At 46.8% G+C, this 144179-nt stretch overlaps 3 protein-coding genes across 12 annotated transcripts in view; 2 read left to right on the top strand and 1 right to left on the bottom strand.

The window, feature by feature from the left end:
• Positions 1-309, top strand: part of LOC146197045 (solute carrier family 2, facilitated glucose transporter member 1-like) — a 48428-nt gene extending 48119 nt beyond the window's left edge. For both annotated transcript variants that reach the window (XM_084598764.1, XM_084598763.1), the window contains one exon: positions 1-309. This exon is cut by the window's left edge and continues 2217 nt beyond it. The gene's annotated coding sequence lies outside the window, so the exon portion shown is untranslated.
• A 1497-nt stretch (positions 310-1806) lies between these two features.
• LOC146197046 (anoctamin-7-like) lies at positions 1807-99705 on the top strand. Of its 9 annotated transcripts, none has more exons than XM_084598766.1 (22): positions 1807-1937; positions 30566-30752; positions 60906-61044; positions 62178-62287; positions 62900-63007; positions 64006-64142; positions 64669-64837; positions 66167-66332; positions 68040-68130; positions 70309-70475; positions 72151-72233; positions 86593-86730; positions 87401-87596; positions 87686-87797; positions 87858-87912; positions 88565-88662; positions 89997-90121; positions 91574-91779; positions 93583-93716; positions 94359-94449; positions 95356-95487; positions 96294-99705. In XM_084598766.1, the coding sequence occupies exons 2-22, from the start codon at positions 30627-30629 to the stop codon at positions 96348-96350; spliced, it is 2640 nt and encodes an 879-aa protein (XP_084454892.1). In that variant the 5' UTR covers positions 1807-1937; positions 30566-30626; the 3' UTR covers positions 96351-99705. The 9 variants fall into 9 exon arrangements, with proteins under 9 accessions (XP_084454892.1, XP_084454895.1, XP_084454894.1 ...); XM_084598769.1 differs by having other exon boundaries at positions 60936-61044; XM_084598768.1 differs by lacking the exon at positions 1807-1937 and adding an exon at positions 2019-2125.
• LOC146197047 (uncharacterized) lies at positions 5760-20714 on the bottom strand. Its single transcript, XM_084597116.1, has 5 exons — positions 20594-20714; positions 16702-16967; positions 14361-14580; positions 11479-11846; positions 5760-6433 (listed from the first exon to the last, which is right to left on the bottom strand). Exons 1-5 carry the CDS (start codon positions 20697-20699, stop codon positions 6332-6334), a joined length of 1062 nt encoding a protein of 353 aa, XP_084453242.1. The 5' UTR covers positions 20700-20714; the 3' UTR covers positions 5760-6331.
• Positions 99706-144179: the final 44474 nt, after the last annotated feature.

The raw sequence follows: 144179 nt of genomic DNA on the forward strand, positions 1-144179 counted from the left end.
GTAAAACACTGCCGCATGCTTGCAGAATAGCCATGGAAATCAACGCAGGCCGGACAGCATGTAGATTGAGCAGAATATTTACGGCGCACGCGGCATGCGCCTTCATGAGCGACTGGTTCCAAAGTAAGTTTCCGTCGTTCCTTTTCTCGCTTTTTTCCCCTCCGCATCTGAATGATGCCAACTGCGTCAAGGTTATGCAAGGAGTGCAAAGTACAAAAAGTGCCTCAGCTGGCTTGGTGTCTCAGGCCGCCGGCAAATTCGTTATTTTTGTACAATAACTGATAAACCGAATAAATGATGTGTCGTATAGTAACTTGTCGGTGTTTGTATCTGTACACGCGGAACTTTTCAAATGTGGATTTGAGAAGTATTGAATATGCCTGATAGCGGAAAACGTTTCTGCTACTATGTCGGGTTTGAGTTACTAGGATTAAGTAGCCTAGCATCTTAACCACTCAGCCACCGCGCCTTGTTTTCTTGCTCGTTATAAAGGTAAAACGAGCAATATGACGCGTCGGCTTGTAGATGGCGCCACAAACCTGTGATCTTCACGATTCCGTGTGCCGTTTCACCGGAGCTGATCTCCGAAGACAAGGTAAAACCGCCATTTTACGCGGTGAATTGCCGATTGCGGCACATGTACAGCTGAAACTACGGCTTTATAAACCGATTGTAGTGCTTTATCACTATATACGGCCTAACAGTTGTAACCCCTGCCAATTTTTAGCATCGTGGAGCTTTGAAATACCGGAAGGGAAATAAATAAGCTTTATTTTCTACCGGGAAAACCGAACTGATTATTTGGAACGCTAGTTGTACCAAAAGGAAGCTCCATTGCACTGCCTCCAGAGCTTCCGTGATGCATGCACTGACTAGTTACATTTGCCATTGACATTTGGCGTCTCCCTCTTTACCAATGAATCAGCAAACAAGTGGGATGTTAAATATGTGGAGAATTATAAGGCTATTCATGAAGCGAAAGCCACGAGTGCTTAACCAATCTCGCCTGAGATGTATTTCAAAGCTGGGGCCGAAGAGCAATGACCTTATTTTTCTGGCGGTTGGATTTCCAGAACCATAACTATACTCTTGAATAATGAGATTCTGCAACCTGCAGCAGCAGGTATTCTGGCGTATTTCCTCATCTGCGATTGGACGTCCAATAACGGCTACTTTCACATGTGTGGATAAAAACGGTAGACCAGCCTCGCAACGCAGCTTGACGTCCTGACTTTAAAGCCGCTCAATTTGGCACAAGAGGATATATACGTGGCCGGGCGTATTTGTTGCGACTGGCGGCTGTACCGAGGGGGCGACCTGCACCGAAAGGTGAAGCCGCGCTTTGCGGTAGCCCTATACTTCAGGGGTGAGTCAGCGGCCGGTTTGCTGGCAGTAACTTGTTGGGGGAAGCCCGACGCGCGACGAGTTATTTACGCGCGACGCTTTTTGGAAGGCTCCTCCTGCAAAGCGACGACTGCTCACAGCGGTCGGTCGTTTCTCTGTCGCGTCTCCGAACAGCGTATTTCTTGACGCGACGCGCGCCACAACGTGCAGTACATCGCCTGCGAACGACGCTCCCGACGGCCTCTGAAGCAGGCGTGAGTACATCTCAGCCTGCAATCTACAACGCAGTCCGAAAAACTTCTATCGACCCCGTTGGATCAACTGGACACGTACTCGAAGAAAGGAAACCAAGTCTCGAGAGAGCAACGTCAACTAAGGACCAGTCGACTGTTGCGCCGTCAGCTGACCAGGAGGAACAGCCAGCGCGCGCGGGCAGCGCCTCTCGACGTCAGACGCCTCGCGCTTGCGATCGAAGCCACTGACGTCACGTGCGGTGCTTGGGCTCCGGAGCCGAAGCGATGGCTGCCGAAGGTTGACCACGCCACCGAGCTCCGCCGGCCGGATTTCGGTGCTGCTGTCTCACCCACCCTTCGGTAAGCTTCGGGACGGATGTGCGCCTGCCTAGCTTCTCCGCAACCCTTTCCTGCTGGTGTGCACGGCCGAACTTGCAGGACGCGATCTTTGTGCAGTCGGTTTGTTCTTCGCGCACGCACACGGAAACAAGGAATCATTGCTCCCGCAAGCGTAGCGAGGCAGACGTCTTTTCCGGGGATCCACGCCGGTTCGTTTTCTTTTGCAGCATGGATTGGGATTCGAACTGTGAATGTGTTCGGAATTTTTATATATGCGTAGTCACGTGCGCTGACGAGTTAGCAATATTGTCTGCATCTCCCGAGCGCCTTTATGTTTATGTTCTGCGTTCGTGCCCAAGATCGAGACATAAGCTAATAGCGTAGAGCCAGTGCACCTATTGGAAACCGATAAACTTTGTTTGGCTGCACCGCTAGAGTTAAAAGCGATACACTACAAGTGGGGGCAATACCGGAACATTTTGTGGCACTTTCACGAAGCTGCTCTGGGTGCAGCTTGGGTGCATGTGCGTTTTCACTGATAATTCTCTTGACAGAACTATTGCAGCAGAATCTAGTGCATGCAAAAAGCTGCCTGCCTCGTGCACTTCCTGTTGGGTTGCCTTTTCTCATAACAGAACCTGAGAAGTGCTTGCAAGATAATTTTTTTCAAGTACGTTTTAGATTTTGCTAACCTCATTTTAAGAAACAGCTACGCAGAATAGAGATCGTAGGAACGGGACTTCATAGCGCCTTTATTTTCACGCACAGAGGCCAACACGCTTACCTGGAGTGTTTGAAGGGTGCGCTGCTGGGGAGGGAAGAACAATTTTAACGCTGCTGCTTAGCTAGGGGCACTTTTAATGCTGTGCTGGAGTGCAATAGTTATCGCTGAAGTTCAATGCCTGCTTTAAAATTTTGTTTCTGTCCCTATGTGCAGAGTAGCGCTCTAGTGTTGACGAGAGCGCTCATCTCTGTACACGGTATAATCGCATCATCTTTCTTTTCGACCCAAAACTTTATTCTTATTCAAGCAGAGAATGAAATACACCAAGAGCAGGCTAACAGCAGTCATTTTTCAAGAAACAAAACAACAACAAAAAGACGCGTTTTCTGCTCTGAATTTATTTATTTCTATAATTCAGTCAGAGATACGGTCAGTGTGTGTACGTAGCCGTATGGCTGCTGTGTCGGTCAGCATCTTAAAGTTGTAGGCGCCTCACCGGTTCTTCGTGACCACGAGGAGACGAGTAGGGATTGGAAGTAATTGGGGTAATAAATGTCAGCAATTAAAATGTATATTGAATGCCATAAGATAGTGCGCGAATATTGCACACAAGCGGGGAAAAAATCTCGTATTTATTTTTCCCCAAATAAAGAGTTCGCCAGAAGTCGGCTGTTCTTCCGGATTTAAAAATTTTTAAAAATCAATCAGGACCTTTCTAATATGCTTCATATTTGCATTAACTGCTGTGATGTGCATTGCTTGATGAGCATGCCGTCGCTTGGAACTTACTATAATGCGCGGGTTCCCAAAAACAACATTGTTGCGGCTAATATATCGAATTATATAGCTCCTCCCTTAGCGAAAGTGTTCGAAAAACGGCATGGTCCCCGTGCCTTCCCTCTTTTTCTTCCTCTCCAAACGAAGCACGTTATCAAGACCATACGCACGTCCGCAGTGGTTAATAAATAATGTAGCGGCTCTCTGCAGGCCACGTAGAGCTGCGCCGCATCACTATCTGGTTCATCTTTGCTTTACTGAATACTCGTTCCAGCCGCATAAATATCACTCTTGTTAAAGCGCTTCAGCCGGGCGCTTACGGGTTTGCATGCGCATCGTGCTGTAAGTAGTTTTTTTTTATCGACGTGGCATGGGGGGGGGGGGGGGGGGGGGGCTTGATAACTTGCTTGTGCGTTTTCAATGCGGCTACGGTAAACAGCCGCACGACTTTGGTTGCTGGTTGCTGTAGAGCCGGCATGTCATAGTGAAAACTAAAGAACTCGCGTGCTTGTGATTGTTCACGATTGATATTTAGTCCGATTTCAATCATTTTAATGCGTTCAGGAGGTGAAAGGAATGCTACGAAGGGCATCTAGTAGTATTATTGACACAGCTAGGTGTGCAGCGTAGTCTACGTCCTTGCATAGAAATCTAAACAAGCAAGATGTTTCGTTCTTTTCATATGTTATCGTATTTACCTCGAGCTTGAAAGTGTTTATTTGTCCCTTACACATAATGAACGCAAAGGGATGAGCGAGCATAGATAGGTATACTGACGGTCAGAGCTTCGCGTCAGTGCGGCCATGACTGCCCGCAGGCGTTACCAAGATCTTAAGAGCCAAAGCCACGTTCCCATGTTACCTTGCTCCTCAGCTCGAGTGCACCCTGAGTGACAGTTCCCGGGTTCAAATACTGGCCGTGTTGACCGATCTTTTGCGGAAGGTGATGCACTAACATATGTTTGATACCATTCCTACGACCGTTAAATAACACCCAATGGTCAAGGCTGTTCCGTGGTCCTCCACTGCAATGCGCCTGCACTATCGTCAAAGTGCAGGTCTAGGGCGAACCATTCACACATACAGGACAGATCAGACAAGTGTTTTCCTCTACCTGCCTTGGTGACCGAGTGGTTTTAGAGTTCGGCTGCTGATTATGAGGATGTGGGGTCAAACTGAGATAGCTGATTCCACATTTAGATTCGAGGGAAATGCGAGAAGTGCGAAAAGATCCATGTGTTGCGATATGTCAATGCTTGATTAAAGATCACAAGGTGGTCAAAAATAATAGTGCATAAACCACTACAGTGTCCATATAACACATGCGTAGCTTCTTCGATGCGTTAAATTCCTAACACAATACAGCTACCTTCTGTCAGCGAACGGCTTTCATGCCACCTGGAGAAATTTAACACGTTCGAGCTTGCAGTTCGGCTGAGATATAGCTGTCGTTTTCACTCTGCTTTCCAAGTCGAACAAACTTTTTTTTTTCTTTTTTGCCACGCTAAGGGCTTGTGCACTTCGGCAGACCTTACGCTGGCGTCACGACGCGAGTGCGTAAGACCGGGCGTCCGGAAGGTCGGCTATCGGCGCCGAGCAGCAGAGTGCGGAAAGCTCGTTTCCTTTTCCTGAGGACCTCTATCCCAGCCCCCGTTCGCCTCGGTGGAACATAGTGCGCCCAAACTAGTCGCCGAGTAGGCGGTGGACAGGCAAAGACGCAAAAGCGAGACACGTCGATATCGCCGACGCCAACGACCACGGCCGACAGCGGCGCAGTATAGCGGCGTAGTGATTGCGCTATACTAGGGTAATTGGAGAATGCAGAAGGCGCTGAAAGGAGGAAAAAGCAATTTCGTTCTCATCTTCACTTCTGAGAAAAGAACTATACTGCTCTACGCTGGCACTCTAAGAAACGCAAAGAAAAGATGTTCACCGCTTCACCGAAAGGCAGTATAACATTGGCGATGCTAGTGACCGCGTTTCTCATTGCCGCTGTCATATATCTCGTATGTCATCTATAATGTACGATGCAATCTATGCCCCGTGTGAGTCAAAACCAATTCTTCAATTTCTGGCCGGTAATGTCTCTTTCCAGCAATTCATCTCCCGTCTGTCCACACACTGTCGTAAATACATTCTGCCTGTTGCTTCGTTTCGCCTTCCAGCAAGCCAAATAGTGACAGTAAGAGCATCAGCAAGCCGACGCGGTTGCCTATAGGAGGTTTTCACTGTTCTGCAGAAGTTACGACAAAAACTGAAGGCTGTTTTTTTTTTTTTTTTGCAAAAAAGGGCGCGGACACTATCGCAAGAGAAGACGTGCAGGCGCTAGCAGCCACGGTGCACACGTGCCTGCATTGCCTCAGTTCATACTATGACGAAGAATTGATTGCGCAGGGAGACAACGAACGCAGAGGTGTGTGTGGTTAACTGGGCAGCCATACAATATTTTCCGCTGTGCTGACTGTGCTGTGCTGGCTTAACTGGACATATCAAGACCCCTCCGTAATAATATGATTATAGAAGCTCAGTATTCATGCCCTAGATCTTTATGTTTGCACTTCATTCGTTTCTGCTGGCGTGTGCATCAGTACTTGCGCGTCGTCTATGTTTTCAGAGTTTACATATATTTCTTTCTTACCCCAGCTTTCCTGACTGCCTTATTCCTGAAGGCCGCTAGCACCTACTAGCATCGAGTAATGAATGGTTCGCGCTCCATGAGTGGATCGCGCACGTGGTTGTGGAGTTATGATAGTCCAGTGTACAACACGTCAGCCAGACAGCGAGTATGCCAATGAGCGTTCTACACGAGAGCGCAGTTTATTGACGATGGCTTGAAGAGGAAAAAAAAAAAATTATATGAGGACAAGCTGGTGTGATACCAGTAGCAGCTAGAGAAGGTTACGCTGCTTGCCACCTCAGGCCACCATGTTTTCCCGCCGACGGAACATGCGAGTCATGGCCGGGTCAGCGAAGATCCTTCCAGGGATGAAATGCCGTTTGGGTGGGTACTGAGACACCTGGTCGCGCAGAAAGCACGCATTACATGTGATGTCTCGTAAAAATGGTGTTCAGGTATCTTTGGTTCTGAGAAATATGAAGTTGTGTCCATTCTTCTTGCAGTAAGTGCAAGTTAAAAAAACCGTGGAGCATTCATCCAGTGCCCTCTGAGTGGTGCCTCGTTATATGGACGCATTTTCACGTCCTTCCGTTTCCTATCAATAGCTGTTCAAGTGTCTGCCAAAAGTCTGAAATTTGCGACCTTTTTCGTTTTTGTTCACCACATCGAAATTTTGTAGGAACAGTTCATAAAGAATTATCATATTTCCTGAACAACGTGAAGTCAGTTATAAAAATACCTCAGTCGTGACACATATATCGAACCACTGCTTACTTTAGTACCATTATGTCTGCAGCTAAGCTTTACACTGTTTTTAGACACTCAGAGCCGATACGGCATGTAGATTTGCCATCCGGTTCAGCGAAGACAGCGGAGTATTTTTGCTGCTGTCGCCACCACATAGTTGCGCAGTTCTTTTGCGGGCGCAAGTCGGCGCAGTAAAGAGTTTCGATCCTTAAAAGCCTTTCGCTGTTTTCCTGACTGCCGCCACCACTAGGTGACATCTGGTGAAGGTAATGTGATAGGCTTCCCGCACCTTTGCTACATGTCACGCTATGTCACGTAGCAAGCCCGAGCACAGCTCATATTATTGTATGCAACCTATTTAATATGCAACCTGTCCTCTTACCTGATCTCAGAACATAGTCGAATCGAGCTAAGATTATTTTCCTAACTTGTAAGGAAGATACGGCAACCACTCAAACGGAGTTAGTTGCAGTAAATGGAACCGAAAATGTAATTTTTCTAATAAACAAAAGTCGAAAGCCCATATTTTGGCTCGCTTAAAACGACAGTATTCGAACGCTCAATAAGCACCTCAAAAGCCGGCCACTAATGGCTGGCTGGGACCATTTCTGTGAGATGGGTGTAGCGTCAAAATCCGCACGAACACTAGAGCGCGGAAATATCAGCTATTACGAAACGTGCTCAGTTTGATATCTTAGAGACAATAACTACAAAACACTCAAGAGCTTCATTATTCTGCACCTGTGCTCAGTGCAGTTAGGTTGGTAACTGCTCGAAATATGAAAACACGGGTAAATGCTGCATTAGGCAGCTGCTCCAGTTTAATCAATTCGAGAGCCCGGCAAATTTATTACACGAATAGAATACGCTTTCCCGTGCGTAAAATGTGACATCTTAATAGAGTTCGTGCAAGGTAAAGTACTGTTGAGTATCATTCATTTAACTGCGTAAAAATGTCATTAGCCAAAACACATTTCAGTGATATGTGAATGTTAAAGTATTCATATCTATGTAAGTGCACAGAGCTAAATTAGACAATGATCCTCGACGCGGGCCCATCGACTAGTCTCAATGACTTTTTTAGTTAGCGCGAATGAACTCGGACTGGCAGCCCAGACAAGCGCGATATTATCGCACACATAAAAAGTGGAGAAACGGCATATGCCATAGCTGACTGCGTGTCATCAAGGATTGTTGTTACGCAGTCAGAAAATGTTTTCTCTTAGCATTTAGTTACCTATTGAATTTGGACATATTATTCACATGCACGGCAACGCATGCCACCAAATGGATTCAAGCACCGCCAACTCGTTTCTTTTTACTCACGCCAACACTCACTGTACTGGTAGCAAAGTGCAACTTATATCGGTCTTCTGCGCCACTGATGATTTGTCTGCAGCAAGCATTAGACGTTATGCTTATTTTCATTCTAGGCAAACACATATGAGAATACTTCAACTATCTAGCCTTACTTTTATCTTATTTTTTTCCACGGCCTTCTTCACATTGCATTTTGGAAAACAATTCTTATAACAGTGCGGAATTGTGCGTGTTTCTTTTTTTTTTCCCTCGAGTTAATCGCATAGTGCTGTTACTTCTTCTCCGTGTCGTCGAGAGCTCTGCTTCATCTATTCACATACACCCTTAATGTGACTTTCATTTGTTTTCGATGTTGTTGAGAGGAGGTAACGACTTGCATTGAATTCTCACAAGTTGAAAAATCTTTTTGGTTCTTCATATGAATATCGTGGCAAAGTTTGTCGGCGTGTAGACCTACAGAGGGGTTTCCTATACAAACGATGGCAGTCCGAACTCCCATTTCATCAAGCCGACTCAATCGTTACGGTAGCTGATAAGCATATTTCTCCTGAAAACAAACAACTCGTGTTTGCTGACATCACGCACTTTTCCGACCAAGATGCATATTGATCTCGCCAGCCTGTTTCATATTTTCTTCTTCCCAGGGCTTGTTTAAACATAATGTGCCAATGGAGTTGAGTCAAGAGGTTGAAATATGAGTTAGTTTTGGTTGTAATTCTTTAAGTGTACCGGACGGCTGAAGGAGAAAAGAGGTCGCACTGCTGGCTGGTTTGTCTGAGACAACAAGGAGCTACTGCTCTGTTTTCGCCGACAGTGGCTTCAATCCTGTTTAGGGATAGCTGTTTCCTTTTTTTTTTTCCTTTTTTTTTTTTGCTGGTTACCGCTGCCATGACAACGATACAGCTCTTCAGTTGGCTTTCATCCGGCCGCAATGGGAGGAATTAGCGCTGACGTCTGGGTTGGTCCTGGTAAGCTAAGGGAAGTAAAAACATGTCCATGATTGGGCGGTTTGTTGGACACTTCGCTTCCATGAAAGCACCTGCCGCGGCGCAAAAGCAAACAACGTTTACGCGCTACGTCTACATAACAAAACGACCAACAAAAGATCAACGACTAAAAAGTGAACCTGATGTCAATAAAAAAAAAGAAAAAAAAGGAGGCAACAGAAAACGACGGCTGGAGTGTCCTGTGAAGTGAAACTTCGAAAACTCACTGAGGTATTTATTTTGAAAATAACGTGACCATTGTTTGTCTGGTTAGACGTAGAATGAAAAACAGCAACATTTGATGTGAAAGAACAAAAATCCTGACAAAACAAAGTGACAGGGTAGGTTAGAAGGTGGGAAATGGTGCTTCATGATAAAGTATAAAAACACGTTCACGCCTGGGGAGAATACGGGTATAGGGTGTATATTTGGAATGGAAGCGTCACCTCACTTTAAATCCTGACAGATAATAAATTACGCCAACCCTCTGAACAATCATTATGGGCGACACTTAAGCTCCGTCCCGCATCGGACGTTGTCAACACTGTGCCAATACTGGGCCAAGGTTTGTGCTGCCGTCTGAGGTTCTCTTTGCGGATCCTCGTTTGCGTACATGTAGTCTCTGCTGACTTAGTTACCAATCCTTTATTTTGTGCTTTTAATATGCAACACATTCTTAACATACAGTCCTAATCTACCACGTTCTGCAACTACCAGTAATAAATGATCACGCGATATATATAGCCACGCTTAAAACAAGCCTTACGAACGATTCAAAAGCCCTGGAAAGTTGATATTCCTCTCTCATCCAGCCGCCTCCTATCGGCAACCCGAGTGATAACCTCCCCTTAACTATGTCATGTCATGTGGTACCGCTACTTTGACAACACATCGAAGAATCTGTACCGAAGCCATACTCGATTTTTCTTTCACAAAGCCGACAACGCCGGGCTTTTTGTATAGCGGGAACTTTAACGATATATCGCTAAAAAAAATTCGTGGCGGTGGAGTCTATTTTTGTCCTGCATCACAGCCCGAGGCACGCTAAAATAAAGCCGCGGTGGCCTTGAAGTATTGTTGTAGCCTATACATCTTATTTTCTTGCTATGTCTTATTGCTGTACACTTTTAGGTGCTTTTTGAAGACTTCTAAGGAGAAAATATGTTCCGCTGGATTTTAAAAGGCAGCGAGCCCTGGCACTACAAGTACACTATTGCTTCAATTTCAGCACGAGTAAGCTATCTAAAAAAATAAAAAAATAAAAAACAACAGGTAACATTTTGGTCGCCGTTCATTTTAGTAGCTCGAGCCGGCGCAAGGACGCCTCGAAACCAGATTAAAGGTAAAACTATAAGTTCTTTCCTCGTCAAGGCTTCATTTCCGAGCCTGTCTGTTCCACCTACTGAGCAACACCGAATCAGCAACTAAATGAGAATCTTTCAGCAACGCTTGTATGAAAATGCGCTCGCTAAGACAAAAATAGCGTGGCTCACTCCTGAATGGTCTCAACTGTTCAGGCAATAACGCTACCTAAAGCTGCAGCCAGGCGTTGAAGTCTTCATGCAAGCCGGAACATATAGGTTATTTCCTATAGCTAAAATACTGCTCATAACACAAATTTGTTTTCAGCTACTGCGACCCCCACAAAATGTTGCTAATTCTTATTTAAGGTATATCTCCCGCCTACGGCTCTGCTCGCGGAACCAAGCCCGGTGACGTGCGTATGCGGCCTAAGAGTGATGTCTTGACGTGAACCAAAGGCCCTGGAGGGTTCGAATCTCATTTCATCCTCCCTTGCTAAGGGGCTGGCTGACTTGGCAGATCCTGCCTACTCGGTCATATTATGTGGCACCATGACGTCATACAACCTACCAACCAATCAGCGCCCTGCAATATCGGCTGCCAACTCCATCCGTTCCCGTGATTTTTAAACTTGCAGCGCCCATGCCACATTTTCTAGCGACATAACGGTTTCAAAAGTTTCATAAGTTTCAAAATCAGATTCCTTTCTTGCACAACCCTAGCGAAAAAACTCTGAGTCACAATAACCTCATACAAATTTTTCATACTAAACTTATACCAAACTCGTATAAATCTCCCATATTCTCATACAAATATCACACAACGCATGAGAAATAGGTGAGATTGTATGAGACTTGTATAATATGAGAAATCTGTATGAGGTTATTGTGACTCATACTGTTTTCTCGCTAGGGAACTTACGCGGAAACATGTTTTTTGTGCGAATAAAAATGGTGAGGGCGTCTGAAAAAAAAAAAAAAAATCTAGGCTACTAGCGACCCAGAACGGCGTCTTCAAATTTCTTCAAAGAACCCGCGTCACGGCGGCGGCAGTCGAGGCAAACGAGACGAAGGTTGCAAGCAGCCCCCACCTGTACACGTGCCCGCTTGCACAGCACCGGCAGAAGCGCCCCCATGAGACACGAGGCGCCGCACACAATGCCAAGCACGAGTATGACCACGCCGTGCCGCAGGAAAATGCCGTAGCAGGTGGCAGCCAGACCGTTCTCTGAGGACGATGACGCTGGGTCCGTCGGCTTCTCGCTGCCGTCCCGGACTCCGGGCGAGGACACGGTCTGTGCGCCCTGCTTCGTACTTTCAGCTGAGTTCGCCAACTCTCCCAAGGCAGCTATGGCAGCGGCGGGTCCGGTCTCGTCTTGCAGCTGCTGTGCAGCTGAGTTGGCCGGCAGCCGTGCCGCCTCTTTGGACGATAACGATGACGATGTTTTGGATTTGGGTGCTGCAAGCATGACATCCAATTCTGCGTTACACTGGACAAGCTCCGTGCGGTAAGAGCACGAAATACTACAAATATTACGAGCTTAATGCAGTATAATGCAGCGTGCGAATCAGCCAGATGTCCATCATCGCAACTAGGACACAACTCCGTGTGTAGGTTATCGTTATACACTTCTGCGTTACGTCCAGATTTACAACATCGGTGACGTCATGATGGCGAAAATTTTTACGCAGTAGCCGGATGTATTGATATCGCTTGTCACAGTGTTACGTCATATATGCACGATGTACGAATACATTTTTGGGATACACCGAGGGCGGGTGTAAATCTTTCGTCGACATGTCTTGCTAGCGTGGTCCTGGCTGAAACAATTGATCCAGCCGTGCATGGGTGCACTATATATTTCGAGCTCACCGTGTGCCCAAGAAAGTCGATGCGTGCTCAAGACATACGGCCCTCGAGATACGCTAGCAGGACATTCGAGGCACGCTACCATTCCTGCGCCATTTCAGCCTGCTATAGTCGCCCGATCGATGATGTATCGAATTCCTCGCATTGTCGTTGGCATTAGCTCGAAGTCTAGGGGCATATTATGGATATAAGTGATGTTCCACAGATCTACCACCAAATAAAAAGCAAAAACAAGCACAATATATTGAATGAAACGTGAGACTGAACCAGTGTTGTTGGCCGTCGCGTTGTTGGCATACCGATATACCTTATTCACGGGAACTTACAAAGCAAAATTATTAACAGAAGAATGCCGTATTGACCTCGTATGGCGTGCGAGAAGTCTTAATTAAAAACGATGAGAGAGTCCATAGTAAATAAAAACATGATACAATAGGGATCAAATGTTTGCTTTTATTCTTCTTACTTAATATGAGGAGTGAGTATACACGCATGAATGGAGCAAGAGGCGCGATCTGACTGAGTTGGTTGATGGCTAATCGAGAATCAGTCACTCTTATTAGCGCAAATGAGCCCCAAACACATCTGAGCCAATCTGATATTAAAATTTGCATGCTACAAGAGCCTCAATTCGATTCGGGTCCGACGTACTGGCATGACGCATAATGTGATCATAACCATCAAGAGAAAGTCCTAGTTCCGGCATTCGAAAGTCCCATGCCTAGCAAGGCACTCAAGCAATCAAGTTGTGAACAACGCTATTTAGCACTTCTGTGAAGTAGAGCACAAAATTTATTAAAGGTTATATTTCTAGTTTCTAAGTTGAAAATGAGTTTAGAAATGGCCGCTCGAAACTCTAACGGTCGTTCACACAGCGTGTGGAATAGCTTCATATCCTTATGCTTCACGTTCGTTCTTATAACAATCGACTGGGGCCGCTGAAAAAAAAAAAAAGTGGTTGCGATGGACCTCTGCCATAAAACGTTCGCGCTGCCACGTTCTTATTGCTCCCATGAGGTTGATTGCCTGATTGCCGGATACTGCTCGCACATGTTTATGACACTGTTTCGTTATACTTAGTTCTTGAACTGAGCTAAATTGATTGAACTCTGCTGACCTTGCGGACGGCCGTAATTTTTTCAACGATATTTCTCCTGCGGTACGTTACTCGGCAATCTACAAAAAAAAAATGAATCGACATGTGTTTCAATTGATAAATAGAGCGCTTCGTTGTTGGAAAGGCTAATGCGCCCTAAAGAAAATCTAACCTCACACAGCACGAAGCTGAAGGAATCGAATGGTGACAAGTGGAATGTCATGTCCTTATTCTAGAGCGATGTTCTCAGCTAATTATCATCATGAACTTCTTTATGTTGCTATTCATGGCCAGCTTCAATACCAATATAGATTGTGAAAAGAATGTTTTAAAAGCAAATGGCCAGAATCCATGCAGTGCCCGGGGGCTTGTCCTGCAATATTGTATGGGCACAGCCTATGCTAACAACGTCCAGTCCCAGGCATGTGAGAGGGAAAGAGGGAGGAAGAGAAAATATGACTTCGGAGACTGTGCGTCTAGATAGTATAGTCGACTTGATTCTGAATGAATGTTTTGCAGAGTACGAATGAAATCAGGTCTAGCAAGACAAAGATATGCTGTACATGATGGTAACTGCTCCAGTATAATAGAAAAAGAAACGAGATAACTCATCTGGTAGTTTCCTGGTGTCATGTGTCACTGTATACTGGTTGAATATTAAGAGCTGGAAGTGCATCATTCGCATCGCACAAATAAGTTGGCAGCAACGCTCCGGTAGCTCATGAAGCTGCCAAATAATTAATCTAAGCATGTTAGTAATGCTTGAAGAAAGCACGTCTAGGAAATGGGCTTCACCATACAACACTTATGCGGTGAAGACACAATAAAATCATAGGACGAAGCGTGCAGAGCCCAATCTCTGTCTCGGAGCATTCCCCCCGCCCCCCTCTCCCCTCGATTATTTTAAGCCTAAACTGACTAAACTATTACTGCACCCTAACAGGTGCAAAACGGCTCTACTGGCGCTTGCATGGCACTAACGCGTCCGACTGTACCAGACTGCATACCTGGCGAACTAGGCGGCGTAGAGACAGAGCCACTGGACTTGTGCTGGATGGACTTGTTTCCCCCGCCGAGCGCTACCGCTTGCAGCACAGGCCCGGTGCTGTTTGTCCTGGTAATTTCAAGGATAGCAACTTTGTGGTGGGGAAGACTGTGCTCAGACGCCGTGGCGTTCAGCCTCTTCCTCAGTGCGTTTTGCCCCTTTTTAGGAACCCGCATGACGTGCTGCATAAAAATAAAAAAAGTCATGCGGTGCCTTACATTATCGGATAAGAACTTTTTACCCCGGTTTGGGTGGTCAAGACAAGTTCCTAAGAAACATGCGTTGAACTAGATTTGAACTCGAGAGTTGCTTTCCGGAGGTGTATTTTACAAATGCAAGTGTTATACAACTCACCAAAATGTCGCACGTGAAATTGCTGTTGTTGAAGAAAGAAACCTGAATACAGTTTTGTAAAGCTATCTGCATTTATTTCGCGGAATCGCTCATAAAGTCACTTTTGTGTGATATTTCATAGAAACCATCTTCCCTTTAAAGGTTGCCTTTGTTAACGTACTTCAAACTTATTTACATTGCTGAGGGCAGTTACGCATTGAAAAACCCTTGTTGTTAGAGGACAAGCATGGATACTACAGCTTGTCAATGTGCACGGTGGTAAGAGCAATAAAAAGCGCCAAGTGCGGCACGTAATAACAAAAGGGGGATAACTTTTCAAACGAAGAAAAACTGCCGGGAAACATTTCGCTGGCTAAATTATCAACGTGCCAAATGCGTGAAAATGCGTATATAGTATATTCGTTGCAAAAGCAACGCAACATAAAATACGCGGATCGCTGGTTACGCTGGGCGCACGCGTACTCTTCGTGCGTATCGATCTCTGCGCCCTCGTGCCCTTCTCTACATGCCTCTGTCAGGTATCCGGCTCTTTTGTATGGGGGGGAGGAGGGGGGGGGAGAGAATGTTAGTTAAATCACCCGCCCACCATACCTATGTTTGGTTTTCTCTCTCGGAGCCGTGCGAAACCAGACAGTCTTTCATTTCGCTTAGAATGCGGTCGATAACTGTAACCTAACTCAGCCACTCGCTCCAGTATCCATGTCATTAGAGCGAAATCCCTAATCCGAAAGTTCAGGGCCGAGCAAAATTATTTTAGCTTGCGTGTCAGCGTGTAGTGCATTCATTTTAGAAAAAAGAAGAAGAGGAGGAAGAAGAAGATTGGTTGGTTGGTTGGTTTGTGAGGTTTAACGTCACAAAGCGACTCAGGCTATGAGAGACGCCGTATTGGAGGACTCCAGAAATTTCGACCACCTGGGGTTCTTTAACGTGCACTGACATCGCACAGCACACGAGCGCCTTGCTTTTTGCCTCTATCGAAAAACGGCCGCCGAGGCCGGGATTAGATCCCGCTTCCTTGGGAACAGTAGTCGAGCGCCCTAACCACTGCGCAACCTCGGCAGGGTATAGAAGAAGAAGAAGAAGAAGAAGAAGAAGAAGAAGAAGAAGAAGAAGAAGAAGAAGAAGAAGAAGAAGAAGAAGAAGAAGAAGAAGAAGAAGAAGAAGAAGAAGAAGAAGAAGAAGAAGAAGAAGAGATGATGATGATGATGATGATGATGGTTTGGTTTGGTTTGTGGGGTTTAACGTCCCAAAGCAACTGAGGCTATGAGAGACGCCGTAGTGGAGGACTCCGGAAATTTCGACCGCCTGGGGTTCTTTAACGTGCACTGACATCGTTAAAGAACAATAAACAAGGGACCGCATTCGAACTCGAATTCTCGTGCTCAGTAACCGAGCGCCTTATCCACTAGGCCCCCGCGGCTTTATTCAACAGAACACCTTTTTTTACATACATAAGTATAAAGCTGCTAATTGGCCATAGCCAAGAACAGGGATGATTGGCGTATTAACACTGCCATAAAGTACCAGGAACAGAGAGTATAAGAACGTGCATAATATAGAGAGGGGACCACCGGGGCGGGTGCTTTCACACGTTATAATCAAGCGTAAAGGGTTAAACCTCTGCAATTTCTTTCGCATACTGTTGCGCTGATGTAGATCACATTTCCTTTCTTTCCAGCATGAATTTGTAATGTATCACTTGCAGTATGTAAACCGTTTCCTATTATTTTATCACGAATGCGCGTTAGAATGATACCCTATTGTAATCGCCTACTTGTGCTACTTGTGCGAACTAAAATAAACAAATAAATAAGCGAATAATTATGAATGAGCATATTATTAACCGCAAATAGCAATCACCTATCACGTGTATTTTGGCGGTCAAATTTCACGCAAAGTTGGCCACAGAGGTAACTCTGACGCAGGGTCGACTGCATAATTTCACTCACTTCAGGCTCGACGCGCGGGAAGGGCAGAAAAGAGGGAAGCTCAGGCCCGTCTAGCGGCTCCCTCTTAATGTCGATGGGATCTTCATGGGGCGGCGGCCGGGCGGACTCGTCGGTACGGCTCTTGTCGCCTGCAGCCACCGGAGCCACGGGCTTCACCTCAGCGATGATCTCCGGGCCAGCGGCCGGAGGCAGCATGGGCTCGGGCATGAGCTCGTTCACGACGCGCTCCATCATGTTCACCATGTTCATCAGCATGGGGGGTGCCTCTGCGCATGCCAATCGCGCACGTTAACGAAGTTCACTGTAGTCTCACGCGGTTATCGAGGTTATGGCGTTAGTTTCAGCCTGACAGGACCAACAATATCCGTGATCTCACGGTCACTGACCCTAAAACAAAATCAAAACCCCATTTTTATGATGTCCATGCTGATGTGGAGACTTTGCTGCTAGCGTCTGAAACGTTATTGTTGCAAAAAATAAACGTTAACGCTCCTACCCTCAGCAACCGCTGCTCAAAGACCAAATAAAATCTGTCATTATGGACCACAGTAAAATGTTAGCTGAACCATGCAGAAAGACAACCTTTCTACAATATAATTATTATTTTTTTACTGTTAACCCTCCATGCAGAGCAACTATATTCCTGGTTCGCTTTTTTTTTTTTGTGTGTGTGTGGTTTTATAGTACGAAATGAAAAGCTTGATTCATTCTGTTTAATGGAGTGAATGTTTCAAGGCCCTTAGAAACTAGGTTGACTTGTTCGCAGCAACCGCGGCAACTTAAACAGCTCCCACACAAAATGAGGACAGCAGTTAAGCTCCGACAATCTTGCTAACATGAAGAGGAATTTATCGAGCCGGATTTTGGAAACCGTTAGTTCTCGGTCGATGACGGCTGGCGTGCAAACGTAGGCCCGTCGAAACTGGAAATCTTTACTTTATCGAAAACCAGAGAGGCGGGGCTGTTTCGCTTTTAGCGGTATAAATTTCATACTTCGAATTCGTCTTCCCTGCTTCTCATACGACCGACCTTGTGAGGCGCACTTTTCTTCGAAAGGTTACAATAATGAGCCCACGGGTTCTCTTTCGGTATAATCCGATATACTCCCGAACTTTTTCGGGCCGGATATTTTGCCTGGAAATCAAAGCGCTAGACTTCAACGCTGTTTTCTACTTTTCTCCTTGCTTGAAGACAACTAGAACAAAAGCAGTTAGCAACCCATTACATTTTCAATAACACGCAGCTGAGCAGCAAGCAGCGACCAAGAAAAGTGACTACTGCTGCAGGTTCGAATTCCTTTAAAGCTGTTCTTGAAGCTAAAATTCAGTGTCTTCCAGCCTGTGGTCTGTGCCAACGGGAGGAAGCTTCGAAAGTTTGATTATACAGCACGCACCGTCGTTCAAGAAGCTATTTTTATGCTACTAATCTAGCGCACGCACATTTCGCAGCGAAAAAAGAAAGAAGAATCTAAGAACACTACAGTGGCAAGCTCTGTTTCAAAGCTGTCAAGTGCCCGCCACAAAAATTCAATACATTATTTTCGAGAAGCTCAGCTGCGCCAATATAAATTGTGAGCAAATATACGTGGTTCCATCCCTTACGTACGTTAACGCTCAAGACTGGATACCTCTTCCCTTTCCTCACCCCAAGAACACAACCCCGCCGTCATGATCGATGCAGACTGCATCAAGTCCAATGTGTTCTCTGCTTGCCTCCCGCGAAAACTTGCCTAATGGACCGACATCATAAAAGCTGTTCAGCAACGCGGAAGGAAGTGGCCTTGTGACATCTGAAACTGCGAAACCCTGGTTTTGGAGCCGGTGATTAATATGACATGAAAGCGCCCTTCCTGCGAACCAAGAAGCAATTCGCCGCTCCGCTGCCTCATGCATGGCTGTATGGTGTTTTCACGTTGTAAGACCAAAAGTAGTAAAACGAGATTGACCATTGATTAAACGAGGCAATGCACTACGAACAAACGCTGAGGTGCATATAAGGGGCTTGTGCACATTCAGGTCGCATTCCGTGACTCGCTTTGAGAAAGATAGCGCCCTGCTGCATGCTTGACAAGCAACCCCCGTGACAACTATTTATCATCGAGAGTTCAATCGCTGGCACTTTACCCTCATTAGGAAGCTGCCTTGTTATGCTGCGGTGAATGAACGCGAAATTTGGTTTACGTTACAGCGTCTGCTACAACCGTGACTTTTCGTTTTACTATTTGCCTGCACGTCATAGAATACAGCCGTCATATCAGTGCTACGACCTGTTCGTTTAAATAAAAAAATTAATGCAGAATTCTTTACTAGCTGTTGGCAGTTCATTTTTTCTTCATTATATGTAAGCGTTTTTTTTTTTTATTTAACGGCAACGCCCATGTGTGATAGAATGTCTTGTATATCCGAATATCTTCTTCTTTCGTTGGTTGCTGAGAAAAATAGAAAAACATTTTAATAGCGAACTACTGTTCCAGCGTAACGCAGACTTTCTTTTCGATAACTACAAGTGCGATTTGTGCTAGCTCTTGCATATCTGTCGAATAGCCGAAAGTCCCAGACTTTTAGATACGGAAGATTAGACTATCAAACAATATATCGGAATGCTACGAAAATGAGATAAAGGAAGACATTAAAAATATTCGTTTTACATCCGTCTGAGGCACTCTGATCGGCATAGTTGAGCTTTTGCTCCTTATCCACTCTCCCCATATACCAACTAGTGTCAAGGCGGATGTAATGTTAGGGCATAATTTTTTTCTCATCTTTTCGATACAAGATATATATATATATATATATATATATATATCATAAATAGGTTGGCTCAGTGCTGCTTCATTTACTTCTGTCATCAGCAACATCAGTCAGGATGCGTATACATCTGGCAATAAATTCTGTTTTTCTCATCCCTGTTACACGGGTATATTTAAGCGCATTGCTCGATCACCTGTATGAGGGGCTCTTCGCACAGCTTCGCTGAGCATCAAATACTGCTTTAGGCCATAGGCCAGCCAGATATTATTCTTTTACAGAATTGTTATGAAATGAGAGAGTTACTACTCATTCCACCCATACGCATTTAAATGAAAATGACGCAGTTTTTGCGTCCATTATAGCCTAATAAAATTTTGTGCTGGCACAAACTAAGCGCTTATTTTACTCATTGCTCTCCCAGAGCAGGTGCTGCAATGATGCTGTATGTTAACAGTAACCAAAAAACAAAACGCGAGACACGTTGCACAGAACAAGCTAAACTACCACAGTGCGTCTCGCAATCATTGTAGGCTTGGACGCCTATGGATGCTTGCGTGAAGGAAAATATGGAGGACGACATCCCATCACGTTATGTGATGGGCCGCCGTCAAACAGCCGTCCACATGGCAACCTACAGATGTGCAAATCTGCTAGGAGTGATACTGCATGGACTCAAGCTGAAGAACAAACGCTAAAACCATTGGGAAGAATGATGATGACAATCGTTATAACGCAACGTGTTCTCCGTCACTGTGATCACATTGTACACACCATATGACGGACTTCTCTCTCCTCCGACAGCGCTAACACCGTAGCCCATAAAATGAAATCCTTTCTTCACCGAGGCTTCCCAAAAGCGAAAGATGTGCAAGGTATAAGAAAAAGACCTTATCCACTGCCATTCTGCCAAAAAAAAAAGGAAAAAAAAAAAAAAAAAGAACAGAACGAAAGACAGATCTTTCAACTGGCCACGGTGCCCAGTCTCAGTGCCACAACATTGATCAAGGCGTACTACGTGTAAAACCTCCCGGTGGTCGAAAAGAGCATTTAGCCTCGTTACATGTTTCGCGGACCTATATAACCATCTATGGTTTGCAGCGCACAGTACTAAGACAACCCTGCTTCGGCGGCTGTCTACTCACGAATAAAGGGCGGTGGCACCGGGACGATCTCGACTCGGCGGATCTGGCCGGCGGCCGGAGCCGCCAGCAGGAACAGAAGCGGCAGCAGCACCGGGATGACGGCCATCGCAAACGAATCTTCGAGCGCGAGCACGCCACCCACTTCGACTTCTTCGAAACGAGGCACGCACTGGGCTCACGCATTCTTCTCAGGAGCACGGGCAGCAATCCCAGCTTGACTCTTTGTTGTGCATCAACAACGAGTCTAGGGCCACAACCTCATTTTTCTTCAGGCCATCAGAGGTTTGTTGAAAGATTATAAAAGTCATAGGGGCGATCAGCAGTTCGAAAGCACACAGTTGACGTTCTCTGTTCTAATAAACTTGCAAAAGACCACACAGACAAGGGCCATTTGCTTCATGAACTGAACGCAGCTTTCCTTTCCTCCTCCCGTTTTGCTCCCTTAACAGGAAGCGCGTTGCGAAAAAGCGGCGCGATATGTCTCCGAATCCGAGTTAGATTGGCGCCACCTTTGCGTGGACGAAAATGACAAGGACAAGAACACGTCACAGCGAAGATTGTGCACACTCTTGGTAGGGCATAACTAATGCTGATTTTGCCCTTTGTACCCAGGGGATCGATGACGCATACCCACATTAACGAATTAGCCAAGACACTGGCGGTCACTGACACATGCTCAAGAGCGTATTTTCGAAATATATTTGAGTTAAGATTGGGAGATTTGCACAAAGTCGAAATCACTTCGTTTGGTAAGGATGTAGTTGAAAATGTTTACTGACCAATATGATCCGTGTGAGTCGAGTCTCTATTTTTGGGATTTCATTGTTCGAAGCTTCTATGAATATGAACATATTTATTATGCATCGTCTTCCTCTTCGAGACCAAACCGAAAACTTATTTCACTTGCGCTAGCTTTGAATTTGTCGGCATTACAACGCTAAGCAGACATATGCAGCTGTAAGCATTTCGCAAACACGCTCGGTGTCTACCATTAATTTGTTGTTATATATTTATTTTTATTATTTTAATGTTTTCGTGATTAGGTTCTGTGTTTCTCCTCTCCGTTCACGCTTGTTTTGTCAGTACTACGTGAACATCCATTATCTCTGCAGTCAACGATGTATCCATCATCCAAATGAGCCAGAGCGAATTGCCCACCCAGCGTTACATATAGAGCACGTGAGCGCGGAAGACTTCTCGGCGCCCGCCCTTGGCCGCGATAAGCAGACCAAGCAGTTCTTCAGTGTCCGAAGGTAGACCGCGCCCCTTCGAAGAGAACGCTCGCTTTCTTCATTCTTACTCCGGCTAAATTGGTCGCACACTTGTGCACGCTGTTTCCAGCGGTGGTGCCTAAAGCGCTTCCTGGAGGCGACTGGTCCGGCTGCGGTGACCTCATCCGTAGACCGGTTGTGCGTAACGCAACTCTAGTTGCGCTCTAATGGGGGAGGGAACGTGCGACTCTCGCCAGACACCGGAAAAGAAGTAAATGGTTTCTAAGCGGACGGAAAGGGTGGAAAATTACGGTGCAGCCTGACTTCCACACCTCAGAACTGAGGGGTGGTCTCAATCTAGCCTTACTGGCAATATTAACCCATAAAAATTAGAAAGAAAATCATATGACTGCTTTTATGCATGTTGCATTTTTTTTTTTTTTTTTTCTCTTTAAGTCTCAATCGCTCGCGGTGGGGATGCAAAGTGGCCGCCGCCGGCTTAACGGGACATTCTGTCTGCTGCCTTCTTTTGCGAACCGGCAGATGGCATTAGGCGTTACGTAAAGAAAGCATTGCGTGGCCGCGACGGCTGTGGCCGGCAGATGTCCTTTTTTCTCTTCATTCCGTGGCGCGATTATTGCGTCGCGTCGTTTAAAGGCGCTTACATTGGGCCTGTCACTATTGTTCCGCTCCTCGAAAGCGTGCTGACCGAGTTTATTATGGTTTGTGCTGCATACCAGAGTGTTTGAAGTGAGTGTCCAGCATCGAACCCTTGTATTTTCGCCGCATTGACAGCTGAGGACAAGCCAAGGGTCAATGGATAACAAAGCTGGACTCGGTACGTGCTGCTACGGCTGACTCATCCTACACGTACGCGCTGTTTTCAACGTTATGACGTTGATCTAGTTCGGGCAACGAATGCGGCACGCAGTGAAGGCAAGCTTAAATTGTATGCGCGCGTAGTCTGAACCGGCCAATTTTGTAAATGTAATAATTCTCGTATAATGCACAATGCCTAAGCGTATGTTCAGGGAGTGGAAGTACCTCTACATGGCGCCTACAGTATGCAAGAAAGTTCGCTGACGCGCAGGCTGACAGTTCGCTGATGCACACATAACATGCATCGCACTTTTGAATTACTTTAGAAGATAAGCCCCACTCGCCGTCCGATCACACCCTTGCCCGAAAGAGATAAACGCCGGTACTTTGACTTGCAAACCTACTGACGCCTCGGGTGCAGTGCTCGCTGAAGCATATACGGGAAGAGACGTGCGCTTTGTCACGTCCCCGCCTCTCTTCCTCTCTTGCACCAGTACTGACGCCTTCGTATTACTGAGGCTTCGTAAACTATCTGCAAAGCTTCATAATAGTATTGTTTAAGGCGTGACGAGCGAGATGTGAGAATAACAGTGCGTATCAGCCGGAACCAGTGTTGGTTGCATTTGGCTCCGTTGGTACGTTTACTGTAGGCTGTAAGCACCGCTCTTGCCGAATATTTGGACGGCTGAAGCTTTCCATCCGTGTCATTCTAATATCAAAAAATTGTGAAAAATATATGAGGAGGGACGTTCGACTCTTTTGCTTTTAATTTATAGAACTTTGCAATGAAATTGCAAGGAATGTGTGATATGCGAAAGATGTATATATAATGCCTTTGAGATCATTACCCCGTCCAGGTGCCATTTTTACCATTTCGATTCAAAAGCTAATATATATTCCTTCTTAGAGTACGTGCATGATTCAAGAAAGCCTTTAGATAGTTTTCTAACGGTGCGCACGAATCGTTTATTTTGACATGCATGTATAAAAGTTGTTTAAAATTGTGAAAGTAATGGCAAACCGCAATGTTAGGTGCATCAGGGTTTCCTAAATTGGAGCTCTATGGACAACAGAATAACTTGCTTTGTTGAAAATACAATTGTGGCTCGAAATTCACATAAAGAAAGTTATAGAGTGTGAACGGAGCAATACTTCAGCAATAAAATGTCGACGGGCGCGCTGTATATACTACGCTTGCTGTTTTCACAGAAATAATATACTGCGTTCGCCAGCGGCAAAGCAATGCACTTCATCTGCAACTGAAGCGTACTAAATTTACCTGAAACAAAGAAAGCAGTGCTACATAAAAATTCCTCCGAGATAAAGCTGCGAAGTCGAATGTGCACAATTGTGCACAAAGCGTATTAAATAGGCAAGTTTCTTGTAAAAACGTTCTAGGAAAAATGTTTTATTTAACAAACTTACACCAACACATTTTTCAATGCACATATCTATTAAGCGCTTCGATTTAAAAACATTACAAGCAACTTATTTCTTCTCTGCCAGAAATTGACAGCCACGAATATTTATTCGTTTGTGGGTTTGTGGGTTAACAGTTCATCTGCGCAGCGCTACGCTGAGGCAGCAAGCAACCAGGTCAAAACAGAAATTCTCACAATACGAGCAGCATAATCACAACCTACTCTGTCACACAGTAATCCATTGCGTTTCGCAGGTGTTCCTTCTGTCTGCTTGATTTACGAGTCGTCGCAAAATGCGCAATACTCCGAACTTCCCATTGCGCGTCATTTGGTCAATCAGACAGCGTTCGGTGTTTGCTCTTGCTGCGACACTGACCACGTCAATCACAAAGCAGGAGTTCCAGCAGATTGTGGAGATTTACCTTCTTAAAATTCAGAGTTTAAATTTAGGCTACGTGTGTTTGCGGCATGAATCAGCAGTAGTGAAAACCGCTAGATACCGTATTTACTCGATTCTCAGCACCCCCCTACCCCTTTCCCCCTTTTTTTTTTCTTTCTTCTTCTTTTTTTTTTTTTTGTGATCGCGATGTCCTAATTAAGGTGGGGGGAGGGGGGGGGGTTCTTTCCTAGATTCGAAATATCTAAAATGAGCCCTATTTCCCTTCTTTCGGGGACTAGTTGGATTCGCGAAAATGCGGTAATGTATCTTTGCGCATATACGGGTTTCCGGGTTACTTGGCGCGATTCCGTTTACGCGGGCCAGCTTTAAGTTTGAGCGGAGGACGTAAATACACAAAGAGGGCGCATTCCTGTCGACCGCAACCATGCTTTACAGATGATCTTGGGCGATCATGAGTGAAACATTGAAGGCGATATAACAAGAGCGGTATTGCTGAATGTCATGTTTCCGCGCTATGAGACTTCAAGACGAGGACGAGACTTCGAAAAGAGGACGTAGGTAGATGAGCAGGTTAGCTGTGCGTCCTCTTCATCTACCTACGTTCGATCTCGTATCAAAACTGATGCCGGCCTACACAAACATGCCAGAAGTTAGCATTTTAGTGTGGCACCAGAAGTTTCGGAAATCCTCATTAAACCGACTGTGCTTTCGGCATTTTAGCGAACGTTCGCAATGGTTTGATGCCCACCTTACTGATGTATGCCCGGATTCTCTCTGCGAGGCTGAGTATACGGCCTCTCACGATGCAAGATCCGGCTTACTCTATTGCTGAACCAAATTTAATCAAGACGAGCAGGGCACATTGATGTCCTTTCGTCTACCCGCGTCCATGTCTCAGTATGTTAGCCCGAACACATACTATGAGCTTCACGGATATGAGGCCGTGTTTTTGACACTAATCAGTGCGTTTGAAACGTCCAAAACAGGGTTGTACGTTTAATCCTCACTAATTACAACCGCAGGGAAACCATAACTGCCTTGAAATCAAACCTTTATTTCCCCTCATTGTACCTGTATGGAAAAGTATCTCGTTGCCTTGTTCACACAAATTGTACCACCATCGCAGGCTACGCGATAGGCTCATTTCTCAACCATTTTATGTGTCGCGTCACACTGACCGTCATCACAAAATCAGCATCGATTCATGCATACTGAGGGCTTCTATCAATCGTTCTAGCCGCGCAGTTCACGCAAACTGGATCTCCTTTTTCGCAGGCGTTGCCGTCATTAATATTTATGAGCAGTTCCGCGATGCAAAAGCTAATATTGTACACTCAGGGGCTAGATAAATATTTATGTAACTACCGCACTTCCTTCATTCTTTTATGTTTCTTTCTTTTTTACCGTTCTCGCTGTGTAATGTATCTTGCCTTGAAAGTTGAGGGGCACGGGAAGTGAATGAAAATTAAATGAAAGAATGTATCGTGCGCATGCTGGCTGTGTAAATAAACAAACATTGGTATTGAATACGAATTTTGCAGCTCGGCTATCGAATCGAATACGAATCGAATAGCGACAAAACTGAACCAATGCCAGTAGATTATTGAAAAAAAAAAAACAATATGGCCGACTTAAGCGCGTATTCGCATGAAACTGATACGCGTGTTAAATAGCGCGTTCCTAATCGTGATGCCAAAAAACGAAGAACTGGTCTCCACTATAGATGGTACCGGGTCAACGCGAAGTCGGTATAATAGGGGATTTTTACTTAGCAGGAACGTGTAGTTGACGCATTTTTCCAGACCATTAGGGTAGTTCACTGGGGAGCACAGTTTTGTCATCCACGAGTACACCAGCTTCGAAAGCTAACATCGACCGTGTTCAACCGACACCACCGAGATCTTGACAAGGCCTGCGCACCCCAGCAGCCTACGTTACGACAGGCGGATAGCGATGAAGTACCAGCAAATGAAGGTGCGAGCGCGAATCTGAGTCTAGTCACATGGTGTCATCTCGTCCCTTTACCCAAGCCTGTACGCGCAGATTCAGTGGCTGACACCTTATCGCTCATCCGCTTGTCGTGACGTTCGCTGATGGGAGAGAAGGTGATGCAAAGGCCTTGTTGGAATCTCGGTGGTGTCGGTTCAACTCCCCTCGCCTATAAGAGATGTGTCGCGCCACCACGTAGCGGCGATTGTCATAAGTGAAGAGCACAGCGCTCCGTTGGGGCGCTCTAGACGTGCGTGCCGACGAATTCACTGTAGCATAGGCGTATACACTTATACAGATCCCGGCTACACACACACAAGGGCCCTCCCTGTTTGGCAGCGTTGGCTACATTGTGTCTGCGCCGCGGGCCTTTCATAAACGGTATACGTACACGAAAATACTCATCCACTAAGCTAAGAGCAACTTATCCTATATCCGTAATGTAATATCGATAAAAAATAGTTTTCGACGCTAATGACGACAATGAACGAATCTGTGTTATTCATCTCAAAACCTAAGGGAAAGAGCTGCTGTGTGAGCCATGACCTCCAAAATAGGGCATCAAGACACGGTTTATCAATCCTGCCCGAGCAGTGTGGCTTTACCTAATCGTTGAGAACTTGAATTATAATTATAAATGGTGCGACAAAAACGTACGGACTGCGCTATGCTGAACCACTCATCCTCCAAGAACGGAACGCGGCAACATGGTGTGTGACGTCCGAGTGGATCCTGTTTTTGAAAGAGTGGTTGAATAAAGCTACGACATAATTTATTCTAGTTTCGTGCCAACTACTCGAAGCTATTCCAACACTTGAGAACGAAGTTGATGCGGTTGGAATGATTTTCAAAATTTAGTAATTGATTTGATGTGAATACAGTAATAAGATGTTCGTCTTGCTGTACGGAAATTTTGAATATTCGCACGAGCCTACCCAGCAAACTTCACTCCAACGTTAGTTTTCCAGTGAGACACGATTTATTTACGCTTAGAGCGAGCTGCATCTTACCAGCCACACGCCCCATTTATGCTTTGGATGCACAGTACAACCACGAGTCTTAATTAGCATGTTCTATGTACACTTCGTGATGGCTCCCTGCAAGCGAGAATGAAAACGAACTGAACATCGACGCGGTTATGAAAACAGATATCAGTTCATAGTGTGTGTGTGTGTGTGTGTGTGTGTGTGTGTGTGTGTGTGTGTGTGTGTGTGTGTGTGTGTGTGTGTGTGTGTGTGTGTGTGTGTGTGTGTGTGTGTGTGTGTGTGTGTGTGTGTGTGTGTGTGTGTGTGTGTGTGTGTGTGTGTGTGTGTGTGTGTGTGTGTGTGTGTGTGTGTGTGTGTGTGTGTGTGTGTGTGTGTGTGTGTGTGTGTGTGTGTGTGTGTGTGTGTGTGTGCGCGCGCGCGTGCGCGTGCGCGTGCGCGTGCGCGTGCGCGTGTGTGTGTGTGTGTGTGTGTGTGTGTGTGTGTGTGTGTGTGTGTGTGTGTGTGTGTGTGTGTGTGTGTGTGTGTGTGTGTGTGTGTGTGTGTGTGTGTGTGTGTGTGTGTGTGTGTGTGTGTGTGTCGGAAGCTTTAATATATAATATATATTCACGCCGAACTTCATTTCTGCATTGCAAATATTTTGTGCCATTGCTGGCTTGATGGCTTTTGGAGCCTCGGCCCTAGCCTCCAGTCATCTGAATATATCAACAGATGCAAGTATGTGAAAGCCTGGTAAAGATTGTAGGACGAATGCTGAAGGAAAACCAACGCTATTGGTGAACTTCCTCAAAAGTTAAGCGAGGAGACTAGGGGTGTTCTTTTGTTCCAGGTCAGGTCACTTAGTTCACGGCTGAGTTTGTTTGGTGGTTCTTCGCTGCGACGAGCCCCACTTAGAGCTTAACGGATTCGAGGTTAGTCCTCAGCAGTCAAATATCTCGCATCTAGGAATATCGAGCCTATTTCGCTGGTATAGCTGATATCACATCGTACGTCTTGCTTTCTTCCTTGGCGGGTGGTTTTAGTAATAAAGCTCCATAACTTGGCATTTTTATTCATGCTGGCAACAGTGAAACCAGCTTACTTACAACACACAACGAATAAAATCATGCTCATTTCGAAGCTTTTTTTTTTTTCATTTCTGCAGTGGTTTTGCTCCGAGCTTTCTTTTTCCCGGTTAGGAATCGCGGAACCCAGTTTGTAAATTTTCTAATAAGGTAAACATTTTTTCATCTTCTTTATTGCAGCAGGCCAGATTTCATGTCTTATCGCTTTGATTGAATTTCATCACCCTTATCATTATCATGATGGTCATCAGCCCAGATCCATTCACTGCAATACGAGGCCCCATCTGGAAATTTCCAGATAACCTGGTGCTAAAAAACAGCCGCAGTCACCACACTTACTTAGCAAACTTTGTATTCTCAGCTGACCTCTTTATTCTCTTCTATGATACGCTCGCTTTCTCCCTGAATCGGCTTCGCTCTCTTAAGGGACGTCAGGTATCCACCTGAATGTAGCCTATGCCTGTACTTTTTATTTTGTCAGCACTAGACCCCTTACTGACTTCCGTTGTGAGTCAGACTTGCGGCTGCCCGAAGCTTTGAGACAGGTCGCATGACCTTGACTGTTGCATGAGCTTTCTGCACTACCTAGGCTACATGACCTTGACCTGAGACTGCCAGCACTAATTCACGCTCACGGATGCTCGATGGATGAAACCTCTCATGAATTCACGCAGCTGCAATTCAACCTTCGAGAAGAATTAGTTTTTCACATGGTTGCGCATCCTAGAAGTGAGACGTTTAGGTGCGACCATTTCGGTTTGTGTGCTGGTGGATATATGATGCCACCGTTCGATGTCGAATTAGACTCCGACATTGCAAAAATAAATGGCTCCGCGCGCCACCAACCGTTCGTTCTTGTGCTCTCGAAAACTGAAGTGGTAAAAACGTAGCTCGTTACTTTCGTCGCGACCCATGTTTGGTGGTAATAAAATCCCGGTGGCAAAACGCTGCCGCTGTATTGCAGTTCCCAGGGTGGTACTCGGCCTTCAGCAGAGGACCTTCGAGTGCTTATTTCGTGATCGATAAACAACAACAACAACAACCGCGGCAACGCATCTCAGCAGAGCAGACTCGTCCCGCAGAGACCGCAATGAGCACGCGCAGGCGCTGAGTTAACGAGGTCATTACGAGCATCACTAGGCACGGCACGGCAGCCATTGTCTCCGGACGCGTTGCACCGCCGCCCACCAGGCAACCAAGCGTAGCGTGACCGCCGACGCCTCGCGGGTCGCGGCCCGGGAAGGCCACAGACGAGCGTGCGTCGGTTGTGCCACGGCGGGAACGCTTTGAAACTGGAAAGCGTCCCCTAGCTTCACCCTTGACGCGCGAGTACTGACTGAGCCCACTGCATGTTGTCGAACTTGTGCCTCAACAGGCTGTTCCTTATGCCTTCGGAAGTGGGTGCAAGCACTCCGATCTTCAGTACTGCACAATCTGGAACATGAAAGCAGCTTTGCGGACTACTGCACGTGTAGAACAGGCAGCAACATGGTAAGACAATTTACTAGGTTTACAGCTGGTCTTAACGGGTATTTCCGTTTTCGGGTCCTGTGTCTGGCCATGGACATGCAAGTATATTGTTGACGAACGACATTATAAAGCCTTGTAGTAGTTGACTGCAATATTCTGTTGTGCCCGATGCAAGGAAAGGATGAAGCTTAAATTCTGCGTTGATCCCTGCCATCTTTACAGGAATATAGAAAGGTATACACCCCACGGTGCTATATGTCGTGGTCCACCACCCTATTTTCTAACGAATCGACGACGTGCACGAGAGTTTGGTCTGTAGAATGGTCACCGTTTTCCTTCAAAATATTACCTTTTTTTGTTTTTGTTTTTCATCTCGAGAACATTCGTTGCGAGAGCTGCTATAGCACTAGTCTTTTGTGTTCCCTATACGTCCCATCTTAGTTGCGCTGCATTGTGACAGCGTGACCATTCACCTGACAGCTCTTCCGCACTTCGTTAAAGAGCTACCAGATTGAATGATGGGCACTGTTGCTGCGTGCCAGCTGCTGTAATAACGTTCGCATTTTCCTTCTTTCATGTCCCCGTTTTCCGTCCATGCGTCTTCGGCACCGGCAGCGGCGACCCACCGTCGGTGCCCTCGTCGGCGGCGGCAGCCGGCCCATCCGCAGTGCCCGCGATGCCGCGCCTCGGCCACTACAGCGAGAAGTACGAGCTGAACGGCGGCGGGTCCGAGCAGCCGCAGTCCTCGTACGGCTCCTTCCGAAGGGACGAGCAGGGGGCTCTACTCAGCCACGACCATCTGGTAAGTGCTTGCTGGAGCGGCGCGGCGTGCTTCACCTAAGCAGGCTACTCACCTGACAGGTAACAACGTAGACAGAATTCCCAATCATTGTGGTTTGGGCTGCATACTCAGCAGGTAAGTTCTGGGCTGCTTAACTGCGAGTACAGTCGTTGACTGGTGAACGGATGAACCATGACTTGGGGCTTGTTTTTTGTCAAGCACGAAGAGGAAGGATACATACGTTTTACCTGCGTCAACTCCGGCCTCCAGTGTTGTGTGTTACTTTCTTTCACGCGGCATACCCTTGGCATGTCGGAAGATGAGCAGCTATAGCATTGGCTCTACTGCAGTACCAAGGGAGGGGAAGGGTGTTAGGAGTGACTATGGATGCAGCATTTCGAAATCCTAGCTCTGATCTGTTTACAGAGATGCTGCGGTGTTGGGGGGGGGGGGGGGGAGGGGGGGGGGTTCTGTTTTACGACAATCGGCTCCACAGACGCCACGAGGGAAGCCGAATTGGCGACGCCTCCCTTGAATATGACACTTTTACAAGGGTTTTCACATTTATAAAACGAGAAGCGAAACTAAGTGAGGCCCATCCCCATACAGTAGCAGCTGTTAGTAACCCGATGGACAAATGATTCACTGAACTAAAGCGAAGACATCCGATGAACCAACAATGAAGTGCTTAGCGGACTAACGGGGTTTCGCAAGCCGTATCAAAAACAGGAGCACTGGTGCCTACGATTATGAACTCGCTGCATTTCCACACTGTTCCACAATGATTACCGTGCATATTGCAGCACCTAGCGTAGCGAAAAGTCTCTCACCTTGTATATATGCATGACACCCTGAAGTTATTAGTTGTGCTAATCCCATTTTGCAAGTAGTCATGGGTACAAAAAAAAAAAAAAAAGACGTCTCTCTTTTTTTTTTTTTCCGAGAAAATAGGGACCAAGGAATGGTACTTACTTATCACAGCTGATCTTGCGTATAGGTGATTCTTAGGGCATTCGTGGCAGTTACACTGTTTGTGTCGCTAGAGCAGGCACATTAGCCCAGTAGCTACTGTACGCTAGGTCGCAGACCCCGTCATTTATAAATAACAGCATCTATGGGGTGTCAAAGAACCAGAATAAACATTGATTACATATAAACGTGGCGCAGCGTATTACAGATTGCATAACCTGAAGCTGATGAAAGCTCAAGTTGATGCAGGTTCTGCGAAGTCACACTACAAGACTGATCCGACGAGAATTTTTTCAGCAGCGAAGTGTTTTGAGTTATGGGCAGGAGTGGCCTCGAGGAAGAAAACTGTACGCTAACAAGGCATGATGTAGGACGATGACCAGATCAATCGGTGTCAGTACAAAAGGATTGTGAATGAGCGTATCCGAAACGATAACTGCAGGCGGCCGGTGCGAAGAAACAATACCTGGCCTATCAGCTGAACTGGATAAGAGATGCTGGGGAAGTATAGATCTTTCCTCGTCAAGAAACGTCGCCGGGTGGTGTGCAAGCACAGCTATTGGCTGCGTGGGTCGAAGACCGAGGGCTAAGCACATCAGCATGGAATGCGTGTTTATTTTTACGACCACCGAAAAGTGCGCAGCTCACGCAAGAGTTCTTGACGCCGAGCTCGTAAGTAAAGACATCCATCAGAAACATTGTAAAACTTAGTGTGATCGAGTCTGCGGGTCAAGGCGTAGAAATGTGTTGGACGAAAAAAGGAAAGAGTGAATGCAAGACTCAGATCGCAGTAAGGGTAGCCGTGGGACAGCCCATTACCTTGTTAAAGCTTCAACGCACTTTGTACACAGTTCATATTTCGAAATCGTGTTTTTCGGAAAATGTGCCCAAGCTAGCATCGTTTTCTTCTTTTAAAATAATTTGGTTTGGTTTGGTTTTGTTTTGTTTGGTTTGGTTTTGTTTGGTTTGGTTTGTGGATTTTAACGTCCCCAAGCGACTCAGGCTGTGAGAGACGCCGTAGTGGAGGACTCCGGAAGTTTCGACCACCTGCGGTTCTTTAACGTGCACTGACATCGCACAACAATTTGTTATCCTACATCTTGTCGTTATGCAGCTTTTGTATGCGTGGTAGTGAAAACAGCTAAAACAGAAAAGAAACATTATTTCGCAAAAATAGTGTGCTTGGGCGCACGTATTCCACCATTTTCTTTCTGACAGTTTCCCCCTCGAAAGAACCAATGTTTTATTATTTTATTTTTCGAATTTCTTGCATCACCTGAAATTTCGGAACACAAAATGATTCCACAATTTCTGTGGCATTTGTTTCATAAAGCATCGAAATTTATTCATCATCATCATCAGCCTGACTATACCCACTGCAGGGCGAAGGCCTCTTCCATATTTCTCCACTTAACTCGGTCCTGTGCTAGAGTAAAGTTAAGTTAGGTGGGCGGATGAGGTTAAGAAGTTCGCAGGGGTCAAGTGGATGCAGCTAGCACAGAACCGAAATTTATTACAAACTGTCAAAATAGTTCAAAACACATAGTATTGATTAGTTCCTATATATATTTACAGTTCAAAATAAATTTTGTACGCTCTTGCAGAAAAATAAAAATATGTGTTTGTAGCTAGAAAACCAACCAGTTGACTTTGTTGAGGCTTCTACATGATTGTTATTTGCGCCAAAAAATTACTTGATTTCAATGGCAATAGCAAATGACTCCTGAAAGGGTAATTGCTGTTGCGAATGACAAAGCTCAGCGAATTCTATTCGGTTGTGCATCAAATGAGAGCAAGCAAACTTGGCACTTTTGAAATGAAGAGTTAAAGACAGCGAGGATACTTTACAACAACCCATACTAATAGAACTTTAAATGAATCGACAGTCCGCCTAAAGCGTAACCATTGGAGTGAAACCATGAGAACTCTAGCTGCCACTGTGAACAACAGGGCTAGCGCGTACTTCGAGCACCGGTGTGTGGCTCTGAATTATCGGCGGCGGGTGCACATGGCTTCGAAAGTTTTGAACAAAAAGCAAAAGTCTAACCCTATCATCCTCGAGACACTATTGACAAGAGCCGACGCAGCGAGGCACTTTCGACTGATCGCCCGAATCGTGACTAGACAATCATGATCTACGCCTGGAGGATGGACATCCCGCTCGCACCACTTTGGACAGTTACTTCAACTGCAGGTACCATTCAGCCTCATCCGCTGTGATGCTACAATGTTATGCCGCCTGTGGCTAGCAGTGGCGTTTGCCAACGCCTATTCCCATCTCATCGGAATGGCATGAGCAGTGCGGGTCTGTTGAAAGGATTACGCCTGGAGGATGGACATCCCGCTCGCACCACTTTGGACAGTTACTTCAACTGCAGGTACCATTCAGCCTCATCCGCTGTGATGCTACAATGTTATGCCGCCTGTGGCTAGCAGTGGCGTTTACCAACGCCCATTCCCATCTCATCGGAATGGCATGAGCAGTGCGGGTCTGTTGAAAGGATTGCGCACATACTTTATGACTGCCCTCAATTTGAGCGTGAGCGTGCCTTAGACTCGCGTCCTCTTTAGCAAGCTAAGATTCTGGGCCCTTGGACGACACCTTCATCAGGAAGGAATGCTGTGAAGGCGCTCCTTAACTTTTTAACTCGGAGTTGAGTTCAGGACTTTAAGTGTACGCTCTCTATCCCCTTTTACTATGGATCTCTGGACATATGTGACAGACTCCTTTCCTTGACACTCTTCCTTTCCCTTTTCTCCCTCTGTTCCCCTCCCCACGTGTAGGGTAGCCTACTGGGCATCGCCTAGTTAACCTCCCTGCCTTTCTATTCTATTCTGTTCTATTCTGTTCTATTCTATTCTATTCCGTCCTCTCTCTAACCATATGGCTTAAAGTGACTGAGTGCTTTTCTTGTTTTGTAGCTGACATTTCACTACAATTAAAAGCTTTTGCTTAATAAACCTATGGCGATATTAGTGTTCTAGCATAGAGGAAACGGCGGAGAACCCTCATACTGCGAACGCAAGTTGAGTTAGCGAATTGGCAATTATGAGCAGTCGTACGGCTGTGAGGCTGAGCTTCAAAACGTCCCTTTAATGCGAAGCTTTAAGTTTGCCATTCAATGGAGAACCCGGCGTCATCGGGGTGGTGATAAATTGTGGATTTCACTAGAGGGTCATGATGTTACGCGGAATTTAAAGTGATTAAAACATCAGGTACATTATGATTTTAATGTCTCAACATGGATCAGACGTAATTAGGATGTTAGAGAGCAAAGTGAATTAATTTCACCAACAAGAAAACTTGAATTATTACTTGGTAATCGAGCTTGTGACGTCTGGGTCGGGAATGAAATACGCTATCCCTATGCCATCGATGAACGTTCGCTAGACATGGTTAAAGGGAGGCCTTGTGGTAAACAAAGATAAATAAATAAAGTAAAATAAATAACCCTGTCTCGAACTAATGTGCAAAGAGTACCCAAGCCGCTGAAGTGACTCGTTAAAGCTTTCGCGTCATGCCCACATGGCGGACTTTAAGTGCTTCCCAAATTTTTCTTGGCTTTCGTACGGTGTAATTCGCAGAGTAAAATCTTCAGCGGTTACTGCTATTTTGGCGCTATTTAAAGACACCAAGATTAATGAACTATCCTTGTATGATTTAAATTATAACGCAGGGATCTGCCTTACAGCGTACCTCGTAATTAACAATTATTGCTGTGGCGTCTAGAAACTCGTCACACGCTCAATCAACATCGCTGAGCACGGCGAACAAGCAAAGCGTGTACGAGGTCGCCAGCGAAGTGCGCGATCGAGGAACTCGCGCTCTCCGTGTTCTCCCGATCCCGGCTCCGCACTGCCCACCTGTCTCGGAGTTCGCTTTCTTACCGGCTCGCCTTCGGGCGCGACAGCTAGTCCCGAGCTTCGGCGGTCGCTGGCGGCGTCGTCACCGGGATCGCGAAACCCCGGCAGCTGCTGCGCTCACCGGCGGCGGCAGAAGCGGAGAAGGGACGCCGCGGCGAGCAAGCACACGCGGAGTGCCTGCAGCGTAGCGCGTGTCGCCGGCCCCATCGCTGTCGACGCTCGCTCGAGGAATCGCGCGCCAAGTCGTGGCATGAGGAGCCACTCGGCCGGAGAGACAGCTAGACGCATGCACGGTAGGCACGCCCCTTTCTTACCCTTTCCCCTCCCTCTTTTCTACTCAGTCGTCCTCGTATCATCGGTCAGTGCCTGACCCGCTGATGCGAAGGGCAGGCTGGCAAAAAATGTAAAGAAGCCCCTTTATCCTCTCTCTGTATCTCTCTCTCTCTCTCTCTTTGAGTACCTTGTGCTCCTAACGCACCTCCATAGCTGTGGCTTGCGCGCAGTAAGATCAAGTCGAATTTACCTGTAAGAAGTAAAGGCCTGTCTTTGCTTTCGGCCTCTGTCTCATATCCTTCTAAAAACGGTAAATTGGTGCGTTTTATGCGCGCAGTCCCCTGGTACTGGGTTGAGTTCAGCATAAGGACAGGTGCAATGGTTCGTTGTTTTTTTTCGTGACCGCGTGAGCCATGCGTTCAGGGTTGCCCCGGAATTCGGAGCATCAAATTATGCGCCGTATTACATACCGCGCGTATACCACTCCGCCCTAAATTAAGCGCAGGACCGTCGCCCTTCAATACCGTGAAGACATAGAGAGGGATCTCGACGCGGGCGCCGAGCGGCGAGGGGAGCGAACTGCTCTTCCCGCAGTCACGAACTGGTGTGCGCGACCCTCCCAACGCGTGTATTGCTATTATTAAGGACGTGCAAACACCGTGTTAAAGCCACAGCAAAGCAAGCGATGGCATATTCATGATCGTAAGAGCTTGTGTCTTAGAGTGGTTGTTCATTCGACGCAGAGGGGAAAAAATGACAGGAGCCGCAGGAGTGCACATTAAGAACTCCACCGATGACGTACATACACACGTTTCGCGCGCCATTAAGACGTCCTTTAAAACTCGCGCGGGCCGTGTGAAGATTCGTTGACAGCAGAGACGCGCCTCGTGTGCACGGCACTCCAGTTGTGCCGGCGGTTGTTTTCAATGGGAGCGCACGGTTCCGTACACCGTTCGGATAAAATCCTGCTTCGTATACAAGAAGCGCACTTACGCACTTGGCAGGCTGTTGTTCAAGACGAAACCTTCCATACCCTTAGGAGTGACACATTGGAGCAGGAGGGAAAAAAAAAAAAGTTAAGGGCTATTACCTCCAAGTTTCCTGCTTGCCAGTTTCTGTCCCTGCAGTTCTATGTTTACGCGCCGTTATTATGCCCTCATCAGTGCATTTCAGCTCATTAGTGGAGCAAACGCTTCTTTCAGCATGGCGTGGAACAAACCATACGCTCTGTCCCTCGGGAATGAAGGGGCTCTTGTACTTTCAGCAGGCTCTCGGCTAATTATGAGAAGCGCGTTGCATCAACAAACTCGCTGCGTGCCATAAAAGGAGCAGAAAATAATTAATGGCAATAATTGCGCATGGTTTACTGGACTTCCGGCGCGAACGCATGCTGTATTATCCATCGAATGCAGTTTTTAAGCGCTTCAGTATGGCAGAAAGTAAATCGCACATCAGTAGGTACACGAGAATCCTCACCAGTGGCCTACCCACTCAATCTCACGTGACAGGGCCGTGGTAGTAGGTTGCCGTAGTAAGCGCACAGTGACAGCTCGGTATGGAGTATTCAAGCCACTGAGACAGCCGGCTTGACTGCAGTGGCTCACTGAATGGGCGCGTCATGCAAGAGCTTCGAGGCTTGTGTAAAGTGGAACTCACGCCGAATATACTGTAGATTGCAACGAATCTTTTTCGGGTGCTTTTGTTTCGATGTCTGATCATACGAAGCAATCCATTGCGGGACCGCACTGCGGCCACGGATTACCTTCAACACAGGACAGGGACAGTGCGATGCAGCACAACCACCATTTATTATTAGTGTCAAAAATAACAATCACCTCCGCAACACAAATGCGTGCCGAAATATCCTGCTGAATAGCACGAAGTGAAGACACATGCATTTATAGGCATACGACGAGGCCAGCGTGCAGGACAGCTGGAGAAGAGGCTTAGTGAAAGAGCAAACTGGCATTTGTCACATACCGTTCATGCTCCCATGCCGTCTTCTATTTTTATTTCCCTTTTGTTCCTATTCGCTGTAGAAGAGACGCTGAGGCCCAGGAAGCACAAGTAATAAATATACGACACGCCGCAGAGGTGTACCTGCAGAACTTTTCCGCACTAGACCACTGCTTACTCCAGAGCGCAGGTGCGAAGCAGCCGTAACAATCTTTTTAGACGCCGCAAATGGAGGCTGTCCTGTCAGGAACCGAGAAGGCTTCACACTAGTCCCAGCGCGCTTAATGGTTTCTTTTTAAAGCTGAAACTGCTTACGAGCTAAGCCTGTTTTTCTTTCACGCCCCGAGGCATTGAGAGGCAAATTGTTTACCCTGCCCATAACGCAGTTTTTTCTTCGAGCTAATTCAGCTGACTTAGCTTCATTTCACGCTTTCTTTCAAGGTATTATCGAGATTCAGGCACTTCAACGCGCTATGAACATTAATGAGCGCGCACTGCGTTCAAACCTTTCTTTTTTTTTAATTTTCTTGCATAGTAAATAAACAGTTCAAAATTTGAAATTAGTCAGAGTACTTTGGTAACTTCGATTTGTCTCTCACACTGCTAATTAGTTAGCCTGATTGCCTTCATTTAAGGCAAGCGTTAGTAGTGTATAACAAATATAACCTACCTAACAAAAACAAAACCACCATTTTAGAGCTTAACTGTCGTCTTCCATTTTCAAAATCAATCATCTGCGCAGGCTAAGTGCTGCGCATGCATCAGGATCGTCAATCTGCACTTCACCACAGCTGCGCCGGAAGAAACATAGCCATAACCGGGTTGCAGATCAGCGCCAGAAAGAACAGATCAGCTTTAAATTCAAACGCAACACTATCTCGTGCTGTACGGTGAATATCGTTGTGTTTCTGAAGTTTAATCTGTGGCGCTCCTTCACTTAACCTAGGTAAATACGCCATACACATACGCCGTATGGGCGAGTGCGGCCGTGGTCCGCGAGCGTAGTGTCGGCCGAATCCACCAGGCCTCATGACAGAAAGAGGCGGCGTGGCGTAGAGAAAGCTGCTCTCGTTAAAGACAGACCTCAGCCATACTAGAAAGGATGCTGAGACCACCGAACAACGAGATGCCAGACTAGCCCGTTGCCGAAGAACTCACGAAAAGCGGAACCAAGCCTATTTGGAAGCGAAGCAGAAGCTGCGGCCGATGGTCTACTCTCGTGAAACTAGGTTCAACTATCTTTGAACCACTTTAAATTACACCTACATTTATTACTAATCTTTCTGATACCGTCTGAGCAACGTATTATATAAACACAGCAACGAAGAGGTTAAAAGAAGTTCAAGTTAGCTGTGTATTTACTAAAATGGTAAACTTAACGCGTCATCCATTATAACAATTGCACATTATCCGAAGCCAAACCCTCAAACACTGAAGAAAAAAAAATGTAAGGAACGTGTGTCCAAAAATAAAGCCCAGTCGCAGTTCGTTTGCTTCAAGATCAGCCGCCTAGTTCAATGAAAAAGACAAAAGCAGCGCAGTGCCTAAGTATGGATGGCGGTCTTCATGATTAATTGTTTAGTGCATTTTAGTGTTCAGTGCTCAGTGCAAAACGAATGCCGGATGCAGGCAAGGGAATCAGTGATGCCAGTTAGCAAAAAAATGCCCTGGAAAAAATAATAATGATCACTCAATAACTTCCCTTCTCCAAAAATCAATAAAACAAAACATCACTTGTGACCGTTTCTTGGGCCTTTCGGTTCTTTCCGAAGGAATTAAGTTTACAACAGCATGCACACTCACCGTGCGGACTAGCATATCTGCATGACTAAAGAGCATAAAACGTTTGGCCTCAGGTGTTTTAATTACATTCATTTTGAAGTGCTGACATAAATCATCCGCTCACCTCCATAATCTATATGGCATACGTCAGAACGTTTTTATAATTAATAGTGGTGTGAAGGTCGTTTCCGGGATCCTGCCACGCGAGGTAAAGTGCAAACAACACCATTATCGAGCGACCAGTTCCTTATGGCTGCTTCGGGCATAAAGCGCACAAGGTTTATTAGAAGGCCAACTAGAAGGTCCGGCAACTATTTGAGCCTTAATTAACGTGTTTCTGTAGGGATGCTATTTCGATGCTTACTACAACCTAAATAAATAGACAACAAAATGTTTGTTTACGGAGCAGCAATATAGAGAGAACAGGCAGAAAAGGTAAAGAATTGTCATTTACTACATCTATCTGCACAACACATAACTCAAGAGTCAATCCGTTACAAGTTAAAATGTCGCACTTTTGCTTTACACACCAACAGTCCGCCTCTTCAGACCTCATGTGTTCAAGAAGGCAGGCCTTTTTCTCTTGTGACCTTTCAAGCGAAATTTTTGCGTTGTGTCGCGACAGGTGGATACCGGCAATGCTTTCCTCATCAGATAAACGGAAGCGAAAGCCGAAGCCGGCGAGATCTCCTTTGTCGCAGAATGGAGGGAGCAGATGTCGGATTGATACCGCGGCATGATGGCCACGAGCAGAGCCTTGTGCGTGTCCAACAGCGACGCCGAAGACTACACGACAAGAGCATTGTGCAAAGACGTTCAGACTGACAATACACTTCCTATATACGAGTGACGTAGTGGGCACCGTTTCTCGTAAGAAGAATGCCGCTTTGTCCCGCCGCGAGCGTGGTCCCTCCAGAAGTGTTCCGAGAAAAACAGTCCAGTGTTTCGAACCAAAATATTGTCACGTACAAGGTGATTGAGGATATAAAGAATAGCAAAGGGGTTAGCTCCGATACAACAGCGGTGAGCAGCACAGACGCAAAACCCGCAAGCGACACTTCGTCGTTCTTCACTCAGTCATGCGCCACCTGGCAACGCTAGGTGGCATTACTCCCCCTTCCGAAAAAAAAAAAAAAAAAAGTGAACACGGGCGGTGAGAACGGTGTGCAAAGTAAGAGAGTCGTCACAGGAGGTCGCCGTGCGTTATCGTTGGTAGTACGGCTTCAGCCGCACAATGTGCACAATGTCCGAGCTGGGCTTTCGATGTTTTGAAAGTGCGGCGCCGTCTGGAATAACTTCATAACTGACATCACTCACACGACGCAATACTTTGTACGGCCCGAAGTAGCGGGAAAGGAGTTTCTCTGACAAGCCTGGACGGCGAACTGGTGTCCACACCCAGACTTGATCCCCAGGTTTGTAGTGAACCTGGCGGTGCCGGAGGTTGTAGCGGTCCGCGTCAGAGGTCTGCTGCCGCCCGATGTGCATACGGGCAAGCTGGCGGGCTTCCTCAGCGCGGATGGCGTACTGCTGGGCATCTGGCGGAAGCTGGTCATCATCTGGGCATGGGAGCATGGAATCGAGCATGCTCTGAACTTCACGCCCGTACACAAGTCGAAATGGTGTGAAGCGCGTTGTTTCCTGTTGGGCTGTATTATACGCAAATGTGACGTACGGCAGCACCTCGTCCCAGGTCTTGTGCTGCACATCGACGTACATTGATAACATGTCCGCAATCGTCTTATTTAACCTTTCGGTAAGACCATTGCTCTGCGGATGGTACGCTGTGGTCTTGCGATGCGTCGTGTAACTCAACTCAAATATGTGGTCGATGAGCTGCGAAGTGAAAGCTGTCCCTCTGTCGGTAATGACATACGAAGGGGCGCCATGCCGCAAGACTATGTTATGCATGAAAAACTCGGCTACTTCGGAAGCTGAGGCATGAGGGATTGCCTTTGTCTCAGCGTATCGGGTCAGGTAGTCAGTAGCGACTACTATCCATTTGTTTCCCGCCTGCGACAAAGGGAAAGGACCAAGGAGGTCCATGCCGATTTGGTCGAACGGAATACGTGGTGCTCTAACGGGCTTGAGAAATCCGGCAGGCTTCAGGGGCGGTGTTTTACGGCGCTGGCATTCGCGACAGCTTCTTACATAGCGTTTCACAGTTGCGGAGAGTCCTGGCCAGTAATACATGTTGCGGACTCGAGCAAGCGTCCGTGAGTAACCCAAATGACCAGACGTCGGTTCGTCGTGGCAAGCAAGTAGAATATCCGCACGGAGCTCGCATGGTACTACCAGGAGGAAAGCTCTTTCTTGGCCTTGGGAGTTTCTTTTATACAAGACGCCTTGCTGCATACAGAATGAACCAATGTGCCGAGATAGGCGTCGAGGGAGCGTCGTATCACGCCCTTCCAGATAATCGATGAATGGAAGGATGTCTGGATCAGCTCTTTGTCGATCCCTGAGCTCAGATGCACTGAGAGCTCCTAGAAAGCCGTTGTCGCCATCGGTTGCAGCATCGTCAGTGTCAACGGGGGCTCGTGACAGCGCGTCAGCGTCTTCGTGTTTGCGGCCTGACTTATAAACAATAGTTATGTCAAATTCCTGAAGTCGTAAACTCCAGCGTGCAAGTCGTCCCGATGGATCTCGCAGATTTGCCAACCAGCATAAACAATGATGGTCCGTGACGACTTTAAATGGTCGGCCGTAAAGATAGGGGCGAAACTTCATAGTGGCCCACACGACCGCCAGGCATTCCTTTTCCGAGGTGGAGTAGTTGGTTTCGGCGCGAGAGAGTGTGCGGCTAGCATAGGCTATTACTCGCTCAATCCCGTCTTGATGCTGAACAAGGACCGCGCCAAGACCGATACTACTGGCGTCAGTGTGCACCTCTGTGTCAGCCGCTTCATCGAAGTGCGCCAGAACAGGGGATGTTTGAAGGCGCTCGCGAAGCAAAGAAAAGGCCGTCTGCTGCTCAGAGTTCCACACAAAGGCGGTGTCCTTCCTTGTGAGGCGCGTTAGAGGTTCCGCTATTTGAGAGAAGTCCGCAATGAACCGCCGATAATATGCGCACAGGCCGAGAAAGCGCTGAACAGCCCTCTTGTTAGCTGGAACGGGAAACCGTGCGACGGCAGCAGTCTTTTCGGGATCCGGGCGCACCCCATCGGCGCTCACAACATGGCCAAGGAACTTGAGTTGTGTATACCCGAAGTGGCATTTCTCGGGCTTCAGCGTGAGATCAGCAGAACGGAGCGCTTCCAGTACAGCTCGAAGGCGTTCGAGGTGTTGGTCAAATGTTTCGGAAAAAACAACTACGTCGTCCAAGTACACAAGACAGATCTGCCACTTGAGGCCAGTGAGGACGGTGTCCATCATCCTTTGGAATGTAGCGGGGGCAGAGCACAATCCAAATGGGAGTACTTTGAATTCATATAGGCCATCTGGAGTTACAAATGCGGTTTTTTCTCGGTCTCTTTCGTCTACTTCGATTTGCCAATAGCCGCTTTTCAAATCAATAGAAGAAAAATACTTCGCACGTCGCAATCTGTCGAGTGAGTCATCGATGCGCGGCAACGGGTATACATCTTTCTTTGTCACATTATTCAATTTCCGATAGTCGACGCAAAATCGAAGAGTGCCGTCTTTCTTCTTGACCAGGACTACTGGTGAGGACCACGGGCTTTGTGAAGGCTGCACAACACCATCATCCAGCATCTCCTGAACCTGCGTCTGGATCACTTCTCGTTCTTTGGCAGACACACGATAAGGCTGCTGTCGTATAGGGCGAGCGTCTTCGTAAGTAATGATGCGATGTTGCGTGATGGGCGTTTGACGAACCTTCGAGGAAGAAGCAAAACAGTGCTTGAAGTCCAGCAACAGTAGCTCTAAGGCCCGCCGTTTCTCCTTCGACAAAAGGCAGTTAATGTCGAGGTTGTCAAGAGATGGCTCATTAGTTTCGACTGCCGTGGATGTAAAACAGACCGGATCGTGCGTAACAGGGTCAGCGAAAGCGATAGCAGTTCCCGGAAACAAGTGCCGGTGCTCATTAGAAAAATTTGTGACAAGGAGTGCAGCCCGGCCATTGTGAAGCGACAATAAACTTCGAGCAGCGCAGATGCCTTGAGCAAGCAGGAGTGAATGGTTCGCTTCCGCTACAGCATCGCCGGCACGGAAATCGTCACAGGTGACTTCCACAAGAACACTGCTTCGCGGCGGCAGCGATACGCTCTCGGCGGAAACGCGAAGTGCGGCACTGCAAGGACTGTTACTATCTCGTTCGGCAGATTGTCCCATCGAAAATGTGACACGTCTATTTCGCAGGTCGATAACTGCTCCGTATTCTCGCAGAAAGTCAATGCCGAGGATAAGGTCACGGGAACAGTCACTCAAAACGACGCAACTAACGATGAACGTATATCTGTTAATCTGAATACGAGCCGTGCACATCCCCTTTGGGGTAACTATATGACCGCCGGCGGTTCGAAGGCACACACCTGGCCAAGCAGTGAGCACCTTCCTCAAAACAGTCGCCATGCGACCACTCAAAATCGAATAATCCGCACCGGTGTCCACTAATGCATTGACTGGAGTGCGACCGTCTAAAATAACAGGAATGTCCAGAGAAACGCTTTTGGCTTCCCTAGGGGACGGTACCAGCAGCTCGCGGTCGGATCGAAGCGGCGACGACGGGAGGTCTTCAACGCAGCGACTACCAGCGGCCTCGCCCCCGAAGGTCGCTGTTTTCAGTTTTCCCGACCAAGGCTAGACGAGCGGCCTTGCCCCTCTCGCGAGGAGCCTTGGGTGGACGTCGATGAGCGCCTTGGTGAAGGGGAGCGGGACTGACGCTGCGAACGAGATGAATGCTGTTCCGCCAGGTACTCTTCAATAACGCGGGGTCGTTCACCAAACCGGGGAGGAGGCGAGTCGATGCGGAAGCCTTGAAGACCGAGGCGTCGATAAGGACAATCCCGGTAGAGATGGCCTGGTTCACCGCAGTGGAAGCAGAGTGGACGGCGGTCAGGCGTGCGCCAAATGTCGGCTTTGCGTCGGGGCAGGGGACGTTCGTTGAAGTACTGCACTGGTTGCACCGAGGGCAGCGGAACTGTAGGCGGCGCGGGAATGGGTGGCGGTGAAGGAGGAGCCTGACTCTGCAGAACTTCCGCATATGTGGGACGGTTTTCGGTCCCCGACAGCAATGGCGGGCTCGTAACTAGAGGCGAAAGAGGGCTCTTGAGCGCCTGTCGTACCTCCTCTTGCACTATAGCAGAAACGGAAGCTGGCGATTGCTGCAGGGGGTTCCAGAATTTTCTCAGTTCTTCGCGCACGACACTGCGAATTAGTTCGCGCAGAGCATCAGGATGCCGCTCGGAAGATGCAAATGACTCCGCAGTTGTGCCAGTATGGAGAGGTCGGTTATAAGCCGCGGCACGTTGTTGGAGCACCCTTTCCATTGTGGCGGCCTCCGCAAGAAATTCATTTACAGTCGACGGTGGGTTGCGCACAAGTCCTGCGAACAGTTGCTCTTTCAAACCATGCATTAAGTGCCTGACCTTTTTGTCCTCGGACATGGCGGGATCGGCTCGCCTGAAGAGGCGCGTCATGTCCTCGACGTATGCTTGGACACTCTCATTCGGCATCTGGATGCGGGAGTGAATGGCACGTTCTGCATGTTCGCGACGATCCGCGCTAGTGTAGGCCTCGAGCAGTTGACGATGGAATTCCTGCCACGATGTTAGCATTTGCTCTCGGTTCTCGAACCAGATCCGGGCGCCATCCTCAAGGCTGAAGTAGACGTTCCTTAGTTTGGCAGTATCGTCCCACTGGTTCAAAGCAGCGACACGCTCAAACTGAAGGAACCAGTCCTCCACATCCTCAAAGAGGTCACCATGAAAAGGCTTCGGTACTCGAGGGGCCTGCAAGATGTAGTTACAGGCCGGTGCGACGCCCGTTACCTGCTGAGCAGAAGCACTAGATGTCATGGCGGCGGGTGATGGCTGAAACTCCGGAGACAGTCCCTGGAGCCGTCGACTGCAGCGATGCACGGGGGTGTCCAATGGCACAGGGCTGGCGCGACGTCTTTCAGATGGAGACTCTTGCATAGGTGATCTTACCCAGCAGCTCCACCAGAATGTCACGTACAAGGTGATTGAGGATATAAAGAATAGCAAAGGGGTTAGCTCCGATACAACAGCGGTGAGCAGCACAGACGCAAAACCCGCAAGCGACACTTCGTCGTTCTTCACTCAGTCATGCGCCACCTGGCAACGCTAGGTGGCAATATAGTGAGCGAAAGCGCTTGCAAAGTGCGTTACTTGCAGCATGCGTTACTTGCAGCATGCACGGTACGTGTCGCAAGAAGTACGCGTAAAGCGTATTTGGACCGATTTATAAAGCTGTTAGAGTATTTGTTTTTCTTTGGTGTCAGAGTACACTTGCCGAACAATGGGAACGCCATTTCAGACGACTGAGCATACATCACTGCGTCAAGATTTTGGTGTGTATGAATATCAGAGTACCGTCGCCGCCTCCAAGAAGCGAAGCTTCGATTTTATACTCAGCAACTAGAAGGCGACGAAGACGTAAACAATTATCCTCCTTCCGACTGCGATTACGAAGGCTTCGACTGCCGTCATATAAGCAGCTCCAAGGTGGCTTCCATCAGCCGTCCTTGGATGACCTCTCAGGCATTTCACTCCCATTTGCCGTAAAGAACAATCGGTGTGCAACATCATCATCATCAGTCATCAATTCACCCCTGTACACTGCACAGCAAAGGCACCTCCCAGTGATCTCCAGCTATGCATGTCCTGGGTAGATGCGCCTCCCTGCTCAGAAACAAACTTCTAGATCTTACCTGGAGTCTACTCCATCATCATCATCATCATCATTCGCCGGACTGTACACACTGCAGGGCGAAGGTCCCTCCGATTTTCCTCCGATTAACCCGGTCCTGTGCTAGCTGCGTCCACTGGACCCCTGCGAATAATTTTCTGCCGCCCCCTGCTACGCTTACCTTCCCTTGGAATCCAATCGCTTACCTTTAGTTGGAGTCTACTCCAACTTGCTATAACTAAGGAACTTTTCTATGGTTATTCATTCTCTGCATTTCGCGCCGAACCTGTGGCGTTTACCTCTTCTTGTTTGCAGCCATAGGATGCCATTCATGTGTACAGTGCTATACGTTCACATGAAGGAACTCATGGGCTAAGCTTACTATAGACAGGATTCACAAGATCATATTGGCTACATTTTCAGGAGATCTCAGTCACCTCATCTCTAGGCTGCATCCTCACTGAACTTGCGGTCAGGAATTGCTGCCCGACGTCTTTGATTCTAGAGAAGTGTCGCACACAACTACTCTCGTAAAGTACAAAAGTAAAATGAAAAAGAATTGAGGGTAAACTTTCATGAGCTAGCGACCATCATTTTGTCAACCCTTGTTCATTTTGCTTTGTATTCTAGGATAATGTAATCTCCCTGCCTTCGCTCTATCGCACCCTTGTAAAAAAAAAAAAAAGAAAAAAAAATCCACGGTGGAGAAAAGGCAAGAAGATGAGTTTCTTTGCGACACAAAACCAATTTTAAATCTTGTAGGTCACCTTCAGTCCACAAGAATCGGATCTAACGGATAGGGGCTTTCTTCTGATATCTGGTTCAGTTGCGTGCGTGTTACAAAAGCCATTGTTATAGCAGAGTAGCGATGCGTCTGTTGTAAGCGGTTGTGAGCCACCGCTCCAATGACAAGCATCGAGAAGTGATGAAACAAGGGGCCGGTTAAGGGCAAATGGATGTAACATTGTACACGCTTAACCTATTCCATCCCCATGCTCGGCAGAATGGTCACACTGTTCTTTTGAAAGACACTAGAGGCTCTTTTTCTTTGTTTTCATTGAATTCACTTCTTGTACGTCATTTTCATTCATCTATCGCGATGATGCGTTTTGCGCAAGCGCAGGGTTTGAATAACGACTGAGACTGTGAAAGCATAGAACGCGTAGAGAGCAAATATCTCAAAGGATATCGAAAACCATTTTGCAGAGACAGGAAGCCGGTAGACAGGGTAGATTCGTTGTGCTTTCTCAAATGTTTATGAATATATATCATATAATGTCATGTGTAATATGTACGACGCATTTGCAAATATACTAGAATGTGTTATGCGTTTCGGCATATGGTGCTTCGCTGAATAAAGGGTGTCGTATCACAAAGCGCAAATGCACACCCAGAAGAAGCGCAACAGCCTCACTTTTGTTGCTTGCTGCTCAGTGTGCCTGACCTTGTTTATAGCCGCAGGAACTTAAGGTCGGATCCTGAAGAATTACACTCATGCTGATTTGTTGGTACCCCGCACAGCGCTACGGACAATGTGTTGCGAAGGTAATCCCTAAATAACATAAGGCTATGCCGTAAGTGATGCGGACCGTACTCAATGCGGAATGCGTTTATTCAGCAAAGCTTCTGCGAACTTACCCGCTTGTAGCATATGTGGCTGCACCTTGCGAAGGGGAAGGGGTAGTTTAAAGAGTGGCGAGGGTGAGGCGTGGCCACCTGCGCACAGGCGAAAGGATTGCCGCTGCTTCTCTACGCATGAATGAGCATGAAGGCTGTGTGCCGAGGTGTTCGTTACGTGTTCGACAAGCTGAGTGCCAGATAACTTAAACGGGTCGGGATGGGCTCAGAGCTGTGAGTGATCGTGAGTGACGTCAGACAGTGCAGATTCAGAACTTTGCCTTCGATGTAATAGGCGCAGTCGTAACTTCAGGGCTCGATTCGGTTAAGTCACGTTTTTGTTCCACGTATGAAATGACACACGTCATAGGTCGCTAGACGCGGTCACAGTAGCCATCGACAGAGCAAAGCTCCAATCGAAAGCGTGAACGACACAGAAGCAAATGATGCTCAACTGCCGAAAAGAATCGCACATCAAAGCAACAAATCATTGTTCCTGTTTTGCCGTGTTATTACTCATGGGTGACAATCTGTTTCTTTTCCGTTGCTTTTGTTATTCCTTAAAGTTAAGCGCCGACAGACTGTTTCTTGTCTGTCGCTTTTGTTATTTTTTAAAGTTAAGCGACACTCTTAAGCAAAATATGCTGAGGAATTCGCATATTTTGCTACTTTTCTCTTCATTTATATTGCTACCCTGCAGCCCAAATTTGCAGATAATCCGCCGATATAGTATGGCCGCAAGAGCATACTGTCTTATAGGATATCAGCTATTGCACGGAGTATTCAGCACCGCTTATGGCATATATATATATATATATGCTCTCTGTTGAAAGTAAGGGTAACGATGAACTTAAGAGGTGAGCTAAGGTAGGGTGGTCGCTGCTGTCGCATTTCAGGGATATTTAAAGAGTGCTATAGGAGATGCGCATTAGTCTGCAGGGGACACAGCGGTTGTATATACGCTTTGTTTGAGATGTAACAATCCGAAGCTGCAAAGGGGCTACGAAGGAGACCGTAGTGTAGGGTTCAGGATTAATTTCGATCACATGAGGTTCTTTAGTGTGTGCTATTATCGCACAGCACACAAACGTGTTTGCATTTCGCCTCCATCTAAATTCGTATCCCGGGGCCGGATAATACCCCGAGACTATGCATGAAGGTAGACGCAAAAGCCGTCGAACCACAGCAGTGAGTCTGCATCATATGATTTGGAGGAGAAGGTGGAGAAGGGGGAGGATGGTAGAGATGATGGCGATGATTTCAACCTTTTGCGATCGCAGTGCACAATGTAGGGAGCTTGCCGCGTATTTCAAGCATCGAAGAAGCTGGTGAGTTGCGGGTTGAGCTTCCAAACGACAGCCTATAAGTGCATGGGGAGACAGCTATCTCAAAAAGCTCGGAATAAGATGGGTTTTCAGCCGAAAGAAGATGTAGCGAAGAAACTTCTAGACTTTTCGGCCCCAGCCTTGGGGTGAAGCAAGGAGCGTGATGGCGATGGTGCAGCGACCTCTGCATTCGCAATTCTGACTGGAGGGTGAAGAACCCGCGCCCATGCTTTCGAACGGCTTTCTTGCATCCGCCTCTCGCGAAATCCAGAGCGAATTGCAAACGAGCCGAGCTTTACGAAACGTCCTGGGAAGGCTGATACGGACGCAGGAAACGTCGATCGCTGCGGCCCTCGCTCTGCGTTGGTAATTGGCTGTATAGATCGAGGCCGGAGCGCAAAACAGCAGCGACGGTCTGTTTTCTTTAGTCTCGTGGCGAAGAAAACAAGGCTGGGGACTAGGCTCAAGAACTTTAAAGAGATCGTCTCGCTCTGCTTCGCTCTCTTCAAGTTGGTCGGCGAGTCTATGTTTTCTGCTCATCTGTGGTTTGGGGGAAACAATGTAGCATGTTTATTTTGAATGTCATGGAGACTAGAAAACTTGCTAGTAGTTTGCAGTGGAGACGCTTGCTCAAGTTTCAGTGACACCTGGGAAGCATATGTTAGGTCGCTTGTGCTACCCTTCGAAGCAGGGAGTGTGTTTGAACTTTTTACTCATGTACACTCCATAAGTGAGACGTTGGCCGGGCTTGAGGATCCTATAAGAGCGTGCTGATTTCCTAATTGAAATGTTTGAACACACCATTTCATGGCCTTTATATATCTTGCTCATTTTTTTTTCACCCTTATTGTTGTCCACCTGTTTGTTTAATGAGCATTCCCTCATGCCGAGCACCACGTGATCTCTCTTACACCCGCTGTTTTAAAAGAGTTTTATTATTATTTTACAAGACCGCCACAATTTTAAACAGCATTCGCGCTTCTAAAATTTAAAACCTGCATTGGCCTAGGGCGCGTGAACCAGCAAACTATAGTGCAGATCCTATATAAGAGCGTGCTGATTTCCTAATCCTAAATGTTTGAACACACCGTTTTATGGCCTTTCTATTTTACTCATTTTTTTCCCTTATTGTTGTCCACCTATTTGTTAAGTGAGCATTCCTCTGGCTGGTCCTTCCTCATGCCGAGCACCACGTGAGCTCTTTTAAAGACGCAAAAAACATCCACTCCTTTTAAAGGGTTTTATTTATATTTTACTAGACCGTCACAATTTTGAACTGCATTCGCTTCTAAAATTTAAAACTAGCATTGGCCTCGGGCGCTTGAACCAGCAAACCTAGCGTAAGATTATGAAATACTTAAGCTTCTTGTTTCAGCACATGGTTGTTGGTGTTTAAATACTCCAGATGCGTTCTTGAACTATACGGCGTCCACCACTTAGACATTTTCGCTTACGCGTGGCGAAGTCTTACTTGCACAGCCCCCGTAGCTACGGCAAGCGTATTCAGTCTTTTCTCTCATCTTAGTGAGAATTACATGAAAGGGTCACCTGTATGGACTTCAGCATTCTTGGGACATCTATCTTTTTTCCGTGTTGTCTTATATTTGGTTGCTGCACGGCATTGGAAATTTACCTACTACGAAAAGACAAAAGCAGCAGTCTTCTTTAGTTTTTCTCTTTTTCTACCGCTCTTCCGTAGAAATTTGCTGCCTGCCTGCGTGCCTTATACTTTCTCCAGCGTCAAAACAAACAAAATACGATAACGCAGGTTGAGCACAGCGCATCCAACGCATTCTGTGCCTCTAGCAAACAGAAGATCCATTCATCTCGCTGCGCCGTTTAATTGCAAGAGCAAACTGCGGAGCCCAGCCATGCCTGGCTTGTCTAGTGGCTTGTCTTCGTCGGAGCGCCCGGCCGCAGCAGGCGGCGGCGCGCGTTCTCCGTATCGTCGACGTCTTGCGCGCGCGCTCGGACGTGTAAACAAGGCGCGTTTGGCCGTGTCGCTTCGCCGCCGAAACGAGCCTCGTGCTCGGCCGCGTCGATGCGCGCAGCTGCGGTGACAAAGGGCCCCGCGCACACGCAACAGCTTCGCCTGAAAGCAAGCCCGAGCACGACGTTAACGCGGCGAGCTCGCAGGCGCCGCCTTTCGCTAGACAAGAGCGCCGCTACTCGGCAAATGAGAGGGCCAGAAAAACGTAAAAGAAAGTGCCATTTAAGACGCCCCCTCGTAGCAAAGGCAATGAGGCTTCGCAGCGGAACTGCACATCGCAGCCAGAGCTTACCAGTCCGGCCAGGATTAACAGTATCTGCGCTATTCTGCGCGCCAATGCGCGGTCGATAGTGATGAAAGAGGGCGGCGTGCCTCCGATGCCAAGCCGCACGCTCACAATGATTACTAAAGCAATCTGCGCCTAAAGCACGTAAAATAAATGACGCTTTTAATCAATCAGTCGGTCCTCCTATGTAGTCTAGTGCTGGCTGGCCGTCTTTGTGCACTGCCTGGGAACGCAAGAAAAGCAACGTTATTCCCTCAGCTACCTCTCTCCTCTCTCTCTTTCGTTCTGTGGGCGTGCGTGTGCGCGAACGTCTTTCACTCTTCTGTAGAAGCCTTTCTATTTACATTCTAATATATCCCCTGACGATAGTGCTCATGTTATATTCATGCTACCTTTAAGCTCCCTTTAACAAAGTTTCTTCTTCTCGGCGGCATTCCCCTGACAGACCGCGCAGGGATTGATATTCGCAACGTTCACGCGACCGCTTCCGGTACAACCCTTGAGATGATATCCGGCGAGCGGCACGTGCCTCCCCAGCTGGGAACAGTGTCTCCCGCAATTACCGAATGATGACCAAAAGTGCGCCCAATATAGATTTGTAAGCAATGTTTGGCGAAGCTTAATCGCGTCCTTGTAGATTTATGCCTCGAAATTCACCCTTAACGGCACCTTGATTAGTGACAATACTCTTTTATCGGAGCAACAGTCAGAACAGCGAACACAATGTGATTATAAAGCATTTAAGCAAACTTCATTTTTAGTGGCAAAGGTGACGGCTGCTTTCTTTAAGGGCAGCCAAAAATCGCCGTGAGTGGCTATAGCTTTAGTAGCTTTAGAAGAGCTTAACATACGCATGTTGTACAACTTCATCCGCCAGTTTTGGGAGAAAATTGAAGAACATCTACAAAGACTTAGCTACATTAAGCTTAACACAAATATTGAGGTTAAAACTGTCCTAACAGTGCTGTTCGCGCACTTCTTTAGCATACGATGACTCCGTCTAAGTCCCGTGCAGGGCCACGGACACTTACGTTTGCGACAGCCTCATACATACACGGTGTTGTGCCCGGCCAAAGCCGCCCAGAAATTCAGCCGGACGCCAAACTTCTCCGGCGATCGCCTCCTTCACAAAATCTGGATACTGCTCTGCAAGACACCGGTGTACTGGAGGCGAGCCGTGCCAAGGGGAGAGAAGCGACGTGTTTCAACATGAGCTCAGCATCCGGACAGCTCGGCGCCGTGGCCCTGGCGGTGGAACCCTTCTCACTACGCGGCATATTTGAAGCAAGAGCGCAGCAAGTTCTCCCATTGGTCCTGCGAAAGTGCTGCCGTCGAATTGGACCATTTGAGCGTCAACGGACTCTCGATTTACGGAGACTCAAGTGCTTCCGCTCGAGACTCCGAGAGTGAGTTCGTCACTAGCGTCCATCGGAGCAGTTCGCCCCCTGAGAGAGCGGACGCGGCGAAACCTCCCTGGCCGTCGCTGCGCAAGAACAGTCGCGTATGGCTATGTTAGCTTTCGGCCCCAGGGACGATCTCGTTGTGTAAATGCCTGTAAATAGTGTATAAATATTTTCTTCATCTCACCAGCGCCGACTCGGATCCATCGCTACCGCCCAGGGAGCTGACAGCCCTCGTTCACGAAACGGGTGACGAGCGCTACGCAACCAATTCCTTGGCACAACCCTGTTGTCGGTGGGATACCGTGTTATAACTCCACCGGCACAACAACGGCTTTCATACGGCGATGATCTTTGGTTAGACTGTGAAGCCTAAAAGGTTTGCGTTACGCCTCATGTACAGATGGAGAATGAGTGGCTCATGCTCACGAGCACCGAATTTCGGCTTCCAATTACAGCTTATCTGAGGATCTTGCGTCTGTCCTGGGGGAGGAGTTCACACTCAGCGCGATCACCGCTCGGAGGAGCGAACAAGACAGTGGTGCAACCATGGACGCGTGGATTGCGTATGCCCCCTACACTCTAAACACAAATAAGCCTATAAGGGAGTAAAAAGAGAGTAGCGTGTTCTCTGGTGCACTCCCTTGTAGGAGCACGGCGTTGTACGTCTCCAAGCTCTCAGGTAGATTTTCACCACTAACTATACGAAATGCTATACTTTGGCAACAGAAGCATATTTCCTTCTTAATGCTCATTTGATGTAATTGGTAATGATAGGTGGCTTTTAAAGACTGCACCAGGCGTTTTGACGTTAGGAATTAGAGGACAAAAGATTTCATCCAAATCTTCGTAATTGCTAGAAATTCGCATAATGTCAAATGAGAAATGGCTTCCAAATATCTAGTGATGAAAATCTACCCCGGGGCTCGGGCAGCATGCCCTGACTTTAATAGGAAATGCGCTAGAGGACAAGCTACTCCCTTTTTACTCCCTTATAGGCTTCTCCGTGTTTTGAGTGTATTCTGCGTCACTTGCTGAAACGAAACGCCACCACCGGCACCGAAGCTCGACTGGTAAATGAACCACTAAGCGCAAAGCCTCCCGCGATGTCTTCACGCAACCACAATGAATACGAAGCGACCACAGACGCGTGAAGAGGGCTGACGCTGTGACAGCCTACTGAACCCCAATGCAAAGGACCTCCGAAAGACAGCTTTCCGTCGTCAAAAATGAAAAAGAAATCCGCACGCTTAGAGAGTTACCGATTTCAAACGCTTAAACACGCGTGAACAGTTTAGAAAGTCGAGCATAGAGGCAGTGAAGGGAAAGCAGGATAAATAAACCACGGTACTGCTATCACGTCGGTGACAGAAATTTTGAAATGACAAGAAATGAAACTTTGTACGACAGATCTAACAGCATTTGTCTGAGTTTTAGTTTCCTGAATGATGTCGGTCCATACACTCCATAGGAAAATACAAGTTTGAGTGCGCGAGGAAACCGAAGTTTTCGCTCGATCAAGAACGGCATTTTCCTGTGGGGTTTTTGTGGATGGCACACAGCTGGCGAAGAAGAAAACAAATACGTTCGAGGACAAAGTCTGCACAATTACGGTTGTTTCAATGAAAGGACGCACGTTTAACGGTGTAAGCAATGCAATGTAGAAATTGAAACAAAGTGAACAAGCTCACCAGTACTCAAGCACACTATTCGAACTACATGACTGTAAAATAAAAAAAAAATGAAAAGAAGGAATTGGAAGCAGTATAGCAGAGTAAAATCATCCATGCACTTTTTTGTTTGTAAGTGACTGCTTTTTAATATTAGAAGTTTATCCTTAGAGCTGCGTTACTTTTTCTTTGGAGTGAGTATGCACCTTATCTAAAACTTGAATCTTAGGATGCCCTGTGCGCATAATCTTCCATTTCTCTGTCTTTATCCCTGTGGCAAAGCTTCAAAGAAGCGATTACTAACGAAAGAATACATCGGCTATTGTCGAGTCCCACGCATCATTCAGCTGCAGCCTTACATGTACGAGCTGATACGCATGTATAACGCTGTATAGACAGTATACACAGCCGCAAGTGAATACTACGAAATGGCCGCCTAGGTAGGAAGTTGCCAGGTTATGTGCTCAAGAAGCGTATGCAGCAACGCCTCGCCTCGCGAGGCGTTTTTCGGCGCAATTCGGAATTAATATCAATGCACTGGCTCGCCCGGCAGTTCCTTCATCTTTCGTGAGCCACAGATTCGTTCTCAAAGGAAGCGTCACTCATCCGATGCAATCTTGACGCATAGTAACGCAAAATAGCCGAATGGCGCTTCCTTGGACGTCCAAAGCTCAGTGTGCATGAACTGGCAACTGTGCATGCCTCGGGGAGACCGGGCGTCTGGGAGTGAAGAAGATTTATGCAAAACGCGTGCATCTGAAGGGCGCACAGCTGCTCTGGGCGCCGCGGTTGCCCACTTCGACAGAGGCAGCCGAGAGCAGCTGGTCCGACGTCGCTTGTGCCGCGTTCTCTTGGCGGACGGGTCCCCTAGCAACGAGCATGAAAGGGTTCCTGATAGGATACACACACGTCTAATTGCGTATATAGGCTCTGAGAGCCATTTCTGCGGGCGTGACGTGAATGAGTATTTGATGCTCGTAACAAATACATATTCTATTGCTACATAAGAAAGCGCGGTACAATATTCAACCACGGAGAGTAACAGGCGCAGCATGTTTCGGTCAGATCGTGCGCTCTAATAATTTGACAGTAACAAGGCCGCTGCGAACATCGATCTTGTATTCCACTGACTTCTTTTAGAATGTAGACTACAGCCTTGAACTGCTCCGGACTATATTCTAGGTTAGTCTACACAGAACGAGTCTAACAAGCTGTTCATGTTTAAAGATTTCGTTTCGTTTGGTGTATATGTTTTCACGTCCTAAAGGGAGTCAGGCTACGAGGAAAGGATCATGTGATCGTATGTGGTAATGAAACTTGACATAAGGATACCGGCGACGGTGAGCGTGTGTGTGTGTGTGTGTGTGTGTGTGTGTGTGTGTGTGTGTGTGTGTGTGTGTGTGTGTGTGTGTGTGTGTGTGTGTGTGTGTGTGTGTGTGTGTGTGTGTGTGTGTGTGTGTGTGTGTGTGTGTGTGTGTGTGTGTGTGTGTGTGTGTGTGTGTGTGTGTGTGTGTGTGTGTGTGTGTGTGTGTGTGTGTGTGTGTGTGTGTGTGTGTGTGTGTGTGTGTGTGTGTGTGTGTGTGTGTGTGTGTGTGTGTGTGTGTGTGTGTGTGTGTGTGTGTGTGTGTGTGTGTGTGTGTGTGTGTGTGTGTGTGTGTGTGTGTGTGTGTGTGTGTGTGTGTGTGTGTGTGTGAGAGAGAGAGAGAGAGAGAGACAGAGTGCGCGCACGCACGCACGCACGCACACACAGGTGCGCCGGTTAAACCGCATTCATTCCGCAGCAACTTGCATGGCGTTGACCTCGGCTGCGTTTGCTAGATCGTTAACGAAGTCAGAATCTTGTCTTCTTTTAAGCATTTAAGGCGAGTTTGCACTGACGTAACGGATATTGAGGCTGCATAGGTTGATGCACAGCTGAGGTGCATCACGGATGTATAATGTTCTGAGGCATCCAGCATTAGTAACAGTAGTAATGTGGATGTTCATTTCGACATACTTAGAGAAAAAACAAAATGAAACCTCGAATCACTTTCAAGCAGTAGCACATTGATAGGCTTCTATTCGTGGACAAATTATCAGCGTCATTTGCCAAATGACACGTCAAAGTTACTTGCATATATTGAGCAGGCAATGGTATGTAGGCAAAAGTGCATTACAGGGCTGTCAATAAACGTGTTTCAATCAATCAATGGTATGTAAGTAAGCAAGGCTTATATTTCATCATGCTGGCTCACTAAAGAAGAAGTTGCTGGATTCAGTTCCCCAATGCTCCCGGGTGCCCTCCGGTGATGCCACGAGACACGCTTTCCCATGGCCTACATTGCGCGACAGACTTAAAAAACGGGTCTCTGACCCCAGCTTGAGTAGATGTTTGTGATGTGGATCTCTTCGACCAAAGCTGCCCTTGTGCCAATAAAATCCGTCATTTTTATCTGGTTGATTCCCCGCTTTCACCCGCATTACTTTTCCGTTTGGCGCACTGCAGCGGCTAATGCCTATACGCGGCACTCTATTAGCATGTGATTACTGGATGACCTTCTTACGGTGGGCAGACCTGCGTTCCATTATACTTCCGTGCAGATTTCCTATAGCTGAGCAAGTTTCTTTCTTTGATATTATAAACTGAGGGGAAACAATACGTCCTGACGGGCTGTTTGGACGGTCAAATGCGCTGCTATGTGAAGGACGAACAATACCTTTGTCTCGACAGTGAGCGAAGCAATGACGAGAAGGGGCACTGGCTGTCTCCGGGAAAAGACTGCACAGGCGACAGCTCCAGATGCTTCGTCCTGAGATAGACGCCTGCGCGAGCTCCGGCGAGCATTTGAAGGAAGGTAACCACGAAGAACCAACGGAAGAGCAGCAAGCCTCAGTTCACGAAGGGTTACTGGACCGTGGCGATTTCCCCAAAACACCGGAATCGGAGCGGAGTCTGCAGGGTACGTTTTGATGTGGCACATCTCATACCTCTATAGAAGTTCCTGGGAATCTTGTGACAGCACCTATAGCAGAGCACAAGTTCGACTGGAGTGACGCGTAAAAGGCCTTCGTCTTTCAGTAGACCTATAGTCGTTATGACGGTGGTGGTGGTGGTGGTGGTGGGGTGGGTGATGATGATGATGATGATGATGATGATTTCATTTTAGTTGAGTGAAGATGGTGCTTCCATTAAGGGGGCTCATCAGCAGACAAGTTCATGTACACATGCCACTTGAGTCAGTGACATCCATGTTTTGGGCGTGCCCCATTTATACTTCGATCTAGCCCCAATGGGCGCATGTTGAATTTGGCCACTGCCTTATAATTACCATTTGAACACTGTCATTTAAAATGCATAACTAGAGAGCTAGCTTTAACTGCCGTCTGGTCTTTATGAAGGTAACCGAGTCGAATATATAGAGCTTAAGTGGAGCGTAAAGAGAGAAATGCCGTCCGATGTCTTCATCTGCTTGGTGTAATATTTTGAGGATATCTTTTATTAAGGCCATTCAATAACAAAATTTCAAAGCAAGAAAACATTACCTAGTGGAGCGACACCGAAAAGCTATACTGCTGCATTTAGCTTTTCTATAAGCAAGATCACGCTTTTATTTTTTCTTGAAAACACATTGTGCCATTCTATTTTGCTAGCGACTAAATACATCTTTTCCTGTAACCTTGCACCCAATTTGTTGCCCAGGAAGCATATGCTGAGTTCTGCCTTTATTTATTTGGATATATTGCATTCCAATGTTTTGGCTATTGTGGGAGCGGCATACAAATATAAGCATACAAAAAAAAAACCACACAACACGAGAAGGCACACAATGCGGCTGCCAGTCTAAACTTGCGCATTGTCTAGAGCCTATCAGCTTCGGAAAGGTTTTTCCTCGGTTAAAACTGGATATGACTCTAAGTGCTTTGATTAGTTTTCCGCTGGAGCATATCAAATGAGGAGGAACAGCCTGTTTCGTGCATTTAAATTAATTGCTTACAGGATGGCGGTTTCTCTACATAGCAGAATATCTAGAGGCACATGTCTGTATCTATTTCTTTCGCAGCTCTATCATCGATGACAATCTGTCAGTCCGAACATCACTCACATTTTTGTTTAAAGACTGCACAGTGCTACATTTGGTGCCAATAAAAGCTAGAAATGAGAGGAGGTGATAATACTGCGCCCCCGCAGAGTAGTGCGTGCAGTGACGTCAATGATCCGACTGTGCTGCTTTAGAATATATGCGGTCTGGCGCCCAACCCCAGCCGCGCGTGTGTTGTGCTGTGCGCGCGATTAATTAATAACAGGACACTATACGCGCACACGTCTTGCTATAGACGGCGCTTTTTTTTTTCTTTTTTTTTTTTTGCGTGCATTATGCTCTGGTCTCTCGCGAGCAGTTATACTTCGGAGAGCTATAGCGCTCGCGTGCTAGCGGTTCATACAGTTTATCATTTGCACTTTGTAAATACGGGAACATATCTCTGTCCTGTCCTATCTCGGTATCACGTCCTCCCCCTCTTTCCTCGCTCCCCCCCCCCCCCCCCCTGTTCTTCCTTTCAATGTCCTCTATTCACTTTTATTTGCGCCGGCCGTAACATGGGTGCTTGAAATTCGTTTGAAATTAGTCACCGCTAACTAGTTCATAGCGTTCAACAGAAAACAGCTGAGCCCGGAGCAGCACACAAATTTCCCAATTTAGACTGCACTGAAGATAAAACACAAAGGGTTGTACGGATAAAAATTATTGGACTTCATTGTAAGCGGCATAAGTCTATTGATGACCTCATTGCTGAAAAACCACGTGGGAAACTTCAGTGCTGAGTATTTTCGGACCTAAAGGAAATGACCAGCGACTGACACGTACGTATAGGGCTGCAGCGGACAATTTTAGCAGACTCCCTTAAAGCTTGCAACCTGCAAGCTGAGGCTGAGAAGATTTTTTACATGTAAAACCGGTTCCCAGTATAGGTCGACACCATTGTTTCAGAGGTTAATGTTGGTGACCAGTCTACGGGCACTGGAGCGTTACTTAGTGTTTACAAACTGTTCCACAAGTCTTCTGTCAAGCCACTTTGTCTTAAAGTCCACAACTGAGTCATTACGTTTAGCTATGATGAGAAAAAAATAATTACATCAACGTACTATGCGTGATATTAGCGAAGGCCTAAAAACAAAACTGGCCATGAAAACTTGAAAAGAACCTTGCGAACAGATCAACGCTAAAAATATTTTGTGCAGTGATCACGCAAGATACTGCGGAAGTATTGCCGAGGCTGTATGTGTAGCGTCCTCCAAAGCTTTGGACAGTTACAACTCTCACTATAGGGGGTTTCACTTGACGTCATCCGCCAGGGGCGCTGGCGGCTATGCTCGCCATGGCAATAGTCTTTGTTGCAGATGACGCGCGCGCTAACGCTACTTTATTGTGCGACGGGACTGCTTTGCTCTCTGCGTGAATATGCGACTCAGTCGATATACGCGAGATCTGCGTGGAGTAGAGAAATGCCGATATCTTTAGAAGGTTCGGTTCTGCGGCGACATCTACCCGTATGATTATACGACGACTCCAAGCGGTCCAAGACTTTGCGAATGGTACGCCGAAACCATTCCGCATTCTGTCTTGTGCCGAGGTCCTAAGTTTTCTTGCACCGATAGACAATAACTTTGGAAATTAAAAACAAAAATATCAACCTGAGTATCGTTCTCGTCCCCACACCATTTTTTTTTAATTATTACTATACATCCGAACACAGCACTGTTCATCACTGTTGACACTCGACAACCGCACTGGGCGACGCAGCACAAAACACTGACTAATCGTTCAGCGCAGAAAGCTCCACGAATGTAGGTGGTCGTGGGCACAATTAAACACAAATAACACGGTTCAATTATCTTGGTTCAATAGTCATTTCCAACGGTGCCTGTATCCCGTATGGCGAACTTGAGAGAGTGCGCGCGAGTGTTTCTGGAGTGCGAACAACGACCAGCCCGAGCGACGCTAGCGCCGCCTAGCAGCACGGCGTCAGTGAAACCCCCCTATGTGATGGTCCTTCAATGGCGTAAAAAGGGCGCTTATATATCTAAAGTGTGTGCTACCATTACGCGAAGGATGAAAAGGTGCCGGGTGTGCTACACGGAGCCGAAAAGAAGCGGCACAGATTGCGCGGTGGCTGACGCGCGGTCCCCTGGCTGGCTGCAGTGGCGTTTCAGCTTGGCGTGTTTGAAAAGCAGAGGCTGAGCGGAGGCCGACCGCGTGCGCAGAACACCGCCGACGACGAGCTGGAGTCGCAGGCCAGCGACCATGGGCTCGTGATGGGGCCCGTCCAGAACCAGGCGCCGCTATTCTTCCGAGACGGAAAACGCCGCATAGGTGAGCCCGCCTATAGTTCGGAATTCTATTTACATTTACATAAGTATGTTTTTAATACATCTCTTATCATAGTAACTGAATAACTCAATTCTCTTTGCGTCAAGCTGCACACTGTTGCCCAATTGTGCTAATGTCATGCTTGTTAAACACGCTTGTTCTGTTTATTCATGCTATAAATATATCTATTAGGTTAAAGTGCTCACCACGGTAGTACTGACGCTCTGTATTCTAATTTGCCTGACCATCGCAGTTCCTTTTTTTTTTTGTTGTTTTTTTTTTGTTTTTTTTTTTTTTTACATACCAGCCCGGTACTGAAAAACAGCTCATATGCTCCCTTCAAGTTATTCATAAAACAGCATTTTTTTCTTTGCATTTGTACTTGAATCTTTGTTGAAGTAACTATGAATGAGCTTCAGAAAATTATTGAAACTAACTACATGTGATCCCGCTCTAGATCAGAAGCGTTGCACTTAATTTCTCCCGTTTACACTCCATCATTCTTTCAGTATAGTAAACACAGCATGACCTCAAGTTTACTATATACATATATAGCATCGTAGCCATCTACCCATCATTTCTTCTTCCGAAAACATGTTGGTATTTCCCACTGAACCGTCACCATAAGAAAACAAGAGAAAGGAAGCTCGCGAACCCTTTCTGATGCATAACCGATTCCTGCTTCGCCTGCTTGTGCCTATCGGGCTCAGGGACCGAGCACACCTGACGACAGATGTGAAAGTTTCCACATCAATAGGCATATCTTTTTTTTTCCTCTCCCGAGCCTTTGTATCGGCGAGCATTTGATCTCCACCACTGCTTCCTCTCTTTTTTGTTCGCAACGAATGGAGAACGTCAAGATTTAGTGACACTAGAAGCACGTCACCATGGTGACACCAACAGCCGTACATCATCTCGTTCCTTCACGCAAATGCTTGAGTAGCAGCTATTTTTATCCTGCATCAAGAGCGTTACTGCGACTATTGCGTCCATAATTAGAGTAGTATAAATGAACCCAGGCGAGCCGACATGCCACCGTTATTCATCCCCAGACACGCGTCGCGTTACAGTTACGGCAACGCGTTATTGATAGAAGGGAGGTGTTGACGACCTTCTCTCTTGCCTCATGGACGCAGATTACGTGCTGGTGTACGAGGACAGCGAAGGAGCACGGCTGGGCAAGCATGATGAGTGGCGGTCTACATTCATGGCCAACTTACGGCAGGCTGGACTGGACATGGAGGAGGTACGCGCTGACGTTCAGATATACACACAGAGGGCGCTTCATGCGCCATACAAATTGAAACCCAGTGTCGAGGACGCGCTTGCATTATTCAGCAATCCTTACGATATTGCCGCGATGTCATTGCGATTAATGTGCTTTTTTTTTTTAAGTTTCTATGGGCCGTCAATTATGTGTTTTGATTTGTTTTTGTTTCCACTATGACTCTGCTGTTAGGTTGTGTAAGTGTTCGATTTAACATTATACTGTGTAATTTGCATTGCTTGCTCCTTTCCATATTGCTTTCCATTCTGTAGCGCTTAATGATAATTAGTTAATGAGATAAACTGTAAAATAAGCATGCAATCAAACTGTTGATTTTCTGGGAAGTTCGTAGCAAAATACCTTTCGACTTAAAGGGACGCAGTTACATCGCCGACTGTGTGACTCATACGAATCGGCAGGTTGAAAGACCAACAGCCTCCTCTTCACCATATGGTTACCTTTCCTCTTCTGAAGCACATGCCTACAGTGCTGATAACGTTTTGCTTTTTTCCTGGCACCTTGTCCATATTAGCAATAAACAGTTATCGCAATGCGCTGAACATTTGTTGATTGGCCGCGTGGCCCTCGCAGGAGCTGGTGGAGGGAGAAAGCAAGTCCACCCACTTCATCAAGCTGTCTGTACCGTGGCCAGTGCTGCTGCGGTACGCCGAGGAGCTCTGCCTCCGCGCCCCGCTTCAGGTACGCGAGTCACCTTGCGCTGCCAGCTTATAGTGTGCGCTCGACACCGCCGGCCTACAAGCAGACACCGTGTCATACAGCACGGACTCCAGCAGCTGTTTCGTTCTTAAGCTGAGCTATTGGGGAAATCATAAAGCACTCAAGGTAATCTGCACGCCAGATGGAGCACTGCGCTTACTGCCCGACTTCGCTGATCCGATTATAAGCCCCCTCGAAGCAGCTTTGTAAAGCAAGCAACGGCACGTTTGTCTTGGAACTTATATATGTCCTGCGCGTCAGTAGAAGACACTCAAGTCATATCAGATGGTGCTACGTACATCTATAAGAGTTATTTACCTACTTCTATAGACTAAAAAAACCAGAAGCAGAAATCCGGGCCCGGTCCTCGTGTCTGGCAGCCGAAGACATAGACTGTGTCCCGAGCAGTGAACGATTGTTGATGCCCTTCAACTTCCGCCATCTGCTGCAATAGTTTTGAACAGCCATAAACAATTCAAGACTATGTCGCAGGTGGCGTCTTATAGTGTGCTAAGGTATCGACCAGTGGGTGTGTCTTAATCAACGGCGCAATTGTACAGGCTTCAGAACAGCCACTTTCTTTGCATGGGCCCGTGGAAAAGATTACCAAAAGTGACGGCCTGCGGGCAGTCAACACCTGGCAGCATTGCTACCAGTTAGCCAACATGCGGAGGGTGTGGCGAAAAGCTAGGTGCCGCAAGTGAAAGACGCGCATTTTATTCGCATCTACAAATATAATCATACATTTCTGGGGTATTATTGATTCTCGTATTCTTATAGAATAATTTCATTTATTTATTATACGCCATACCTGAGCAATGTACTTCAATTCAGCCCCAATTTGAGATAAAAAGGACGAATAGCGCAGGCGTAATAGATTCAAGCATAATTTTTCGCTTCTATTTTCACTTTCACTTCTACAATCTCAACATTTATTTGTACTCTATATACTCTCCAATTCTCTTGCACGATCGCTACAGGCACACCCAAACCCCAGCGTTAACTGGTCGGCGGGAGTGCTGGCGGCTTTGCGCATCCCAAACATCATGGAAGCTGAGGTGCCCAACAAGCCTTTGGACTACTACACCTGCACCTTCAAGAAGTCAAAACTAGACAGGTGCGCCTTTCTTCCTCTCCTTAGTTTATACTAGTGCTCGTCGTCTATGTGTGGCAATCTGGCAGGTCGCCAGAAAGATGTTTTAACCGACGGATCGCTTCGTGAGAGTACAGCACATTTTACTGCGTTGTCTACAGTACATAATCAGAAGACGCCATTATAAATTCTAAGTGAAGACAATTAAATCCCATTAACACGTATAAGCATATTCGGCGTCTCGTCAACTCTTCGCGGCACTGGAAATCGTTGACTTGTTATAATTTTCGGGATATTCTGCTCCGCATTAAAATTCAACTATGTTGGCGCTTTTCAAACATTTCCCATGGTAGAACCCCTCTAAACTCGATTGTCGAAAAAAAAAAAGCAGAGGCTTTAAATGGTATCGGCCCTCCAAAAGTCACCCATATATCTCCTCCTTTTGGGGCTCGCTCCAAGTGCGTTGCTCTCCGCGCCAGAAGCCCCCTGTCGGTGAGGAAGGATAAGAAATGGCCGAAACCGACGTGGCTCATGTGCGCTTGAATCGCAGGTTCCTGGGCAGCGACAATCAGGACGAGTACTTCACGGTGACCCAACGCGTGTGCGTCGCCTACGAGATCCTGCAGACGTCGCGCTACGGCGCACGCCGCAAGGCGCAGATCGGCATCGACAGGCTCCTCGAGGAGGGAGTCTACACGGCCGCCTTTCCATTGCATGAGGTAAGTGGACGCGCGGTTGCGCTTCGTGCCGCACGGCGACGACCTGCTTCGAGAAGCATGCCCTTTGGAGTTGAAGTATTTATTGACAAAAACAGCGGCCCTAAAGACACGACAATGGTCGTCTAAGTTCCAATGTATCTTTACCAACTTGCCAAGTTTGTGATCCTGATATCCCATCAAGCAGAACTATCAATCCTCTTAGAGATTTTTTTAAATTTATTTTGGAACGCAGCTCTTTGACGCCCGTTCCTGCGTTTCGCGTCGTCGCCGCCGTTGTCCCTCGTTACCAGCTCCGCAGCCCATGAAGCGCGCGCTCCTTGGTTGGTTGGTTGGTTGGTTGGTTCACAGGAAGGGAAAGGCGCAGTAACTGTCACACTTGCTCTGTGGACACCTGAACCGCGCCGTAAAGGAAGGGAGGAAGGTGGGAGTGAAAGTGGAAAGAGAGAAAGGGGAGCCGTAGTGGAGTGCTACGGAGTAATTTCGACCACCTGGGGATCTTTAACGTGCGCTGACATCGCACAGCACACGGACGCCACTTCGTTTCGCCTCCATCGAAACGCAGCGCCACCGTTCGCCGCTGCGTGCACCCTCCTCCCACTCCCATCGTGTTCTCCGGTTGCTGCGAGCGCTCCTGCCGCCACCGTTCGCCTTTGCGTGTAACTCCCCCCCCCCCCCCCCCTCCCCACCCCACCCTCCCTTTTCCTCCGTGGCGGCGGCCGCGCCTGTTCTCCGATTGCTGCGCGTGCTTCTGCCGCCACCGTTCGCCGCTGCGTGTCCCCCCTCCCCACCTCATTCTTCCTGCGGCGCGGCGACGCTGTACTCCGGTTGCCGAAGCGCCGGCTCGGCATCAGCGGATCACGGTGCGTGTATCCCAAACTGAAACGCACAGCCACGTTGACTTGACTCGCTAGCGGCGTCAGCGACGTCAGTCGCTGCTATCGCCGCGCAACGTTCCTTATGGGCCCACGAGCTACCTCCCGATAACTTAATTGCTCTCTTCGCTCCTCCTCCAATGCCACCCCTTTTCGGCGGCAATCAGAGCGCCGGATTGGTGACGGCGGATCTCGATATGTGCACCACCCGAGCCGAAACGCATGCCACAATCTATCGAAAAACTCAAACAGATGGTGAGCTGTGCTCAAATTTCGAATTAGGAAGCAACGTAATCATCGGCAATTTTTCATTCTCACTTCCCCTGCTGCGTCGGGTCATATATCTTGCTCAATTTATGGTTCATTTAAGTGTCGCTGTACGTGGACATGCCACCTAATGGTGCGTGCGCATGATTATCGAGCAATCATCCTTCGAAGACTTACCGGTATCGCGCAGGGCGAATACCGGAAGCCGGTGGGCAACGTACCTCCGAACACATGGAATCGGCGCCAAGTGTTGTACGAGTATTGGGCGCGCTGGTCGTGCTGGTACAAGTACCAGCCCCTAGATCACATCCGGGAATACTTCGGCGAGAAGATCGGCATCTACTTCGCATGGCTTGGTGAGCATTTCTTCCTACCGATGCTACCCATAAATGACACGGCACCCAAGGTGGAATCACATTTCGATCTACATGCCGTGTTGACATAAGCATAGATGCAAATGAAACCTTCCTGCCACTGTTTTTTTTTTTTCGTGTGTGTGTGTGGGGGGGGGGGGTGGAGGTGTTTTGAAAGAAATAAAAAGCTGGCACCTCAATCACCTTGAAGCGAACAGCAACGGGCTCAGACAAGGACAGAATGGAAGAACACATGCGAGCGCTGATGTCGAAACTAAATTTATTTGAATCACAAGGGCGGAATGTATTCTACTTTTAGTTCCTGTCAATCCGTTGTATTTCTCTTTCTTCGTGCTGGAATGTGTGCCTATGTACCTTCAGGTTAAATTTACTTGTTTTATCGACGCTTGCCCGTGTGTTTGTCTCTGTTCACTGTTTTCTTTGGGGAAATGGACGGAAATAAGATTACTCAAGTATCAGTTTTCACCTGGCGAACTTCTGTAAGGCACTCGTAACAGGTTGACACCGTTAGCCTGGTGTTTAAAACGGTCAACTTTCCTTTTGTTTAAATACAGAAGATCGAGCCTAAAAACTTGCTAATGTAAAAACAGACTTTGCAATTCTGTGAGTATACCAAGCGTTCTTTTTTTTTTTTTCGAAAAGGGTCCAAAATTTTCAAGCAAAGGTAATGGGGGAAGAAGGGAGGGGAGGGGGGGGCTTTAGATATATTTCTGCCCCGGAGCTACGATCGGTGGCTATGGCAGGCGCTTGGTAAAAGGCTGGCTGCTTCAATTGTGTCGCTGTTAACTAAATAAATTAATTAACGTTTTAAATGTTCATTTTAGGTAGCATGGTACATTTGCAGAGTTCGAGCTGGTCCTCCAAATAGCATAACCACGAAAAAAATATCTTTGAAAACGTTATAGTACGCGTTACAAGGCTCACAAATGTTACCCTGATATGCAGATCCACATAGTTACACAGCGCCTGTGACGTAAATCGCTCCACTGAGAGATTTCGTCACTACGCTGGCATCATCTGAGAGCCATACCGGTGTGCGGCGAGCCGCCGGACGCGCCGATATTACTGAGCCGCCCATCAGGGCGACATGTGCGGGCCTTGCAGCCCGCGCTAGAGTTTTTTAAAAGCCATTTTTGCGGCTATACTATTTGGAGGGCGAGCTCTAATTCTGAAAATACAACTTGCCCCTAGAAATTTATAAGTTAATTAAATTGTTTAGTCAATTAGCGAACTATTTCAAGACTGCTGCCTAATGCTGCCTATTACCTGGTGTCCGCCGTAGCACCCAATACAGCTCCAGGGCTAAAATCAATCTGAAGTCAGCCACTATTCTGTTTTTAATTTCGGACCTTCTAAAAGAAACACCTGGTATATGATCTCGGATTCGTATTAGAATAAGTATTGTAGAGCGTGAGATCAGCCGCTTTGCGTGCCGTTTTCGTGAAGAGAAGATGCGCTGCCTCTTTACCTCCTCACTGTCGTTTTCTTACTGTATTTGTTTCCTAACAGGGCTACACGGCCGTAATTAATGGCGTTTAATTATACACATGAGTCATGAGAGGACACCTAGCTCAGCGTGCTTTAAGCGACGTGTTAGTCCAGGTTAATCTACCGGCTCGTCGCCTCGTGTGATCCTCGGATCACGTTCGGCCACCTGATGAGCCCTGCGCGTGTCTCAACGACTCGCAGGATTCTACACCGGCTGGTTGCTACCGGCTGCTGCCGTTGGCTTCCTCGTGTTTCTGTACGGAATCTTCACCATTGGGAACGACGGCCCCACGTAAGCGTCTTTTCCCACAAATCAGGCTATGATTGCATTTTGCTAGACGTTGCTGCTGAAGGTCGAGATTTCGCAGACATCTGTGGCGACCTGTAGTACTGAAAACTGAAATAATAGTGCTACATGTTTCCTTCTAGCTTCTGACATACTGTGTGAAGCTCTGAAACTGTTTTATGGTTCACTGCAAGGTTTAACCTCTCAAACGACTCAGGCTATGTGGGACTAATGTTACGTGGGACTTCAACTAAATTAACACGCAAATAATTACTCCTGTCTCCGCTGCCAGAAAAAGCACGGCACTCCATTCGGAACAGATAATCGATTTTCTTTATTATTGTGTCTTGCTTTTTCCCCTTCCGATTCTTGTTCTCCCCGTTCCTCAATGTCTACTGCTACACCACTAGCGCTTCTGGCGCAACATATTTTGCCACAAGGCCTCACAGCTATGCAAAAAACCTGCTTTCTTGCATGCGAATGGACTACGCTAACCATAAATGCATTGGTTATTTATTCGTGGGGCTGTAATAGATGTTGAATATTGTCACTTGCATCTTGCATCATGTCACTTAAGAGATGTATAATAAAGGCAAAACTCTAAAAGCGCCCATTTGCCGTATGATGCCAGTGGACGTTGAGGTCGTCCAACTTATTTCAGAGCCCTTCACTATGACGCCAGTTCCTGTTTGTTATTGAGGTGAAAGCCTTTTTGGGCTCATGGTAAATATCTCGCCTTCGCGAGATGCGTCCATGCGTCCACGAGACGTCGCAATAGGTCGTGACGTCGGCATAATTTCCCCTTTCTGGTAAATAGGCATACATTCTCGTATTTCGTGAAGCGAGCATTTGTGGCATTTATAACATTCCTTGAGGACTGGGGCATCCTTGGGAACTACTGATTTAGTTTCACGTGGCCCAGTCAATGTTAGAGCTCTCCCTTTTATGTGAGTGAGTGTATTAATCTCTCTGTTATTTGCTTATCCTGTACTTGCGCCTGCAAGATTGTTAAGATGAAAGCCTTTCATGGCTAATTGACATTATAGCTGTCAATCAAATGACGTCATCACTCGAAACCGAAACTAACGTCAACAGCAAAATAAAACTCCGAGGAATCGAAACTCCATCCCTTGGATCCCCAACCGAGCACTCTAACCCATACACCAAGCCCGAGATCGTGAAACGCACATCATAATTCTCCTTGTCTACCGTGAGGATAATAATTACAAATAATAAATAAATCCTGTCTCCACTGGGGATCGAGACTATACACCTCGGATCCCCAGTCGAGCGCTTTAACTAACTGCGCCACACCCGGGATCGTGCAACACGCATCATAATTCTCCTTGTCTACCGTGAGGATAATAATTACAAATAATAAATAAATCCTGTCTCCACTGGGGATCGAGACTATACACCTCGGATCCCCAGTCGAGCGCTTTAACTAACTGCGCCACACCCGGGATCGTGCAACACGCATCATAATTCTCCTTGTCTACCATGAGGATGATAGTAGCGATGACAACGACGCTGCAGTTAGTGATAATGACCGTGATGATATTAGCAATGATAATGACGGCGCATTTAGTCAATAATGATAATGAAAGTAAACGTGATGCACCGTGTGCACCAGCAACGTTCTGGTTTTCGCATTTATGCAGTGCAGATTCCACAGTGCTCTCAAAACGTTTACTTTTGATTTACTTTTAGCGAGTGCTTCAATAGCTTTGTTATTTACTTTGTTGTGTATACCGCAAATAAGCTTATTTTCGTTCGTATGTCCTTGTTTATTCATACCTGTTATGTATATTTTAGTATGTACTATTCTGTTCAGAGTTACACACACCTACACGTATTTAAAGAGTTTATATCGCTCATTAGTGTTACTTCTCCTGACTCATGTACTTTGTTCTAAATTATATGTGTACAGTTTGTGTTTGTGTAATGTTATTTAGTAGTGTATATGTTATGTTGAACTGTAGGCAAAGCGGTTCTTATAAATTGTTGAAAAGTAGTGGCCGGAGTCGCTATGCGACACCAACTTCTTCTTCGTTGTTCATCTAAATAAAAAATATTGGTCTCTAGAAATTCACATTTGTCAATACTGATACGCCGGGGCACTGTAAGCGGAGAACATGTCTCTGTTTGATCGCTCAGTTCCGCTGTGTGGTTCTGCTTTCTCAGGAACGAAATCTGCAACAGCGACAAAAAGTACCGCATGTGTCCGCGTTGCGACGAAAAGTACGGCTGCGACTACTGGTACATCAGCGACAATTGCATCTTCACCAAGATCACCTACCTCTTCGACCACCCGGGCACTGTGTTCTACGCGATATTCGTCTCCTTCTGGGGTAGGTCGTAGGACTGTTAATGTCCATGCCGTATATTTATTCTTCACTAAACATTGTGGCTAAAAGTACGTCAAGCGTACCCGTTACACTTTTCTTTTCGGGTACGTCGGACCTACCCGATCGCTGTTTCAAGGCCGCGGCTGAAGATACATCGAATTAACCCGGTTGATGCTTTCGAAGTGACAAATGATACGTCCAACATGTTCAGTCTATTCTCACTAAAGGTACTGCGGACGTTTTTAGCCTATATGCACATGGCTTAAGTCAAAATTTAACGTATACCCGCATCCTACTCACAACGTGTACGTGAAGCTCAGCCTTATCGATCAGGAATCGGGGTCAATTACATCACCACAGAGCGATAAGGTAGGCAGAAGACGAAGGGCAGCCTTTAGCAGCATTCAAGCTGGGTTTATTTTAAATATTTTCAAAAGCTTACAGAATACGTGCGAGCAGGTAAGAGATAATGAGACCCAAAAGTAAAAAGAAAAAAAAAACAGAATTGTGAACAGCTCGAACATCCCCCGCAGTTCGTAGTTTAAATCTGTCGGTAAATAGCGCTTAAACGTTTGTTGTCTTCTCTTAACATTGTCCTTGTAAATCACAAGCAGCGCATGTACCTTTGTTTAAAATGTCTCAACTAGCCCCAATCACAAGCACTACTTGGTTTGAATACATTGAACCAAGAAATTGTTCCCATGTACCTAGCTATAAGTATAGTAGCAGAAAAGTAGCACAAGTCCAACCTTAATTTACCCGATTTGAAAGTTGGAAGAAAAAACATTTTCTGTCTATGGTTTTTTTCACAAAGTGTTCTTTCTTAACTATTCCCTGAAACGCGAACGTTTAGCCTAACCCTACGTACGTATCATCCCGCATAGATCACCGCCACGAAGTTTCTTGTTCTTTGTTGTCGAATGAACGTCCTTTTTTATTCTTTTCTGCCGAAGACGAGTGCGGGGTGGAACCGCTTTCCCCCACCAATCAATTCAGTTGAAGACACACCCTCATTTTGATCTACCCATTTGTAACCACTTTTACGTAACTGTAGCAATTTTGTTCCTCAGCGTGGTACGCATTTCACCATTTGACTTGCACTCTATTTATTACATTTGTTATTCTTGTACATTGTTTGAATCTGTTTTGGTGTAACGTACAATTCCTACCACATCTGTAATGTCCACGAGCTCTGACAGTAATGTAACAAACAAATAAATAAATGAATAGAAATATAGATGTTTGACTTATTGACTTCCCTTGATGAGCGGAATTAGTAAAACTGAAACATACAATCGCTCCTCTTGTGAACATGATTATAAATCTTCCCATTTCAGTTTAAGTTTTATGTGTACTGACAAATTCATCGTTGAAGAGAGAAGAGATAAAAGTAACATTCGAATACTCAAATATAACAAAAAATAGCAAAAGAAACGAAGAATTCACCCTTCCCCTTTCTCCTATTCAAATATAGTTCCGGAGCCCTTGAGCAGTACATTTTTTTTACTGGTTGGTCGAGTGGTAAACACTCCTTTTTCAAACAGTACTTCCTTTCCCTTACTTTTGAAGGCGCTAAATTAAAACACCCCTCTATACTTGATGATCAGGAAATAAAACAAGCCCTAAGTCCCCCCCCCCCCCCCCCCCCCCTCTCTCTCTCTCTCTCTTTCTCTCAAAGCTGTGACGTTCCTGGAGTACTGGAAACGCAAATCCGCCAGCCTGGCCCATCACTGGGATTGCATGGACTTCGAGGAGGAAGAAGTAAGCATATGACAACATTTCTTTTGCCCTTAAACCGACTGTGCACGTTAAAGAACCCCATGTGGTCTAAATTTCCGGAGTCCTCCACTACGGCGTCTCTCATAGCCTGAGTTGCTTTGGGACAAACCAACCATAGGTCGTGCCTTTGCATACGATAAAGTAAGGATTCACAGTAGCGTCGGGATTAGTGTCTCACAAGCGTAAATCAATACGGAGATAGCTTAGCACAATGAATCTTTCAATGTTATTGCGAATTGTGCGATAGGCATTTTGGACAACTTGAGGAACTATCACTGAAAGTTCTTCAAGCCGAAGTGCTCCGCTGTTTTGGTCTTTTTCTATCGAAAATATTCTATCTATAGACTGTCAAGGCCACAGTATTGTGGAAGGGAATCGAACTGGATAATACGTTAGATATCCTTATAGCACACCATCATGATAAAAACGTACTGATTTTAAATCACGTGTTCCGGTGCATCATCACCCCATTATTAGAAAATGGCCATTAATTAGCTTGGGCGACTAACAGGTGTGCTTCGCTCAGATGAGATAAGTTCTGTCTTATACAAATGGCCATGGCGAGCCGCGACGCATGAATCGCAGGTTTAATAAACCTATCAAAACTGAATATAACCGGTCTGGAATAGCGGCGGAGCGCGCGCAGTCGCCGCGGCTCTTGTTCGGCAATTTCTGTGAACTAAAATAGTCCTGTTCATTGCGAACTTGAAGCTTTCGTATTTGGCGTCCCTCATTGCTCACTTTTTTTGCTTCATGGCTTATTATTTGCTTTAGATAGTGCACGCCGCAAATAAAGTTTGCTGAAGCACTGAGCGCGGTAACAGGTTCATTGCCATTTTATTGCAATGTATATATTTATCAGCACCACCAATAAAAACCTTTCGTGTGTGTGTGTGTGTGTGTGTGTGAATTCACAGCATCCATATGCATTTTAGAAGAAAATAAATTCTTAGGATCCCTAGGGTATTCGCTCCAAAAATGCTGGCATTTTATAATTACAAATTTCTATGAACTTACCAGTCAACAGGACATTTTTCACATATGTGTAAAAAATTACCATTGGTGTGTTCTGCGGGAAAGCTAGCAAGTTCATTTTCTTGAGGCGCTAATATACTATATCACGGCGAAAAAAAAAAGATAGTATTTAATATGAACGGTAAATAACGCGTGAAAGTATTGAGGGAGTATAAGATTTAGAAAGTATACGATGCAGCGCTCTAATCAGGCCTCTTTTGAAATTTGACTGAAAATGTAAATGTGCTACCTATATTCGATTGGAATCTATTTTCCATACATTCTGCATAATTTATGCTTTAGACCTTTAATTTATATGAACATGAATCAATCACTCGGTTGTCTTGATGCCCGATAACATATTCAATAGTGAAAACTAATTATTCACTGATAATTAAAAGCAATAAGAAACTTAAAGCTCTTACAAAATGTTGTCAGGCTGTGGCCGTCAGGTTTAGATTTCAAAGGGGAATCCAGAATACTGAATAGGCGAGGAAAAGAATGGTTGCACATATAGAGTGTGTGTTTCTGAAATAACTGAGAGTGTTTAGATTAATCATTATAACATTTTAATACATTCCAGAAAACGCTATTTGAGGTGTACTCAGCATATTCCGAAGATGGGCTGACGCTATATAAAGTGACCGTAGAAGAATCGGAGCAATTTGGTCGAGTACATACGGTTAGGATGGTGAAATATTTTAAAACATGCGTCCAGAGAACGTCCATAGAATTTATTTAGGGTATAATTCTTTTTTGTGCAGAAATTGAAATAAAATTAAACCCATGACACAATGGAGCGCCTCGGAGTCAGCGGCGACACTTTTGCACGTAAAGTTTAGCCGCATTACTGAAATATTTCGTAACATTTTTCGAATTTTCTGAAAATTTTCACATTCTATAATTTTTTCTAGTGTTTAGCTTTACACTAAGAATGCGCTACTATGCACTTCTGAACACAATTGGGCGAGGGTGTCTTGTAAGGGAGAAAACATTCAGAAAAAAAGAGGAGAAACAGTAGCGTAAGAAGCAAAGCAGGAACGCGTGCCCAGAAGGAGAGCTAGTATATAAACCAGGTCGCCTTTTCGAAGACAAATCAATCGGGGCATACTGCACCTACACGACCAGGTGCAACTGTACCTCATTTCGCTTTCATTTCGTTCTGATCAGAATGAAATGAAAACTAGATCGAGCACTCGGTTCTGCGTACCCCGTTTTGTAGCTGTGTGTTACAAAATCCATTTGTTTCAACATTGCGCATCTATGTATAGGATAAGTTCGAAAAAGTAAAATTACGCAGAACCTAAGGCACATCCTTTGTACATTTACAGAATATATATATATATATATATATATATATATATATATATATATATATATATATATATATATATATATATATATATATCTTCAATTATATCTGATATAAAAAGGGTGCTTTTCAACGACCACATTTAGTCCATTCTGTGTCTAACACATATGTCCCTATATTGCCTCAAGATGGACGTCTACAGAATGCTTGCAAATAACATTTTCGCAAGAAATAGAAAAAAAAAGTGTCAGGAATTAGGAAAAACACGGCACGCGAACATATTTATGTGTATCATTTACATATTCTCAGTCGAAGCAAAAATATTTAATTTAAGGCATTAACATTTTCCGGCGCCGATGGCCGATGTTTCCACAGTAGATAAATGTAATTTTGACACCCAACATTTTCGCGGAAATGAAGCAGTCAATTATACACTAAATAATAAGCTGCATAAACACTCAACTAAAAGATGTCATGAGATATCATTGCTCTGCAAACACGCACTCATACCAATGACTTAATTCTGTCGAGCTTATATATGTACGCCCCATGTGGTCTTCTTATCTGAGCCAGTGAGCCTTGACGACCAGGTAAGGTTATTTCATTCGATTGCAGACTTGTGATGTAGGAAAAGAGAAATCCCTGTAATCACATAATTTTGCTGGTACCGGTTAATTAAGAAATCATATTAGTTTGCGCTTTTGCTCTATTAATAGGCGAGCACTGTAGAAATACATAGGTAGAAATGTACGTGCTTCTAAAGAGCTCTTCCAAGCTCAAATTTTAATGGGGCTGTTCATATATTGCAGCGTATACGCCGCTTGAAAGACTTACGAGCTATGGGTGTATGATTGTGATGGCACATGAACATTGTGTATATATAATTAGCGTCCAATTAAGAATAGTTCCCAGAAAGGTCCACAGTAACGTCTCAACAATGTGCATAAAGTCACATTCAGATATCATAAAGCAAAATTCATATCAAGTGGATGTCTACTAAGAGATGATCTTTTACAAATGGCCACGCAGGTGTTTTATGAATGTCAGAAATGATGTTCGATATTGAGTATTGAGACCATTTGTGGAGATCCTCTACCCGGTTCCCTGGGTACCCTGAAATCCCTGCACTCTTCGCCGCTGCTGCAGAAGCATCCTTGTTCATGAATTATATATCTCATACATAAAGGTTTTTTAACACCATGTAAGTATTGCGAACAGCCCATGCCACCCAGAAAGACAGTACAATCTCAAGCACAGAAAGATATGAGCCCGCTTAGCGCTACAGTAGAATTATATACGTTAGCAATAATTATTTTGTCAGACTAGTATGTTGTTTTGTTGGTTATGACATCATGTATACTTGCGAAAAAAAAAAAAAGTCATGATAGCAGTTCGCTCATCCGCCGTCCGGTCTTCCAAGCACCGTGCCTCAAACGATCGTGTTTTCTTTATGCAAAGTGGTGTTACATGGTACAAACAGATTTGTGTTCGAACGCGCCAGGGATCACAAAGCACGAGCTCAGACACTGCGTTCATTTGTATAGAAACGAAAATAATTTAAACTACAGTAAAAAATAACTGAAATGAAGATTTAAATTGAAAGAACCTAAACCAATCATTTCCCCAAATACCTTTCATCAGCCACCAGCCTTATAAAAGGCAAATCTTACGTCCACTTGAAATAACTTTTTTTTTATATGCGCGAATGTGATAGCGTGTACGTGCGATTGTCGTGACGTTATGTGCCTTTCTTGCTGACCTTATCATTCCCGTAAACCGGTGTGCTTGACCGTATAGGCAAGCGTCATGTTTGTAAACAAAGGTGGCGCTGCGATCGGCAGCGACAGGGGTGTAGGCAAAAACGCAGCGTGCCTACACTGCGCCAAGCGACGCCGCCTTCGAAACCAGTTCGCATGTGCGAATATTCTAAAGCGTAAGCTTTGCTTCTACGTAGAAATAGTTTGGTCTATGCCTAAAGAGTAATTCAGCACTTTACTAGCCGATTACTGATGGAATTACTTGGAGAAGAGCGCTGCATTGGCTTACTTCTCCGTGGCATCAACAGCGCGCGGCTATACGGTGGGCGATTGTAGCAACGTTGGACTGTAGTGACTGATTTAATTTAATGAAAACGAGCAATCGCAATGTATAAAAAATCTAATACATAGTCCACTGTCCAACTTCCGAGCCTATTGTTAGCGCATGCAAGGACGTTAATATGTAGGATTGAAAGTGCGTTTTTCATATGACGACTATTTTGATGGGTACCTTTTCTGCTGCTCCAAGCACCTTCACTCTAAAAAACAATATTCCCGGCAACTATACTGAACTACAAATCATATTTTTAGCTCACTGTACCAGCAACTTAAGTCATATAATTTCACTGAATAAGAACTCTTCTAGTTTTAATTGTAACATTCGCCTAGTGGGTGCGCTGCCAACTTGTTTTATCCTGCTCGATAAAAAGACGTTCGACGTCTGTTTAATCGCACAGACGCAGTCAGGGACATTCACAGGTTAATATATAAATAAAAAACTCGTAATAATGCAGTTCCTTTTTTTTTCTTTTTTTTTTTTTCCTATGAGCGCAAATGCAATGTTCTCCACGATGTCCACAATCACTTGCAGCGCAATTTGCGCGATCTGCTGAGCATTTTTAATATATTGGGAAAATTTTTATTCAAATGCGCGTCATATTATTCTGCTTATTTTTCATCCCCCATAGCCAATTCTACTTAGGGACAGTACGTAATGTGCCGTATATACCACAATTAAATATCTTGCTCAGAGCTGGTTGTATGGTTAATTCGTTCATGATAATCTTAATGACCTTCAAAAATAAAATTTAATACTCTGAGAAATAGCGCTGCTTGACTTTGTCCGGATCCTAAAGATGTTCACTCGATTTCTAGGACCGTTGATGAAGAGTGCGTCACTCGTTTAAATTCGGGAAATGAAAACAGAGAAAAACTACTTCACAATTCTCTTGGCCTGTTTCGGCAATGATAGCGCTGAAGTGACCGTATAATTACAGTTCCCTTTGCAGCAGCTTTTGTGTACGAAAATGTGCACGGGTAGTACCGCAGATGAATGGAACTCACAGCGTGGTTTCCTAGCTGCGTTCGATTAAAATCATACGCGCACGGAATATCAAGCCCAAACTTCTTATGGCCTGGTAGTATATACACCGAAACGTGAACGAGCTGCAGGCGTTTGTTATTGCACTATTCGTCGTGTGGCCGAAAAACAATCACGGCAATTAAGAGTTTCAAACGAACTGGTCAAGTTCCAGAGCAGAAGTGCAACGCACGTTAGCTGCCAAGGCAATGCCTCTGTCATTCGCTCTCATCTTCATCCGACCGCGAGAAACAAGTGAAAACAGGTACCACTTTCTTTTTTGTGCCTTGTGGTGCAACCAACCGCACCACACATTGCAGGAATATCGGGAATAATGCTCGAAAACGCAGCAAGCGCCGCGCATCCAATGCAGACAGCCTATGCTTTTGCCTACACAACGAAAGTCACTGCTGTCGCCAGCGCCGCCGCATCTCCACTGACGTCATGGGCTGACGCTTCTGACATGGTGCCGCCACCTATCGCTCTTAAAGCGCACCATTTATTCCAAGCACAGTACAGAATCTTTCCAATAGATGGCACCACCCTTCCGAGAAAGGATATGAATGTCGTAAGTCGTAAGGGTATGGCCTCAACTCATCATCATCATCAGGGTCAACACAAATTATTACATCGAATATCGAATATAGCAACGTGTTTTTGTTCTGTTTTACTTGTGCGAGTTGTGCAGTGTGATTTGAAAGAAACCCGTTTGAACTTTTCCCATGCGCTCTGATTTTCTGATGTGATCATCTTCCAGAAAAATGCATTGTATGCGAATTCATTTGGGTTATCAACTGCGCTCAGGCAAAACTTCCCAAGTTCTGATCTGCGTAACTGGCATGAGGCTTGAGGTGGGGGCCCAGGTACAAGGGCAACGACTAATTGATAGCAGTTACATTTGTGTACTCTGGGCTGCAATTAACTGTGAAATTTCGACAGTATTTATTTCGCGGACCGCGGGAAGTTCATTCAGATAGCTTACAACTGAACTATCGCCTGCTTGAATAAGCCTCTAAAGCCGTCTCGCCGTTTTATGTCGATGTTCCTGGTGAATATTTCACACTAGCACAAAACAGTTCCAGTGCCCACGATTCGATTCGCAATTGTATATGTATTTCAATTCATATCTGTCCATGGTTAATACATACATACATACATACATACATACATACATACATACATACATACATACATACATACATACATACATACATACATACATACATACATACATACATACATACATACATACATACATACATACATACATACATACATACATACATACATACATACATGCATACATACATACATACACACACACACACACACACACACACACACACACACACACACACACATATATATATATATATATATATATATATATATATATATATATTAGTTAAACTAAACAACAAAAACGCTGAAGTCATGTCAGCCAAATATTCGGATTACAAAAGTGCTATACCGCGAATGCGGGCATTGACTACACTAGCTTGGGTTACTCTGGTAAAAGTTATGAGTAATGGCATCAACAATGAGAGAGCATGTACCTCTCGAATGGGCTATAAACAGAAAGTATGATGTGAAAATAAATATTTCAACTCATTGCGAGGCTTGGTTATAGTTACGCTTATAGTATGAAATCTTTCAGACAAGAATCCCTCCTGATGGAGATAGGAGGTATACGAGCGTAAAATTCGAAAAGGCTATGCTTTGTAGCAAAGGTGAATATTTGCATATTCTAAGCTCAACATAGGACAGGTTTCTAGAGCTATAAATCTATTATAGTGCTTCACGGCCGTTTAAACCCTATTTTTTTGTTAAGGACGCATCATTTCGTTTCGAGCAAAAGGTGTACTTTTCCCTATATGCACTTTTGTTTTTGAACTACACACTAGCCTTTGGTTGTGGGTTCAAACAGTGTTTGATAATTTGTATGGCAGAAGTGGAAACAAAATGAAATTCAGCCCCTTCCGTGGGCCCATAGCCTGTTATCCCTCTGGCAGCTTCTTTTAGCATGCGCAGTACAGTGCCTAGCATTTTTCTTGGGCTCTTATGCCTACAGTTGCACTGGCGAAAACTTAAGTCATAAATATGGTTTTGTAGACAAGTTTCAACTTGATAACCATGCTAATTTTAACAGGCTCAGAAACCGCATTGCAAGAGGGGTGATGGCCGAACTCCAAAGTGATGGCCGAACACCGGGAGAATACCACTGTCCGGGATTTGACATATAGTTGATGCCGCCCCATTCGCTTCATGTTATATTAGGATTCTTGAAAACAAGGGGTATAAATGTATAGTTTTTCGTAGTGTACAGCTTGCGTGTACAGAAGTATGCACGTGTCGCAGAATTTCCCAATATACTTCACATATATCTCCGGTGCATTAAAGAATTTGGCGAGCAAAGAAGAAAAACGAATGCTAACAAGTGGAGACAGGCAGAGTGCAAATTCAAAAGCTGCACCAATGGTTTCCGGCATGACAACTTAGTACTTTCAAATGAGCAGAAACGCAAATCTTCATGTCCTGCAGACAGACGTTTTAAACATATTTCCTGTATAGGACAGGGCAGTTTCCTATTTGTTGTACTTAAAATAGGCTTGTCGTTTTTATGCGCTGTTTACCCGCAACTGTGAATGTCGTCCGTTTTAGGAGGGCACGCCAAACGAAAGGCATCTTAATCGGAAATGCGTAGTAAGCTTCAAATTTAGCTGAAATGAGCCATCTGTCACCACAGCGAGCGCGCTGTTATAAGATTCAGGCAAACGTGGCACAAACATTTATTTTTGAGCATGAACTGTTGTTGTCTGAAGCCATGCAGCCTCAGAAACATTGAGAGAATTCTTGCTCCGTGCAAAATTTTTATTGCTTCTCAAATCTGTGTTCTTTAGCCAAGAACTAAATATTTCAGCCAGTGCCTTTAAACTGTCGTCGTTTACTCAGAGTAAAAAAGTACGTTTGAGGACAGAAACGATTCAGATAATTGGAAAATAAAAATATTGTAACCCGCGCTAACCGTGTCAGTTCTGGAGGGAGAAGAAGACGAAGTTCTGCGGAGTGCGCGTGGTTCTGGGACGCCGCTGCTTTTGCCTGGTGAAGCGCCTGCTCTCTGCCTCCTGTGCCTCAACCCCGTCCTTTGACCCTGTCCTTCTGGACTGCCGTCCGGGTAGCGATAGAACCCGTGACATTCTGGTGGAGGTGCGGGGTAAATGCAGCACAGCCCCTCAAAACCCGCTACTCTGAGTTCGCCCCCAAGTCTCAGCCGCCGCCCCTTCGACGAGGAGGCCGAGATACGTGCCAGCCGGCGACTTCAAGGACTTGCTCCTGAATTTGGTCTGTTGCCGAACTCCGGCTCACCACAACTTACAATGGCCCGGAGTACCACGACCCAATGTCAACAGACGGACTCGTTTCTCGCACCGTCCGTGGTGTACCTACCGATGGCTCCTCGAGCGGCTGCCACGTTCCATGGCGATGCCTCCGAAGATGTGGAGGATTGGCTGGAGCAGTACGAACGTGTGGCCCGCCACAATGGCTGGAATGCCGAAAACTGTCTTCAGAATTTGTATTTCTGCCTGGACAGTACGGCTCGGCACTGGTTCGAAAACCACGAGGCCTCCCTTACATCCTGGGACACCTGTAAGGAAGAGCTGCGACGGACGTTCGCCAATCAGTATCGGCGACAGCGAGCAGAAGACCTTCTGCAAACACGAGTACAACGACCCGACGAAACTGTAACGAGTTTTGTTCAAGACGTCCTACGACTTAGCTCCCGTGCCGACCCCCGTGCCACCGAGGAAAAAAAGGTGCGTGCACTCATGCGGGGCGTCAAGAGTGACATTTTCGGCGGGCTTATTCGTGATCCGCCGACTACAGTGGCACAATTTGTAAATGAGGCGACGAACATCGAGCGAGCCTTGGTTACGCGAGCGGACCATTATCGTCGCCTTGCTGGAGGTCCCAGCGTTTCGAACCTTTCAGCTGCTCGTTTCCCTGTTGGTTCCTTCGACACCGCAAGCCTACGCGAGATCATCCGCGAAGTTGTACGCGAGGAAATACGGCAGCTGCTTCCACCTGCTGATGGTACGGCATCCTGCACCCTCACGGATGCTGTCCGCGAAGAAGTACAGCGTGCCCTTTATCCACAGTGCTCCGTTGCTTCTTCACCTACTCAGCCCCCTACTCAGCCGATTGAGACTTACGCGTCCGTTGCTAGTCGCCCGCCGCCGCAGCAGCCACCACCGCCGCCTGCTCGTCGACAGTACTTGCCTGCACAACCCCGTACCCCTGTGTACGATCTTCGTCCGCAGCAGCAATGAATGAGCAAGGCTGACGTGTGGAGGACAACCGACCAACGCCCACTATGCTTCCACTGCGGAGAAGCAGGCCACGTCTACCGTCGCTGCCCTTACCGCGAGCTTGGTCTTCGCGGTTTCCAGCGGAATGCTCCCCGCCCAGAGTTCGGCGAGCAATCCCGCGACATCGCGGATTATCTGCGCCGTTCACCACCACCCGACCGGTCTTCACGTCGCGACCTTCGCTCGACACCGTCCCGCCGATACGATTCTCCCCTTCGCAGCAATCGACGGCAAAGCCTGTCCCCTCATCGGGAAAACTAAGCCCGGCGACGTCTGGAGGTGACGTTGCCGAACCCGTTCCTGTTAAAGAGCCTCCACGTTTTTCGCCCCGCTCCCCCACGCGACCCGACGATCAACCCGACGACCTTCCCGACGAACTTCGCGCCGAACTTCTCGCCGAACTTCCCGCCGAGCTTCCCGCCGAGCTTTCCGACGAGCTTTCTGACGAACTTCACGACGAACTCCCCGACGGAGCTTCCGACGACCGTCGCGCCAGAGTGTACAATAACCTCGATGTTGTGATCGACGGATACGACGTGACGGCACTCGTTGACACTGGTGCAGACTATTCTGTTATGAGTGGGGAGCTATGCCGCCGACTTCACAAGGTAACGACGCAGTGGGATGGCCCCGATATCAGAACCGCTGGAGGCCACCTCGTGAGACCAATCGGCAGATGCACTGCTCGTATTGAGATTAACGGTCTCAGGTGCCCGGTTACCTTTGTTGTACTATCGGAATGTTCCAGAGACATTATTCTCGGAATGGATTTTTTGAGTGATTGCAGCGCTGTAATCGACTTTACCGACCGCCGCCTCACGCTTCGTCAACCTCGATATACCTCGGCGCAAACAAAGCCCCAAGTTTGCACAGCACGCGTCTTGGCGGAGCACGTAACCGTACCGCCCCAGTCTAGCGTATTTCTCCCTGTCACGTCCGACCACGTTGCTTCTGGCGAAGTTCTGCTGGAAGGAAGTGCTCAGCTGCTTCTTGAACGGGGTCTTGGTGTTGCTCGAGGTATCGCGCAGCTGGATACTGGCTGCGTACACGTCCTAGTCACCAACTTTTGTGGCACTCCACAGCGCCTTACGAAAGGCACGGCTCTCGGTACCATGGAGAGCATTACCGCCCCTATTCAAGTTGTTGCCCTGTCCGAAGGTGCTTTCTCCTCCTCTTCGCAGCAGAACGATGCACCATTGGGTGTAAGCATTGCACCTAATCTCTCCGTGAGCGAGAGGGCCAAATTGATAGCGCTGCTTGCAGAATTCCAAGACTGCTTCTCTACGTCATCCGGAGTTCGCCAGACGACCATTGCCAAACACAGAATAATTACCGATGACGCTGCTCACCCTGTTCGTCAGTCGCCTTACCGAGTTTCTTTCAAAGAACGTGAAGTTATTCAGAACCAAGTGCAAGAAATGCTGGCCGACGATATAATCCAACCCTCGCACAGCCCATGGGCAGCTCCAGTGGTACTAGTAAAGAAAAAGGATGGCACTCTTCGATTCTGTGTTGACTATCGCCGTCTCAACAACGTCACCAAGAAGGATGTTTATCCCCTTCCTCGCATTGATGACGCACTTGATCATCTACGACATGCCCGTTACTTTTCATCCATAGATCTGAAAAGTGGTTACTGGCAAATCGAAGTGGATGAGCGCGACCGAGAGAAGACTGCTTTTATCACCCCGGATGGTCTATATGAGTTTAAAGTGATGCCGTTCGGCCTCTGTACCGCCCCAGCAACCTTTCAGCGCGTTATGGACACCGTCTTGGCCGGACTGAAGTGGCAAACTTGTCTGGTCTACCTTGACGATGTTGTAATCTTCTCAAGCACGTTCTCCGATCATCTTCTTCGCCTGAGAGCAGTACTACAAGCTATAAGAAGCGCAGGCCTCACTCTGAAGCCAACAAAGTGCAAGTTTGCCTACGATGAATTAAAATTTCTTGGCCACGTCGTCAGTAGCGCGGGTGTTCGTCCAGATCCCGATAAAACAGCCGCCGTCGCCTCCTTTCCTACACCATCGGACAAGAACGCCGTACGGAGGTTTCTGGGCCTCTGTGCTTACTATAGGCGCTTTGTTCCCAATTTTTCTCATGTCGCTGCACCGCTTACTCACCTCACGAAAGAGAACGTCGCCTTCCAGTGGTCGGATGAACAGCAGCGTGCATTCGACCGCCTTAAACAAAGCTTACAGACCTCCCCTGTACTCGGGCATTTTGACCAGGACGCCGAGACTGAAGTTCATACAGACGCCAGCAACAAGGGCCTCGGAGCCGTGCTCATTCAAAAACAGAACGGGACCGAGCGTGTAATCGCTTACGCAAGTCGAACATTATCGAAGGCGGAGACTAACTACTCGACCACTGAAAAAGAATGCCTCGCGGTAGTTTGGGCGATTAATAAGTTCAGACCCTACTTGTACGGACGCCCATTTCAGGTGGTTACCGACCATCACTCTCTGTGTTGGCTCAGCACTCTGAGAGACCCTTCAGGGCGACTTGCACGCTGGGCACTTCGGTTGCAAGAATTCGACGCTACAATAGTAAGTCCGGTCGCAGGCACACAGATGCTGACTGCCTCTCCAGAGCGCCTATAGAATCAGTATCTGACGGTCAAGACGACGAGTATGAAGATGCTTTTATAGGTACCATAAGCACGGTCGATATGGCAGCGCGGCAGCGACACGACACTGAACTCCGTGAAGTAATCGCCCATCTGGAAGGTCAAGAAGGCACCATTCCACGCGTCTTCTTGCGCGTTCTGCCCGCATTACGTCTTCGCAACAATGTGCTATACAAAAAGAGCTTCGCAGCGAGTGCGAGGTCTTGGCTACTGGTTATTCCGGCTGACCTGCGTAATGAAATTATGGACGCCTGTCATGACGACCCAACTTCCGGGCATTTGGGATACAGCCGAACACTCGCACGAATTCGTTCCAAGTATTACTGGCCTCAACTTGCTAAGACTGTTCGTCACTATACCAGGACCTGCCGCGAATGTCAAAGACGCAAGACTCCGCCCGTACAACCCGCAGGACATCTTCACCCCATTCCGCTGCCTATGACTCCGTTCCAGCAGGTAGGCATGGACCTGCTCGGACCTTTTCCTACGTCCAACTCGGGACACCGCTGGATTGCTGTTGCTACGGATTACCTCACACGGTATGCCGAATCGCGAGCTTTACCTTCTGCAACAGCGGCTGATGTAGCGAAGTTTTTCGTCGAGTCCATCGTCCTCCGTCACGGTGCTCCCGAAGTCTTGATCACAGATCGCGGTGCCGCGTTCGTGTCCCAGCTAATGGCAGAGATCTTGCGTTTAAGCAACACGCACCACCGCAAAACTACCGCATACCACCCCCAAACGAATGGGCTCACAGAGCGCCTTAATAAGACTATGGCCGACATGATATCTATGTATGTGGACGTCGAGCACCGTACATGGGACGATATTCTTCCCTACGTAACTTTCGCTTATAACACCGCAACTCAGGAAACAACCGGGTTTTCGCCGTTCCGCCTGGTGCATGGCCGAGAGGTGATTACCATGCTTGACGCCATGCTTCCCCATGAGCCGGAGGCCTACTCCTACGACGATGTCCAACTGGTAACCCAGCACGCAGAAGAAGCCCGACAGTTGGCACGACTACGCATCCAAGACCGCCAGCACGTCGATGCACGCAGGTACAACCTCCGGCATCGTGAAGTTAATTTTGCACCTGGTGATAAAGTGTGGGTGTGGACTCCCGTTCGCCGTCGCGGTCTCAGCGAGAAGCTGCTAAAACGTTACTTTGGCCCATACGAGGTCGTTCGCCGTATAAGCGACGTGAATTACGAGGTGATTCCGATTGTTCCGAGCACATCTCGTCGGCCCCCTCATCCTGAAGTGGTGCATGTGGTTCGCCTCAAAACTTACTGTGAACGCTAGAACCACGTATTCTGACTCTGAGCTCTGCTCGATTTAACGTTTCAGTAACGCTGGAGCGCGCATCGGGACGATGCGCCTTTCAGGGGGAGGAGTAGTGTAACCCGCGCTAACCGTGTCAGTTCTGGAGGGAGAAGAAGACGAAGTTCTGCGGAGTGCGCGTGGTTCTGGGACGCCGCTGCTTTTGCCTGGTGAAGCGCCTGCTCTCTGCCTCCTGTGCCTCAACCCCGTCCTTTGACCCTGTCCTTCTGGACTGCCGTCCGGGTAGCGATAGAACCCGTGACAATATAACCGAAGTCATTCAATCACGCCTTCTTTTCAAAATAACCTGCGAACGATCACGAAGCTTTTGATGAAGGTGGCAGATAAAATGCACTATAAACGGCGCTTCTGATAAAGACAGGGTAATTAAGGGTATTATGCACATCACTGTCAGAGGCACTTGCTTAAGTAGCTATGCTATAAACCAGTATCAAATAGCATCGGTATATAGGCTGGCCATATAGAGTACATGAACCGTCATCGAGAATCCGTATCTGTGGCGAGCAGTAGCCTAATTGCAGCATACCGAACGACGCGTATAGGACGTCGATGCTTTCATTTTAGGAACGACCTCGGCCTGAGTTCGCGGCCAGGGCATCGCATGTGGAGCGGAACCCGATCACGGGTGCCAAGGAGCCCGCTTTTCCAGCCCGCGTCCGCAAGCAGAGGATTGCTGCTGGAGTCGCCATCTTGCTTCTCATGGTGAGTGCTGCGGCATGCGTTCTCAGAGGCTCAGCACTGCAAACTGCGAGTCATGCACATGCCGCGCTTGCTCTGCCTCTTGTCGCTCGCATTTTCTGTCTCTGACGATAGCTGCAACAGATTATTTACAGCAGTGGCTTATACATCTTTTGACATCAAGTCGTTCAGTCTCGTGTCTCGGAGTGTTCTGAAAGAATGTAGTCGTACAGTATCGTCTTGACAGAAAGTGAAGATCTGCACAAGTGTGTGTATGCTGTCGCAAAACCTCGTACAGAGCCTCATATAATGACATTTGAAACGTAAACAACTGATTGTCGTCGGTGGCAACATCGTGACACCATTTTTGTGTGTGGGGGATTCTGTGCGAGGCTCAGTATGGTAAGTCAGCTGAACTCCCGGCTAGCACTCCACATGACCAAAAAAAAAAAATCGACAAATATTTGTGTGCCACCTCGATTCGTACTAGGTTTCAACGCTTGGCACGCAAGTCGGCTGAGATAGCTGTTAATTTAACTTATGTAGCGTCCCTAATCAAGCAGAAGCGAGTCAAGTACTTCATAATTTTCACCGTGCAGACCTGTATGTTGCAGTGCATAAAAACAAGACTTTCATCTTCGAGAAATGTTTCTGGGAATATGTGGGACTGTTGGTTTCTGGTGCTCCGCCGCAGATTGCGCTGGTGCTGGTGTTCATGGTATCGGTGATCGTGTATCGAGTGCTGGTGTCGATCCCCCTGTTCCGGAGTCAGTCGTTCAAGGGGCTCGCATCGGTCATCGCCAGCAGCTCGGGCGCCTTCGTCAATCTCATCTTCATCATGATCCTCGGAAAGGTGTACGAACGCCTCGCATATCGACTCACTCAATGGGGTTAGTAGCACATGTGTTCACAATTTTGATCACATGGCATCAACTGCAGCCTCCGTAACGCTCATTACGGCGTTGCGTCCTTCTTGCAGAGATGCACCGCACGCAGACAGACTTCGACAACAACCTCACCCTCAAAGTGTTCCTCTTCCAGTTTGTCAATTTCTACTCGTCCATTTTTTACATCGCCTTCTTCAAGGGCAGGTAAGGGCGTGCAACGATCATGCTTGCTTAGAGCTGGCAGTGATACTCACACTAATGCAGGTTCGTTGGTTACCCGGGAAAATATGGGCACCTTCTTGGCTTACGCAACGAAGAGGCAAGTATCGAAATTCGATAACACTTATAAAACCGCTTCAAGTGTTTTGTAACTGATACCAGAAAACACCGGTAACTTCTTGCCACCAGAATACGAGGGATAGAGAAAAACGGTACGTCATCTGCAGAGCTGGATTGTGCCAGATCAGTGAAAGGACAAAAAAAAAATTATTGGGAAAACCAACATTATTTCTTGTTCTTATGTTCTTTACGCGTGAGTATTTTGGATATGAACTAGCATCCATTTTTTAACGCATCCTTATAAAGTTTGAAGAGAATTACGCAGTTTCACTGTGCAATCACACGTAAGGCAGTGTAAATGTTGGTGCTTATCGCTGAGTCTCGAGAACATGTGATGCATAAAAAAATAATTTAAGTGCAAAGAGAAGGATCGAGATCAGCAACTATAGTACGTGCTGGTTCAGAATTAAAACATTAACTCCCTTTTGAAAACATGAGAATACATATATGCATTCAAAGTTTAAATATGGGACAAGCGGGTCGCACAACATGGTTTAAGATGGCTGAGGAAGTAAATAAACTTAGCATGTGCATTTTGTTACTTGTGCATGTGGCGGCTATGTCGTTTGGTACCGCACAGAGTAATCGACTGTGTTCAGAATGAATGTCTTAGCGAGTGTCGTGCATTGCAGTGCAGTGGAAGCGACTGCCTCTCGGAGCTCGCCCAGCAACTGGCTGTCATAATGGTGGGCAAGCAGATGATCAACAACGCACAGGAAATCCTCGTGCCGTAAGTGTGCGCCGCACTCTAGCCGTTCTCTCCGACCCGCTTTACCAATGGACGCATCTCTCGTCAACCGCTTACGTCACGCAAGGCTGTCGTTTATTTTCTCGAGTCGTAGACGATGCAAAATTAATGGTGTCTCTTATGTCCATGTGTGATTATGGAGAGGCGCACGCGATTTTGTGCGCATGCTCGCTTACATTTTCTTTAGAATCCCTCATTACGGCCTTTTACATCCCGAAGTTTCTCACGCATGGCAGTTTCCATGTTGTTTGACGATTACTTTATATAAGGTTTCATCAAGGTCAGCTTGAGGAGGGCAAATAATCGCGTATCACTATTCGACCGTCTTGGGACGCAGCTGGATTACAAGACAACCTATATATTGTTGGCCCCGCAAACGTTCTCGATAAAAATCTCAACTTTCTGTAGCCACAGGAAATGGGTAAACGATGTGAATGACAAAAAACGTCGTTTCACAGTTCGTTCAGTGAAGGTGTATCGGTTGTCTTACAGTATACGGAAATTCCTCTTTCGGTGCAGGCTATCTCGTGAGTTGAAATAAAAACGCATGTTTGCTGTTTGATCTTGGGCTTGACAGCTTCTGAACCTCTTGGAAGGTAAGCGCAAAATTTACGTGGAGGAGTATAAAACTGGCCTGTTTGAAGCCATCACAAATTAATCTGACGTTGCTTTTTGACTTCATGGTAATAAAATGACAACAAATTGATCGTTTCTTAAGGTCCTGACAATTTTACGTCAAGACCTTTCGCTAATAAATTAACAAGAAATCTGATAAAAAAGATACGGGCACTATTGAAAATGCAACAAAAAAGTCGCACAAGGTATAAAATATTTCTAGCGCGTACGTCTACATCACTTAACATAGATACAATTAGAACTATGGAGGCACTAAGCATGCAGTACGTCCGCTGGCCTCCTATTCATAACCCAGCCAGTAACGTCAACGATTTGTGGTCGTCATCAATCGATCATCAATTAATTTTTATAAGCACTCTTTTTTTTCGCACTCTGTAGAAATGTGCAATTCATTGGATGGTTCCTTTCGTGCATTGCCGCATGACAATTTTGCCAATAAGCTACAAAATTATATGGGATAGGGGTTCATCAACAGATCCTCTTATATCCAATGTGTGGCTGTTTATTTTCTTTGCTTTCCTTTGTACACTTTTTGATATACTGTGATCATTGTTTTCGTATCTACGCAATCCTGTAATGTCTCACTCTGTGAGACAACAGTATACACATAATTAAATAGTAGCCCTACTCAACTTAGTTTTTATTACAGGCAATAAATGACAATGTGTTTGGGGCTGCAGGAAAGTGAAGGCGTGGTGGCATCGCCACAAGACCAAGATGGTGTACCGTGAGTCGTTAACGCGCTGGGAGCAAGACTACACGCTTATCCAAAACGAAGGGTTGTTCCAGGAGTACCTGGAAATGGGTAAGCACATCTTCCTATCAATGCAGAGCGCAGTGGGTTCGGGTATTGGCGATTTTCACGAAATCGGCGCCACTTTGCACAAGCGCTGCGGACTAGTCAAAGGGAAAGAAAAGGAGAAGACACTTTATTTGCCAATTTTTTAGCCGCTAAGTAGGTAAAGGCTTGCCGCACGAGAGCCAGCTAGTGAAGTTGGTCCGAAAGCGAGTCGGGCACTCTGTGAAATACTCTGTGTGTTGGTAGGGGCAATGCGGTGATTGTATGACTGATGAGCATTCACACAGACGGTGAGAGTCGGCGTAGCGTTCTGGGCAGTTGACACATGAAAGTGTGGCACGATGATGGTACATAAATGCCTTAGCTGGTGTATAAAATATGTTAGGTTGAATTTTGTGTTAGTAGACGAATGAATGAGGTAGGGAGTTGGGGGGTGGTGATGGAACAGTCTGTTTCTTTTCTCGAAGGCTGTCTTAGTGTATGTTTATTTGCTTCCGTGGGGAGCATCATCGCCAACACAGTGCCCATCAGCTGGAGAATTGAAATAAATCATTACATTAAGTTTAGTGTATTCTACCTTTTATCGACTGTTTTTGCTTTTTCAAGTCAATTGAAGCAAAAGCGCGCTTAACCGACACAAGATAACACGCTGGGCAAAAAATGTTTAATCGCGTCCTCGAAGCGTGTGACTGCCAAAATGAACTTAGCGTTTGTAACACATTGCTCGTAAAGAGTTTAATGCATATGCATCTCACTGACATCTTAGTGGCGACACTGAGCGCAGATAACAGGGGTCATTTCTGCACTGTCTCCAAGCTTGCATCTGTTCTGTTCCTCCGCCGCTTATTTTCTAATGGCATCTATTCATCCCAACGCCACGGAGGCAAGATTATATATACGTATATTTATTCTACATAAACTTCTAAACATGATCAGTGTTTGCGCTTTTTTCAAGTACGCAAAAGCCCCCTCCCCCGCCCCCTCAAAAAAGAAGTAAAAAGAGGCGAAATAATTAATGAGTGCGTATGTTTATAATAGACTCGTCGCAAATGTGACTGCAGTCATTAACAGGCCAAACTGTCCCCACTGTGGTGACTGGCAGGAAAACAGTGGTGCATACACAGCACTGTTGATATGCGCGTGAAGTATGTGATGCCTTCTTATAATCTTATATCTTAGTAGTAGGATGCCTTCAAGTTCGCAACAGCAACCCCCTCCCAACCACCCTCCCCCCAGGAAAAAAAAAAAAAAAGAAGACGCGGAAGATCTAATGAGAGCACATATGATTTCATTGGTCAAACATCGTAGCAGTTGAGAGCACCGATCGCCCGCACCGTGGTGGCTGGCAGGAAAGTCGTGGTGCATATACACACAGTGTTGGCGTTCGTGCAATACACGATGTCATTCTTATATATATGATCATCTGAAGGGTGCTTATGCTGCGTCTACTATACGCAGTGCTGCAGTTCGGCTTCATCACCATCTTCGTGGCGGCGTTCCCGCTGGCTCCGCTGTTCGCGCTGCTCAACAACTGGGTCGAGATCCGGCTCGACGCGCAGAAGTTCGTGTGCGAGACGCGCCGATGCGTGCCCGAGCGAGCCCAAAACATCGGCATCTGGTTCTCCATCCTCGAATTCCTGGCAAAGGCAGCTGTCATCACCAACGTACGCCCTCAATTTTTCATTCTTTTTCATTCCATTTCTTGCATTTCTTGCATATAACTTGAGAGATGGTATGTTTTCGAGGCGAGGTATAAAAGGGGAGCAATGCATTCTCTAATGAGACTTTCGCTTTGGGCTTACGCCATAGGAACCTGAAGTAAAAAATGTGACAAGCATGCTGCACTGCGTTCCGACAGACCTACAGAAATTAAGCACGAACGGAAAAATTGCAATATGACCGCATCAAACACCTTTACTTGGAAACTATAGATTAAGAAGACCGTAAAACAAAAGTAAATAGCACGGCATTAAAAGAGTATAAAACGTTCGCAAATATTTTTAATGCTATTTAATATGTTTGAAAAATTTCGCGAGTATAACAGTTCTTCGGCTACGTTTACAGAACCGAGCGAATTAGCTATGTTCGACTGTGCGACCCCGCAAGCAAATGCGATGACTCCACACCGCAGGTGTACCCAAAGGTTTAAAGCTTCGTAGTTTTCTTTTGTAGACGTATTCAGTGCAATTGGGTACATGCTAACTATTAATTACTCTCTTAATTCAAACTCTTTTACAGAGAAGAAAAATGATCGCTGTAGTAAGGATACGCGAGCGCCGGGTATAAAAACGGATCCGTCGCACTCTTAACTTTGCGCCTGTATACACGTACAGGGTCATCCACTTCTAGCTATAACACGGTCACTACTTTCAAATCCACATTGCATCCAACGCAGCCGCATAACGAAGCAAAGCGATACAAGCAAAAGAGGACGTAGAGGTGCACGGTGCTCAGCATGTCCTGCCTTTTATCTTTACTGCGTGGCCGGGTCGGATGCAATGGCACTTTGAAAGCAGCGTTATAGCTAGAAGTGAACGTGGCTTTACCCAGCTTTTATCCACTACAAATGAGTCATTTTGCTCTGTTTCTTTGCAGTGGGTTGCTCACACTGGTCCCAACGGGGTATAAAAAATAAGGAAGCAGAGATAACTGCAAATATTGAAAACAAACCTGCGCTAAACAAAGTGCTATATTAGTCCAGTGCACCAAGGTGCATGACGTCGCCTTGCTTTCTTATTTTATAGATCTGCAATAAAGAGAGAAAAATACTCTGGGAGATTGCGTTTTCAGGAAAAAGAATGCCTAATTTAGGTCACCGAACTTTGATTGTGACGTAACGCTGAAAATACATCTACATGAGGAACCGCACATTGAAAGTAGATAAACTGAGAAATGCATACGTTGTATTGGGCGGATGCTGGTTTCATGTCAGGGTAGATTACAAAAATGATCGTTGTTCTTTTTTTCGCACGTATTCTGTTTTCATCCCCACGTTAGTACCAGTTAACCAACCTAGAGGATTGTGATTCACTTTTTGTTATAGAACTGAGCAGTAAGCACTATTTTCTGCTATTTTACCTCTAAATTGTACGTCGAACTTGGGCCATGTTTACAGTGGCATTGATCACCGACTCCGCTCCGCAATGATAATAAGTTTGCCTGAATTTTCGGGATCAGTATTTTGGTAGCCTTTTATAGCACATATGATGAGTTATTGAAAGGCTGCATTACACTGCAGCATATTTGTGTTCTTTGCTTTATATGGCATTTTTGAAAACATGCACGGTGTATGCCTGGGCAGTTACACGATGGGCACACGCCATTTTACATAGATTAGAGCATATATAGCTCAATACAGGGCTATGAAGTTATATACAGAGAACATGCTTGTGCTCTTCTTACACACTTACTATAGTAGCATGTAGTATCACAAAGCATGAACGTGGAACACCATCGACTGGACGCAGGCTTTCCTGATCGCATTCACCTCGGATTTCCTGACAAGGACGATGTACCGGTACGAGTTCGACTGGGACCTCAAAGGCTACATCAACTTCACGCTAGCACACGCGCCCAACGGCTCGCTATCGCTTCCTTGCAGGTGGGTGAAACACTGTGCAATGCATTGGACCCCGATACTTTCGAACCAGATTATATGCAGCGCATGCGTATGCCGCCAGTTCACACATGATTTATAGGTCCCACCTCAGTGCGCTGTAGAAAAGCGAGTTAAGCGACCAAGTCCATGCGAGATAGCTGCAAGGAAGAAACTACACTGGTGCCCGACATTTCTGAGAAGTTCAGCGGCGCATGGTCCCCTAGTTCGCAGACATCTTTACCGTTTCAGTCATACCATATGTTATTCTGCCACGCACCCAAAGGGGCAGAGTTATTTTGCACTTTGATAGCAGTTCTGCATCGACTGACAGCAGTTATCGATATAGGCGAGCGTTTGCAATATTGTTCGCTGCATTTACGTATTTGTACTGGATCGTCTTTACAGGCCTCCGAAAGTCAACAGAGTGCAAATCTACTAAAAAGCACAGATGAGCCGCGGTATATATATACTTGACATGACTTTTGCGGTCTTAAAAAAAATACTAAAGAAATTTCGTAGCAGTCTGATACAGCCGTTACACCAAATGAACATCGCATCAGTATTTTCCGCTCCCTCATGTTGTTAATTTTTGCTAATTTTCCTTTTACCTGACGACAACCGTGTATGCTTGCGGATGGCTTGCAGGTACCGCGACCTAAGAGACGATAAAGGCAACTGGACTTTTTTCCATTGGAAACTACTTGCTGTACGGCTAGCATTCGTCATTATATTTGAGGTGAGCACGAGTGCGTGTGAATGTCATTTTTTTTTTGTTCGTGCGTTACGTCCGCGCTGATGCAGCCTGGGTTATACAATCACCAGCCGGTGCAAAAGCACGTCCCCGTATGTATATTGCCTCGTCAGTGAGAGCGCATGACTCGGCGTGAAATAACAACAGGCTTGCTACTTGACGCACAAACACGTCCTTTGCACCCAGCAACTAAAACTGAACAACGAACGGTGGGTTCCAGAACATCTGGCTCGCTTTCTAGTCTTACCTTTAATGGCTGAATTTTCCAGCCGGACGCTCAGCACTCAGAAGAACCGGTAAATTTTCGAAGTCTGGTATCTGAGTGAAAAAGATTACTGCGTCGCTGCGGAACACTTGCTGTGGAGAAAACGAAGTATGTCATTTAAAGGTTAGCATGTTAGTAGGCTCAGCCTGGTAGGCATTGTGTGAGCGTGCAGATATGTTAATAATGAACGCGAGTGGTCACAAGATATATGTCTTCGTTTGCTTTTTGCTGCTATGCGTAACTGTTGTCGTGCTCCCGAAATAACTGACCTCCCGGGGACACTGGTAGCGCCTCCTTCGTATATAAATAGCCTGCTTTTTGTGAAATAAGATTCAGTCGAAGTCCGACGTCAGCGCTTGAATGGTGTTTGATTATGCCTGCTCTTCGATAATACCGACATAATAATAAATAATGGTAATAATGGTGTTTGATAATAACAACAGGGCTTGTTGTCTTCTGAGGCCCAACAAAACTTTATCCTTGTCTCCTCGACTGTACACCATATCATATTTGCCGGACCAACCACACGTCCCTCATAGGCCACACCATAAGAGGCCGTCCGACTTCACTACAGTCGCTGGCTCACTGCGTGACTCGTGTGACTCGTGTGACTCATGCGCTTGCAGCACGTGGTGTTCTGTGTGTGCCGGCTCATCGACCTGGTGGTGCCGGACATCCCCAACCAACTGGAGCTGAAGATCAAGCGTGAGCGGTACCTAGCCAAGCAGGCACTCGCGGACTCGGAGACCATCATGAAGGTGGGTATATATAGAAAGCTTCCGCTCATGAAGCTGCTTCAGGCGGACACCTGCTGTCACGTGATGGTGCGCTTATATACGCAATTCCACAATCAGCCATTATGGCAAAAAAAAATGCACAGATTTAGTGCAGCGTGGCAAAGCGTGTAAGTTTTTAGTGGAGGCGATTATAACCGCCTTTGGATCTCCTTCCAGAGATACGAAATATCAAGAAATAGGAAGCCTGACGCCTTCATTAGGGAGGCCTTGCGGTGCGCGGGTAAATTTGCCTGGTTTGCTGTTCAGGAGAGGACCTCGCTTACCTCACAGCCTGGAACGCTAAAGGGAAAATGCAGTTTGGATGTAGAGTGCTGTAAGCTATATCATCCCTCTTGTCCGCCGCCTCTTTAAGTTGTGCCTAAAATGCAAAGGTTCCTTTCGTACAGCTGATAATCCAGTTCTAAAGAGCTATGTATTGGGCATTCTCTAAAAGTGACGCTAGGATCGCATATAATGCTCACGTACATAATCTCCGTCAAAAATTAAGAGTGATATTTGAATACCCAGCAGAGCTGAAAGTGGCCGGGATGCATATGCTTTCTAGGTGAAGGATTTTCTATGTAAGTCTATCTAATGGCAGTTTGTACCGATTATTATTGATTCATATGTAGTTATACGGTGCGTACACTAAGTAGAGTTCACGCATGTTCGCGTGGGTCGGTATGGAAGGGTAGCACGTGCAAGCTGAAAATAACGCGAGTGAGAATCGCTTGGTGATTGTTGTTCTTGCTGCTACGATTGTTGATGGAATACTGCTGGTGACACAGGTGGCGCAGAGGAAAGACGACGAGGATGAAGAAGAAGCCGATCCCCCGGCCGTCTGAGCATATTTTCTCGATGGCTTCAGTCATCTCGTGCTCTGGGCTGGGACCAGGCCGGCACTGTCCACTGGTCCGGCATTGTCCACGACTACAAGGACTCGCCTCGAGCGCAAATCCTCCCTGGTCGTGCTTGCTGCGCTCACAGCAACGCCAACACTTCACATTCGCCGTGGAGTAACGGAGCCGCTCGTTGTCCTTCATGACTCCAGCTTCCCTCTCGAATCCAAGCACTGGAAGCCCCTCCGCCAGTGCATCAGCGTGCCGCTGTAGGCGTGGTCGTCCCATTCCTTCGCCTCTCGGGAACAGCGGCTTCACGCTATCTCGTTTTGGGTGTGGCAGGAGATTTGAATAACAACTGACGCCAAGAAAGCGTCATTTGACTTATACGTGAAAGTTGCACAGGCTTTCTATGCAGTATTGAGGATTTAAGTCGGCCAGATAGCCTCAAAAATGTTTGACACAATATCATCGACATATTCGAAGCGTCTTTAATATTTAATTAATTTGCCTCCCTCGCTATGCCGTGCTTCTGCATTGCAGCATATGACGTTCGCGCAGGGTACGTTAACAATGCAAACCTAGCGCCATCAACCGGTTAAGTTCTTGCTGTTCATGCAATGCACCAGACACACTTGGATTAAGTTAGTCATCATTCTTCTTGGGCTCGATTAGGTCAAGTCATGCCTGCGTGCGGCTTACTCCTGTTTCGGGCACTGAGTGGCGTATAGGTTGCTGGTTGAGGAGGGGCTATCCGGTTTCAGCCATTCCAGCAGGTCTAAACATGGCCGCAAAATAATAATCATCATTCCTCATAGACGTTTGTTTGAAGTTTACGAGAAAGAAAGAAAGTTGACGTTGAATTTTGTTGTGTTAGTAATCTATTTCCAGCTGGCTTTTCATACGTATACGGTGCATGTACTCTGTGTTGATGATAACGTCTCGTGGAAGGTCGACCCATATCAAGAGTTTCAGCGCTGAGAACTTTTAGTTCTAAACGCTCTCGCTCATACGCATATACATACTCACCTAACGCGGTCTGCGTTTCGTCTGTGGTTCTTTTCTTTATTTTTTTTTTCTGTGATGGTCAAACGTCTTGTCTTTTCTTCTGTGATGGTCAAGCATCGGCCAGAGCCCGTAGTTAACTGCGTCACAACATTTTCATTCCTTGGCTCGAATATGACTGCGAAGCATTCCTATTCCCCAGTGTCTGCAGTGCGTGCAAATGCGTGAACACCGCACCCACTTTGTCTTTTATCCACCCTAGAGCTGTTACAAAAGCATTTGAAAGAATTTGAGCACGTTGCTCTAAACTAATGAAACAGTCGCGTGATCCTCCATCAAAGTAACAAAGTTCTCGACCTTAACACGATCGCCCCAGGCGCCTCTATTGAAGCGATCTCTTGGATATCCAAATCTGGCTATGCATACGCTCTTCTCTGCACCTGCGATTAGAATGTGTAAAGGAAACATCGTATTTATCAAAAGAAAAATTGTAGACGCTGTATAGGCGGTCTACCGTCCCAAAGCGACATATATGATAAAGGTGGGGGCTGCGCAATATTTCCGATCACATGCCGATTTCTGACGTGCATTGTGATCGCACAGAACCCGCGTGCCTTGGGTTTCGTGTCCACCGCAAAGCTTCCACCGCTAGCGTTATTATAGCTGCATAACGAGACTCAGCAGTCCAGCGCCATTAGAAGCCACCGTGGATAGGCGAAAAATTATTGGACCTGATATTTTGGGCCCTGCGTGACCACAGAACGTTAGAAATGCTAATAATTGCTAATCGAACGTGATGTTAATAGGGCGCAAGTTCAAAATGCTGCTGACGGTAACTGTCACTCGACAAGCCTTTAGAAACTTCGGCTTGTCAATGTCGCTTTATCAGGTGACATCGAGGTGTTCTCATGGCGCACTAAGCAAACACAATAGTTGATAGTATATAATCGACAATCCCTCCCCACCAGTAACTGCTAAAACACGATTGTTTAAAATATTTGTGGTGGCGAGGTAACTTCTGGAGTTTCATTTACTGACAGCCATTGCAGATGTTTGTTTTTTTTTTTGTTTTTTTTTTTGCAATCATAAGTAAATATTTACCACATCTTTTCCCGTCTCAGCCGAAGTGCCAAGGACCGTCAGTTCACGTGACATTTATTGACCTCCTAGTGATGATTTTCTCTGAAATTGTGTCACTGTAAACCAATGTTGATGACAACTGAATTAACGCTGATTATACGACAGGATTTCGGTTTTTGAAGCGGGCTTGTGACTTGGAGCTTCGCACTTATTATTTGTAGCAACCGTCGCTTTGGCTTTTGGGAAGATCACACTTCCAGTTAAAACCGTTTATCCAGGAGGACTCTTCTACCTTCAGTCATGCGTTAAGAAACGTTGACTTCTTTTCCAAAAAGCGCTGAAGCGTCGTCTATTAACCCCTTTATTTTAATGGCATTGTCAATTCAAGTGAGACGCATCTCACTGTAAGCCGGCTATAAAGGCTTCCTCTGAACTGCGACCATTTGTCAGCATATCTTGTTGGACTGTACACCACTGCCTGTCACCTTAAATGCTCCTCCTCTCCCGCGGCTTTTGTGATTGTTCGTTTGTTTTTAATCCAAGCAGACCACGCCAGAATGGCGGCATCTCTACAGGTTCCTCACTGTTTAGTCTATTTTGACCACCAGATATATTACAGGTATATCAGCGGGGGTGGATTCTGCAAGAATGTGCTCCCCGGCGACCAACACGAAGATAATCACCAGTTACACTGGCATTTTACTTAACGTACGCCTCATCATGAAACGTCAACGACGTCTATAATGTGCATGCACATAAGCGACCTTCCGGAGCACCAGCGTCGCCGCGCTCTCAACACTCCCAGAACTCACTCAGACCGTTCGCCAAGATACGCCCTCGAAGATACTCAGTGTTGGCTTCGCGCCTCAGTATTGCACGGTTCGCTGTATATGCCCCATTCAATTTGCCGTTTGTGAACACGTTACATCAATACGACGAGCACGCGATGTGCCCATTGGCGTACGACGAGTGATTAATGCAGTTTCGTGTGCGTGCTGTTCACTTCGGCCTCTCATCGCCATAGTACAAGAGACGCGCACTTCTGATGACGGAACAACCCAAAGTCACTTCATATTGTCGGGGACCCCGATGGTTCACCGCAGGCGCGTTGTTTTCTGGTTGTTTCTCTCTGTTCTATGTTACCCATATTTAATGCAGCTCACCAATTTACCCTTCAAGTTATTGTTGCACAATTTTTAAAGGGCTGTTGTCGAGAACTGTGGTTTCGCTGTAAATAATTTTGTAATAAAGTTAATCACCTCCTTGTTGTGTCAAACCCGTGTCTTCCTCTCCCTTGAACGCGCAAAAGCAGCGCCGGCATCGGCTTAACCGTTAAGAAGATATACAGTGTTCAGGAACTTTATTTGAACCGTTTTTAAAACTTCTCCCGCCTCGACCGGAGGCTGGTTTGTGGTGCAACTGGTGCAGAAAGCTTGTGCGTTGTTGCCGTTTTTGCTACGTGGTAAGTTTGACAATAGTGCTTACTTGGTTTGGTCACATATGGCGTGAAACATGAATCGTTGTGACGAGTTCAGCGAAAATCGCCAGTGACGTTTTTCCGGCGAAGGTCACTTGTGGCGCCATATATAGCATATCACTATGAAAACATTCCAAGCTTGCCTCCGCGCTTTAGAGTCGCGGCGCTTTCCTCGAGCGACGCTACATGGAGCCACAACTGCGTTTTGCCGGAAACTCGGCGTGTGCGCAATGCTTCCCAATCTCAACGCCGACGGTTCTGGCTTCTCATCATGCGCGGCTAAACCAGGTAAGTCCCATCATCAAATTTAGTACTCAACAAAAGGGTCAACCGTGCACAAGCTTTGCGCGCTTTCAGCGCAAACTAGCATCCGGTTGAGACGCGACAATTTTTTAAACAATTCCGATAAAGTTGCAAAACACTGTAGGGTTGCCACATCCTATGTCACCTTTCGCACTGGGAAAACAACGGCAGAAGATTCTACTCGCCCTTCCGCAGCCTGTTATTAGAGACCTTTAGTTTAGCGCTGCCGCTTACCGCGGCCGTCTACCACTACCGCGCACCGTCAGCACAGCACGCGCTGGTTGGTCCCCGCGTACGGCATACACCTAAATTACACAGGAACGTGGCGCCATCTGTCGCCATCGGGGTGATCTGCGCATGCGTACTGATGCTCGCGCGGTAGCGGTAGGTGGTAGCGGTAAGCGGTAGAGCTAAACTAAAAATCAATATTGAAGCTTAAAGCGTGGTCCGTGTGTCCACCCTATTGCAAGCATCGCAAGCTGCGGAGAGCATTGTGAACGGTACTTCTATGACGCCTGAAAAATGAGCTTTTTAGCGGGCGGAAACGGGGAAGGTGGAAAGCGGAGGAAGAGGTTAGGCGGTGGCGGTGGGCACTGTGGGCGAAATGTCACAGGCTTGCTTCAGCCTTTTGGAAATTAGTAGGTCACATGGATTGCAGGCGTAGAGGTGGTACCGAATGCTACACCAGTTTTCAGCTTCCAATTCGGCATTTGCGAGATGGGAAAGTGATATGGGGAACGAACCCGAGACTATTGGATCCCGGGTCATACATGTAACCTCTAGGTCGCGCAGGGACGTACGGACAGCATGTAGTTAAATTAAGGTTTTACAGCCGTGCCTGGTGGTCTCTCAATAATATGTGGCAGATTGTCACTGTATGCTATATGCACGTATGTTCGAGGTGTTGCGTGATGTAACATGGGCCCAAATTAAAAGAGTGCTGATTTAGGGACTAACAAAATGCATGAACTTGTGCAAAATCGGAAAGACGAGTCTCGCACACGGGGGCCATTAATGTGGCCGCGTCAAACCTTTTAAGGCAGAGCTTAAGGAATGTGCAATTTTTCCGCGATGAAATATGTATGTGCAAGAGTAACGTGCTCAAGTCACCTATACGCGCTGCTCAAGGAAAGCTCGTCTGAACACGGCGGCGGCGCCGGCTGGTGTCATGGATTGGAGCGCAGGGTTGGAGGTTACATCATACAGGTAGGCTTCAATTGCACATATAACGAAACATATTATCAACGGACAGCGACGACGAGATAGTCCCTCTGCCTCTGAATTTGACACCTGTCAAATTCTTTACGCCAGAATATTGCACAACTGAAATATGTGAAATTCGCATTGCTTTATATCGTGATCGTCGGCCAATTTTTCTTTTAGGCATACATTAGAATAAACACTTCATAATCTCATTATCCGTTACGCTTATCTATGCGTTACATGCAACGTATTTACTAACGTAATCGCTAACAAAATAAGGGCAGCCTTAGATTTTTAGTCAACCAAAGAATTAAGGAGGCTTTTGGGAAAGGTATTCGACCATCGATGATATTCATATAGCCATGCTATCAAATGTGATAGAAAAATGCTCGGAATATAACAACTTCCTTATACATATACAGCATTCGTTGACTAATAAACTCAAAACCTCAACAGCCGTGGAGGCAGTTTAGCTTCCCTTCCGATTTTGTAGAGGGAAATATGTTAAAGATGATGGTTGTAGAATGCTTGATGTCATACAGGTTCGATGCTGCTTTATCACGTTACTCGAGGACATTTTTTAAAAGATGAACTATTTATGAACAACTAATAAACAGACAGAAAAGATACAAGCAAAGTGAAAACATGTTTACATTTGACTGACTCGTAGTTTGAACTGACGAAACCAGGTCTCGGTCCCAAAAAACATCTTATTTATATAAAACCCAATGCCCTCGACCTCGAAGAGCAACGCCAAATCAGATAAGTTCACAAATAGTCATCCAATAAATCAATAAAGAAAAGGGAGCATAACCAATAAATGACTGGGGAAAGAAAACACAGCCACTGAAGTACAGGGGAAAGAATAGGTGATCTCAACCAACACCTATTGTACAAGCATATACATTTCCCACTACCGAAATATAAAAGGATTCCCTTTTCTTTCCCTAAGACTTGGCGAATACTCTCGCTTTCCCCCGGTGCGTGTTTCCCCCGGTGCCTCAAAAAGTTAATCTGTAAACACAGTTTCAAGGAAAGGCAAGGTCCGAGTCCCATCTAATAAGGTGTCACCACTCCTAAACGCTCTATATGTACCAGAGACGAGTGCAAACGAGTGGTTATCCGACTGTCATCATGCACAGCAGTCGGATGTACACACCTGCACACGGATGTGAATAAGCACCTATTCTTCATGCCAGCTGCACATGCCTCATTGAGAGCGCTTTCAAAAGCGGAGCTGCAGACAATGGACAGCAAAGATGCGACACGGATTGTAATGGCTCGTAGCCTCTCGATAACACCTGCTTCTCGTGAGAGCAATGAGGTGCCACACACCGTCTAACTACCACAAGTTGTCCCCTTCGATCCTTTCCGTATTCGCGGAATCCTCCGCTCTCCAGCTGCCCGGACAAAGCTCGGTAGCGACCATCACCGTCTTCTCTGCTGTTGTCCGTAGGGCAAGAAAGCACTGAATGAGTTCCTTTTCTTCCACCGGGTGCTTGGATGCGACAAAAAAGCATAACACCGGAACTTCACCGAAACACTGCGAAATCAGGGTGTAGATGAGGCATATGTGAACGCACTGGAAAATATTGTCAAGGGACAACGACGAGGACAATGTGCTGTGCTCGTGTATGGAACGTCTGGAACGCGAGGACGACGAAGTGTGTGTGGTTCGTGCAGGGCACCGCTGGCCTGAAGTTGTCTGTGCTGGGGTCAGCTACCCCTTTTTAAATATCTGTAAATACATCCACTCTTTGTGTGCGTGCGTCTATGTTACAGTATTGGTGGAGGTGCGGGGTGTACTATCCAGCAAGCACGGAACTTGTCTTCAACTTCCCGGCTCTTTAGCCATGCCCAGCGACGGGGCTGCACCATCGGCGTCCTCCACCCCGGCTATTATCATTGCCCACTCGCGTGATCCCGGACCTTCAATAGAGTGGACGGTGCTGATGTGGAGGATTGGCTCACTATGCACGAACGCGTGAGCGCACACAACAGGTGGGACCCGACCATGAAGTTGGCTAACGTCATTTTCTACCCGACGGGCACTCCAAGGGTCTGGTTCGAGGCCCACGAGGATGAGCTAACCAGTTGAGACCTCTGCAAGCGGAAGCTTTCTGACTTGTTTGGTAAACCAATCGGACGTCACCTGGCCGCGAAAAAGGAGCTTGCATGTCGAGCACAATCGTCCACAGAGTCGTATGTGTCATACATTCAGGACATTTTGGCTCTCTGCATGAAAGTTGACACCGCAATGTCTGAGAGTGATAAAGTTGGTCATGTATTAAAGGAAATAGCAGACGACGCCTTCAACGTGCTCGTGTACAAGGACTGCGAAACGGTTGAGACGATTCTAAAAGAATGCCGCCGGTTTGAACAAGCGAAAAGCCGCCGTATTTCCTCTTAGTTCACGCGGCATCTACGTTACAATATCTAATATGTCTGCACGGCAGCCTTAGTTCTCCATCAGTAAAGTAATAAAATTTCTACAATGAAGTGTGTTAGGCAAGGAGGCGCAATCTCCCCAGTGCTATTCGCCGCTTACTTAGATGAAGTATTCAGATACCTGGAATGAGAACAGCTATAGGGTCAGAGTTGATGGGGAATACCTCAGTAATCGGCGATTCACTGATGACGCCTTGCTAACGGTAACTCAGGGGACGAATTCCAAATTATGATGGATGACCTAGACAAGGAAAGAAGAAAGATAAGCCCAAAACTAATATGGAGAGGACGAAGGTAATGTTCAGCAGCCTCGGAAAGGAACAGCAGTTCACAATACAGGTAGCGAGAAACTGGAAGTTGTAGGCGAATTTGTCTACTTAGGACAGGTATGGACCGCAGTTTCGGACCATGCAAGTGAAAAAACTGGGAAAATATGATTGGGATGGATTACATTTGGAAAGTACTCGCGATTACGAATAGCTGCTTATGGCTCAAGATGAACGTATATAACGGTTGCATCTTACCAGTACTCACCTATGGGGCTAAAACGAGAAGGCTAACGAAAACGATTCTACTTAAGTTGAGGACAATACAGGGAACTATGGAATGAAAAATGATAGGTGTAACGTTAAGAGATAGGAAGCGTGCACAGTGGGTCATGGAATTAATGGAAATCAAGAAAAATAAATAGGCATGGGCAGGACATGTAGAGCGAGGAGAGGACAACCGATGGTCGCTTATGGTAACAATTTGGATTCCAAGGGCGAAAAGCTTAGCAGGAGATGGCCGAAATTTAAGCGGGCGGATGAGGTTAAGAATGTATGTAGGGGTCAAGCGGATGCAGCTAGCACAGGGTATAGGCCTTCTCCTTGCAGTGGGTATAGTCCGGCTGATGATGACGATAATGAATCTAATTATCATGTCCACCAAACATACCGGTATTTTGCCGCTACCTCAAAAAGTTTTCGCCATGACTGTAGCTTCTTTAGGCAACTACATAACTTGGTGCGGCGCATAATGGCCATTATCTCGCCTCGGTTAGCGAAACTGACGTCATATTTTCAATGAATTTTCTGATTCCTTCACCTTCAAATTATATATATATATATATATATATATATATATATATATATATATATATATATATATATATTATTTTGATAAGAAATTTTGATGTGAACAGTTCTATTGAAGGAATCAGAAAATTCGTTGAAAATGTGACGTCAGTTTCGCTAATCGAGGCGAGATAATGGCCATAACCGATCTATACCAAGTGGCAAAAAGCGAAGATATATAATTATTAGCTTAACGTCGCGGTCCAGTCACATATAGCTTAACGTTTCTTGGGATATTTCACAGTCTAACACCCATGGGATAGATGCCCGACAGTGGCCCAAAAGACTACCAAAATAATTGATTCATAAACGTGTAATGTGCTTCATATAACGTCGCGGGGCATTGCGACGTAACCCGTGGCCACTGTGTGCTGAAGCTGCATGACAACAAATTGAAATTTTGAGGCTCTTCGAAATTGCGTCGATGCTTTGTTGGTGCTTTATGCGTGCCACCTCGAAAATTTTCACCTTGTTTTTTTTTTTTTTCTTTTTTTTGATAGAACATAGACGAAAGCTATACTCATTCTTCAAACCGCCGCGTGAACTTGATGTTGTTCACGATATCGAGTCGTTTTCATTCCTTTGGAGGTCGAATTTCCATTTTAAGCTAATTGACAAGGAGCTTACCAAGATACCACAGAAAAAAAAAATGCGCGTTCCTGTACGAATTGTGTCCTTATGTATCCACGCAGTGAGCTCACTGCTTTCAGGGTAGCAATTATTTCTTTTGACCATTTTCTGTATTCCTCTATTTAAACAAATAAGCACATTTTCGAATTTTGAAATGTGTCAAGTTTCCAAAGCATGTAAGTACGTGAAACTGCTAACCGGAAGCATACCTTTCTGCAGAGCCGAAGGGTGCATAGGTGTCCATCTCGAAATTTATTTTCTGTTGTTTTTGTTTCTGTAGATGCGTCGATTCAGCTGGTTTTGACAAGTGCTTTGATGCTTTTCCACATATTATTTACGTCCACATTTATTAATGATTACGCTTTATTTGCGAATATTCAGTTGCGTTCAGGTCATGTGCGTTAATCTAGAAGCCATGCCTGACCGGAACCAACGCGCTGTTCTGGTCACAACCCCGTGACTGTATCATACATCAATACCTTGGAAGTACAGTGTAAAAACTGACAACGACCTAAAATCTATTCAGAGGAACGGAAGTCAATTTACCCGATGCCGTTACGATGCAGACTTTGTCTAATTTTTGTACATAAGAAGCCTTTCGTACTGTTCTCGCTTAAATTATGCCATTTATTCGAACTGAATATAGACTTAAAACTATTATATCTGAATATTTCTTCTTATTATGCGCATGCTAACGCACATAAATCCAGCTGCATGTCGTTACAAGTGGTTTATAGCAATGTTTGGCATTTGCCTTTGAGGGCATTATTGTATACATGCCACTGGGGGCTCCTGATCCTGCGTTTTCTTTTCTTTTCTTTTTTTAACTCTTTATTTGTGATACGTCGCTGAGCCTCCGTGGAAAACTGCGCATTACAGGCGGTCAAAGCAAACTCAACATAGCATAACCAGCTCCAGACCAGCGTTGCTTCGCATGATTTGAAAGACTTCTCTTAAAGATTTCTTAAATCGTGTCGCTCAACATCCCGAAGCAATTCATCGGCGATGAAAGGCGACGTAGTGAAGGGCTCCGTAATATTTTAGACTACGTGGGGTTCTTCATCGTGCCTCAACATCGGTCATCGCACGGTTGCCTTTCGCATTACCGCCCCTTCGAAACACGACCGCCTCGAACGGGACAATTCCCGAGTCGCCGGTGAGGATCCGAGCGCTTTAACTACCGCGAGCAACCGTGAAATTTTCTTTGCAGCTCACTTTGATTTGTTCGTGACTCGTGAGACACATCGTACATGCCGTATGTCAAAGATTACAGTGTATCTCATGAACAAATGTGTGGAAGGCCTCCTGCTGTCAGAGAAGGATTGCTTTTTTTTGGTTAAAAAAAAAAAAAGCTGGAAAAAAACGGGCTGAGCACAATGCCGAGGAAAAGAAGAGCCTTATGTTATTGCAAATTGCAGTTCTCGGTGGCAGCCAGCGCATTTACTTACGCCTCCTATAGCACAATCGTTCAATGAGCACGACTGGTTGGTCCAATTTGCTGTTTCGTCACGCCTAGCATTCCCCGCAAACACCCCCACCAGCTACTGCTATAGAGTGTGGGAGCAGTATTTGCCGCAACGCCACCTGCGCCTCATTGGAAAGCGACGCCCCTAGAAATACCCCAGTCAAGTCGAAGCAGCTGCGGTGCCAACCCGGCTCACTCCGTACAATTGTGCACATTCGCATCCGAAAGCGAACCCGTGTCGGTTCGTCCGCAGCCGCTTCACCTACAATCACACAGACGCGTACCCGCCCACCCCACGAACTCTGTACGCGCATGTGTAGTGTGTACGTCCGTCGACGTAGTACTACTCGCTCGCTGATCACCGTAGCGCTCCGGGACGCGACAATCCAAGGGAACGGCCATTACTGCGGGACCGGGGAGGGAGGGACCCCCTTCGAGCAGACGCAAACGATTCATTCGGCGCGCGTTCGAATCTCTCTCATTAGGTGCGCGCATAACCCGTGCTGCCTGCCGCAGCGCTGTGGAACACACACGAGGAAGGATGGGGAGGAGTCGTAGTCGTCGGCTTCGGCAGCATCAGCTTGCGAAAGTCTCCTCCTCCGCCTCTTCGTCGACGACGGCGGCAGCGTCGGCTTCCAAGTCACGCTCCCGCGCGAGGCTGCAGTCATCGAGTACCGCCGGTCCCGGTCTCCGTTGTCCCAATTCGTCACGCTCGGATCGAACTACCGGTCGAATTAAACCTGCGCGCGCGCGCGCACGGCCTTTTGTGAGATCGCCGCCAGCGCTGCATGGAGGACCACTGCTGCTGCCGGCCGATTGCGGCCGGACGCCGCGGACAATCGTTCGCCACGCAGCTGCGTCATCAATGGCGCCTGAGTCCCACTCTCTCACTGCTAGCGCAGTTTCATTCATGGCGGCCACCTCTGCCGGGCCATCTTCAGCGGCGCGGCCCGGATCAAAGAAAACACGCTGAGACAAAGCGGCTCCCACGGAAGGCTGCCGTTTGCTCCGAGTCATCTCTTCTTGCTTCCCCCCTCCTCCTCCTCCATCCAATCCACCCCTCTCTCTCTCTCAGACACACGGGGCCACCCTTAGTACGTTCCGTTCCCGGAGGATCGTGCTTACGCACACGATGGCTTTTGGCCGAGCTGGCCTGCGTCTTGAGTGAGGGATCCTCGGATGGGTCCGGAAGACGCGCGGTGTGGGCAAGTGAATTCCGGAGTCGCCGCGCGGTAATGGAATGCGCACACTGAACAAATGTGGGCGGTCCGGGAGGATGGAATTTGAGAGTTTGTGTGGTCACAGTTGTAGTGCGAGGCGGCGGTTGTAGAGCGAAGGCAATTCAGTGAGTGCGCCATTTTGTGTTCCATTCTTGTTCCCCTTCGCAGTCGTGTAAAGCGAGTATTCGACGACGTTAAAGCTTTTTGCTTCGTAGTCGTAGGATTGCATATGTTTGTTGACCCCTGTACTCCACCCAACTTGGAAGAGCTAAGCGCACCTGAAAGCATTTGCTGGCACGCAGCATACCTACACTCAATTAAAAAAACATGTGGCTGTATCACTGCGCGGAATATCTCCCGTAAAGAAATAATAATCAATGAGTTTTATCTATATGGAGCAGGAGAAAAGCTGCTGCGGGTGTTGTCCTCCATTTCTTGCGTGCTTTTGAGCGCGTATAAATACAGTGGCTGCCCAGATCTGTCCTAGCCCTCAAAATAAAATTCGGAGCCTGCAACGGCGTTACAGTTTCCCAAGTGAACCAGTAACACCAACATCATTTGATTGTTAGCGGTTTATGACGTCATATATGCATACTCAGGGGCTCGCTGCGCAACAGTTGAAGTCAAGAGCCACATGTTATATTCCGTGTAGAGAAAACGTTACCGTCGATCACTTTTCATGGCCGGAAAAGTTTTATTCGTACCCACTGTGTTCCGCGCTTACCCTTGCCCCTGCTCACATGGAATGGGAAGCACATATACGTACCTGCGCATTTTGCATCCCCACAAAATAACAATAAGTGTGCGAAGTCTTTTTCACAAAAGCGAGCACAACGCACACTTTACAGGAGTAGATACGGCTTTGTTTACACGAATGTGCGACAAACGCAGTGCAACTACCCTGCATACTTGCCATACAGCGACCGCTACAATGTTCAGCAGCCATAAACTCTTTGTTCAGGCGGCCCCCATATGAAAAACTGAAAGAGTGTAGAAAGGTTGGTCTGATTCGACAGCCTTTCCGCGTTCCGACACTCCATAAATGCTCACCAGGAGCTCCACTGATTTCGCTTAATCGATCCTCGAAGGGACGATTATTAGATCGAACCATGAAAAAGGGCTGTATGTATCGGATACACCCGAAACAAATCTAAAGGACGGCTTAGATGTAAACACTCGTGGAGAGCACAGTACCATTTTGTGACACACAATAATCGCGTAACACTTTTGACGCGTTTTTGTTTCTATGATGGATGATGTGCGTAGATTTTAAACTATTGTTCTGAATTATTCATTCACTTTATTCACAAGATTCTATCCTAACTGATCCAAAACGCATTGTTCATTTATACGAGTCAGCAGCTAGCAAACGACGTGCTTTTTTACAAGCACTCGATAAAGAATATGCACTGTGGTGAAAAAATTACAAGAGTTCAACGCTGCTGAACCAAATATTGAGCGAAAACATTAGCTGCGGTTGACCGAGCTTTCTTATTCTTCTATTTTTCTTCTTCCTCAGCCCACATATAAAGCCCCGCTTCAACCAAGCCGTATGAACGTGCCTTAGTAGCCTATAGGGGTAATGTGAATGTCAGGATCCTAGCAAGCTGATTCTGACATAACCGTCCCATGTGAAACGAGAGACCCAAGTTGGCAGCTCCTGCCAACTGAGCCGCTGCTCCGACCGCGCCACGCCGACTGTTTGAGTTGCCCATTTCTCGCTTTTATGTCATGTGGGGTGGGACGTCACAGCGTCACGTGGATAAGGCGTGGCTACCGCCTCACTACGCCAACCGCTTGAGTTGGTAGCCCAGCTCTCACCCTAGTGTCACGTGGGGTGTGACGTCACAGCGTCACGTGGGTAAGACGTACGTGGACCGCCGCGCTACGCTGAAGGCTCTAAACCTAGAGTAGTATTGCTTTCGCAATAAAAAGGTGTTGATTTCTTAACCGTTTCGTTTAAGCGGCAATGAATTATAAATATACTGGTTCTATTAATTTTAACTGCTAATGTAGAAACACATGCAGCCGAATGAGTTGCACTGACCTTCTGAAGCTCGAAGTGCACTCAGCCAAGTCCACTATGAGCTTTGGAAGGGCATGCAGTGCAAGTTATTTGGCTAACTTGCATTCATACATTATCAGTTACAATTAATATTATCAGATCTTATAATTAAGTACTAGTTAAACAAACCACAAGGATGCGCTCGCTGAATGGGATGTTAGGTTTGGTTTGATTTGTGGGGTTCCAGGGCGACTCAGTCTATAAGAGACGCCGTAGTGGAGGACTCCGGAAATTTCGACCGCCTAGGGCTCTTTAACGTGCACTGACATCGCACAGCACACAGGCGCCTGGCTTTGCGCCGCCACCGAAAAGCGGTCGCCGAGGCCAGGATTCGATCCCGCATCCTTGGGAACAATAGTCGAGCGCCCTAACCACTGCACCACCCCAGCGGGGCGAAAAGGACGTTCGAGTGAAATTGGTATACGCAAGGGCATTGATGAGGGGCATTGAACTAGAATTCGACAAAAGTCACAAAAATTAACATTTTTGTTTCTAAATACGAAATGTTCCGTGAACAGTTTAGAAGCATTCTACTTCTACGTATTCTACTAGAATCAATCTGTCTGGAGAAAATGTTTTATATATCTTCATATCTTTATTTTAGCTCAAAAATGGCCATTTTGCAATATTTTCGAAAACGACCAATTCATTCAGGAGCAATATATAGAGCTCTTCATTGTAAGTTGGGAAAATGTATTATTATTTTTTTTTAAGTTTTAGACCCCGAATAGAAGAGAACTATAATCAATGGACAACATTATTGAAGTATAGCAAACTGAGGTGCCATTCGCTGCGCATTCAGCCTCAGATTGCATCTGCGGTGGTTCAAGTAAAAAACAAAATTTATCTCTTTGTATAGCTGATATGGTTGCAATTATACGATCAGTGACTGCCATTGAAGCAATTCTGATTTTAGGCGGCGAAAGTAAGAAGAGTTTTTGAAATTGATTGTCGTTACCATCGTACCCCTCGAGTCTGCATAGCACGCTCTTGTGATTAAGAGACATAGCCGACCGTTTCGAGCTCTGCTTTTCAAGTGGGCCCACAGAGCTGCCCAAACAAGTTACTTCTTTGCTGGTAAGTGGAGATTTGAGTTCAATCTAAGTAAACACTCTCGGTCTTGTCCTGCTGGGGCATGTCGCTATCGAATGCCCGTACCGAGTTCACAAGTTCGTACAGCAAATCTGGTCGTGCTTTTTCGCACATTAACTTACAGATAGGAGCCGGGTTTCCTGGGCACCACGTCTCCTTATAAGGCCGTGGCTTCTGTTTCGGCGATAGAAAGTGTGTCGGCAAGAAGCAGAAAAGGAAATCGGTTCACTCGAGCCTTGATAACGGTGTGTCGGTTTAATCCCATCGGTTGAATAAACATGGCGCAGTAAAGACAGGTTTTGGCACCAAAGCTGCCTGACTGCGAGGTAGCTCTGAAGAAGCTACCTGACGGGTCATACGCTGAGCAGGCCATTCAAGAAGATCGGTTCGAATGCGCCGACAGTCATCGATAGGGATAACCAGCTGTTTCACTACTTAGTACATTCATGCATTTCAGGAAATGCAGTTCAGTCTTACGGCTTCGCGAAAACAAAATGCCGCGAACGACAATTCTGATTCGCGCGACAGAGTATGTGTTAGCTTTACAGTTTTCCATGACGTTGCTGTTCATCTGCGCTCCAGGATGGATGGATGGACTAAACTTTAATGTCCAACAGATAAGGTGATCTGCCCACCCCCCGACACGCAGGTCAGGGGGTGGATGCCGCCGCCTCAGATGCAGGCTGGGAGGTCTCGGGTCCCAGCAGCCTCTTCAGCCGGTTGGACGAGCTGGAGCTCAGGGTCCGAGCTGCGCAGCAGGGTCTCCCAGGTGTCTCTACTGCCTATATTGTGCGTCCCCCTGGGAGGGCATTCCCATATTATGTGGTCGAGGGTCGCCCCACAAAGATTGCACTTGTCACTCCTGGCCTCAGGGAACATGTGGTTCGCCATAACCGGGGGCGGATGTGTATAAGCTTGCAGTCGCCTCCACGCAACTGCTTGTCTGCTGTTTAATTTCGGGTCTGGCGGGGGTACCAGTCTACGATCCAATAGTATATTATAGGAACTACCGCTGTCGTCTTCAATCCATTGTCGCCGATGGTGTCCTTTGTGTAGTTCCGAATGCAAATCAAGAACGAAGCTGAACCAATAGCGTCAAAAAATTTCATGACGGCGAGAATAATTCGTTGTTAATCCCTTGCCACGCGCGAATTATCGGTGGTTTATTGCCAAGGAAGCGGGACAGCAGATGAACAGCAACGTCATGGAAACCGGACAATGTCATTGGCTGGAATGTTTCCTTTGACGGAAATTCGCCGCTTCGTTCCTGAATTTTATCCGACTACACCACTCAATCAGTGCATCTAACCTCACAGAAAGCAGGGAACTGGCACAGGTACAATAACACGCAAAGGTAGGCAAAGGTACAATAACATTGGACTGTCAAGAAAATGTCAGTACGTGAAAAATTACAGACTGATCAGCTTATATCATGCTGCCTCATGCTGCCTCATTTAAGTCCGAACCAACTGCGGCCATCGTACTTTTCAACACATCCACCAGTTCCTCACGGACCGCAACTCTTACATCCACATTCAGGATCACAAACACGGCCGCTTCCCCCTAGGCACAACGGGAACGCCAGAAGGTGCAGTGCTTTCTCCCCTGCTATTCAATTTGGCCATGATGCACCTGCCGGCCCAGCTGGGTGCTGGCGCTGTCGTGCAGCATGCTTTGTACTCCGACTACATCTCCTTGAGGGCCACGCAGGGCTCGGTTCGAGACACTGAGGCCAACCGGCTGCAGGCAGTGACTAAAGTAGACCGCTATGGTCGCCGCTGCGGCCCTGAAAGCTCCCCACAAAAGTCCGAATTTGCGCACAGCCGCCCCTCACCTAAATGCACTACCAAAATTCAACTTTCCCTTTAATAAAGTCCAATTCCAGAAATACAAAAGTCCAATTACTGAGGATTTTCGTTCACCAATACCGCAAACCAGACACCCCATTGGCTAAACTCGAGAAGATGGGCGACAAGGTGGGACGCATGGTTCACCGGGTTTCCAATAAACGCGGGACGTTAGAAGTAAGTATGGAATTGTGTATTCAACTCCATACCCTTGCGACGGCTCACGCGCGTGCACGAGGCTCTTCTTGCGCACGTCTTTCTCTCCCTCTTCTTTTTCTTTCTTCTCTACTTTCTCTCTTCTGTCCGCACGAGGCAGCGGAGGGCACCGCCGCGTATTTGGGTTTGCTCGGTATGGTGGCTCCGCAAGAGAGAAAACGACAGAAGAGACGAAGAAAGCGGGCTGTTCCGACTAGCATCTACCGTCCCCAGGAGCCGAGCAGCCTAGCGATTTGCGGCGCATGCTTTTTCAATGGGCGTCATGTTGGACGCGGCACTAGCTTGAGTCTATACTACTACTACAACTACTACTACTACTACTACTACTGCTACTACTACTACTACTAATAATAATATTATTATTATTATTGTTGAGAAACAAATGTGACAGATACTGCGCCTTTCCCTTCTATATAATAATAATAATAATAATCACATTATTATTATTATTATTATTATTATTATTATTATTATTATTATTATTATTATTATTATTATTATTATTATTATTATTATTATTATTACTAGTAGTAGTAGTAGTAGTAGTAGTAGTAGTAGTAGTAGTAGTAGTATAGTATAGACTCTCTCAAGCTAGTGCCGCGTCCAACATGACGCCCATTGAAAAAGCATGCGTCGCTAATCGCTAGGCTGCTCGGCTCCTGGGGGCGGTAGATGCTAGTCGGAACAGCCCGCTTTCTTCGTCTCTTCTGTCGTTTTCTCTCTTGTGGTGCCACCGTACCGAGCAAACCCAAATACGCGGCACCGCCGGGGTGGTGCAGTGGTAAGACGCCCGACTACTGTCCGGAATACCTGGGTTCGAACCCGACCTCGGCGGCTGCGTTTCGCTGGAGGCGACACGAAGAGGCGTCAGTGTACTGTGCGATGTCAGCCAGCACCACCTAGGTGGTGTTGTGTTAGCGCACGTTAAAGGTCCCCAGATGGTCGAAATTACTCCGTAGCCCTCCACTATGGCTCCTCTTTCTCTCTTTCCATTTTAACTCCTCTCTTCTCTTACGGCGCGGTTCTGGTGTCCGCAGACACAAGTGTGACAGATACTGCGCCTTTCCCTTCCTGTGAACCAAGAAAAAAAATTAAGGCAGCGGAAGTGGCTCAGCTACAGAGCCAGTAGCAGGCCCGTGCGTTTTCTTTTCCTTCTTCCTACAGCCACAACAACAGAACAGAAAATAGAGAAGAAAGAAAAAGAAGAGGGAAAGAAAGACGCGCTTCGCAATAGCCGTCGTCCACCACCGAAGCGGTGGCGGGTGCAATGACCGCCTACAACAGATTTGGTTTGGCTTGGTTTGCGGAGTTTAACGACCTAAAGCGACTCATGGCTGTGAGAGACGTCGTAGTGGAGGACTCTAAAAATTTCGACCACCTGGGGTTCTTTACCATGCACTGGCAACTCCGCCATATTTGAGCCCACCCTTCTCATAGCGCTTCAGAAGCGTTCCTGCCATCTGCAATCCCAAACTTGAACGCGCACCAAGGAGCGCCACGCGACAGCCGCCGCAAAAGTGGGACACACTTTGTCCATAACAGTATGAGCCACTAAAAGCCTTAACATTGGAATGACGGTAAGAGAGAGGTACTGAAGGGTGGCAGTTCCTGGCCCTACGGGGCGGGGACGGTAGGTCAACGCCGCTTGCGGCGGGGGCTAGCCAGTCACCGAATTTTATCTGTTAGGCCGTCATTGCACCCTCCATTGATTCGGTAGTGGACGGCGGCTGTTGTTACGGCGCTCGTCTTTCTCTCCCTCTTCTTTTTCCTTTCTTCTCTATTTTCTCTTTTGTCCGAGGCAGAGGAGGTAAAAAAGATTCTCTATTTTCTATTTTTGTCGGCACGAAGCAGCGGAGATGCCGCCGGGGTGGTGCAGTGGTAAGACGCCCGACTACTGTACCAGAGTACCCGGGTTCGAACCCGATCTCGGCGGCTGCGTTTCGATGTAGGCGAAACGAAGAGGCGTCTGTGTGCTGTGCGATCCACGCGGTGGTCGAAATTACTCCGCAGCCCTCCACTACGGCTCCTCTTTCTCTCTTTCCACTTTCACTCCCACCTTCCTCTCTTCCCCTACGGCGCGGTTGAGGTGTCCACAGAAAAACAAGCGAAACAGTTGCCGCGCCTTTCCCTTCCTATAAATCAATCAATCAATCCTCTCGTATTTCGGCCGTGACTCCACCTACGCGATGCACGACTAGCGCATGCACTCCGGAGCAGGCGCCGGTCACGGCCGCCTTGATCTGCGGGCGCGGAAGGGCCCCGCCGCGCGCGCGCCGCGTCGTTTTGCACCGGTGGAAAGCGCGCGTAGCAGGTCCGTGCATTTTTTTCCCTTCTTCCTACAGCCATAGCAACAACATCAATTCAGTCATATATAGTTGACCCCATTCCAAACTCATGAGAACAGTGGGAGGCTATTCTGCTCAGCGATGATCCTGACCGTCAGCATTGGCTGGTAGGGAGGGCCAGCGCAGCAGCAACATCTAGTGGGCTACCGAAGTAGGCGGCCCATTCCCATGGTCTATCAATCGCTCAACCCGCCTCTCTTCATCTCTGAGCGGCGGCCCCTCGGCAAGCTACGTCTACTGGATGGCCAGATTCGACCTGTTGTCTTCGCAACCTCTGAGGCGTTGTTGTTGTTGTGGCAGTAGGAAGAAGGAAAAGAAAATGCACGGGCCTGCTCTGTAGCGGAGCCACCTCCGCTGCCTCGGGCGACAGAAGAGAAAATAGAGAAGAAAGAAAAGGAAGAGGGAGAGGGAGAGAAAGACGCACGCCGCAACAACAGCCGTCGTCCATCACCGAAGCGGTGGCGGGTGCAATGACGGGCTGCAACAGATAAAAATTCGGTGGCAGGCTAGCCCCCGCCGCAAGCGGCGGTGAACTACCTGTCTCAGCCTCATCCCCCCTCCACCTCTGAGGCGCAGACGGTTCACGATGCGTCTCGCCTGGACCATCTACGACGAGAGCTGTAGCGATCCGTTGGCACCGGCTGAGAGCACTACAAGTGGGCCAGTCGATGAGGCATTATGGGGAGGAGCCCGTAACCGGCATTTAAAGCCCCTGGTTCGTTCCCGGGCTTCGGCACCAAGACATATGGCGGAATCAAAGAAGAACGCAATCAACCGTCTGGCTTAATTATGACGTAGTTAGTGGCTGATCATAGTAAATTTAAAGGCGCCGAGAACAGCAGCCGAGCGTCCTAACTGCACCACCGCGGTGGGGTTAGATTCAATTCTGCTGCTTAGTACAATCGAGGCTCTGTTGAAACAAGAACCATGGATTTTATTGCCAAGCGTTTGCTGTGTTGCTATGTTCGCATTAAATGTTCCTGCAAATGGTGCCAGAAATAGTGCAGGATCATATGAAAAGGCATTTGGAATAAGCAATTTTACTTTTGGTGCTGAGATTTAAAGCTCCCCTGGTGCTTCTTTCAGCGTCTAGGAGGGTGGTGTGCGCTGTCGAATGAAACGTTCGTTGCGTCCACCTTCAAACGGTAGTTAATTATTATCTATCCGTCTTTGTATGTACGTACACAATAAAGCTTATGTGTGGCGGTAGTACCTGATTTATCATATATACAAACAGTGCACGGGAGCGAAATCTCCCCGCATGACAACGCAATCCTCATGGAACTAGAGACGATACTGCGTTTGTCTTTATTTGATGTCAGACTGCGACGTTCAGTGATGGGGAGCGAAATCCCCCCGCATGACAACGCAATCCTCATGGAACTAGAGACGATCCTGCGTTTGTCTTTATTTGATGTCAGACTGCGACGTTCAGTGATGGGGGATGAAGAAGGATATGTAGGAAGTCTCCTGGTTTCTCGAAAAGTCTGCATGATGAGGAGAATTGGTCTGTATATTGGGCGTATCGAGCAGTCCAAGTCTGTAACCGTCGCTAGTGTGCGGTCTGTGCTATGGTAAGGGATGGGGCTGGGGTGTGTATTCTCTTCGTTTGTCCCGGTAGTACGAGGGAATATCACGGAAGGATACCAGGCGCTTCCCGGCCTGTAGAGAGGGCTCGATTCCTCTAGCGCGGAATGTAAGACCTCGGTCTAGGGAAATAACCTCCCAATTGGCAGCGAGGCTGCCATGCGCTAGCGTCCAGATGAGGCTTATGGGGTGCCGGTGCTGCTAAAAGGATAATAAGGCAGGGTTGCGGTATATACAGCCGTTGGCGTAATTTAGAATGGCAGATTTATAGAATAAGGTAGAATCTTTGTCACTTTGTGGCAGATGTAGAGATGAGAGCAAGCGCGATGACTGCCTCATCTGCCTCTGTGGTGGAATTGGTATTATTCAGCTGGAAGAAGCTTTGCTTGATCGTCAGCAGCAGCCAGGACCATACGGGAGTCTGACGTATATATTCCGCTGCGTCAACGTAGGCCACCTCTTGGTCCTCGCTATACTGTCTGTGAAGGGTGTGACCCTTGGCTATTCTGTGGTCCCCCTCTCGTTCAAGGTGCATGTCTTTAGGGATGGGAGGTATGTTGAGGTTAGACCGAGGGTTAGGAGAAAGGGGGACTCCGTCAATAGGATGTGTAACTGAGTTTAGGCTCAATCGGGATATTAGAGCGCGGCAGGGCCGCCGAGTTGGATAGACGCGATATTTGTGCTGTAACTGTAGCCACTCTAAGTTCCTCGAAAGTGTTTTGTACCGCGAGTTTGAGAAGTCGGGTGTTAGATAATAATACCTTTTTTAATACCTTCTTTCGCTTTTTAAAAAAAATCTTTTTTTTTATCTCGAGCTTCTGCTTCCTTTTATTTATTTTTATTTGGTTTTAAGACTGGCAAAGCTTTTGCTGGTCTGGGCTCGCTCCCCTTTTTTTTTCTCAGTTCGAGAGCACGAATAAAATGGTAAAATGGTGATAGATGTGCTTGGGGGAAGTCGCAGGGCCGTTTTCGTGCAACTTCGTTGGAGCGCGTTCACCCGATCTCACTCTTTCTGTTTGAGGGACAGGTCTGGGAAGGCAAATGTGCCGCTGCATAAAATATAAGCCTGGGTGAGGCGAAGTGTGTTTCACTCGCGTAAACCAAACCAGCGGTTGACTATGCGGCGAATCCGTCGGTTGGTTTGTTGACTTTGTGTTCGGAGATTCTTAATGACTTCTAGCTCCATCCGTGCACCTCGTCACTCCGTGCACATCGTCTGGCTCCTGGCCCTGAGGCTGAGGCTGATAAAACTTTATTCACAATAAGTGGGAGGAATGGGGGAAGTCAGCTAGCGTGCCGCAGGCCATGGTAACTTTTGGCAACGCCGGCCCATTCGACGGCCTTGAACTAAATGCCAGGGTCATCGCTGGACCTTAGCTTGTTCCAAGCTTCTTTAGAGGGATCAGGCAAGAGTTCTGAGGAAGGCTTATGGGCTTTGCACACCCAGATCATACGCTCGAAATTGTCTTTCTCACCGCAAAACCGGTAGAAGGGATTCATATTCTTATTTATGAATTTTGATACGTAGTTTGGCTTGGGCAGGGTCCCCGTCTGTAGCTGTCTCCATATTACTTGTTGTCTGGTCAGTGTTTTATGGGGTGGTGAGAGTGTTCTTCTCATTGCTTTGTAATGTGCAGTGAGTTCGTGGTATGATAGGGCTGGCTCACCGAAGGGTTCCGGTTTCTGATTTTGCGCCACCGCTCGGCCGGCTAATTCTCGAGCGTATTGGTGGGCAGCCTCATTTCCCGGATTCTCCGCATGGGCTGGGGTCCATATTAATTTGATCTCTCTCAAGAGAGAAGGTTCTCTCATTTCACTGAGTATTTGTGAGGTGGGACTGGGGACTCTACCTCTAGCAAAGTTACTGATTGCCAGTTTGGAGTCGCTTACTATGATTGTTGCATTAGTAAAAGCGATGGCCGCGGCGATGGCGGCCTCCTCCACCACTAGGGGTCTGGATGTGGAAACGATCTCCGCCGTAACCCGACCTCGGCGGCTGCGTTTCGATGGAGGCGAAAGAAGAGGCGTCCGTGTGCTGTGCATATCAGCGCACGTTAAAGATCCCCAGGTGGTCGAAATTACTCCGTAGCCCTCCACTACGGCTCCTCTTTCTCTCTTTCCACTTTCACTCCCACCTTCCCTTTCTTCCCATTACGACGCGGTAGAGGTGTCCACCGAAAACAAGTGAGACAGTTACCACGCGTTTCCCTTCTTATAAATCAATCAATCAGTCTCCGCCTTAACGAGTCTCACTGGGTTAGTGTTGGGCTGTGTGACTCCACACATCGAATATTTGTTAGGGTCTAGCGCGTCTTCTGCGGCGTCGACGTAGGTGACATCCTGTATCCGGCTCAGGGTTTTGTGCAGGCTCCTAGCTCGTGCTTTTCTTCGGCCTTGATGGGCGTGGGGGTTCACGTTCCGAGGGAGAGGTTTCGGGGCTGATTGATTGATTTATAGGAAGGGAAAGGCGTGGTAACTGTCTCACTTGTTTTCTGTGGACACCTCAACCGCGCCGTAAGGGACGAGAGGAAGGTGGGAGTGAAAGGGGAAAGAGAGAAAGAGGAGCCGCAGTGGAGGGCTCCGGAATAATTCCGACCACCTGGGGATCTTTAACGTGCGCTGACATCGCACAGCACACGGACGCCTCTTCGTTTCGCCTCTATCGAAACGCAGCCGCCGAGGTCGGGCTCGAACCCGGGTACTACGGCACAGTAGTCGGGCGTCTTACCACTGCACCACCCCGGCGGGGACTGGTATGTCATCGCCGCTTAATTGCGGGGAGGGGGAGTGAGAGGGGCTAGCCTAGTACCGGATTTGTATCTGTTGTAGGCCGTCATTGTACCTGTCACCGCTTCTGTGGACGACGGCTGTTGCGACGCGCGTCTTTCTCTCCCTCCTCTTTTTCTTTCTCTCCTATATTTTCCTTTCTGCCCGCACGAAGCAGCTTGGGCGGCTGGTCCTGGCTCTGATGGGGCTGGGATAGGTATAGGTCACCGTCGGTTGTGGCGGGGGCTAGCATGCCACCGAAGTTTTATCTGTTGTAGGCCGTCATTGCACCCGCCACCACTTCGGTGGTGGACGACGGCTTTTGCGGCGCGCGTCTTCTTTTTCTTTCTTCTCTACTTTCTGTCTTCCGTCCGCACGAGGCAGCGGAGGTGGCTCAGCTACAGAGCCAGTAGCAGGCACGCGCATTTTCTTTTCCTTCTTCCTGCAGCCCCAACAACGAAGTAGCTTAAGTGGCTCACCTACAGAGCCAGTAGCAAACCCGTGAATTTTATTGCGAAGCAATACTACTTTAGCTACCACCTCAGCCCGTGCCATGCCGCGGCCACATAGCCACGCTTGACCTTTCGCGTGACCTCGCTGCGTAACGTCATACCATATGTGTAAAAACGGGGCCCCATCTCACGCCGTCGCCTTGCTCGGCGCATAGCCACGACTGCGGCCTGACTCCCGCTCCTCTCACCAGGGGCGCTGCACGCTATGTGACGTCATGCCACCTGCTTAAAAACGGGGCTTCATCTCACGCCGTCGCCTTGCGCGGCGCATAGCCACGGCAGAAGCAAGTGAGGAAGTTATAAGTTTGGCCGACAGTGTGGAATGTGCATCTCGTTCCAGCACTACTTGTTCAGAACGCCGGAACGCAGCCAAACGGGAGCGACGTGCCCAAGAAACTCTGGAACAGCGGCAGCAGCGACTCGAGAAGGAACGTGCGTATCGAGAGAGGCAGAATGAAAAGCGAAGAAATTCTTGTCTGTGCGTGTTTACCCATGCCAAACATAGCAGAAAGCATAACCATAAGCATAACCAGAGCATCACCACAAGCAGTACAATATCAGAACCCACGTATTGCTTCGCAATTACCAGGCTTAACCAAGCTAAGCCACAGCCAATTTTTCTTTTCCTTCTTCCAACAGTCACAACGACAACAACGCCTTATGGGTAATAGGTGACTTATGGGAACCTGCGCGAGGGGGAACCTGCATCGTGTGGTGGTTTCATCTTGACACCACCGAACGCATGCAGGAGGGCCATGGGGTGACCGCCATCGTAGGTGGCATCACGTGACACAGGGTAGATCTTAGAGTGGCCGCCATCTTAGGCGGCCATCTATTGCATCACGTGACATAGTGTGGACCTAACGGTGGATGCCAGCTTGAATTGCTAGGGTGGCAAACCATCAGCTTCGGACAGCAGACATTTCTAACTCAAGCCCTTAATAGTGACGTAGTACATCCGCGATCTTGAATTTAGAGCCACCGACAGGCCGACAGAAATCGCCAAACTTGAGAAGAGCACGAGCTTATGCTCCTAAAAGGCCTCAAATTCGTCAGTACGCGGTAATCAAGAGACCAAATAAACTTTAAAAATTGTGATTTTCAAACAAATTATAATAGTAAGTTGTTGGATCTGTTTCGTAGATTATAATACTTAGTGTGAATGTTCGTATGCACCTGTTCCACCCATTGAACACGAGTGCACATTCGCCGGCAATCTTCAAAAACCAGTCGGTAATCCGTTTCACATATCAGCTGTGGCGCGAAAGAAACTTTATAAGGACTCGCGCGATGTACAGATCGTTTTACTGTGCAGGTCCATAGAATTCAGCTCTTAAACGAGTGAAAAATATGGCTGTACCAGGGGGTGCAAGAACTTACTTTTTCAAACTCCATAGCAATACACCAGAAATTAAGACCTGTTTAGAAATGAAGGGTTTTTTTCGTACCTTGGGGAAATCCGTGCTTCATATGCCGCAAGAAAGAAACTATCGAACACTTTTTGTTAGACTGTTAGGAAGCCTTTTCCTTCTCGGGCATTCTACAACGAACGATTAAAAAAGAACTACAGGTGGATGCATTCGGCATTAAAAGCTGATGATGGGCTACCGCTGGACATGATCATGTTATTGGACCTGCACAATATGTCGATCCAGAATTGCTTTCAGGCATGAAGACATTGATGCGAGGAAATTACGGCAGTATTTTCACGAATCAGTTACTAGCGTTATTGATGTTTTCAAGACACAAGACCAAGTGCCTGAGTGGCTTCCGAGAATGGAAGTGTTGCTACATATGCCTGAATTTTAATGGATCTGCAGCCCGAGCTCGCGTGGTTTTTAACCCATGTTGTGTGTTTGTCGCGTAATGTTTGTATGTCTAAAATCTGGTTTTGAAGTTGCAATAAAGAAGAAAAAAATAATAATGTTCAATTTCAGCTGATGGCACACAAGACGCCTGGTCCATAGGAATAAATGGTAATAAATGCAACCTTTGTCAGGTTACAAACAAAAAGGTGTCTCGCAGCTTTAAATATTTATTTTTTTATTTATTTTCCATACCCTCAACCACCTAGGCATTATAGAGGGGAGTATGGTTACATAAATCATAACAAACAAAAAACGGCAGTTTTAGGAAACAAACGCAATACAATACAAACTTTCCGTAAAGTGAACTAGAACACAATACAAACATTAGCAAAATTGTTGATAGCATAATTAGAGCAGTACAAAATTTTTCAGCAAATCCTACGACACCGTACAAATACAAGTAAAACTTTGCATGAAAACGGAAAGAAAAGAATAAATGGGTTACTTGAGAAAAAAAACTAAATCAGATCACAAAACAAAAAAGGCAAAAAAGGTAGGAATCTATTGTTCGCGCAATATATCATTAAATAACATCCTGGAGAGTGTAAAAAATCGCTGAGCTCGTTTTATCGTCAATAATTATCACCGTACTGCAAGCGTCATTAACATGAAACTAAGTCTAAACTTGCCGCTCCTCCCTGTCCGTCGAAAGATTTTCCGTATCTGCCTCTTTCATAAGATTTATCACCAGAACGACCAACTCAGAACGAGCCTTCTTATACACGCCCCTTATGCTTTTGCACGTGTCAATCCTCGCTACAAAGTTGCTATACCTCGCCAAAACACGATGACGTATAGACAATCATTTTTACTAAGAACATGCCATGACTGGTACAACTTATACCTTCTGACCTGGTCGCTATCACCGACAACCGTATTTTACGCATTTCGCTTACTTGCTGTGAAACGTTTTACTGCTCGCACATCGCGTTCATTTTTTTGTATGCTTCGTTCCTAGATGTACTGGTACAGAAACAACTGATCTTACATGCAACTACCTGTTCCGATCAATTTACCTGATATTTTGCAACTTACAAGTGTGTTTAAAATAAGTGCAGTTTTGTTGTTTGTTGTTGTTATTTTACCCATTTTCTTTCCTTCAATCCAATTCTACTGTACCATTTGTACCTTTGTCCCTCCCTTCTACAATGATTTCCTAAGCCCTTAGGGTAAAATAAATAAATAAATAAATAAATAAAAAATATGCGGTAAGGTGGTTCCAGTCCAGTACATGGCATGAACGAATAATAAGAAGTGTTTGTGTGCTAATGATTGGGGGGGGGGGGGGGGGGGGACGTGAATTTTGTGCTGACATATCAACAGCCATCCGTCACCGCATGTGAGCGAACATATGGATGTCATTATTACAAATCGCCCATCACTGTCCAATCACAACAATATTGTCTGCGTCGGCAAGTCTTGTTCACCTGAGACAGATTAAAACACGCTCCATCTGTGCATACTTAAACTGCATGACTTCAACACCCTAATCCGTGGGAAGCTCGAGTATGATTCTGTTGCATGGGATCCGTTTTTATTAAAGACTTTATAAAACTCCATGTGGCCAGGAAAAAGTCATCTGCGTCATGTTTAACAAGTACCTTAACTTTGTATCTCCTTGCTTTGTGATGTCTAGCAGTAACCTATCCACTTCAGAAAATAGGAGAGCTCCATTCCGCGCACCTACATATTCACGTTTTCATTTGTTATTGCTTGGAATAACCATATCCTGCACTTCCTGCATAACTCTTTGCTGCCCGTTTTAGCGGTGTGTTTGAGATAAGTGCTTTACCACTTGTATCCGTACTGAAAAAACCTCTATGAGTCACAATAACCTCAAAAAATTATCATACTAAACTCGTACAAATCTCATATACTATCATACAAATCTCATTCAGCGTATGAGATATATGAGATTGTATGACATTTGTGTGAGTTTAGTATGAGAAATTTGCATGTGGTTATTGTGACTAATACGCCTTTTTTCACTAGGGATCAAGTTACTTGTGAGCACATCCTATTATTTTCAATTTATTGTTTGCCTCGAAGCATCGTATTTGTAAAGCGTTCGTTTATATATTTTTTCTACGAAATTTTTCCCTATGCTAGCTCTGTATGACTGCATAAAGAATAAGACCACAATGTTTGACAAATTGCTAGCTACAAATGAATGTATACCTTGTGAGCATGCCAAACAGCCCTTTCTGCGAATATTTTTGCGACAGGCTCTTTGACATTGCGGACTTCGAGGGAAATATTTAAGACAATTCTGCGGACTAACACAGACCCCAATTTGAGTCTACTCAGTAAAATCTATCCGACAACATTTCAGAATAAATATCCGCTCTGCGGGTGGAGGACACCCAACACTTTACCATGTTACATGGGTCTGCCAGAAAATACAGATGGCGCCAATACACACCAAACCGACATCGAAGCAGTGGGAGGCTGTGCTCTCCTGCAGCTGAACGCCTGATGACCAGCTCAAGTCGATCGACGGAGCGCGAAAGACGGCAAAATGGGGCTTTGGACTGAGGATCCCACCCACCAATTCCTGCTACCAAAATATAGTTTTTCACTCCCTCACTTCGTCGAGGTGCACGGGAGAGCCTCGAACAAGTTCGCTGCGACCTATGTTTGGGGTGGCGCAATGGTTACGGCGCTCAACTGCAGTTCCCAAGGATGCGGAATCGAATCCCAGCCTCGGCGGCCGCTTTTCGATGGAGGCGAAAAGCAAGGTGCCCGTGTTCTGTGAGATGTCAGTGCACGTGAAAGAAGAACCCCAGGTGGTCGAAATTTCCGGAGCCCTCCACTACGGCGTCTCTTACAGCCTGAGTCGCTTTGGGACGTTAAACCACACAAACCAAACCTGGGGCATGTAGTCTCTCGCGCGATTTATTCTGGCACGACATCATGTCGGAGAAATTTTCAGCCCATCCGCGGCGAGTGCTTCTCAGTAGAGGGTGGCTCGGAATTGTTTCGACCTCCCTGGAGTTCTTAAGCGTGCACTGTCATAGCACAGTACATGGTTGTCTTGAGTTGGTTCCGTCGATCGAATCATGGCCGGTGCTGCCGGGATCGAACAGTAGTTGAGCGCCCTAACGACTAAGCCCCATCGGCTTTGTTTCTGCCGGACAAAAACAAGGTGTTGGACTGCAGGCGCATAAGACTTGATTCGTCCGCCTTACTAAGACCCTTTGTTGGAGCTGGGTAAAGTAGCAGTTCTTCACAATAGTAAATTAGAATTTCGTGAAACAGCAGTAGCTGTTGTCTACGCTCGAAGCCGGAGGAATCTGTGTGAGGAGCCCGGTAAGTAAATGCGCCCGGGCAGCCGCGTCCGAGATTTCGTTGCCTCCCAGATCCTTGGTGGCCCGAAGTCCAAACAATGAGTTGTGGAGAAGGATCCGATTCCCTTAGAAATAGATGGGCGGTGCCAACACTATGGGGAAACTTCCGATATTTACAGCCATGGTGCGGGCATGTCAAAAGAACCCTACCCTTTCCCCTACCGTTTCCCCACACGAGAGGTACGGAAGGCGGCCCTTCTCAGCTGCTCATCGCTACAGTCCCAACGGGCTCTGACCAAACGGGAGAGGACGGCGGCTGTGTCCAGCGGCGCTCGGGCTATGGCCTCCACTAATGTCAAGGGCTCTTTTAGGCCTGCATGCCCTCATTACTTCATTAAATGTTTTCACCACCACCAGCTCCTCCGGTAGTGTGTGTGTGTGTGGGGGGGGGGGGGGGGAGGGGGGGCAGCTTTCTGGAATTTACATCTGCCTCTGCTTGGCATCCGTTGGGTTCCATGACAGGAGTCATAACCGCAGTGACATCGTGTCCGACAAACGGCAAAACAAAATGCAAGCCTGGCCACCAAATTTTAAAAATTATCAGATCTCCTTTGAGGAGCCTGTAGCAGGAACTAACACGGACAAGAAGACTTACACAAACAAGTGCCTTAATTACGGTAGACTATTTTCAATTTTGAATTTTTCAATTTCAATATATTATTTCCTATGTATACATGGTGAGGGTCGAAAGAAAAAAAGCCAGAAATTGTGTCCAAAACAGCAACCCCTCTAATATTCAGAATAATCATATGAACGAGAAGTTGTTTATGATCGGTATTTCTTTTTTCGCATATTGTAACAGTGCATCACATCTTCCCTCGGGAGTCTTGTATAGGCATTGGTTGTCAACAACACACACCGTTTTTATTTTTATTTTTTTACGGCAGTTTCAACGACCCGGGGAGAGCGAAGGACACACTTGGAAATCGGGATTTTGCGACACATCGTGAGATGAGACCGTTCCCATCAGTTGGTTCGTAAGAGTGCCTTAGTCTGTTCCATACTTTTGCCTCGCAATTAAAACTGATGCCCAAGAAAACTGGCTCAATATCACGAAGTATCTTGACGTATACGCGCCAAAAGTTTTCGTATTCGTTTCCACAATGAGATTTTGGCTCTCTGTTTCTGTATGCTGTACTGCATATGTACAACACCTATTGAATCCAGTTATTATGGGCTGCTGTTCCTCTCTACGCATCCAGGGACCCCTTTCCGCAAATGCCGTTCGGAATCCTTCTTCCAAAGGACTGCATACAGGATGCACGATTTCTGCCCACTGGATTCTGACACAGAAGCTTAACGAAGACACCATATTCCGCCGAACAAGGTGCTCTACATTCTACTTGTGTATTTCCAGACGCCTTATAAGAAATGCAAGCATCTTTGACGAGTTACAAATTTTATCTCTGATAATGCAGTTCAGTTAAGTATAAACAATCGGCACCTACCTTTCTGTCTCTTCTCTTAAGAGCAAGGAGAGCTTAAATGAAAGCATTTTCGAAATTTTTCCAAAGATTGCCCAAGGAACTAACAAATGTGTCAAACAATTTTCGGTGTATTTCCTCCTTTGTTATGTGAAATTTGAGAAAACACGTTCCCCATGTCTTAAATGGCGGGGCATGTGACTGCTTCGACGTTTTTACCCAGCGCCCCTTCAATGCCCCTCCTACAAGCTCGCCTGGACAAGATGCATCTGCTCCTCGTACTTTGCGAGGTGGTGGTGATTCAGACATTTATACCAGCAAGACACACACAAAGAATCACTGCCTCCCCGTAATCGAGACTAGACGTGAGCATGAAATGAGTTAATTACCGGTGTAGCACATTCGGCGGCGGCACTCAGCATTTCTCGCCGCGTTTTGTCCTTGTCGTGCTGTAGACCGGTGACAGAATCGACGGATTAGCGCTCGTTACTGGCCATGCCGATAGATGATGCCACGGGACATGTGACGTATAGCTTGGCCACCGCGTGCATTCTATAACGACGGCAACTCATGCCAGGAATGCGCATGCACCGCTCAGGCTGCCAGACAGAGCCTATACACTTATCCGCGCCGCGCGCCGACTTCGCACATCATGGTGGCATTCGGGAGCTACCAGGTTCGATCCCTGAAGCCGCTGGAGCCACCGATTTTTAAATGGATAGATTTCCCCTTGCCTGGTCCGCGGCTCTTTTGGGGGTGAAATGGTTGGGAAGCCACATATGGGCTTCTACCGCATGAGGCGCACTTATATAGTTGTCCGATGGCGGAGCCTCGAATCCTCCGCGCTGCGCGCTAGCTTCGCCCACCACGCGACTATATAGATAGTGGTTGACGCACGCTCTGTTTTTACGGCAGCCCAGCATGTAGTTGGCAGCAGGGTTACCCGCAAAACATCCCAATTTCGTTTAGGTTCACCTTCGTGTCAACACCGCTATGGCTCCAAGGTAGACGGCGGCGCGGCGACAACTGGCGCCAAAAGCATTTCATACTTAGAAAGGAAAAAAATTAGAAATTGGTGGAGCCACTTGTTCATCGCTCCATTGGTCTCAACCGACCGCTGAGCCTCTAAGAGCAGCCGTTGCTGCCGGTCTGAGTCCAAGTATAGATCAGCTCACCGTCTCACTGCTCTTGCGTAGGTGCAGATATATTTTAGACTGAGCATGCTTGGTACAAAACCAAACCCGTCCACCATAGAATTCTATGGACAAAGCATACATCACAGCCGCTAAATTCAAAATAAAACAAAAATGAGAAGGGTTCAACACTGTTGAAGCGAATATGGAGCGAAAGCATTAGATGCGGGAGACCTAACGTTCTTCTTCTTCTTCGTCGTCTTCTTCTTCGTCTTCTTCTTGTTCTTCGTTTTCTTCTTCGTCGTCTTCTCATCCCCGAGGAGCAGGGGGGTCCACGGACCACGCGACGAGCGGTTACCAGGCGTATAGTATTGCTTTCGCAATAAAACAAAAACGTAGCAGTCGACGATCGATTGTTTTTCTCTGCCTCACCTTAACTAGTTCGTATACGGGAAAGACCACAGTAGTAAGAATTCCGTGACTTCTCTCCATAGCTATGACCTAAAGAAAATGCGATTGGACAATGGCCAAATCAAAAAGGCGCTCAGGCGAAGCGAATCCCGGCCCCACAGCAAGGTCTGCTGCGCCACTATACCACAGCCTCTTTCCGTACGCATTTATCGAATTACCCGCCCACAGAGCCTCCCCTCACGCCTCGCTCCGCCGTTCAACGGATTGTGGCCCGCCCACCCAGCCGTTTGGCTGTCTGTCCGCCCGTCCGTCCATCAAATACGCGCTTACTACACACGAGCAAAAAGTAGCAACAACACATTCAGCGATATATAAACCAAAATGCCAGCTAGGAGACGCCAAGCTGGGCTTGCAGAAATGGAAGGAGCGTGGAATGCGCGTTCTGCGCCTCGTCCAAGTCTTAAGTGTCATGATAATCGGCATCTGTGCGGTAATCAGAGCGTGGAGCTTCACCGAAGCATCGCTGGAACAATTGAAGTAGGCGGCGAGTGCACTGATTACTTTTCTCTCCGCGCAAAAGATTCTGAAGTAGTCCAGATATTATCTTCGTATCGATCGTATACAGGGAGGTAAACTAGCTGGGAAGACTGTCATCGCTCTTACGCAAGATGTGTACCACGACTTCCAGGCTATTCGAGTGCATTTTATATACGCACACGTTTTATAAGCTGGTGAAACGAACGAAGACTTCATCACACTTGTTAAGCGGCCTAAAAGATGTGCGCGGAACGTTGAAGTTATAGGCAAACCCATGGCTAATTCGGACTCCCGAAGCAACTCCAAACTATACGGGGTAATATAAGTTGATCTTAATCTTAACCATCCAAGTTTTCGTTCAATTGTCCCTAGAGGACAACTGAGCGTGGTCACCAGAGGAAAGATGGGTGTTCAAACACCAGGAATTGATGTCATGCGAGTCCACGTCAGCATCTAGTATATATTTTGACAGAGATATCATCATATATGTGATCATCACTTTGCTGATGGCCGCGTTAATGATACTTTCTTCTTTCAGGACGCCAGCTCTATAGTCACATGATGACCTTACTTCTGATGCTGAAAGTAAAGCACGAAAATATATATTAAAAAGTGAAATCAGGCAGAGATGGATACTATATGAACACTGAAGAAAGATTGATATCAAGCGTACATATCCGCCACGTTTGCAGTGTCCACTTCACGTTGTGTATTACTGCATATATCAAATTTTTACACATCAAATCAATTTTTGAGTATTGCAAGTAGTATAATGAAGTAACGCAGACAAGTCACGCTAGCCGTGACAAGATCTGCACTCCTTTAAAAGACATCAAGCGTAAAAATTGAACGGCGTCATCGCATGTTCACAGACAATAAGCAACAGCGAAAATCTTTGCGCCTGAAATGTACAGGATGCCAAGTATGCTACCATTGATCGTGAAAGAAGAATATTCGAAACATTGAAAGCCACTACTAAATTAACAGTGCAAGTCATCCGTCAGGCAACATTTGGCAACCGCTGTTATAGTGAGCCTTCTTGTAACAGCTTAGGAGTGGGCTCCCAGAAATAAAAGAGGTAGCCAGTCATACGTTTTTAAGTGGTTACCTACAAGTGTCCACGTGCTATGCGTGCATTCGAATTGGACCGTTGCGACGCGCAAATGTAAATGTAGATTGGTTTGTAGGAACGGGAAGGCGGATTACCTGTCACGCATTTTCCCTGGACACCTGATCCGCGCCGTAAAGGAAGGGGGAAAGGTGAAAGCGAAAGCGGAACTATAGAAAGAGGTATCGTAGTGGACGGCTCCGGACATTTCGACCGCCTGGGGTTCTATAACGCGCACTAGACAACGCACAGCACACGGACGCCTCTCCGTTTCGTCTCCATCTAAACGCAGCCGCCGGCGGTCGGGTTCGAACCCGAGTACTGCCCGGCGAGACCTCCAACACGTTCGCATCAACCTTTATAACTGCCCTCCGGAAACCACTTTCTTCCCTCCCAGCCGCTCTCTATCCATGCAACAGTGACGATGGCGCGGAGCGCCGTTTTGTCGTCGTCGACGTCGTCGTGCTGGCCGTCGGCCTGGGGGCCAGCCCCGGAGGTCATGGCAGCGCGGCAGCCATTAGCGCCGCGGGGCGAGCGGCCGTTCTCGCCGGCGGTCTTCGTTGCATGGGTGGTCTCCCCGGCCCACCCGCACTACCCGCCGCCTTTGAACATCCTGCTGCATCGGCCGCCCGGAACCCCGCGCACTTCCTCCGGGGCACCCACGGACCCCGTGTCACTAAAGCGCATACACACAGGTTAACGTCCCTAACACGCCGAGACGTGTAATCATGTCCCGCGCCTCTCACACGCTCCGCGCGCCGTATTTTCTTCCCATGACAAGGCGCGCTGCATGGACGAAGGCGTTAAAAACAGGCTGCCCCGCAAATCTAAACGGGTGATTTTCCGTCCGAGACTATGCGGGAGGATAAGCACCACCAAACGGGCTCTCTCCGCAGTGCGCGTGCGGAGATGCATTGCTGTCGGATTCCGAACACACGCTTGCACTAACCGTGTTGATACTTTCTTGCCGTTCGTTAGCGACGTTGTCGCGCCTGGCGCTGTTGTCTGTGGCATACCGTCCATCTCGGCGCACTGTTAAAGCTGCGTCCGATGCATTCGACGCGGAATCTCATAGCTTCCAGTGCAACGAATTGAAACTTGCCGCAGAAAAACTCATTTACCACGCGACAACGGCCGCCTTACAGATCACCTTGAAAGGCCGCTATTCATCATCTGGAATAATGACCCAAGTGCACTCTACTTATAGTCGAAAGAATGTAAAAAGTATAGGGATATATGCGCCTGCATACAGTGCAGAATTGATTTAATTACTGAGAATTTTCAAACATTGACAGAAGATCGGAACTGTGTCAGGACACACAGGAAAAAAAACTAATTGGTCTACTTTCTTCTCTTTCGTCGTTTGGTGCAAAACAAAAACGACAACAAAACGGGCCATCGCCAAATATAGGGTTGTTGTTTTTGAACTGGAAACTTAAGCAAAAAACTTTGCTTTTGTGGTGCAGCAGCAGAGACGGTTCGAATCGGGTTCGGAAGGAATTCCAGCACATCATCAGTGGCCGTTACGCATGTCCTGAACTTCCAACGCACATAATGCGCAATATTTCGATGTACAGAGGAGATGAAAGGAAATTCGAGCAGCACAGCATACATACGCACTCCGCTGCTCGAAGTTTCGTTCACCACGTTTGTAACAGGATGGTAATGAAAAAAAAAAAACAAAAAAAAACGTTACAATCGTCCATCATGCAATGATGGACGACGACCTATAGGCATAAAAACACGATGAAAAGCGATTTGAGCAGCACAGCGCGTAGACGCTATGCTGTTGACAATTCTTTAATTGCGATAGCAATACTGCGCCAGGTTTCGAGCCGTCGCGTGGTTCCGGCGGAGGCCACGCTTGACCTTGAACAGTCGAGGAGGAGGAGGAGGAGCATAAGAAGAAGAAGAAGACTGGTAACTTACGCTCTGGTGTCATACAGTGTCCCCAATAATGTAGCACCTTACACTGATATGGCGTGATAGGTGAATAATGTAGCAGGCAAAAGAAGCTTCCGCTGTTCCTACCGCAATTTAACTAAGGTTAACCAAAGTTAAACCACAACACATTTTTTTATCGCTGCAGTACACCACCGGTCCGTGGCAGGTCAACATCGTGGCATGCGCACATAGGAGGCGGCCTCCGAAGGCAAACTGCTGCAAGGAAATTGAAGGCGATAAATGAGCACATTAGCCGCACCCGTGCAATCTGATTTCCTAAATAATTACTCGGTAAGCAGTGAACTCAACAGATCAACACAAGCAAGCTGCTAGAGACCGTGCCAGTACTTCCAGTACTGCCAGCACTGCGCTGTCGCCTGTCAGATTGCTGCGCGACGCGCGCTCCGGGAGTTATATCTGTGCAGATGACTGCGCTTATACCGCCTGTCGTGCAGAGTTGCGCAGTTCGGAAAATCGGGAACAAAGTCGGTTTTAACGCAACCTGACGAGGTTTTTGGAGATTAAATTCTGCTTCCCGGACAGACCACCGCAATTGGTTGAATCACCAGCCCGGTTAATTTTCGTTTATCAGACCGCCCTAAACCAACTATATAGTTTCATAGCAGTTTCATATTTCCGCACATTACCGTCAGGTTTTTTTGGAACCGGCTTTATTTCATTGTTTAGCCTGGCCTTCCCGCGTGTGTATAGTAGATAAGGCGCACGGACACGATGGATACGGACGATTAAGTGCATGCAGTGCCTTCTAAGCTTTTGCAGTCAACGAAGCGGAAGCAGATATCCCTTTAAGAAAGCTCCAATTTATTGAGCAAGTTGAAAAGGAGAAGTATTTGGCAGAGGCTTTTGGTCTATCGAAACAGACCTTCCACGCTATCGTCAAAAACAAGGAGCCCATCTTGACAAAGCAGTTAATTGACCAGCGACCTCCAACCGAAGAGGATTCGATTCCGCGAGGCCGCCGCATCCGGACGTCGAAGAGTCCCTCCTGGTATGGTTTTGTGACGCTCGTTCTTAAAGCATACTTGTGAATGGTTTTCTGCTGCGGAAGCAGGTGGAGCAACTTGCCGTTATTTCAGAACGCAATTCCTTCAAAAGAGTGAAGGATGGCTAAATCGGTTCGAATCGCGGCATGGAATCACCTTTAAGCGAATTTTTGGAGATTCGGACAGCGTCGACGACAGTGATGTGACGGACAGAAAAGACCGTTCGCTGCCGGGTCTGCTTGCGGGCTACACTCCGCGGGACATTTTCAGAGCTGACGAAAGCGGACTTCTCTACAAGTTGAGAGTGGGAAATACGCTCGCTTTCTCTGCAGCACCCTTGTGACCCTTCACGAGCTCTCGCACGCTGAAGGGAACAAGACGGGCAATAGCAGCTGGTTTGGCTTGCAACGTGGATCGTGGGCTATGTTTTTAGAAACGTTGGCTGGTCGCTCACACGGAGGAAAACAATCAAAAGAACGCGGGAATATTCTCCTCTGTTGCGATATGGATGGGAGCGAAAACGTAAAGCTCCTTCTTGTGATAATAAAGTCCCAAAGGCTCTTGAGCTTGCACAAAGTGCACTTTCCTGTAGACTGCGTGGGAGTCAAACAAAAGCGCCTGGATGACAAAGCATATCTTCAAGAGATGGCTGCTGAATTTCGACAACAATATGTTGAAAGTGAAGAGGAATATGCTACTGTTCCTTGTCAATTGCTCGAGTCATATACAAGTACCGTGCAGAGCTGCAGGGCACCAAGGTGTTGTATTTTAATATTGGGGCCCTGGTACATGCAACTACCGAAGTAAACAGTCAATACACCAGGGTCTCGTTCACTCTCCGGGGGCAAGATACAGCACTCGCCTTTCAGAGCGCTTGCTTTATGACATGCAGAAGATGGATTCTCTGTGACTGACTTAATATTTGCATTACATGTGATTTCAGTATTGTGGGAGCAGCTTAATTGACGCAAATAGTTTAAAGGGTTGGTTCCAAAAGCTGCGTTTATTTAGACAATGGTGCGCCACTAGTACCTCCAGCAGAGGATCAAGACCAGCCAGATACCGCACTATTGGAAGCCGTGGAAGAAGCGTTTGGCATAATCGGAAAGTACGCAGACATGGTCGCTGAATCGGCCTATACGGAGCAGCTGACAGATGAAGAGATTACTGCCCACGTTAAGAAAGGCCCTGCCACAGACCAACAGCAGGATGATGAGGACGGAGGTGGCGCTGACCCTCAAAGATTTACCCCATTCGAAGCACCCCAACGTATTCAAAGCCTGAAATCCTACTTCGACCAGAATGCTGCACCTGGAGGCAAGTTTCCATGAGTGGAGGTACAAACAATGTCAAAAACTGTTACATTACTCCGTTCAGTCAAAGTTGGCTAACTTCTTGCAGAAGTGTTAGGTAAACAATAAAGCATATCTTGTTGGCAGGCATGCCTTGTAGTTTACACTGCTTATAGCAGAATAATGTGTGCTTATACACTGAAATCTGTCAGTATTTGGATTTCACAGACTTCTATTACAACAAACCAAAACACTGGGAACCATTGAGGTCTGTTTTGACGATATTATACTGCTTGTGACATCGTCTAGTGCGTGGCTACGGAATTGTCATTGGCCCTAACCATGCCAGACTGCGTCAATTAAAAGTTAGATGTTGCGTTTCATTAGGTCGCTATAGATATTAACCCGGTTTTCAAATTTACTGACGTCAACGCGCGGCGGGCAGTTCGATCCGAAGCTTTTGTTTCTAATTTGACCACTTCTTTTTTAGTAATTTTAGACATGTTTGCCATTATAATCGATTTGAATAAACAACTTTAGAGCCATTCGTACAGACGCCCTGTCTGATGGGCAAGCCTGCACAACGTCCATATTCCAGCAGCAAGCAATGACCAAAAGCCATCACGAGGCAGGCTATCAGCAAATATTCCTCTGGTTATCCCCATCATAGGGCTTGCCTACTGTTTCAGACAGGTGTACAAGGAGACCTGAAAGAGTTCGTGAAAATACTCACGTGGACATCCTTATTTCAAGTCCCAACATTTTGACTGCAGTGAAACGTATACGATATGTCGCGCCCTGACGTAACGGGCTGTTCCCAGACGGCTTCGAAGCCAGAGGCGAAGTTATAGGTATACGAAGCTATATGTACGACTGCAGGACCACGCATGATGTTTGTAGATTCAATGTTAACGCGAACACACTACGGGCAATTCTCTAATGGCAATCATCTAAATACAAAAGTCAAGTACACTTGGTCCAAATTCCCAGGTAGTCTTGGTAAACAAAAGTAAAATTCAACTGCGGTTCAGAAATAACCACACAGAATCCACCCGCTCATTTCGTGTGTGTGTGTGTGTGTGTGTGCGTGTGCGTGTGCGTGTGCGTGTGCGTGTGCGTGTGTGTGTGTGTGTGTGTGTGTGTGTGTGTGTGTGTGTGTGTGCGTGCGTGCGTGCGTGCGTGCGTGCGTGCGTGTGTGTGTGTGTGTGTGTGTGTGTGTGTGTGTGTGTGTGTGTGTGTGTGTGTGTGTGTGTGTGTGTGTGTGTGTGTGTGTGTGTGTGTGTGTGTGTGTGTGTGTGTGTGTGTGTGTGTGTGTGTGTGTGTGTGTGTGTGTGTGTGTGTGTGTGTGTGTGTGTGTGTGTGTGTGTGTGTGTGTGTGTGTGTGTGTGTGTGTGTGTGTGTGTGTGTGTGTGTGTGTGTGCACGCGCTCTCGCTTGCGGTTAGTATTGTGAGATATAGGATGACTATAAATTTCCAGGTGGTCGAATTTTGTGCGGAGACCACCACGATGACACCTTTCTCTCTTCTTCCCCTCGTTTCATCCCAACTTCCCTCACGGCGCGTTGATGTGGCCCCGGGATTCTCACGTTATTGCGCCTTTCACTTTTCAAAATCATTTTTTACATATTTATCTGAAGGTGCGTTCAAAACTACAAGGACATAACAGAGCATCAAGATTCAAAAGGGAATGGTACAGAGGGAGTCTCGAAAATGCACCTTGAACCGAGTTGAAGGGCAGCTGCACCTAGTTAAAATGGATACCTTGGTTCCCGAGCAAAACTATTCGTAAAGTTGATTATCCATAACAACAAATCAATTGAAAAATGACGAAGAGCACTTAATAGTGCTTTCATGCGGTGAAAGTAAAAACACGAATGCCTCATCATGAATGTCGTCGGTTGGAATCCCTGTAAATGGACTACAGATGTATGCTATAGAAATAAATCGTATGGCACCAGCCTGAATGCTGTGCGACATGGTTGCACCATACTTTTTATACGAATGGCAGGAGAACTGCCACCACACGGAAGTTCTTGAGTGTTGAGTATACAGCGTATAGACAAATGGCATTGGCAGACAGCGACGCTAGCTAACCCTTTTCATGGTCGTTTTGGTATGAAACTTTTATTTTTACTTTCTTTTTTTTTCTCGGGGGGGGGGGGGTAATTTAATTTTTTTTTTTTTTTGTTGTTTTCCGCCCTGCAATATTTTGGCACAGCATGCGCACCCTAATGAAAGATATAAAATGTACGATGACTACTTTCTGAGAACAAAAATGAAAGCATTGTTGCTTGCTGACCTCTGCATTCTGTACACAAAGCTGACGGTAGCCGCTCAGCGAGGGTGTGACTTCCTAAGCGGTTAACAATGAGCTTTGATGGATGACATGTACGGCTGCCGCAGTGTGAAAGTAAATATGAAGATATGAGGAAAATTATAAAGCTGATTTCAAGTAAAAGTACAGCTATCGGAGAGTGTGAAGATCGTGCCTGTGGTATATAGTTCGAAAGCTGATTCCAACTAAACGATATCGGCGTGTAAAGTACTCTGCTTGCGGCTTACTGAAACTCCTCTGACGATGGCTACAAAGGAGGAACATCTGCCATTGATCGCACTTTTGGGAGAATGAAAATGAAAGGAAAGCTTTGCTCGGATGAATCCACTCACAAGCTATAACAACACGTGTTCACGCTCTCAGTAAGCGGGAAAACGTTATCAAACAGTCATAAATCGGCAATACTGCATATTTCACAGATCACTACCCGTTGTTTTATTTCAGAGGTAACTTCGTTAATAGGGGGTATTCACGTGACGTCACAGCTGACGTCAGTATGCAGTCGACGCCATATTTGCGTCCTGTTCTGACTAGTACTAGTAGGGGGCGGCGGTTAGCTTAGCTGTTCGCGCGCGTTCGTTTGCTCTGCCACTCTGCCTCATGCCAGCACCGTTGTTATGAAAACTCAGTCGGTATTATGAGTGACAGTTTGATTTATCGGCAAAGTGTGCGCGATGCGGACAGAGACCTGTACGAAACAAAACTTTGGTACCGACCCGTGTGCAGTCGATATGCGCAACTGCACGGTAAGCGTCGGCCTGTGCCCACGCATAGATATGTGCGACATTCATGAATTCCTTGTCCTACGGACGAGCTTCGTCACAAGAAACCAATCGCAAGCCTACTGACCACTCGAAAAATGCAACTACGTTACAAGCGGCTGGGTTAAGAGCCGCGGTTGAAGCAGACGAACTCGCTCTTTGTGCAATTACGTGCGTGCCGTCCAACGTTTATACCAACTAAACCGCTGAGTGTTTGTAGCTGATATTCTGCATAGAAATGGCATTTGGTAGTCAGTATCTTTTATACAAAACTTGTTTCGTGTACTTGCCTCAATCGATCAGAAGAAGTCGGATGTTTGCATCGTCTGTGGCGGTAAGGAAGCAAAAGAAACCGCTGCCACAGGCCAGCGAGGACACCGGTGGCGCCACCTCGTTGCCTTACGGGCTCGAAATAACTTTTTGCAACAAAACTCTTTAAATACAGTGCAGTTTTGGCCAAGCTAAGCTTGATTTGTTATTAGAGATAAATAAGTTTGTAAAGTTCTTCAAACCTTCTGCAAAACAACTTTGCCCGCCTACGTTCCTTCGCCGAATCTGCATGCGGTCTGCTTTGATTAGCAACCGACACAGACGATGCGAACATCCGACTTCTTCTGATCGAATGAAGCAAGTACGACAAACACAAAGTTTAGCGAGCCCTCTATGAAGGATTTTATTGCAGCAAAACACGACGAGGAGGTGTTGGCGGCGCGCTGCATGCATGCGCATGACTGGAAGCGATACCGCGCTGCTCTTTTAGTGGGAATGTGTCTTCCGAGTGCGTGAAGGACAGTCGTGCACGGATAGTGACAAGAGCTCCTGGCTGCTAAGGCACATCCGGAAGATTCCAGTCCAGCCCATTTTGACGTACATTTCTCATATTCCATGATACTTGTGCGGTTGAGCCGTGCCAGCCATACGTGACGTCGCGTTTCGGTGAGGTATCTCGTTCGAGTGGAGTTGTTCGTGTGTACTTCCGGAACCTTAAAATGCCGAGGTCGTTCGCGTAGCTCTTCAGCTTCCGTTGTTTACACTGTGCACGCGTCTATTACAGTCTACGATAGCTCAGTAAACAACATATAGCTGCGGATGCCACTGCTTGTAGAACCGCACGACAGCACTTGATACGTACGTTCGCCCTGTTTGTTCCGTGGACACAAAAATGGCCGACTGTGCCTCAATTACCCACAATGCAGCGCGTCAGTGAATACCCCCTATATTATTAAACTCATTTTATTGCGAAAGCAATACTACTTTCACTTTTCAGTCCTTCGCGTAGCGAGGCGGTAGCTACCACTGACCTTTAGCGTGACCTTTGGCGCGCCGCCAAGCACAGCTGCGCAAAAACAGGGGCCCCAACTCGCGCCGTCAACTCGCGAGGAGGCGGTAGCTACCAACTGTGGCCTAACTCCCGCTCCCTCCATAAGGGAGCGCTACAGCTTGAGTGACGTCATCCCATCTGCCGCAAAAACAGGGGCCCCAAATCGTGCCGTCGGCGCGCGAGGCGGTATGCTACTGACCGCGGCCTAACTCCCGCTCCTTCCACTAGGGGCGCTACAGCCGGAATGACGTCATCCCATCTGCAGCAAAAAAGGGGCCCCAACTCGCGCCGTCAGCTCGCGAGGCGGTAGCTACCAACCGCGAAGCTGCAGTTGTGCCACATGCTCCCAAAGCTAAGAAGAATTATGGGGCTCCAGCCGCAGCTGTCGCCGGGGATGCAACGTTGGATACTATAGGCGGTGGCCTAGCGGCAGGTGGAACCAACGCAGTCTCCAGGGATGCTTTCATTTCTGCTGGCGTAAAGAATACCGTTGCAGCCGGTGCCGGAGCGGCAGTTGTACATTCTGCCTTAACCTCACCCACAACCAAGTATATCGTTGCAGCCACGGCACTCCTTGTCTCGCTACTAGTTATACATAGAGTAACCAGGTAGCACCATGCAATAAACAATAGTTGAACCATATGCCGTGGCCAGAGTGAATCACTGCATAACAATAAGCATAACCACAAGCACCACAACCAGCTACACCACCAGCTGAACCTAGGCGTTGCCATAACTATTGCTTTCGCAATTACCAGGCTTAACCAAGCTAAGCAACTGCCAATTTTTTTCATTAAAATTTCAAAATTTGACGATTTTTTTTTTCACAATCTAGGAATTTTTCGGCGGTATTTCAGCTATTTTGAGCCCACCTAGGCCGGCATGCGCTCTTGGCAGTGGTCTTGGTCGCAGTGGTCTTGGTCGCAAATAAGTCGACGTCATGAGATTGTGACAAATAGTTTTTGCCTCATACTTGATGATGATGAGTTTTGCTTGATGATGTATTAGAACCATATCTCTCCTTCAACGTGCGCCAGCGGATCCTAGTGCCAAAGAACTCATACATTCATCACCACCGACCAAGAATAGCTTCTGATCATGTTTGTGCTGTCGCTCTGATTGGCTAAGCTGATTCGTGAGATCACAACCACGTGGTCCCGCGCGGGTAATTCAAAGTTCAATATATATATAGCGGCTCCAATGCGCGAGTCTCCGACGGGTATTTCAAGCTCCCCATCCTACAGAGAGTGTGACGGAGCCTCCAACTGAACAGTGATTGGCCATATGACATCTCGTAGTGCTTACACACAAAGAAAAAAATGAAGTTGATTAAAACAGGTCGGGTTCGAAATCGGGTATTCGGGCTCTGTAGCCGGGAATTTTAATCACTGAGCCACCGCTTTTTTTTTTCTTCATTGCCTTCTCAAACAGCAACTCAAACAATACAGACCCTGTTAAAACACATCTGGCGCGATTAAAGTTTTTTCAATCTAACCAAATATTCAAGAACAATCATCTATGGAGGCTGCTCCGTTTGTGCGCGATACACCTCTGCAACGTATAATACACTGCTAATAAAATGTTCACGGGCAGAACGAACAACGATGTCGGCATGTCTCACTGCCATCTTTGTCGTTCACAAACTGTGAAGGCCCAGGTGTATGAACATATCATACGGTGTGTCATCTTCGCTCTCTGCAGTTAAATACCTGATTCCTGAAGGGGCAATTGGTAGTTCATTTTTTTAGTGTCGGCTATAAATGTCCGGGAAAAAGGTTGGGTCCCAGCATTCAATAAATTCCTGTTCAATGGGTTTTTATTTTATTTTTTTTGCACAAAAGGCAATTAACTGTCCAGGGTACAAAAATTCCCTTTTCCTCGAGCCGTGTTTTCACTGGAAGAGTGTTAGCGTGGAGCTTGAAGAAAAAGGTTTTTCATAGAAGCTGTTACAGGCATCCTTTTGACTCTTTTTAAAACGTCACCCCCTGGGCGTCCACAGTGCACCATTCTGCACAGAGGGACTGGCTTCATAAAAGCAAATAAATCTTTCTACAATTTCCTTTTGTTAACCAACGACAGTTATTTAAAAAAAAAAAACAGCGCTGTTAGTATGCAATATGACACAACGATTCCATGCAAAAAACCGCGGGTGCTGCCCCTCGTTACAACCAGGCTTAAATTAATATGGCGCCACAAACCAGCGGCATCCGCGACCAAGCGCGCCGTTGGACCTGGAATTAATTACGGAGGCCATGGTTAAAGCTCGGCCACTTCACGCGGCAGCTCCGAGACTGAGCCACGTGTACAGCTGAAACTGCCGCTTCCCGTGATATCGCACTATAATCGGTTTGATAACGATAAACCCTGCCAAAGATAAACCCTGCCTCATCGTTGTCAGCAGGAGCTGTCCGCAGAGGATGTCGCGCTTTCGAGGGAAATGTTAAAAATAAAATAAATAAACCTTGTCTCTACCAGAAATCGAACATCCATCCCTTGGATCCCCAGCCCAGCGCTTTACCAACTGCGCCACGTCCCGTTTTTTTTTTTTTTTTTTTTTTTTTTTTTTTTTTAGCATGGTATTTATTACATGCTTTTAAATTCAGCGTAGCGCTATATACATTATTTACACAGTAATCAGCCTGTAGGCGAAAAGTCCAATTGAAACATACAACAAAACACCACACAACTAGAATAGGACTTATCAGAACTTCACTAAATCGGTGGCAAGGAAAGACAGCAAATCAACAATGGCAGCCAGTCCGGTTGATAATCACTATCTTCGTAAGTGTCTCTAAGCTGGTGTACCATCTGACCGAAATGAGTAGCGGCGGTGACTAGAGGCTCAGCATTCCGATCCAACATACGCGTTTTCTACAGGCTGTGCAGTCCAAGGAGGAAAATCATGTCAAAGGGTTCGTGGTCATGTTCGGTGGTTATCAAGTAACGCACACTGGGAATTCAAAATAAAGTCTTCCTTTATTGTTCTTTGCAGAACGTCCCAAAACAATATTGCATCTTTTCAGGCAATAAAACAGTGTTCGATGGTTCCAAGTGTGTATCATAACCGACAATTAACAGAAGAAACGAAAATATTTTTTTCCGCGAGTGACAGATAGTGCGCTTTTAATTTCCTATAAATGAGTTATAGAACGCCGGTGAACTTTGATGCGTTTAGTAGAATTCTGGTTGTGTTCGAGAAGGCTCAGATGAAGAAATAAAAGCAGGAGGTTGTTTGGTAAGTTGGGTGAACAGCGGTGCCTGCGCCGGCATGCGCCTGAGGAGGAAGCATCATCGCACATAAAACTCGAAGCTGGAACCCGTGAAAGCGCACGGTGAGCTAGCAGCCGCGGAAGAGAACGATCCCCTTGAATTGACTGATCCAGAGACCCGGGCCCGTGGTTGGTACGGGCTATGAAACCGAGTGTGTTTTTGAGAGGCCCCAGATTCATCACCCCCACGGTAGGTTTTCACCTGTCTCTGCGTCGATGCCCGGGTGCGTCCGGTGAGTGAGTGGCATTTCAGTGAGGCGGGGCCGCATATTCGAAGAATCTTGGTGCTCTACCTGTCCTGGCCAGACAGGCCCTACAGGTAGCCAAGAAATATCAGAAATTCATGGCAAAAACTCGCTGTCCCCAGACCTTGTCCAACTACCCATAACCCATCCCTTACTTCCATTTCCCACTTCCCATGCTCCCAATCCCTTTCCGCTACTTCCCATGGGAGTCTCTTCGGGCCCGTGGGTCGCTGTAGTAGCATCCTCCTTTTATTTATTAACTTCTAATCAAAGACTTTTGTTCGGATGGACTGGTTCATTTATATCGCCAATTCCGGAACTTTATCTACCCGCGATACATTAGTGATGCGGGAGGAGTCTGTCTTTGGACTCCATTTACTCAATGTGTTCGACAAGGGGCGCGCCATGTACCGTCACGACTGGTCATGACGTCACCAGGCGATTCATGCATATATGAAGCTGACCCCGTCGGATGTCCGATCCAAGCGTCCGTGTAGCATCTTTCATTCGGCGCTTCCTCGAATGCCGCACCACACAGCAAACAGAAAGCAAAACCAGTGAGGAGGTGTTAATACAGCAGACATCAGCGGCATTTCAAACTGATTTACAGGATAGAAAACCCACAGTATCTGTCACAATTCTCCGCGGACACATGTACCACGCCGTAAAGGAAGGCAGGAAGGTGGGAGTGAAAGAAAAGAGGGAGATAGAGGGGCCGTAGTGGAGGTATACGATCCACCGCGCTATAATGGCTTTCGCCTGATCGTACTTTAGTAGTCCAAAGTGTCCTCTAGAACTTTTTGTCCAATGGGTTAGTAAGGCTTCAAGAACACTTGATGATTAAAGGAGGCTCATAGGCATACTGGTCTGCAGTGAAGTGTTCACGTGGCAAATACTTCGACACCACTCTGCAGCACTTCCATAAAAAGTGTGATGTCATGACATGGAGTGGTGACATATATTCTTATGCTATTTCCCAATACAATGAACCACTATACGGTACAACGCCCGTAAATGACTCCCTTTGGTCTAAATATTCTGGGTCCCATGGTATATGTGTCGCTTCAGAACAGTAAACCCCGCAATCAACAATTTGCAATATTTATATCAGCATACACTTTCAGCTGCGAGAGGCAGGGACAGCCACCTTGGTAGTGGATAGCATGACACCCCACATACAAAATAATGCTTCAGGGATTTGCGCTTTATAGCCCTGATTGCGATTCTCTGGTGTCCTTGCTCAAAGCACCTGCAGAAAAGAAAGAGCGTATAGTGGAGGCTTGTTGTCATCGATCTCCCTATTAAAGAGACAAAAATGCATAGGTCTAGAAGGCCTGTGTGTATTTTCACCCTGTCCACTGCCCGGACAGCGAGAGGCGTAAATGCGCTGAAAAAAGAAATTACGGCATATTACACTCTCGTGTAAAACTGATGACACAGCGATGCTGTTTGCGTTTGGT

The sequence above is a fragment of the Amblyomma maculatum genome, chromosome 3, assembly GCF_055883805.1.
Source record: "Amblyomma maculatum isolate TAMU_Amacu chromosome 3, ASM5588380v1, whole genome shotgun sequence".
NCBI classification, from domain to species: domain Eukaryota; kingdom Metazoa; phylum Arthropoda; class Arachnida; order Ixodida; family Ixodidae; genus Amblyomma; species Amblyomma maculatum.

Excerpts from the sequence above, each read along its gene's own strand:
- LOC146197046 (XM_084598765.1), top strand. The coding sequence starts at position 57,474 with ATGCTTCGTCCTGAGATAGACGCCTGCGCGAGCTCCGGCGAGCATTTG. Across the intron at positions 70,476-72,150 it reads GATATTCGTCTCCTTCTGGG|CTGTGACGTTCCTGGAGTAC; the intron begins GTAGGTCGTAGG and ends TTTCTCTCAAAG. Across the intron at positions 87,597-87,685 it reads ATATCGACTCACTCAATGGG|AGATGCACCGCACGCAGACA; the intron begins GTTAGTAGCACA and ends TCCTTCTTGCAG.
- LOC146197047 (XM_084597116.1), bottom strand. The coding sequence starts at position 20,699 with ATGGCCGTCATCCCGGTGCTGCTGCCGCTTCTGTTCCTGCTGGCGGCT. Across the intron at positions 16,968-20,593 it reads GGTGCCACCGCCCTTTATTC|AGGCACCCCCCATGCTGATG; the intron begins GTGAGTAGACAG and ends TGGCATGCGCAG. Across the intron at positions 14,581-16,701 it reads TCCCGCGCGTCGAGCCTGAA|CACGTCATGCGGGTTCCTAA; the intron begins GTGAGTGAAATT and ends ATTTTTATGCAG.